We start from the raw sequence: 144,179 nt of genomic DNA on the forward strand, positions 1-144,179 counted from the left end.
GCGATGACGTTGCCGGCTACCTTTGTAAGGGCAGGCACCCATGTGAGCTCTATGGCTCGGCCCGGTGCCCTCTTTTTCGATAGTATTGTGGCTGCCTCTGAGGATATCACCCCCTTTCTGAAACCGCTGTAGGCTCTCTTTGAGTCAGTGACCACCACTTCGACACCCGGTTGAACGAGCGCCAGGGCTATGGCCACTTCCTCCGCTGTCGTGGGCTCCTTAGTCTTTACCGCCGCGCTGTTGATGAGTCGTTCTGCATCGGTGACCACCACCGCTGCGCGATTGCTTCCTTTCACAAGAGAGGCGTCTACGTAGAGCACTCCATTTTCTTGTTGTATTTGCTGGGACACTGCTTTGGCTCGAGCCTGCCTCCTACCGTCGTCCTTGCCCGGGGCCATGTTCCGGGGTAGGGGCTTGGTCTTTAAGGTCCTCGTCCATTCTGTTGGTATTGTCACGAAGCCAAGGACGATGCAGTTGTGTTGAAGGAGAAACAAGTTTATTGGAGCGAACTTGTGCTCCCCTAACAACTCAAAAGAATACGGAGGCGGCGAAGCAGCGGTCAACGAAGTGACTTGCACAGGCGAGTGTCGTCGAATCGAATGCCCCGGCGTCCGCACTGCAGGCCTTTTATCTTTCGGCGCGCGTGGTTCTCGAAACGTCGATTCGCATCGAGAACATAGTAGATCCAAGAAGATCATTCTGGGCCGTTCACGTTAGATCGGAACGCTCTCCCCATCACAACAGATAACGCATGCGGCACAGAAAGAAAGAATGGAACACGCGCTTCCCTTGGCGCAGAGATAACGCAGACCGGCGCAGCCGGGCGGTAAAGCAAAACACAAATAAGCAAACCCAATGTATGGTTCGCGGCATTACCCCCCCCTCTAAGAGTGCATCGACCCGATGCTAACATAAGCGACAGTCCGAACAAATGAAAACAAAAGTTCGTCATCGTCCGTAGAAAGGTTTTAGGCGAACCACGTGGACGACTTCAGGCCGCCTGCGTTGTCGTGATGTGCCGGAGTCACCATCAGGGATCACTTCGTAGGTAAGTTGGCCAACACGTCGTAGAATCTGGTAGGGTCCGAAATAGCGTCGCAGGAGCTTTTCACTGAGTCCGCGTCGTCGAATGTGAGTCCAAACCCACACACGATCCCCTGGTTGGTACTCGGCGTCTCGGCGTCGGAGGTTGTAGCGGCCCGCATCCACCAGCTGCTGGTCCGTTATACGAACTCGAGCGAGCTGGCGGGCCTCCTCCGCACGTTGAAGATATCCGTGGACGTCGGCGTTGAGGTCGTCGTCTTCTACGTGCGGAAGCATGGCGTCGAGCATCGTAGTCGGCCTTCTACCGTAGACAAGCTCGAACGGCGTCAGCTGCGTCGTCTCCTGGATAGCCGTGTTGTACGCAAACGTGACATACGGGAGCACTTCGTCCCAAGTCTTATGTTCAACGTCAACGTACATTGACAGCATATCTGCGATTGTCTTGTTCAGACGTTCTGTTAGTCCGTTCGTTTGGGGGTGGTACGCCGTCGTTCTTCGGTGATCCGTGTTGCTGTAGCGTAATACTCCTTGCATCAGCTCCGCAGTAAATGCCGTTCCGCGGTCTGTGATTAGGACTTCCGGGGCTCCATGTCGCAGCACAACTTGGCTTATAAAGAACTTTGCCACTTCTTGTGCAGTCCCCCTCGGAAGAGCGGCGGTCTCTGCGTAGCGCGTCATGTAGTCTGTCGCTACAACAATCCACTTGTTCTGTGATCGTGACGTAGGGAACGGGCCTAAAAGGTCCATTCCAATCTGTTGAAATGGTCTCGATGGGACGGCGATCGGTTGCAGAAGTCCGGCGGGTCTTGTCGGCGGTGTTTTTCGTCGCTGGCAGTCACGGCAGCTCCGGACGTAGTGGGTGACGTCAGAGGTAAGGCCGGGCCAGTAGTACCTCGCCTTGATTTTTCCAATAGTGCGGGCTGTGCCGAGATGTCCGGAAGACGGGTCGTCGTGGCACGCTTCCAAAATTTCGTCACGAAGGTCCGCGGGGATGACGAGAAGGTAATTCGCTCTTGTTCCGGGGCTGAAATTCTTCTTCACGAGGACGGAGTTTCTCAGGCTGAATGCTGGTAAGCTGCGTTTGAAGGTCCTAGGAACGGCAACGTTGCATCCCTCGAGGTACTCGATTATGACGCGTAAGTCGGGGTCGGCACGCTGCTGGGCGGCTAGGTCGCTCTCCGTCACGATCCCGAAGAACGCGCTGTCTTCATCAGAGTCTTCTGGTGGTGGGTCGACGGGGGCGCGGGACAGGCAGTCGGCGTCGGAGTGTTTCCTGCCGGATTTATAAACGACTGTAACGTCGAACTCCTGCAGGCGCAAGCTCCACCGCCCAAGACGGCCAGAGGGGTCCTTCAAATTGGCGAGCCAACACAGCGCATGGTGGTCTGTTACAACCTTGAATGGCCTTCCATACACGTATGGGCGAAATTTTGAAATCGCCCATATAATAGCCAGGCACTCTTTCTCAGAGGCAGAATAGTTTTTCTCCTCCTTCGACAGACCACGGCTGGCATAGGCGATTACCCTTTCGCAGCCGCTTTGCTTTTGGACAAGGACGGCACCCAAGCCTATATCACTGGCGTCCGTGTGCATTTCCGTTTCGGCATTTTCGTCGAAATGAGCGAGCACGGGCGGGCTTTGCAGGCGTTTTTGCAGCTCGGAGAATGCTTTTTCTTGGTCGTTTTCCCAGCTGAAAGGGGTGCTGTCTTTCGTCAAGCGCGAGAGTGGCTCTGCAATGCGTGCGAAGTTTGCGACGAAGCGCCGGTAGTATGCGCACAGCCCGAGAAATCTTCGCACGCCCTTCTTGTCTTTCGGCCTAGGGAAGTTCGCGATAGCTGAAGTTTTTGCCGGGTCAGGTAGGACTCCCGCGGAGTTGACGACGTGGCCCAAGAACTTGAGTTCCTCGTATGCGAAACGGCACTTTTCAGGCTTCAGCGTCAACCCTGACGTACGAATGGCCTCGAGTACAGACTCCAACCTTGCAAGGTGTTCGTCGAAAGTCCGGGCGAATACCACTACGTCGTCGAGGTATACGAGGCAGGTGTGCCATTTAAGGCCAGCTAGCACAGTGTCCATGACTCTTTGAAACGTCGCTGGTGCTGTGCACAGCCCAAACAGCATCACCTTGAACTCGTATAGGCCGTCTGGGGTTATAAATGCTGTCTTCTCTCGGTCTCTCTCGTCCACTTCAATTTGCCAGTAGCCGGTCTTCAGGTCCATCGATGAGAAGTACTTCGCGTGGCAGAGGTGGTCGAGGGCGTCGTCGATTCGGGGGAGGGGGTACACGTCCTTTTTCGTGATTTTGTTCAGTCGCCGGTAGTCAACGCAAAACCTTAATGTGCCGTCTTTTTTCTTTACGAGTACGACGGGCGCAGCCCAGGGGCTTTTCGATGGCTGTATAATGTCATCGCTCAGCATGTCGTCGACTTGAGTCCGGATGGCTTCCCGTTCGTGTGAAGAGACGCGGTACGGTGACTGTCGGGTAGGTCGGGCTCCATCTTCGGTTATTATTCGGTGCTTCGCTAGAGGGGTCTGACGTAGTTTTGCGCTCGACGAAAAACATTCGCTATAGCGACGCAGCAAAGCCAATAATTTTTTCCGTTGTTCTTGCGGTAGCGCCGGATTCACGTCGAATGGCTGCGGGAGCTTGAATGTTTCTACGGGTGTGCGTTCAAAGTCGGCGACTGCGATCACATCACTTGCTTCTTGCGTTTCTTCGAGGAACGCAATTGCAGCTCCCTTGTTTAAATGCTGGTACTCTTCGGTGAAATTAGTGACCAAAACGTGAGATTGGCGTTGCTTAAAGTGCGCAATGCCTCTTGCGACGGAGACACCGCGGTCGAGAAGCAACCTTCGATCACTCTCTACGATAGCGTCGATGTCAGAAGCAGCATCCTCACAGTAGACGGCGATCATCAAGCTTGCGCGGGGTGGCAGGGTGATGTGATCGTCGGCGATCCTGACAGCAGCACGGTGATCGGGGTTCGGCTGCGGCGTCGTGGAGTGATTGGAGGAAAATGTTATCGACTTGGTCTGCAGATCAATTATTGCGCCGTTGTCCGTCAAAAAGTCCATTCCGAGAATCACGTCGCGGGAACAGTTAGGCAGAACGACGAACGCCGCAGGGTACGTTGTGCCGTCTATGGTGACGCGCGATGTGCACGTTCCACTTGGCGTCACGAGGTGGCCTCCTGCTGTGCGTATGTGCGGACCGTCCCATCTGGTCATAACTTTCTTCAGTTTAGACGCAAATGGTCCGCTCATTACCGAATAGTCAGCCCCCGTATCTACGAGGGCGACTACGTCAAAGCCGTCGATGGACACCTTGACGTCAGATGCAGTCGTCCTCGAGTTCCGGGTTCGTCGGGGCGTCGTATCTCTGCTTGTATGTGTTGATGGTCGGGCACTGTGCATCGTCGTTGTCGTCGTCTTCTCAACGGACGTCTCGGTCAGGTCGGGTACGCGTCGCGCCGTGTAGCTGTCGTCGTGTTCGGGAGTCTCGTCAGGGTTAGGTCGGGTCGTCGGGATGAGGGCATGTCGTGAATCACTGTCTTCAGCACGTCCTTGCGTCGTTGGAGGGTTTCCAGATTTTCGCCGTAGAGCAACTTCACCTCCAGAAGTTGCCGCCTTTAGTTTCCCCCTCGTGGGCTGGGAGACCTTCCACGTGCGAAGTCAGCATTGCTACGGCGGTTCGGCGATTGGTACGGGTAGGGCGATGGCGAGCGGTTGAAACGGGATGGGCCACGGCTGGTTTCAGATAGATACTCGTCGATCTCACGTGGTCGTTGGCCAGGGAGAGGGCGAGGAGCGTCGACGGAGAAACCACGCAGTCCGAGTCTCTTGTATGGGCAGCGACGGTAGATGTGGTCGGCCTCTCCGCAGTGGTAGCACAGAGGACGATTATCGGGAGTTTGCCATACGTCCGTCTTCCTCGGCGTCTGGTTTCGGGCTACCGGGGGTCGGGCGGGTGACAGTGGGCGGCGGTACGGCGGGGCCTCTTGACGGCGTGTTGGGGCAGGGCGGGGTCGACGAACAGCCGCAGAGTAGGTCATAGCCTCGGGCTCGCGGGGTGCTTCGGACGGCACAGAAGTTCCCAAAGCCTGCTGTACTTCTTCCCGGATCACGTCGGTCAGTGAAGTGACTTGAGGTTGTGGTGTCGTCATCGGGAAAAGTTTCCGCAGCTCCTCCCTTACCACTGCGCGGATAGTGTCGCGAAGTGAGTCGGAGTTAATAGCGCTGGCACCAATCGTCTCCGAAACCAGCGCATTGATTGGGCGGTCGTACTGCCTCGTTCGGATTTCGAGCGTCTTCTCCATCGCGGCGGCCTCAGACGCGAATTCGGACACGGTCTTGGGGGGGTTGCGAACTAGGCACGCGAAGAGCTCTTGCTTCACACCTCGCATCAGAAACCGTAGTTTCTTTTCCTCCGTCATTCCGGGGTCCGCACGGCGGAAAAGTCGCTTCATTTCCTCGACGAAGATTACGACTCCTTCGTTCGGGTGTTGCGTTCGAGTTTCCAGTAAAATCGCAGCTCGTTCTTTTCTCACCACGGTCGTGAAGGTCTTAAGAAACTCGCTTTTGAATTGCGTCCAGTCGGTCAAGGCACTCTCGTGGTTTTCAAACCAAGTTCGAGCTGCATCCTCCAAGTAAAAGAAAACATGCCGGAAGGTTTCTTCATCGTCCCACCTGTTGAAGATCCGCACGCGCTCCAGCTTCTCCAACCATTCCTCTGGGTCTTCAGTGGGGGCTCCCCGGAACGATGGTGGTTCCCGGGGCTGCTGCAGCATGATTGGCGACGTTGTTTCTTGTACCATGGTGTTGGTTGCAGCGTTCCTTCTCTTGGGCCCTTCTGGCATCAAACCGAACTCGGGTGGTAAATCTTGCAGGCGGGGGCTGGCTCTTGTTGGACTGGCTTGGCGGCTTTTCGAGGTTGTAGTGGGCATGAAGGGTGCGTACCCAGCACCTCCACCAGATGTCACGAAGCCAAGGACGATGCAGTTGTGTTGAAGGAGAAACAAGTTTATTGGAGCGAACTTGTGCTCCCCTAACAATTCAAAAGAATACGGAGGCGGCGAAGCAGCGGTCAACGAAGTGACTCGCACAGGCGAGTGTCGTCGAATCGAATGCCCCGGCGTCCGCACTGCAGGCCTTTTATCTTTCGGCGCGCGTGGTTCTCGAAACGTCGATTCGCATCGAGAACATAGTAGATCCAAGAAGATCATTCTGGGCCGTTCACGTTAGATCGGAACGCTCTCCCCATCACAACAGATAACGCATGCGGCACAGAAAGAAAGAATGGAACACGCGCTTCCCTTGGCGCAGAGATAACGCAGACCGGCGCAGCCGGGCGGTAAAGCAAAACACAAATAAGCAAACCCAATGTATGGTTCGCGGCAGTATGGTGGTCTTGATTTTTGCCTGTTCTTTGCGCCATCCTATCTTGTCCAGCACCGCGCGGCCGGGAATTGTCTGGCTCAGGCGGAGACGCTGGCTGGATAGGTGGGCCTCGATGAGCTCGTCAACCGTGTTATGTACGCCCATGGCTTGTAAGCGCTGGGTTGACGAGTATATCGGTAAGCCGAGGGCCTGCTTAGTGGCCTTTCGGATGATGGTGTCGAGGGTAGTCTTCTGGGTCTTGTTGAGATTGAGATACGGTGCCAAATATGTAATTCTTGATATTATGAACGCTTGTACTAGCCTGAGGGCGTCGTCCTCCTTCAGGCCTCTGTTCCGGGTGGTGACTCTTCACAGCATCGCAAGGATCTTCTCAGCACTGTTCTTAATTTTATCGATGGCGGCGTGTTCCTTTCCGTTATCTTGTAGGGTAAGCCCGAGGATTCGGCATTTGTCCGTCGGCGTGATCTTGATGCCTTCGATTTGGATAGCGATGTCAGGCGGGAGCTGTTGGCGGGGTTAGAAGGAACTGATTGATTCTAGGTTGGCCCTAAGGTTCGATGCTATGATATGCTCAAGGATCGCGCTTAGATGAAACACTGTTTAGGCAATCGGGCGGTAATCAGTGGGGCTATCGCGCGTCCCCGCTTTGAAAAGGGAACTACTTTATTTCTTTTAATCACATGGGAAGGTTCCTGTGCCTAAATATTGGTTCAATATAAGGTACAAAAATTTTCTAGAGTGCTATAGTGTTTTTTCCGGGTGAGGAATAATTTTAGGCTTTTAATAAACAACGGGTTATTCGAGTCGCACTCCACGATTGTAGGAATATATTTCTTTTTTAAGCTCCGTAACGCACTTTTGCAAAACCGCCATTTGAATTTACAGCGCGTGTTTTGTAAGAATTTTTAAAGTTTTCGTAAAAGCGAGTAGGTTAACCATTAATTCATTCAAAATTTCCCCTGTTGTAGTCAGTTATTACCTTTGTTGTATGGGCTCTTTTTTCAGTGGAATTGAGAGGGATATATGAAGGTTGTGGTCTCTAATTCCGGGGAGTACTGTGACACTCCCTACGTAATCAGCGAAACACGTGTGCAACAGGTCAAGTGTGTCCTCCTCGAGTGGGTGACGGAGGTTGAAATCTGGTACCAATCTAGTACTGTGGCCTCTTCGACAGCGGAGACTTTCGCTTGTCGTTTAAAGAGACCCTGCAACACATTCTTCCACTTTTTTTTGAAATCTTAAATGCATGCAGAATGTAGTCACCCAACACACCCAGTACTTAGATGGGGGTGTCGCAAAGTACCTCAGCCAAAAATACTGCTCTATGCCCATCAGATAACTTGTAAAATCGCTCAAAAGGTTTTTCAGTCTTTCGCGATCGTGACGTTGCTCGAATTACGTCACGAAGGCCAGGTAGCGGCTCTTCGCAGGTTTTCCTTCAGTTGCAGCAATAAACGTTTTTCAACGCCTACATAAAGAAAGCCAGAAAAACAAAGCAAAAATGGAAGGCGCATCTGGTGCGATCAGCAAATCACGCAGTGCCGCTTCGTGCTGGCGGTAACTATAGCTTTCGCAGTGGTTCCAGACGCGAAGGGAAGAGTGAAAGCGCTTATTGAAAGTATTGCAGGGTTCCTTTAAATATTTTCCAGCGTGCGAGTGTAAGTGGATCATAGCGGTTCCTTGCATTTAGCATAATCCCTGACACACTATACACCAGAGGCTCATGTAATAGCACTGGAACCATTAAATTCCATAATTACCAGAGCAGGCGACGACTCCGGCACTCTTCCCTATGATACGGGGCAGATACAAGGCAGAAGGGCGGAGATCTTTTAAAAGCATTTGCATAAAAGAATAAAACGACGGTTCCACGCGAAGCAGTTGGTGGCGCAGGGGAGCAGAAGAAAAGGCGGGCTTGTACCCCCGAAGGGGCGCAATCTTGCGCCCAAGAAAGCGTTGAGCCAGTTTTCAACTTATCTGGTATACATACACGTGGAGCAGTAAATATTAGGTAGAGTGCTGCGTGGTCATCGAAGCCAATAAAACCGGCGAACCTGATTCAAGATCGCGTCTTTTAAAGCAGCAGAGCAGAGTGTCGGAACGAAACGAAAACTGGAACCGCAAAACGAACAAAGGGACATTTTTGGCCGGAACGAAAGTGAAAAAGAAACGTTATTTATTATTTCCTTCAGGAGCGCAACTGAAAAAAAATCGCTTCAGTTTTCGGTTGGAGTGGTAAGTTCGGGTATTTCAGGATTCATTCCAATTTTCATTGCAGTCTATTCGCTCCTATAAAATCATCTTTCTCCTCGCTGGCCACCTCTTCCCTTCGGGATGCTTGTTGCCTGTTTTCATACTCAGTCCGTCTGCGTTTATGGTGGTCCTATTTCTTTTATTTATTTTTTATTTATTTATTTATTTATTTATTTATTTATTTATTTAATTTATTTATTTATTTATTTATTTATTTATTTATTTATTTATTTATTTATTTATTTATTTATTTATTTATTTATTTATTTATTTATTTATTTATTTATTTATTTATTTATTTATTTATTTATTTATTTATTTATTTATTTATTTATTTATTTATTTATTTATTTATTTATTTATTTATTATAATATCTACATTAGCCCACCGGAATTGTTGTATACGGTGTGTTTCACATGAATAAACCCGAATTTTCTGAAACACGCAATAAGAACAATGAAGCAAAACCCGCCGCGGTGGCTCAGTGGCTAAGGCGTTGCGCTGCTGAGCACGAGGTCGCGGGTTCGATTCCCGGTCGCGGCGGCCGCTTTTCTGATGGAGGCGAAAAGCAAAAACGCCCGTGTGTACGAGATTTCGGCGCACGATAAAGATCCCCAGGTGGTCAAAATTAATCCGGAGCCCTCCACTACGGCGCGCCTCATCGCCTGCGTTGCGTCGGCGCGTTAAACCCCACAATCAATCAATCAACAATGAAGCAAAAATATAGTGGTGACGTGAACACCACCATACACGATTAACAGCGAAAACAGCAGATTACAGCAGCATACCCAATGGAGACAGCTACAAGCCATTTTTCCCTTGCACGCAAGTGCTGGCGGAGCACAGCGGAAAACACGGCATAAGGAGCATAAGCAACAGTGTCGGGCAGGCGTTCTTATCTTTAATAGTTCTTGTTTTTAAAAAAACACTCTTCTAATGCGGTTGTGCGCCATCAATATTCCCCAATTTTCTCGCTGTTATCCCTTCGTCTGGGTGTATTCATATTGGGCTGGATGTGCTGATGTTGGTACTCTGCTACCTCCTCTCATGCAGTCTGTCTGAAGATTTAATCCAGGAGTTTTAGCTTTCCATGAGACAGAGCGTTTTTAACTTGTAACGGTAGTATCACAACTATTCCTGTTAGTAATAAAGCGCCCAGCCGGATTTTGAATTGACTAAAATTTATTCTTTAAAATTGCAGCGTTCAGGTCCCAGACCAAGGCGGCATACTCAACAATAGAGCGTACGCACGCAGCATGTTGCTTTTCTGGAAACTTGGAATGTTGGCACCTAATAATTGTATACTTAACGGCAATAGGAAGACCCAAAACAGATTGCGCTCGAGGATTTTTTGATGTACGACAGCGTCTCTATGAAACCTGGGTGGCAGGACGCGGACTGGCAGCAGGCAGTTTCTGCTGAGCAGGATAAAACTTGGAGCGTCATTTGCAGCTGCGTCATCAAAAAGCATACGACAAAGACTCCTGAAAGTGTACTGGCATCGTTTTATGTGCAGTTGAGCAATTTAACAGATTTTTCTACAAACAAATTAATGAAGCATCACATATTTTTTAACATAACTTCCTAATTTTCAATGTTTCAGACATAATTTCATCAATCTCAATTTTCTGCGCGTGAACACAAACCGTTATTAACCGTAACGAACCATTGTTATTTTTTCGTTGTGAAGCTGAACCGGAACGGAACTTTTATTGATGAAACGAAAGAAACTGAAACGGAAAGAATTTCGTTCCGACACCCTGCAGCGACGTCCCTTACACTCTGTGGTCAATTTGTGCGAAAGGTGGGAACGTTGAAAGCGGAGGTAGCAAACTGCATTGTAGCTTGGAACAAACCAGTCAGATGGCATCCCCACTTTTCGCTTCGGGGCGCTGGGGGTCTCTTTCGAACTGAGTGCACCTGAAAGACATCTCACTGGGTCCAAAGGAGAAGATGTAACAAGTACGGAAGCCTTACAAACGATACACGCCTAAAATATGATGGGCATGGCTTCACGCTATGCAAAAATGGCATGCTGGGATTCCACCATATTAGAGGCCGGGCTACTTTTTCCTAGCTGAATAGTATGCTGGACGTCAATTTCCCTCCCTTTTGACAGGAAGTTTTGGTTATCCGGGTTTTTTTCTTGGAAAGCACGTGTCGTGAGTTTGCAGGAACGCGCACATTACTTGTATCGTAACTTTAAACGTCTCAGTGTTTCTTTTCGTCAGCATTTAAAATGGTAGATTTCGAGCATTCTAGTTTCCCAGGAACCATTGCGTATCGTATAGGGCTACATCCTCTCTGATGGGTTTTATTACACCTAGTATTGTACACAGAGTCGGCTCCTCTGCTCGCTTCTGTAATGACAACCTCCGCTCAAAACATGGATTGTACCCCGACGTAGGATAAAGTTAACTCAATTCCTTAAGCCTATAAACATTTTGTTTGCCGGTACACACAACTTTGCCCTTCGGCGCAAAACCTGTCAAGGCTACGTATCTGGGGGGCATATAAAATGCGTTCGTGTGTTAAGGCGCGGCCCTTTTATTGGAAAAAACTATCGCAACTCCTACGAAGAACAATAAGCCCACCCGTGGTTAGCCAAAACGTTTTTGGTTTTTGTACGTCGCAATGGTGTGAGCCTTATTACGCATCAGTCTGCAGAGGTTTGTCAAATAAGTTCTCGTGCCACGCCAAAAATATGTTATGCCACAGTAGATTCAACCATAAGCTTCACTTTCGAGTGCAACAGACATTTTTATGACAAAACGTTCGTGAAAGCACAATTCTTTAATGGGGCGTGAAATTTTACAGTTGGAATCGCTAGGTAGTTAGCGCCTCGAATCATTTCTGCCCTAAAATCAGTTGGAGTAACTTGGAACCTCTTAAGATTTAAAGGAGGAAGTGAGAATTAGTTGGTACGGGGCGCTGGCATATTCGTTATTTTCAAAATATGGTTTATCTATTCATAGTTGACGGTTTTTTTTGTGATTTGTTTTTTTCCCTCCCGAGTGTTAGATGCCGAGGTGTTGTGTACCCATGTAAATGCAATTGCAAAACTTAGCTGCTGCCTGCCGTGTGAAACCCGACCAGGGAGCCCGAACCAAAGGCGCCTTTTGATCTCTTTCCCGTCTTTGCTTGCTCGTCTAGTGTTCCTCGCTCCTCGCTTTCCCTCTTCCCCCCTCCAGTGAAATTCACATTGTTGTAGGTCAGGTTGCTGGGCGAAGGAGGCACACCTTCAAAAAGCAGCAACAGATGAAGCGGCGGGCTCGCACTGAGCGCTTCGCGAAGACGAACTGGGTCGCGAGAAAGCTCACCGCAGGGAGTTGGCGAAAGCCCGCCTTGGAAGGAATCTGTCACGCTTCGCTACGGTAGCAAAGGCGATAAGATTGATCTCTCCAAGAGAGGGGCTCCAGGAGATTAGCAAGGCAGGCGTCGGTCTAAAATCACAACATGAATACCGCAAAAACCGAACAAGAATTTCTGTCGCAAGACAAAAATTTTGTTGTGACAAGAGAAGTCCTGTGGTTACGACATGGACATATGTTGTTACGACACACATTTCGGTCGTAACGACAAAGTCTCAGCGACAAACATTCCTGTACTCACAACAGAACTGCCATTTACGCTACTCTTCACAGTGGGCATGCAATAACATTCAAACCATGTGTAACTACTGATGAAACATCATGATCACGACAAAACAGGAATTCGGCATGACGGAAGGTCAAAATCAGGAGAGGAACACTACATATGACAGAACATCATAATGACTACACGACAAGAATACGACAAGACGACAGTACGACACGCAAAAATACTACGAACTACAGAAATTTTTATGCGTCTTTTTTGAGTGTGCTCATTCTGCAATGACCACATTTCAGTCTCTGCAATCGAAGTTGTGGAGATATATTTTAGGCACTGATTCAGGGCGCTTTGGTAATATCACTAGCAAATAAATGTACCGCACTATTAATAAAATATTCTCCCGAATTTAGCCAAACCGTTTTCGTTGGCTTATATTCGTTAGGGGGGTGAAACGCTATATAATGGCTTCATGCATCCGCTACAACGAGAGATTGAGCCGTTTGCCGCTAGTATCCAATCCCCGGTAAAGTACCTCCGCTGAATTTCTCTTCGCAGAGGACGCAGGTAAAATAATCGGGAAGAATGCGATCTAAACGCAAGTCCGGGGCTCGCCAGGGCATGCTTGGGATAGCAGGCTTACTTAGCTTTTAGTCTCAGCCGGCTCCAGAGCCCTGAACAGTTCCCAATTAAGTGAGCTCTTCCGCTCTTACGAGGTCCTCATAAGTTCAATTGGCCTTAAATATATGTCTTATTCTATACGAAGCATTAGTTTTGTAAAGCCAGCAGCTCGCTGACATTGGAATAGAAGTCACTTATTCAACCGCAGCGTATAATGGAAGCTGTGCTATTTGCGTAGCGGTTTTGACGCGAGTACATTGTGCTAAAATCTCTGTGCCTAAAATCCGTTCACCTGAGCTGTGCGAATTTCATTCTAATCTGTTAGAGCGGGGTCTACCTCTTAATCAGTGCCCCTCATGTCGCATATGTAGTTCACGGGTTCTTGCTCTCGATCCACTGGTGTAATCACCGATGCATACCCTATGCGGTGTCTCAGTAGCTAAGTCTTTGGGCTGCTGAGCCCACGGACGCAGGTTCGACCCCGCTGCGGTCGCTGCTTTTCAGGTGGAGTCGAAAAGCTAAGATTCCCGTGTGTCGAGATTTCGGCGCTCGATAAAGACCCCCCCGGGTGGGCAAAATTAATCCGCAGCTCTCCGCTACGGCGCGCCTCATAGCCCAGCTGTAGCTTCGGCGCGTTGAACTCCCAAGATTCGAATTTTGAATCCACACCTTGTTCCTGGCGTTGACCGAAACCTCTCGTTTGCTTTCCTCCTGTACCGTTACAGCTGTTCCTGCTGAAATTGTACGAATGCCAACCTGCTATTGTCTCACCCGAGAGTGGCAGTATTAAAAATAAAATAAAAATAAAATAACAGGGTGGGTGCCAAGGAGATGGCTCCGCCACCTTCTAGAGGTTTCATAATTTTGTGCTTGTGAATGCCACATCTGACAGCCAGACATGACAGCTGCTGAGAAGCTCTCAATCCGTATAACGAATGTGTCGAGCTCCTGTATCACATGCTAAACAGGAATTTCTTTTGTATTGTTGCGGGTGTATATATATATATATATATATATATATATATATATATATATATATATATATATATATATATATAAACATATATGGCTATTTTTCACCGTAGAAGCGGAGCCGTATTCGTGAGCTACAATATGTGATGGTGTCCGATCGACAACCAGATGACTACGTTTCCAACAATAAGCCAGGACGTCAACGTGAGCTAAACCTGGAAGCCAGATAAAGCTCTGCTCGTGAAGAACATAATTACCAGCCTGCGCAATTGTCACACGAAGCTTATACTGCGGCATAATACATCTCTAAATCTTATTCACCGCGCCGCCATTCAGAGAGGAATTAAGGAAGGGACTTTTTGTAGCGGACGTACGTACAAACAATTTTTTAGCTTGCTGCAAACAATATCCCTTACGGAATTTCTGTAAAGCCGACCTCAAGAGGGAAGATAAGTGCCGTGAGCAGCACGTATTGCAGAACCGGCCGTTCGGGGCAACAGGCCGTATGCATTGTCCGTGAGGATGTTGCCACACGTTGCCACCGGCAGTTTGTAGCATACACCATGAACAATGAATAGCAAGGGACCACACACTATCTCAGGTGATCGACGGCCATGCACGAGACGGCAGTGAAGGCTGTGGAGGGTGTGGAGGGTTCGGACCAAGTGCGAACAGCTAACGCCCACATCCGGCCCCTCCATCATCCCAGCTGTCCGCGCAGGGTGTGGGACATGTGGTTATTTCGGAACTTCTCTCCCTTCTCTTTCCGTCTACGCAACTGCCCGTCCATAACTTATCCGCACTGGCGGGTGGGACAAGTCCGTTCCACCTCACACCGCGTCCGTGCAAGGGCGCCGATCAGTTGTCTCAGACGAAACACGAGCACACAAAAAAGAGCACGAGAGAACTGAACTGGTTCTGAAATGCAACGGCCCGGGGCATCGCCGGCAGCCCGCGACGACTTCGCAAGGGCGTGTGCCCAGCGCGGCCGAGGTGACCACCGCCGCGCGCCGTTTCCAGAGGGTAGCAGGTCCGGCAGAGTGAGGGAAAAGGGAAACCAGTGGTGACGGAAGAGGGTGGAGCGAAGAGAGAGGGAGAGCGCCCAAGAGAGAGTGGCCGTCTCCTCTCTTCCGTCACTCGGCTCCAGGACAGCCGCCCCTGCAGTGCAGAAACGAACCGGCATCACGACCAGCAGCTGCCTCTCACCGCAGCGGGACTGAAACGCCGCCGCCGCTTGGATTTCTCGCTGTCGCCCCCCACTGCTTCGACGGCCGCCATGAAGAACCGCGCTGATGGAGTCTGCACGACGCTGGCCTGCGGACCTGTGGCCCTCCTCCTGGTGACGCTCCTGTCCCAGTGGAGCGCGCAGGCCTTCCCGCAGGGCGGCCCCGCGGAGTCTTGTGACTCTATGCTGCCTCGCCACGTCTACACGGCGCCCAAACCCGCGCACGAGTCGCCCTACACTTTCGTGGCCTCGGCCAACCGCTACTCCTACCAGAACGTCGATGGAATCCAGGGTGAGAGGAAGCACCTTGACAACTGCCTCCCTTCGCAGCACGCGTTTCATTCATTTTCTGATTTCACTCATTTTCAGTCCGCTCTACACTTTCGTTGTCAACCGCTCTCAATTTCATGTGGAATTATGCCCACCCAACACCCGTGCTACTCAAATCTGTACAGGTGATAAGTTTAAAATAAACAAGCGACACAAAGGACCAAGATTGTGTTGGTTCGAATACTGTGTCCTAATAAAATTTTTTGTCCAGCACGAAAATACAGGACCGCTATTGGACCAATATTGGCAAGCAGTAGGCCAATATTGGATCAAAATGTCCTTGTAATTCCATAAAAGGGCTGCTACATATTTGTTTTTATGATTATAGTTCCGGTTTTGGAAGAACTCGTTATTTCATCATTATTCAGAAGTTTTTGTGACGCCGTTGGGTTGCCCTAGTATATTTTTTTCGTCCATTCGTAAAAGAGTGAGCCTGCTTTGTTCCAAAAACCATAAAAATAATGCACGAATGTCCTGCCATCTGTGCTCAATACTTTCCCATCGTGTTGTTAAGCCTATAAGACGTTCGCACTCTCCCTGCGCTTCACGTCTTGCTGCACTACAGAATATCGCTTTATGACACAATGCCCAACAGAATTTTTATGAATGAGGGCATCGACTAAATAGAACCGTCATTACAAACCAACTACCACCACATGTCAGTAACTCTAAAGCACTCGCCTGACATTTCTCAATTAAGCTACATAGAGCTCGATGGGATATCACAATAAATGTCACGTAAAGATAACGACCATTGGCGCTCCACTAGACAAAAAGTGAACTGAATGTTCAAAGAGATGCTAGGTAAGTACCTCGAGTTCTCTCCACCGAAATGAGGACATCGTGAGGTGGCGCTGTTTGGTTCCCATTATTCCAAAAAGCGACATATTAAACGTGTTGTGCATTTAAAGTTACACTGCATGCGCGTTGCCTTGCTGGGAAGTTACCTTCCTCGGCAATCGTCCCAGGGCATCTGCTGCACTGCCCTTTAAGCCCGCTCTAAACGCAGGAGTCTCCGAACGCCGTCCGAGTGACGCGAGTACCGATGATACAATTTTCAGTGTGATTAAGGTTGTATAATTTATTCTAATTTTGTTGACAGGTATTCATTGCAAGTTCGTATCGAGTGGCTACAGTACCAAATGTTCATAACAGCCGTGAATCTCTTGAGATACAACGTGACTTCGATGCACAGTAAAAAGAAACAATGCTTACCCGCAAGAGTACGCAATGAAAAACGTGCAGTTTTCTACTGAGTCCGCAACCGTAACAATCTTTTCCAGTCAGATTATGTTGTGCCTCGTTCTCATTCTTGGAAATCATTTAGGAGCATTGTCGCTATACACAAACATGTAAATTAAGGGAATTTGTCGTAGTGTAAGAGTGATAGCGGGTCGTATTTAGAACTGGGCACAGGGCAAAGTTTTCGGCCCTATGCTCCATTTTCAGGGCTCGGCATTACCTGGTCCATCCTGTCTCAGATAGTATCAATTTAAACAACAAAAAACTAAAAACTTATTTATTTATTGGTAGTACCTCGCGTGTTCAAATAACGGTACCAAGTTATTATATATAAAGCTGGGCGATATATATTTCTTGCTCTATGATATGTATCACTTGTGGCCGCAAATATTTCTCTACATGCTCGCGCTTGTAAAACAAAAAAGAAATAAAATTGTCCGCGTGTGGTTCTGATGGCGCCGTTTCAACTGGAGGTAAAGGAAGCAGCGTTTCGTCGCAGCACGCTACAGCATGCATGTTAAACTAATCCAACCACTATGGTTCTGCTGCAGTACTCGCAATGATTGGTAGAGGATCATGAAGAATGGTCGTGTTATGAGCAGTCTAGCAGCGCTTTTTCAGGCTCGCGAGGCATTCTTTTGCTCTGTGACGCTCCAAAGGGCATGATTTGGCGAGCTGGCCACCTCTGGTTAGAAGACGCGATCGTGTGCCTTCCGCAACTTTCCCTCTCAGGGGTCAACACTACCACGCCTATTCTTCTTGGATATTGAGCTGCACAATCCAAAGCTACGGACAGAAATGGGAGCCGTTGAAGTGAGGAGTAGGAACCGCTCAAACCATCCCGCGTTATGCTGACATCCTAACACGCGAGTATACGTACTTTTAAATTGTCGTTGAACGGGGCGACATGTTTGACTTTCGCATAAAGCTTTCAAGGCAAGATTTAGGTTGATCCGTCTTGAATCAGATGCGGCGACATAATCATGGCCCAGCAGGAAATTTCCCCATGGGTGAGAGAACACCAAAGCAACTTGACGGGCTAGTTGGTCTGTCGCTGTGTGGTGTGTCTTCTTCTGTTGGTCCTGTCCTTGTGGCACAATTTTATTTGTATCAGGGAGGAGAAGGCTCACGGGTGTTGCACACTTATTATTTCTCACCTGGAGTCAGGCGTTTTGCCGTATTTGTTTCTTTTCCCCTCTTCTTTGGCTTGCCAGGTAGACTAAGTAGGCGTGTCGTGGGCTGAAAGCGCGGATCTGGGCTTTGCACTCATTTTTACAGCGCCTCCTCTTTTCTGGATCGAGAAAGCCCCCGCGGAACTTCCCACATCTTCAAAATTCGTTCACACAGTGGGCTGTACACGGGCGGCATAGTTCTCTGCGAACGGAGCTTTCTCTACTTAAGCACGCAATCAGTTGAACGGGCTGTTCAATACATCAGCGAAGCTCTACACCGGCACGATTTCTTATGACAAATGGGCGCACAAAACCTGCTCGCTCGCGTGTCTTTCGGAAGTAGAGCCTCGAGAGTGACCGCTTCGTGAAACATTTTGGGCTACCAAACAACGCTGTCTGGTAACTACAGACAAATCAAATGCAAAAATGCAGTAGCATCAACTGTTTCAATGTCAACTGTATCGGTAGTTCTTAAAACGATGCAAGATTTGTTTTTCCAATGCAGTACCTGACTATGCCGAAGGCACCAGCACATCAGTGCCTTTTTTGTCTCCCGAACGTAGGATTTCCCGTTTCGTCATTTGTGCGTTCTTTCGAATTGATTTTATTACGCTGGTTTTTAAGTATGCGTGTACGTATTATGTAACCAAAAGGGGAATTTTTTTTCTAACGTGCTTAACCATGTGATGAAGTTTACCCAATTTGTTGATCTTTCGCGCGTTCCTCGCGCTTGCCCAAAATGGCATTTTTACTTGATATTTGATTTTCCTTGGCCACTGATATTCTTTCGCTTTCGCACTTTTCTTTTTTTTGCTGTTTGATGTGGTACCGCACACGAGTACACTTTTACTCCGTGTTTCAAAAATAACCACCTATAAGACATCGACAGTCATGGGGCAACGCTGTAATCATGCGATACAGCTTGCTTTAGCTTGCCAGAAACACGGCAGCGGCCTCAGTATTGAGCAGCCGCCGCTCTCCAGTGACCAGCAATCGTCTTCTAACGCCTTCCGTGACAGAACTTCCACGACCAAGAGCAGGAGTTCTGCACTGACAGGTGTCGTTTAGATACAGCGCTGTGCATGCCAAGCTCGAGGCGGCGATCACAAGTTGGCTGCCCGCGGCGACGAGCAGCGCATCTCATTCACGCGTAGCGGAACAAACCACCACTGTTGCGCGGGCTCCAGGAGAGCGCTGCCTTGCGCGCAGGGATCCTGGTTCTCTTGGTCGATCGGAGAGGCTGCTTCGAGTGTTGCAAGCTGCGACGCTGGCCGTCCAGAAAAGGAAGACGACCAAACGCATGCGGAGAAAAAAAAAGAGCCCCAGAGGGATTCGATCAGGCCGATAGGTAGATCGGTGCGCGTGTGTTGTTTTTCCTCCCTTCAAACGTGGTGATGATGCTGGGGCAAGATTCGCGCGCGGGGGGAGCCGACGCGCCGGGAACAACTTGCGGCACACGGCGAGCATCTTCCGCGGCTCCGAGGCAATACAACTCGTCCCCGTGTGTCCGCATCCATTGGCGGCAAAAGAAAGAAAGGCCCTCAGTGAGGGTGACGCGCCCATACGGGAAACGTAGTTCCCAGGCCGCTTACCGTCCATCGCCTGTCCGCCAGCCTCACACAAGTGCGAGTATGCGCCGAGCCAGTTGTTTTTCGTGTGCGGAACGTCCGCTCGCAATGTTGCGACAGTCGGCGGCGCTGTTCGATGAGCGCCTAAGTCCGGCGAGGAGCACGAGTGGCGTTCGTGCCCCGCACCTCGCCCGTCGACGCTGCAGAGTAGCCCATATCGCGCAGAGGAAGCAGCGACTACAAGGAAGCTGCGTTCATGTTTTTTCCACTGAGTGCTCGCACCCACATTGCTCATTGGACAGCGTAATAATGCCATGGCACGATGTCAGTGTTCAGTTTGCAATATATACGCAGGAATTCCTCCAAGAAACAGCGGCCAGTGAATCGCTCTTGTCTAATCCACCTCCTTCAGCCTTCGTGCCTCAGAGATCAGCAGTATTAAAACTCTAGTTTATGTGTTCGCGTGTTCCACTCGTAGGAAGGCAACCGTAATCTTTTCACTGTTGCGTGCAGCTCGTTGCGCAAATGTGCATGCATCACCCACTGAACTATGCCTGTGGCCGGTGGTTGCGAAGAGATTACTTTGGCATTTTCGTCTCGAAAACAAATTGACGCAGCTTGCACTACTGGTGCACGGCTGGACAAACAGCAGAGCTTTCGGCCCCTCTCCCGTCGTCGGAGACCAGGCTGTTGCAGCGCATATTTATTTCAAAACTTGCCGCTGATAGTTCTGCAGGTCTGGCAAGCCTGGATCGTTTCGTCCTCAGGCTTTCACATCTCTCCCAAAGTGTACGGCGTAAACACGCGCTAGAACCAGCGGCCAAGTCCAAAGCCAACGTCCGCGCTACGAATCTAAAGGAAATGCTATGCGCCCGGAATGCCACGATAGCTCAATGGGACAGATGCCAGTTTCACAACGCGTGGGACCCCGGTTGAATACCGACCACGGGAGGTGTTTTTGTTTTCTTCTTTCCGATTTGCTGCTCATGGTATTGTTCCCCGCCGCTGCTAACCCCCGTACCCTTCGCGCTTTTGGAGTGACCCACTGGTTAGGTGGCCGGTTTCACGGAGTAAAGGTCCCACGTCTGATTCCCGGGACTTCCCTAACCACCTTTCTCTTGAGGCTTCAAAGTTATTTTGGTTCGACGGACGGACCAATCTCGGCCTAAACAGCACTGCTGTTAAAATTTTTTTAGCTTCATCTCCGCGTGGCCTATAGGCGCCATATATCGGAACCGCAGCCTCAAAAAATTGCATAAGGATCTTTATTTGCTTCTTAGATCAGTTGAGAAGGGTTCTTGTACGAGAAATTTATACTAATTTGAATCGCTTTTTTTTTATTTGGCGGCGATGCCGGCCTAGCGCACCCCAAATGTATGCTGAAATATACATCTATGAAGTAAATGGCGTATAGAGATGTGGCGTGGAGCTGTTCTGTGTTCTAATACTAAAGTAATGGCTAAAATCCCGTTATACATTTTCTGTTATTGAGCGTGAGGACTTCTTTCATTATAGTTCGTTGCTATTCGTTCGGCTTTGCGTAACAAAATTACGTCACCTCAGTGTACTTTTCGTCATTGTTCCCGGTTCTTACGTTTTCTTTGTGCGTTCCCTTGCTCGGTGCGGCGGCAGACGCAACACTATTCCCACTTCTACGGCTGCTAATGCCTGCGTGTTGGTCTACGCCAAGCTAAAATAAACACTTCCCCGCACCCTTCTGCAGCCCCAGACCACGGCCAACCATAGAAACAAACGTTTACCCGTCAAACAGCCAAGGAGCAATTGGGAAGATGAGTAAAAAGTAGCGTAAACTAAGTGCCAAAGTAGGTAAACGCCGTACAGTGACGCACTGAAATCAAACGTCATGCGGGCTTTTGAAGACCAGAAGTTCGGAGCGCGAGGTTCGCCTCTGGTGGCATTATAGTATAGTACAGTATTATGTTATAGATGCATTACGTATTATTGCTTTGGATTGGGCGAGTTTGTTCACGATCACTGGAAAGCCTTCAGCTGGAACGTACGGAAGCGAAGGACGGTCGAGAGAAACACGGACACGATTCTGACTAATAACTGAAGTTTACTGAAGAAAAACACACACATATACCGAGAAACATTGCACAATTTGGGGAAAATTTGGCACAATCAGTCGACTGGATACACCGGGAGCACGTCCTTTTCTTGGCGGTTAATGGGACGGAAGCGGTGCTAACGCACATGTCGTCCTTCTTGTCGATAGCAGGTGCCTCAATAATTTCTCGTGCCAGGTGACTGTGTTTCCGTACGATAATGTCGATTTCGTCGAGGCGTGCGGTGCATGTACAATAGCGGCAATGGAATGGAAGCTGGTCGGATGGCATTGCCTTGAGTGATGCGGCGAGTTGTAGGGCTCTGTCATTTATGGCATTCTATCATCATGTGGAAAAGTTTACATTGGACAACCCGGCAGGTGCATAAATGACAGGGTCCGACAGGACATTCCCTCCTCGAGTCCATGTATATTCACAAGCCCCAAAACGGCGCTGCAAACTCCCGCGCCAGGGCGTACCAATGAGTCTCGGAGGTTTCTCTTTTAGGGGCGAAGCCCCTTAGGGGCTGGGGCTGTTGGCGTCTCCTGTCGCCGTAGCTGTGGTAGATCCCGGCACGAAAACACCGGGAAACTCGTTTACTCCTCGCGCTAGAACGTAACGCGTGCTAAAAAAGCACCGAGACACCCGTTTACGCTTTGCGCTAGATAGCTTCCTGCTTCAAAGACAGGAGACATTTACAGCTAAGCTGTATACCTCTACTCCTAAACGGTTTCTCCATTGGCTAAAACGGCAAGGTACCAAGAATACACTTATACAGTGCAAGCTTCGCCCCTCCCCAGGTTTCACGTTAGTGGAGATGGCACGGGATTTTTAGGAAGGCCAGCACTGCCTTGAATGCCTTTTTATGGCGCCGGAATGTTGGGGCCTACTTTTTTTTTCTCTTTTCTTCTTCTCGTCGTTCATTCGGACGGCGTTCAACACTGCCACGATTAACACCTCAGGCTGCGAGAGCGTGCGCTGCACAGCGAGCGACGCGTCCCCTTGGCGCAAGGCAATGGTGTCGCTCAAACTCGCCTTTACGTCCCGTCGGCCGCTTTGCTCCCAATGGTCCACGCATTCGCTTCGAAGCTTCTGAGAACTTGCAGTTATTTGAATTTCTTGAATACACGCGCACCGTGTGTTCATGAAGTGGAGGGTTTGATGGAAGCCCGTCTGTTCGGGAGACAGTTAAAGTAAAAACTGAGACACCGACCATAAGAAACTGTTAAAAACTGTAAAAACTTAAATAAAAAAAACAAGACGTTGCGGCTTCGCTCCGGAAGCCTTGCTCACAATGGGCTTTTTTTTCTCACATGTGTGGTGCCCTTTCCGACGAGTGGAGACAGAATTTTGTGCAGGTATCCGATAAATTGTGGAGAGGGGACCGGGTGTAGTCAACGATTGGACGCAGGGGGGCATTAGGCTTGTGAAGCCATTTAGTGCAGGTGCAGCGCCATTATGACATAGAAGCGTATAATACCGAAACTTGCACTCGGGAGGTACGAAGCGAAACACGTCCGCCAGGAGTGCCTGTAAGTCCCTCTGTACTTTTCAAGGTCGGGTCCCGAGTGGGCCCGACGTAAGTGTCCTGGTCACCATTGTGACCATTGTGAACAAGGCTTCTGCAGCGAAGCTAAAACGTTTTGTTTGCTGTTTTTTGAAGCTTTTAGAGATTTTCAAAGTTTCTTTCGGTCAGTGCCTCCGTTTTTACTTCAGTTAGTATATGCTATTCTTGCATGTTGGATGCAAAAAGCTACTCCTTTAGTCTGAACGAAAAAATAAAAGCAGAGACCTCCATGCAATAAAATCAGCGTTATCTCTACACCCCAAGTATAAAAGCTTAACGTGCATAAAATAGCGGCAAAGGAAGAATTCGAGCTCTTCCATGGTAGATTAAAATAAATAATGTATATGCAAGAACGTAGCGACAGCAACGTTAGCAGCTACTAGGAAGCGTGTTCAGCGCTTAGTGCGAATTACCTTAGTCTTTACTCAATCAGTTATTGATGTATCCCAAAATGTAGCCCAATTCTCTTTCTAAAAAGAACGTTTTGCCTATGACTTACCAGATGGACCTCTAAGTCCACACTGGCCAGTATAGAGCGCTTGAGGCGCAATGTTGCTGAGGGCAACGCGTGCTCTGCTCCTCGCTCGAAAACGAGGCAAATGCATGATGCGCTTCGAACCAACACATGCATCCATCGCCGGCTCTGAACGTTCGTCTGAAACCGTTTGTTTCTCTTCTTTTGCGCCTCTCCGCTACGGTTTTACCCCCACAAGCAGTTCCATTTCTAGATCGGTACTCACGTTTCCCTCACCGTCGCAAAACAACCTTTTTTTTAAAGTCTTAAATGCTTGCCACGTTGAACTTTTTCTCTCGTTTAGAGAGAGTGTGTTTCCCTCATTTTCGGCGCGAATACAGTCGGCCTCAAGCACTTGAGCTTTAAAAGCCTAACAATTGTTTAACTAACAAAAAAAAAGCCTAACCAAGCCTTATCAAAGACAAATGGCACCTCGGCTCATTCGCCCAAAAAATAAGAGACGAGGGGCCCGACATTCGAATGGAAAGGCTCCCACAGCACTGTTTTCTCTTCGCTGTGGCATTTTTTATTCGCTCTCTTCCTGGCGCCGAATGGGGGGCACGTATAGTGCGTGTCCTTCCGTGAGCGGGGTTCCGCATACAATAATCTCGCCTTTTCCACACCACTGGTCACAGTCTTCCCGGAAACGCGCGTTGTGCCCACGTGCGCACTCAGCGCGAACGAGGAGGGGGTGGGGGAGGACGGGGATGAAGCGCTGGCTCTAGCCGCTTTGTGCGCAGGTGCACGCGGCGCGCATTATCGCCCCATCCGATAAGTGCGCCCACCGAGAATGTCCGCCAAGAACGATAGCCCTGGAATGGGCGGCAGAAAACTTAGGAAGCTAGTGAGAAACCGACAGCACAGAACGGGGCCAATGTGCAGATAAAATAGGATACGCATGCAAATGCAGAGTAGCCGGCGTACGCCGTTCCCGCCTGTTAGCACTGTGCCTCCCTTTTCACTGATCAGCAACAACTTTTCGGCAACTTGAACACGGATAAACGTGCCGGTGTGCGTATTTAGGCGGCAATCTGTTAGATCTGTAGCTGCGCACAGGGACCTCTCGGAGGGCAACAAGAACTGATGGCGACGTTTACACGGGTTCCCCTGTTCCGCTGGTGTCAGGCGATGCATGCGCGATCATGACCGCTGTGTGTGTGACAGTCTGCCATAGATTCCTAGGATGACCACATACCGACGATAGTGGCACGTATTGGGGCTGGTTGGTAACTTCGAAAGAAACGAACGCATTCCAGTGCTCCGTGGATCGACAAAGGGAGCTCTCTCTGAACGGTACGACCGCGATCCGAGTGTAGACGCATGGAGGACCGCAGCAAAGTGCGCGTAAAAGGGGTCCTGAAATGCTTTTCGCCGATGCATGGACGTACTATTATGAGCAATTTGAAAGGGAACACAGGAACCCGTAAAATACACCCTCAGACCCAGCTATCAGTGATACGCAGCGGCCGCCGTCGGAAACAAAGTGGAAAGGGGGACGCTGTTCTAACACCCGTTCCCATTCCCGCCGTGCGTCTTATCGGCTGTCCAACGATACCATATTATCGGTTAAATGACGTAAGCTGCGGCTTTGTAGAAATGCCAGCGTGGTGGGAGTGCCAACAGTTAGTATAACAGCTCTCTCCTTTCCCCCTTTGTTTTTCACAGCGCCATCCGCGTATCGCTCCGAGTCTGTTCCGAGGCTGTTTGCCACGCGTTCCTGTGTTCCCTTTCATATTGCTCATAATAGTACATGTAACCAAATAAAGCAATGTATTAGCAATCTCCTCCCGCAAGAATTTTGTTAAAACAATGAGTATTAGCTGAGAAATCGTAAATCAAAAACGGCGCATTATCGTCGCGCCACGTTTCCTCCTTTCGCTGTCGACGGCGCGCAAGCCTTTCCTCCCATGATGCTGCGCTTCTCAGCGGTGACGTACTTCCGCTATGGCGCTCCTCAGACTGCCGTCTGCTACGGGCAAGCTTTGTTGACCCCATGAATCCCGCACTCCGCTCAAGGCTGGAAAAGCGAACGAAAAATCTGGCCGCATTTGTGCGGCGGCCTGGCTTTGCCCTTTCGCGGTGTACGTTGCTGCAGTTGCTATCGGCTCACGCGACTTTTTATCGGCGGTGAACTCGCAGCCGCTCGGGGAGGATCGTGCGCTCCACCCCTTTCATGCACCGCGCACTGTTTATCCAAAAAGCGCCCTATCAGATGTGGCCCCGGTGGTGCCGGGTCTTATTTTGCGGCGGTGGTAATTCCTGCCGGCGGCATGTGCAAAAGACATTTTAAACCGATACAGAACCCGTGCACAAAACGCTTCAATCATGTGACCAGTTAAGCTTGGGGCGACGCGTGGTGGAGAGCGGCAACGTTGGCAAAACATGCTCCGGCGCGGCTGTGAGCTTTCTAGTGCTGGAGCGAGCGCCATTTCTTTGACAATCTCAAACATCGGTTGCCTTGGCAACAAGGCACAAACCTCCCCAGAAGTCAGTTGCGGTTGCGTGATCCCGGTTCAGCTCGGGGCCCTACCTTGCGACATGTGGGCACTGCAGGCGTACCACTCACTCCCATTGGGAAGTGTACGATGCGTTTGGCATTCAGGCAGCCTTTCGTGGGTTGATATATTTAATGTTTAAGATGTCATTGATTAATTCCTTATGAAGTTTAACGCGGAGACGTTACACAAGCGACAGTTACCCCGTAGTGGAGGCCTCAGGACTAATTTTGACCACCTGTAGATGCTTACCCAGCGCCGGAATCTCAAACACGCGGGTGTTTTCGCTTTTCGCCTCCATCGGAAGTGCGGCCGCCGTGCCTGGCAATAATTTTTGAGGTGTGATGCAGGTTGTGTAGAAGAGCGTGGGTGCTTTCCCATTAAGCACACCTTCGCCCATCTAGATTTCTCGATACAGTCGAACCTCGTTATAACCAGGTAGTATCGGGACAACGAATTATTTCGTTATATCCGATATTCGTTTACAGTAGAGGTAAAAACCGGCTGTTACAAATCGACAATCCGGTTCGCGCAAAAATACTTGGTACGAAAATGCATTTTTTAGGCTCCCAACCACTATAAACAAGGTAACCCTTACCTTTATCCTCGTTGCATTTCAAGGTGAATGAGCCGGTTCATGAGTAGGTGAAATTGCAACGAAGCAAGCTTCACTTGACAAAACAAGCCTGAGTCTTTCTTTATTTGATGAAGGATGTGATCTTCGTTTGGTCGCTACTCACAGCAGTGAGAAGGATGGAGTATTCCACAGTGTCCACGAGCAAAACGGCATTTATACTTCTGCAGTTTCGGATGCCGGAGGGTTTTCCCAAGTAGCTTCACAGCCTCCTGGTGAAGCATTTCTTCGTTATATCTAATATCGCGTGCGACTCACGGTTTCAGCTTTGTTAGAAAAGAATGAGTGCTATTGAAAGAAACTAGAAAGAAAGAAAGATCAACCGAAGATCGTATTTAGTTCGCAATATCCGATAATTCGCTATATCAGTGTTCGTTACAACGAAGTTAAACTGCATTTGTATTGGTTACTATACTGCGTGGATTTTGCGATTTTTCGCTGTTGAGATCCCGGTGTAGGGGGGGTGGGGGCGGCGAGCGGGAAGACGGTGTGTTTAGGCCTAAGGTGATGACACGTTCTCGATATTTTTTGGTGAGGGGAGTGTGGTACTCGTGGTCAACAGGGAGCACGGTATAAGATATGAGCGAGAACTTCCCTTGAAGGAAGTTTAATCAAATTAAAAAAAAGTTTCTTTTCAACAACTCCAACAGTGTTTGGGGCCTCCAGACGAAAGTAAACGGCTAGCAACCGCTTCAAGTGTCCGAGGGCCCTCGTACATGTCATCACCATGTGATCAAGGTAAAGAACCCATTTGACGCTTGAACATTTGGCAGTCAAGAAACAAAAGGATCTTAAAAAGCTGCGTCAGCCAAACAACAACAAAAAGCAGTACATGGTCATCCTTACTTGACGCTTAAAAAATACACACGACACGCCAATACCGCTTTATGATAGTGTCAGAAGTACAAATATATATATATATATATATATATATATATATATATATATATATATATACACAGAAACAAATGCCGGCAGTCTACAACGCCAAGGAAGGCATAGGGGAATGGTTAGACTATTTTTTACCGTTAGTGACGTTAGATTATTATTTTTTTATTAATTACGTGAGAAAGAAAGATAGAAAAACACACGCCCAGAGTGGGGACCGAACCCACGCCTTTCGATTAGATCTCGAATGCCTTACCAATTCGGCTATCTGGGCGACTGTGTTCTCCTTCACTTCCTCGGATATTTATATTTACTACAACTGTATCTGACGCTTGAGGGTGGTAGCCAGCGCCACTCAGACTACACGGGGAGAAGGGGACCTTCTTTTCAACCCCCGGGGCGTGACGCGAACGTCTACAGCCTGTCATAAGCAGGTAAGCGGCGGGAAACCTTCGTATGCTACCTTGGCATTTTGTGTTCCTGTAACCCGCCGCGGTGGCTCAGTGGCTAAGGCGTTGCGCTGCTGAGCACGAGGTCGCGAGTTCGATTCCCGGCAGCGGCGGCCGCTTTTCTGATGGAGGCGAAAAGCAAAAACGCCCGTGTGTACGAGATTTCGGCGCACGTTAAAGATCCCCAGGTGGTCAAAATTAATCCGGAGCCCTCCACTACGGCGCGCCTCATCGCCTGCGTTGCGTCGGCGCGTTAAACCCTACAATCAATCAATCAAAATCGCACTTCAAATGGGTTGCTGGCTCCGAGAAAGTGTAAACATAAACGCAGGCGAAACCTAAGTACCTGTGTCTTCCAAAGTCAAAAGCCAATGGCATGACGTAATGATGATCTGAAAAAAAAAAAATCCTGCTCTAGCTAATATTTACAAAATATTTGCGCATTGCTTTGCGCGTACCCGCATTGCAGTTCAGTTCAGTTCATTTGGGTATCTGTTTAACAAAAAAGGCAGGTTTTGTTCAAGGGACTACATCATGTAGCTTTTGCGCCGGCGTGGAACCAGCCGCCTATCGCTGCAACGTGTGCGATAATCGCTTCATTCAATTCAATCGCTTCATTCGATAATCGCTTCATTCAAACCCGAGGTCATTTTAAGAAAGGCTTGAAACTTTTCATTCAAAAATAAAACTGAAACAACAAGACGATAGTCATAAATATATTTTACACTGATTATGCTATAGCGATGGTATAATAGCTTTGTTGAGTGTGCCTAGGGCCCATTCGCTATTTATCAGGTAGTTCTTTTTTGTATTATCAAAACTTTGTGAATTTTTCTATGGTAGTTGTTCCCCAGACAAGCGTACAGAAATTAACGCGGGAACTGAACAAAGCATGGTAAATCTGTAACTTCGCGATTACATGAAAGAAATGTCGACACCGTGATAGTACACCTGCTACTGATTATAAGGATTTGGTTAGGGACTCTACATGGCACATCCACGTCATATCAGTACAAAAGGCGACTCTTAAAATCGTATGTTGGTTAACAATGCTAATAGGCTTTCGACAATAGTTTCGTCGTTTTTTTTTCTTCATTCCTCCTCTACCCCTGTTTTGGCGTTTTACAATGTTGGCCAAATGGTCAAAAATTGTTCTCCAGTATTTTGGCTATTTGACATCAGTTTTCGTGGCTTTCCTGTAGGACCACACCGAGGATTCTTAAATGTCTGTACCCAGACTGACATGCTGACGTAGCTTTACGGTGTTTCGAATTGTCCGCTTGGCGCCATTTATAGTTTGCCAGGCACAGCTTGCGGCGGCGACAGGGTCGCGAACAATTCGAAAAATGTTTTTTTAGTTCATCTATTTAGATGCCACATACATGGTTTTATTTCTTATTGCGACCTATTTTATTTAGTTTCTGCCATAATCTAGGCTTTCCTTGGCTGTTGACATCCCGGCATTATTCTTTCGCTCCACTGCCTGAGTAGATCACGCAATGTAGGCGCCGTCATAAGTTTCGGTCGGAGAGGCGATTTGCGTAAGTTGCGGGGCACGGCAGGCGACTATGTCTGCCGAGCACGCAACTACAGACGCGCCGTAGAACGAACGTCACTGCGCATGCGCGTCGTCACTCACATCGTGTCTCGGCCGTAGTATCATTCTCCTCCTTTCCGCAATCTGATTTCCACCGGTCTGTGCTCCTCATTCCGGGGAGGCCTCGTATCTGGCCGCCTCAGTTGTAGTTTCCACTCAACACCGGGGACGTACTTACATTCGCGGACGCTTGACGAGCACGGGTGATAGCGGACGGCTAGCAGGCCTGCAAAAATCGAAAAATGGGCCTAATAACGCTGTCGCGTGAAAATATCCTCGCGATAGCCAGCGAGCCTACGAGAATAGCGCAAATATTAATACGTAAGCACAGGCACAGAGATGCATTAAGAGCTCTCACAAAATGCACGTCCACCTGTCCTCCTGCATCACGCCCTTTGGCAAAAACCAAACGCGGGTTGAAAAAACGAAGCCCGTGCTCCGCACAATCATCCTGAAGCCACAAGTGAAAGAAAGCACGTGTACATAATAACGAACACAGCACATCCGAGCGTAACTATCTACACCGTGTGTACGCACCCGTGGCGCCGCCATTAGCATTACCGTTTGCTTGAACAGTGTCTCCCGAGGCGAAATGTGTGCGCAGCATCTCATTAAGCAGGAGCTAAGCGGCGCCAATCCAACGGAGAGCCCGTTAGAACGCGATACAATCGATCCGCAAAGGTAAGGGAACACTCATTTCCCGCTATTGGTGCACCAGGGATATGCGGCCACCCACGAGAGCGAGGTGGCGGACTCAATCAAGCAAGAAATCCGCGTCAGGCCAGAGAGAAATCCCAGTTCCTGTACTGTTCCTTCCTTCCAAGCGGCGAAGGCTCTCGACTGTGGCTGGGCTCTTAGCGAACACGCCGCGGTGAACAGCAAAGTGAAAGCAACAAACTGGAGATAAGCGATCAAGATTAGAGGGCAGATATTTCTCGCGCGCAATCGGGGACACAATACGGGTAACAGTCGAACCGCACGACGCCGGTCAGTGTAGAAACAGTTTCGCTCGATTTGGGCCGCCGGCCGCACCAGTGCGACGGCGGTCAACGAGCTTTTGGCCAAAGCGGCAAAAAATGACGCCAGCCGGCATGCGAATTAGCATAATGGCGTAAAATTTCAGAAACTCGGAACCAGAAACTGTCGGTGAAATGCCGCCCTTCTATGCAGCGAGCTTCTTTAAAGTCGGCAGCACTCCTATGCACAAATGCATTGCTGGGAAAAGGACTTTCCAGGCAATATTTTACTCTCCTAAGAGCTCTACATGTCGAGTCCATAAAGTGTTGCTCACTACTCGGGTGGAAATATGAGTCTGGAGACCTTTTGAGCACTCGTCGCATTTTCGCGCGCTGCGGCAAGACGCTTCAAGTGCTGCAGCCGCACAAACGAGTTTCTTGTTGCGTCCGCAGGAGTGCTTCAGCATTTCGTATGATTCGTAACAGTAACGTGTGAGGAAAATGGCGCTGCGCGTAAATACCCACCTTCCGGTAACCACGGAAGCAGACTTCGGAATGCGCACGCAGCACGGAGCATAACCAACGACGCGTGCAGTCACGGCACACTCTCGCTTCAGCCGACCGATCACGTTGCAGGTCGTTCCCAGCGCTCACCGCGTCGGCTCCGCCACACACATATCAGCGGCGGGACATTTATTATTACTCGAGCGACGCCCGGCGTCGTTGAAGCCGCGTTCTCCGTCTTTAAAGTCGCCTGCAGTCGTTGAACGATTCTCTTTCTCTTAGCCGGGCTACGCGTCGGCCTTCTTCCTCAATTTTTTTTTTACTTCGTGGCCAAGTTTGTCGCTTCGCTGACCTGCTTTCGGCGAAAAGCGGACGGCTGTGCAGGCAGTGGGGAAAGCACTTTAGCTTAGAGCCTCTGAAGGACCGACCCGTGCGTCGCGCACCCGGTCACGCCGGGGAGCGACCCGCTTCTTTTCCGTCCTGCGTGTCCTCATCCTGGAACAAGGCTCGGCAGCACGCTGATGAAAGAGAAACAGCGATAGAGATGCCGCGTCTCCGGTTCCCAGTGACGTCGCCGGGATGAGCGGCTAGATATGTTCCGCGACGCCGACGCAGCGCTCAGCCGCCACGCATCGTGCTCGGTGGACAGCGTTTTCAGGAAAGCTTCTCCTAGACGATGGTACGGATACCGGCTGGTCACGCACTTTCCGGCTTCGATTTTACCCGAACGAGGCAAAAACCTCCCCGGAAAACATAGACGCCTTCATACTACGGGCTTTCTGCGTAAGACAGGAAGTCTCTTGTTCCGAAATAGCGCTTCCTTAGTGTGAGAAAAAAGTTGCAGATGACATCTGTGTTTAGGTCTGAAGATTTATGGCGCGATAGCATTATTTGGGCGTCCAGGAAGAGTTATAAAATGGAGTTACTGCATTTACCATCCATTCTTTCCGAGCGCTCAATTTCAGTGGCGAGAGCTAGCTTGGCCGCCACGGTTTTTAATTACAGGGGCACAGGAAAAGTGGAGGCCATGTACGCTTGTGTGGCTTAAGGGCCTAGTGCACTCAAATTTTTATTTGTCCAAATACGTAGTCTAAGCTCTAAAAAATCCCCATGGCGAAATCCTTAGCTTCGTAATCACAGAGAGCGATAGGTAACGCCGTTCTAAGTACATCCGAGCAGACGACGTGTGCACCTGGCGGAGAGTCGCCAAAACAAGTTCCGAGCGGCCTGTGACGGAAATTGGGGAACCCGTCCCACGAAGCTCGGCTTCTCCGGGGACTTCCAGACAGTCAAGGGCACGTTACCGAAAAAAAGTAACAGTGTTACAGTTACAGTTACCTAACCCAAAAAAGTAACTCTGTTACAGTTACAGTTACGAATTTTTTAAAAGCAACTAGTTACAGTTACAGTTACTGCAAAAAAGTAACGTCGTAACTTTTCCGTTACTGAAAAGATTTGGCTTATTTAATAGAAACGCACGAAGGCATGCAGGTAGTAAAAATTACACGTAGTAAAGCCATCACGAGGGGAACCTAAAATGATGCACTCTCATGCCCAAACCAACAATCGTTGTGTACGCCTCATTTTTTTTATTACGGAAGTTTTGCTATTCATCACAAGGAACTTTATTTTTACGTTGCTTCACTCTCGCTGCAAGAAATTTTTTTTGCAAACATCATTGTAGCACAGATAACGATGTTTTTCAAAGTTGGAATCAGAGAAGCCGAGCTTATACTATACCGAGCTGGATTACAACATAGCCGAAACAATCTTTCAATAGACCCTTTGCAAAATGGCCCGAGCGCTAGCGGAGGAGCAGCAGGCCATTCCGGCAACACTGTGCTCCGCCATCATGAAGGAAGCGAAAACAGCGAAAAGGCAGCAAACACAGAACAGCTAACGTCCGCCGCGGCGTAATAATGGCATGCGCTTCTCGTAAAGTTGTTTTTACAAGAACTACGTGGGAAAATAACTCTCTGCTCTTGGTTTGTTTAAAAAGCAGCATATCCTGGACTTTTATTCGACGCGGTCGTCGACTGACAGACCCTACGAGATCTCACAATTTCAGCGCGGGGTACTGTCGTCTGGGATGATGAACAGCAGCAAACGAACACAGTATTTGTTACTAACAACGAATAGCCTTACCGCTGCCTGCGTGTTTAGTCGTCCAGTTCTAATTGGGTTCATTCGACGCGCTTTCGCCCCGTCGTAGTGGCGGCTCGCCGCTATGAATGGACTATGAGGGGTCCGTTCTTTGCTGAACGCTCACGTTGCGACTGCTCAAGCTTTCTAAACCACTCGCGGACGAAACGGACGAAAGCATACACTGCTCTTGTCTAAACGAAATGTTCCGTACAAACTTTCGTTGCTTTACAGACAGTAAAATATTGTCCCTCATCTCTCTCGATAGCTGCGATCTCTTTTTTTCGTCTGTATGTCATTTGGGAACTCGTGATAGGACACATGCAAATAAGTTATGCGAGTTATAAATACTTGATGTATCTTCCACCTGTACCTCACAAGTACTAGTGTACACTTCGTGCACAGCGCCCGGGGGTTTGTATTTGCATCAATATTTACTAGGAAAGCAGGATTCTAATTGAGTTCGAGTACGGCGTGGTCGCTGTGCGGTATGCGCCGTCAACACCACGAGGGATCGGAATTCGCATAATGTAAACACAAGAAATAAAGTCCTAGACCGCATTCCCGATCTACTGCCGCTGAAGTGTCAAAACAAGCAGAGAGAAACATGCCTGCAGGCTGCAATTTTTGGCGGCACCAACACAACTCTCCTGCCTGGATGTTCACGTTAAAACTACGGCAGTAATGATCGGCTCGTGAAAATTTACCACATAACAGTTCTCAAAAAAAAAAAAAAAAGAGGAAGACGAGCGCGTTTGCGGTTCACAGACGCTGAAACATCGATCAGCGCGGGCAGAGCGAAGCACGAATGCAGGCTCGAATTCGCTTGCACCAAAACAACTCTGCCATGTCTAAATGTTTGGCGCTAATAACGGCGGAGTTCGGGGCCGGAACGTGAAACGCAGTTCTCAAGACAGTATAAAAAAGACGCATTTCCCTGAGGATTGCCAAATTAAAACGGGAGACGCAAAAGGTGCGCGTCGTACCTACCTTTCGCCCAGCATCACTGCATGTAAACATACTGCTTGCAAAGAGGTACGCAGCCGTACGTGGACATCGTCCTTATAAGGCTACAAGAGCACTTGTGAGCGTATACGAAATAACCCAAAATATCTCTTTATGAGGCTGCAAAATGGTGAAGCGTTGGGTCAAAACACGTAACTGCAACGGCGTTCCTGCGTGACGCTTCCTTTCTCATGGCGTCGTCGCGTTAACCACCAGTGTTGCCACCGCTGAGTATTCAGTGTGGCCCGCCTTTTTGCAAAGGGTCTATGTCAACTTTATTTTCGCCTACAATGCCGTCGCTTGTCCGCCCCCCGTAGTGAGAGAGAATGGGAAAAAGGGGGCGAAGGTGGCGGATCGACGGAAGGCCCTTGGGGGAATGGGGAAACGGACGTGGGAGTACATCGGTTGTCGAGGTGTTTTTGAAAGATACTCAAAAAATGCGCTTCGTTAACTTCTTATTTCGTGCTTGTGGTCGGAGACGGAGACCAATTTGAGCCATTGCCGAAGCAACGTTTGACTGTGGGTTCTCGGAGTTGTTCTCCCGCCCCAACCCCCAGCCACCCCCTTCCCCGGAATGAGACAAGATATTTCCAAAAGGAATAGGAACTGAAATGAACGCTTTACTGTTTCCCCCTGCCTCTCCTCTCCCTGTACTCACAAAGACGGATTTCGCTGTTTCGACAGGGAAACACTGCTTTCAGAATCCCAGCCTTCCTCAGCAATCACGTCGCCGATCCCAGGAACCCCTCCCTTCGTTTGCTTTGAGGCGCAGGCCGAACAAAGCTCGCCCAAGTATTCCTTGCACCCAACCTTCAGGAGCAGATGTAGCTATTTTCGTTTCGGCCACAGCCCTCGAAACGAAGTCGCGAGACTTTCCAAGAACATTTCTTCGTGCAGTGGCAGTGTGGTCAGACATCTGCCTGCCAAGATGCTGGCTGGTGTGAGGGCACTCGGGGGCCACCATCGTTGGGGTCGTCGTATGTGTGGAGGGGCGTGAAATTTATTACTTTCTCAACCTTGTTCGAGTACTGTTGACAGCTCGATGAAGCCTCTAGACCAGGGGTCCCAAACGCGTGGTCCCAAATACGGCCAGGAGTCTCTAAAGAGCACGATGGTCGCAAGCAACGTCGACTTGTGAATCGAACACTCTACAGTGCACACAGGGCTGAATGAGCGCGAGGCCAACGAGTGACTCCCCGCGGCGTTTTATGACCCCACAAATGGAGCTGCACGTCGCTAATGAGAAAGCGACGCCCTGACCGGAGTTTTCCAGGCTTCCGCAAAAGTGCAAAGGTTTCAGTGCGTTGTCCGGCGTTTGTGGGTGTTTGTTTTCCTGTTCGCCTTTGTGCCAAACACTTTTACTGCGCCCCAGATGTGGCGAAAACGGTGCAGCCGCGCGTGGGACTATAGGCTCTGGCGCGTCAACATGCATCCATGTGCGCTTAGACGCGTGTCGCAGCGTTGTTTATGGCCTGGGTGAGAGCGATGTCGCGCTGCTGAGGAAAATACTGCAGCTTAGACTCATAAATTGCGAGCCCTTAGTAGACCGCGTGAGACACCACGCACACGTGCACGACTAAACATTTCTAGTCCAGTTGTTTTTCACCCAAGCGAAGGGAGTGAGCTGGCATAGATGAAGTAGACGAAGGTTCTGCGGAAGAAAGGCTGAAAAAGGGAAACGCGCAAACTGTACATCGGCGTTAATGAGTGTTGCTGTTGGATAACTTTTTTTAGAATTAAAGAAACTGTGACGATATTTCTCGTTACAGTTACTCCACAAAAAGTTAACAGTGTTACAGTTACAAGTTCCTCTAACTTAAAAATAACTAGTTACAGTTACAAGTTACTGAAAAAAGTAACTAGTTACCGGTAACGCGTTACTAGTAACTAGTTACTGCCCAAGACTGCTTCCAGGGCACTCCGCCGGGCGCAGGGATGTGTTCGCCCTGGGTTTCTCTGCTACACCAGCGCGCTGTACCGCCGTCGCCATCACATGTTTAAACCAACCGCACAGGCAGTAATATCCGCCATTTTTTCAATGCAAAATAAAATATATTAGAAACGTACAATCTAATGACGCGCTTTCGAACATCTTGGAGTTAGCAAAACTTTTTTTACTTGAAAATAATATTTTTACTCAAAGAAAAAATAGCGCGAAACGAGCACTTGCCTTACATTTGTTATTCCTATTGCACTTACCCCAGAAAAATGTTTTGACCACTTGCACTTCCACGTCCAATATTGGCCATATTTGGGCTGGCCCAACGCCACCTCCATCCTTTAAACCTTTCCAAAAGTTTGACGACCTAAACAGAGTTGTTGTACATGCGGCAATAAACATTTGTGTGACTTTTGCCTCACTCGCTAAGTGAACCAAAATGAGCCTTTCTCGTAGTAACAAATACATCCGCACAAATATCGGCCGTCGTCTTCACGAAGTGCGAAGACTAACCAAACTGCTCCTCTCCGAAATAATAGACAAAATTTTGTTCAATTCCCAAGTGAAGTATTTATTTTGAGCGATAGAGTTAGTTTAATTCAAAGTAAAATGTTTACAACAGCACCTGTGTCTGGTGAAAGTAGAAAACAGCGGTAGATAGGAAACTGAGTAAAGCACGTTGTTGGGCTAGTTGGTGTTCCATGATAACAATAAAACTGCGCAAAAGGACGGGACGGAAGAAGAGGACAACAAACCAGGCGCAGAGCTTTGATTCCCGCCCGTAAGGTAGTATTGAGGCGTTAGAGTTCGGAGCGCTGCAAATTGTGGAAGGGACGTGGTAGGCGAGGCGGCTGATGGGTAGGGACTGAGCAATGTGGAGGGTATCTGTTTCCTTGAGGCTGTCGCGTCGGTTGGACGTGTGACAGATAATGTGCGTGACTGGCGTGATTTGGGTTTTGAGGAGGGGAACTGTGTGCGTAGCGCGGCCATTAGACAGTGGATGGGGGCCTAGGACTCGCACTCGGGGGACGCAGGGGAGCAAGTTACTGGAAAGGTAAATAGAGATTTCTGGCTTGGTTACTGGTCGCATGCGGGGGGGGGGGGGCGGGTAACACAAGATGGCCGGACTTCCCCGCTGCCAAGGACAGGCTTGCCAGAGAGGCATAGTTCAGAACTAAACTGCGCCTGGTTTGTTGTCCTCTTCTTCCGTCCCGTCCTTTTGGGCAGTTTTATTGTTATCATAGATAGGAAATGTTTTCATGCTTTAGTGCAGCATTTAGCAGTGGAAGCTGGCTTATGGTTTCAGACCACCTTTATAATTCGATTCTCGACGTGCAGGCAAGTGAAAAATACTGGGCTGATATTCACGAAGTTTTTTGTAGTCAAGGTTATCACGGGAGCACCGACCGATCGCGATGACAGCGCCTTTGCGTGACACTTCTTAGCATCAGCCACAGCGAGATTATGCGATGTTTGCTTCTCCCTTGGCTGTTCCATGCACGGCGCGCACAGCCGTCAGGAACGATAACGGCTGCGCTCGTTTCTTTTTTTTTCTTTATTCTTTTCTCCCATCAGCGATATACTTCACACTGATACGCAGCCTTCTCAGAGCAACTACGTCGGCATGCAGGGGCATTGTAGTCTAAACAAATTTGTAATTTTCTTCCGTAATGCCGCGTTGTTGCGGTAACTTCGGAGTTATCAAATTGCCGAGGAACTAAACGCGGATACGTCATCCGAAAAGGAGTGAAAAAAAAAAAACTGTGGCAGTCGGCCCTTGCAAAAGGGGGTGAGCGAATTGTATGGAACAGCCAAGGAGTGAGAGAGGGTGGCATAATCTCATCTACACGAATGAAAAGAAGTGCCACGGAACGGCGCTGTCGTCTTGCTTGGTCTAGAGTTCCTGTATATTGCGTAGCGCAAGAGTTGCGCGTCTGATTGCCACATGCCGCGGGTTCCAGTTCGACAGAAAGCCCACTTTCTGTGCTGCGCACAAGACCCCGTATTCGGACAGTTCTGCTCAACTGTGCATCGGCGGTTGTGGAAGCGGCGGCAACGGCGGCCGCTCATCTGATAAGCGTCAGAATGTTTTCTACCGGCCGCTCCTCGCCACTCCTTCTCGCCTCTGCCGCTCGCGCGGTGGCCTGGCGGCAGCTCCTCCGTGTGGGACGGGTGGCTTTCCCGCACGACTGGAACTCAAGATGGCGGATGGACGCGCAACTCTGCTCCCCAAGGTATAGTGCCTGGAATATACCCAAGGGGAGCTATATACAGGAACTCTAGCTTGGTCGGTGCTCCCGTGATAACCTCCAAATTCATCCTGACAACGTAATAGTGATTTATCGCCGCCCGCGTGCGGTTTGTTCTTTTCAAAGAGAGCGACGTGATAGCCCAGGCATCGGCTATAACGAAAGCTGCTTTTCGAAATCGAACAGGCAAGTAGCTTTACAAATCAGGGTCCGCTTTTTTACTTGCAATGCCAAAAATTGCTACTGCGGCTGTTATTATGATGAACAAAAAAAATACTTTCGGGCGGTCTACTTCGTCTCGCCTGATAGCAACAGGATGCCGGAATTGCGCCTAACTCCAGTATCATGGGCAAACGTTAGTGGAAGTTCTTCTGTGGAAATAACAGAGCGAAACTCGGCGCTACCACGTGCATTTGAAGGCGGGTCTGAGCGGCCGCCGCGTATAGAGCGGCCGCTTCCGTTCCATCACGTATACGTCACGTCCGGCCGCCGCTGTGGCCGCCTTTTCTATTCAGTTTCGGTTCCGAAAACGCCAACGTCGCGAGCCGTTTGTGTCGCGCGCATTGATGTTTGAAGCGCAGAATTTTGCATTTCGCGCCCTTTTTATATGTACGATTAGGTGACATTATTTTTACGTTGTGGAAAATTTGAGTGCAGTTGGCCTTTAAGATGTGGGCGTGAAAAGTTGCTGCTGCGGGAAATTGGCCAGTTTGAGCGAGAAGGCGACCCTGTCAGCGTTTCAAAGCGTTTATTCTCTAGTGTCCAAGCCTAGGTGAACGTTTTGAATCTTTTGTAAGACGCGTAGAGAGTGATAAAGACTTTTGTGTAGTAAGATGTAGTGATAGTTTGGTAAAAGGGAGTAAAGATTTTGTAGACCCCAAAGGGTGCCCAACCGGAAATCCAAGGTCTCAGATTCCGCTCCCGATGATGTTGCGGTGACAAGTTGGTCAGGGCAGCCTCCTATGTGCCGAGGTAAGTAGAGTATATAATGTTTGAGCTGTGCACCCCTGAGGATATCCATGGATATGACCTGGTTGCGTAGAACAGAGTGGATGATTTCTCGTATTTAGCACAGTTTTAAGTTAATGTCGGACGCTTTCTACCAAACATCTTCACCCACCCAGATTTCTCGATATATGTGTGTGCTTGTATCCTGCCCAGAGTTTGCGATTCGTCGGCGTAGAGAGCCCCGTGTGGCATGGGGAAAGATCGTGTTCCTATGCGTAGAATGAAGAAACGTTCTCCAGCACGAGGTCGCGGGTTCGATTCCCGGCCGCGGCGGCCGCTTTTCTGATGGAGGCGAAAAGCAAAAACGCCCGTGTGTACGAGATTTCGGCGCACGTTAAAGATCCCCAGGTGGTCAAAATTAATCCGGAGCCCTCCACTACGGCGTGCCTCATCGCCTGCGTTGCGTCGGCGCGTTAAACCCTACAATCAATCAATCAAGAAACGTTCTCCATATTTTTAGTGGAGGGGGTGTCGTTGTCGTGATCAGCAGGGAGTACGGTATGCGCATTCACGCGTATCTCTGTTGGCTGAGTCGTTCCTTTCTCGATACCTTGTGTCCAAAAGTAATGTGATGTGAACTCTGGTCATCGTGGTTTGCGCAATCTTTTTCAAGCGTTTAGGTACTCAGCCTGAAGCTATGACACTAATGGCCTTTTGAGCATGTCAAGTGGCATTTAAGTATATATTCGGAAGTTCAACCCTTTTGATCGCCGAGAGAATTGCTTCGATTTCTCCTTTTCCGTTCCTGTGTATAGGAGGCTAGTGAAATCACAGCGACAATCACGATAGTCAGCCACAATTGTTGCCTTCGTAGTTTCTGGATTCTTGGTGTCGGCGTCTACTCCGTTTAATGGTTCTGGAACTTTCCTATCATGAATGCGATGTCGGGTTGTTGGGTGTCCTTGTGTGTGTTTGGATCTATGTTTTTCGGTTGGGGGAAAGTTTTATGGGAAGTCGCTGGATTGGTGTCATGTCTATTATGCACCCGGCCGCATTTTTCTGTGGAAATGGGCGTATATTTCATAGTATGGCCAGTACCAATTTTGTTTTTCCCATGCGCTCTCTTTGTGCTGAGGCACTGGTCTCTCATGAGTTCTTCAAAATTACTATAAGCAGAACTTAAGCACCTTTGAAGTGATTTCGGAAATTTGGACGTTGAGGGCTTGCTTATGTGCTGCCCTAATGAGGGTGTTTATTTGGTGTTATTCAATGTGGGCGAGTTTCTTGGTACAAGCAGCCCGTGCGACAACCTGCTCATGATTAGCGCCTGAATTAGTTTTGTCGTTTCTGGTTTTATTCATGCTCTTCCACAGCATAGGCATTTTACAATGTCGGCCAAATGTTCTCTGAAGCTTTTCTTTATATTGGCCCATGCCGAGGGTTCCTACGTGACTGATCTCTGATTTCACAAGCTTTCCTATTTTTAGGATTTTAAAAATATCCTCGTGGAGCCGTTAATCATCGCCCGGACAGAGGCTGCTGCTGCGACAGGGCGACGATTTTGTATAAAACAGGACGAATCTGTTTTATTTCTCCTTGGGACACATTTTAGATCTTATCTGTACACAATATAGGCTTTCCTTGGTTTCTCAGAGCCCGCCTCTAATCATTTTCCCCTCTTCTGAGCTAGGTGACACAGTGTGCGCCCGGCATCCGTTTCCGTCGTGGGGGCGTTTGTTGACTTTGTAGTTTGCGGGCACGGCGGGCGAACCTGTTTGGCGAGTTTGCGACTACCCATTGCACTTCCAACGAACTCCACTGCCCAGCCATGCCGCCGGTTAAAATCGTGTATCACGGGCAAGGGTCGCGAAAACCTCGAGAAATGTATTTTTATTTCGTGTATTTAGACGCCATATACACGGTTTTATTTCTTATTGCGACCTATTTTATTTATTTTCTGTCATAATCTAGGCTTTCCTTGGCTCTTGACAGCCCGGCATTATTCTTTCGCTCCCTTGCCTAAGTAGATCACGCTATGTAGGCGCCGGCATCAGTTTCGGTCGGAGAGGCGATTCGCGTAAATTGTGCGGTTCGGCAGGTGACTATGTCTGCCGAGCACGCAACTACAGACGCGCCGTAGAACGAACGTCACTGCGCATGCGCGTCGTCACTCAAATCGTGTCTCGGCCGTAGTATCAGTCTCCTCCTTTCCGCAATCTGATTTCCACCGGTCTGTGCTCCTCATTCCGGCGAGGCCTCGTATCTGGCCGCCTCAGTTGTAGTTTCCAGTCAACACCGGGGACGTACTTACATCCGCGGACGCTTGATGAGCACGGCTGATAGCAGACGGCCAGCGGGCATGGAAGAATAGACAAATAAGCCCAATAAAGCTTTCGCGTTATAAATCCCTGTTTAAAAGGACACTTCCACACATTTATGTTCTAACCAGTTTAAAGAAACAGCAGCTTGATGTATTCACCATGGCGGCAAAACCGTGTAAAATTGGTTTTAGTATGCGTGAGAACGAGAGATACAGGTGCTGCCCACATCCTTAAACTGCCCATTGGACTGCCCACATCCAACTGCCCATTGGAACACATCAGCCTGTTTAGGCTTCAATATAAAGTAATTTCTCCAACGGATATGTTTGAGTGTGGAGTTATTTAGAACTCAAATATTATGTTGTGATGTGAAGTTGATGTGAATGACTGGGAAGGTGAAATAAATATCTGCTTTGTACTTTGCAGGTTCTGTATATGCTACCCTGCTAACCGGGGTTCTTAAAAACGCAAAATACTTCACGGCACGCTTCAAAACATTCTTCACCGCGGCGGATCTCCGGATTTCATGAAATGATCCGCAGGATGTTTACAAACATGCCCTCGTTCAGCAATAGGAGCTTGATGTGGGTGAGTTTTTTAAACATACTTAAGAAACAATAGCGCAAAAAACAGGACGAAGGAGCGCCTGTCTGTTTTCAGTGTTCCTTCGTTTCGTTTTTTTGCGCTATTGTTCCTTAAGACCCGCCGCGGTGGCTCAGTGGCTAAGGCGTTGCGCTGCTAAGCACGAGGTCGCGGGTTCGATTCCCGGCGGCGGCGGCCGCTTTTCTGATGGAGACGAAAAGCAGAAACGCCCGCGTGTACGAGATTTCGGCGCACGTTAAAGATCCCCAGGTGGTCAAAATTAATCCGGAGCACTCCACTACGGCGCGCCTCATCGCCTGCGTTGCGTCGGCGCATTAAACCCTACAATCAATCAATTGTTTCTTAAGTATGCTCTCCGTCAGCGGTGTTCTGAACGGCATGAAATGTTTTTCCAAAAGCTGGAAAACCTCTCTGCCTCTGCGGAGTACTGCGTAACATGAAATATCCCGCTAAATGTCTGAAATATCTCCTTATCAGCGGTGTAATGGGCAGCATAAATACTCCGCTATGCGCAGGTAGTTTAAGAAATACTCCTGTCTTGCACAGAAAATAGTACTCCGAATACTAAGTGCCCTAGAGGACAAGCCATTTACTCCCTATACCCGGACTACCTCTGGTTAGTGTGCAATATAGCTCTGGGACCTCTGTCCCAGACCCACAACGCCCGGCTGGCAGCGCCTGCTGCATATGCAAGCGTGACAGTTTTGCAGACTGCATATAACCCGAGCTGCAGCGCGCACAAACGAACTCCCAGGCCCCGTGATTCGCGCGCGCAGATCCGCACGAGGAGAAGAGTTGCCCCTGCTTCTCCGCTGCGGTGCTGAGCCCCTGGTAAAAGGCGCTCCATCGCTTTGAGTGCGGATGCACGAATTCGCGGCGTGAAAACGTTGATTCGTGACGAGTGTGACTACACGGAGTACCGACACGTTGATAACAGAATACGGGCATTTTAAAACGCTGCTGGGAGGCTAACATATCATTTCGCCGATGTGCTATTCCGGACTATTCAACACTAGTGGACTATGCAAAGGACGCAAACCCAGGTGGCGTTGATGTCACCAGCATAGACGTCGAAGGCCATTTAAGTGCAGAGCACTTGTCCTAGCTCGCTCGCTAAAACCAAGCATATCGCCACGGCATTACGGTGTAGCCTGTCACGGTCCCTTCGCCGCGGCGTAACCCAGAGGCTTCGAAAGCCAAGCGGCTATGCCAGGATATGCGTAGCGTGAGCTAAGGTTCAGATGGTTATTCTTAACTTTCCTGGTTGTCTAGGATTAGCAGATTATCATGCTTACTGCTGCTTATTATCCAATCCAAATCCAATCCCAATCCAGAACCAATCCAATCCAAGCCAAGCCAGTGCTATTCAATGCAGTCATGAACTCCCGCTGGTGCAGCTTCAGGCAGGGGGTGCGCGAGCACTGCGAAGGCGGGAAATTTGAATTGCATGGGGGTGGTAGCAGTAAGCGGGGTAACGGCCGTACAGCCCATTATGGCGAATCACTGCCCTGCACTTGACAGCTTTCACATTGAGTGGAACGGCTTTAATTTTTTTTTATTCGCTTTCTCATAATAAACTACCACAGAGCGCTAAAAGGATGATGAGAGAAGATCACGTCACGCAAGCGTTACTAGGAAAATGTGGCATATCTGTCAACGGTCCCTAGACGTTTTGTACCTTGGAATGATAAGCTGCACGTGCAGCAACCGGGGCCTTAGGCAGATAATATTGGATTAATTACACCAGGCCTATGGGGGGGGGGGGGGAGAAGGGGGGAGGGGGGGAGGGGGGTGGGGAGAGGGGGATGTAGGGCTCGACAAACCTCGCATTCACTCCGGGCTCTGCGTGTTCGCGTCTGCCGCACCGATCAGGTGCGGCAGACGTGAATACGGTGATGCGGTGAGCTACGGGTGAGCCTCATCGAGGGTCGCACGGTTGACTACACGCCGCGACGTGGTGAGTTGGTTTTTTTTCTTTCGAATAAAAATTTTAGTAGGAGGACCCCGCGTCCGTTAGTGTCTTATTTTGAAGCGACGCTTTAGTGTTCTCACTGATGGCGTCTGTAAGGCGAAAACGCCTAAGTCAAAGAAAAAACGCTTCCGGGGGAATCTGTGTCCCCCTCGTTATGAATCCGGCGTTTATCCGATTGCTCCATTTCGACATGTCAGAAGCGGTTTGGAAAACTTAGACGACAGCCAAATAGTCCGTCACGAGAAAGCTTCGCGTTCAACCATCGTCGTCGTTTCACGGAGGGGTGGATGATTTTTGGGGCGAAGCACCTTAAGGCCGAGGCTTGTCCGGCGTCCAGCGTCCGTGCTCATGGCACAGCACCGTGTAAATCGAAGCATCTGTGAACAAAATGTTCACAAAAGGTGAACAAGAACAAAATAAAAGGTTTCCTGAAAGGTTAGAGAGAGAGAGAGAAAGAGGGAGAGAGAGACAGATGGGCAAAGAGAGACGCACAGCACCGTGTAAATCGAAACAACTGTGACCAAAAGGTACAGGTGCCGTCAAAAGTAATTGGAGCACGGGAGCTGTGGCCGACCCGCATAGGAGCGCCGTGTAGCTGCACCGGCGGTAAACGAAACGAGCACAACACGCATGCGCGCCTGCCGATGGTGATAGCCCATCTATACCTCTCAACCCACTTCTTTTAACGCGGCTTCCAGCAAATTATTCGCAGCATACTGGTCTCATCGATGGCGCTGATAGCACAGACGGTATCTGGCAGCGTCGCTCACACACTTTCAGTTGCCTTCAGCGCACGCGAGCTGCTGGAGAAGAATCGCAATCGCAGGGATCTGAAGCGACAATTTTTCTTTCCTAATATTTTTAGGTGGGTATTCCATCAGCGCCATAGCTGAGGCCAGTATGCTGCGAATAATTTGCTCGAAGCCGCGTTAAAAGAAGGTGGTTGAGAAGTATAGATGGGCTCTCACCGTCGGCAGGCACGCATGCGTGTTCTGCTCGTTTCGTTTACCGCCGGTGCAGCTACACGGCGCTCCTGTGCGGGTCGGCCACAGCTCCCGTGCTCCAATTACTTCTGACGGCACCTGCACACAAAAGGTTAACAACAACAAAGTAAAAGATTCACAAAAGGTTAGAGAGAGAGAGAGAGAGAGAGAGAGAGAGAGAGAGAGAGAGAGAGAGAGAGAGAGAGAGAGAGAGAGAGAGAGAGAGAGAGAGAGAGAGAGAGAGAGAGAGAGAGAGCTCCTCGAGAGCCGTGCTGCGCATGTGTGAGGAGGATTGGATGAATTGAATTTGGATTGGATGGGATTAAATTTAATTGTATTGGATTGGATTGAATTGGGAATCGTTTTAGCAGCATTAAGAATTCACACAGGGGATTTACGGTGAGAACGATCCCCAGTGCTTCGCCCACTCGTCATGATTCACTTCGTGGAGATGCGTTGATTTTTTTTCTCTGCTCGAGCAATGAAGTCAATGTCTCAGGTTGCCCTGATTGTTTTGCGTCAATTACGATTCCCATTGTCCCATCGCGCGTCATGAACAACACGGGCTAATACAAATAACGCTACTTTCATGCAGCGACGAAATCAATTCAAATGCGAAAGTATTAGCTGCTTTCGAGTAACCAGGCAGCAGTGATGCATCGGCCAAGGATTCGATGTACCTGATGCGTGCAGCTAACTCTAGAAATGAGTAAACGACTCACCGTGGGCGCAGTGAAGCGGGCGAATCGCTCGCCTTTTCGCTGCGCGGCGTGGAGGCCACGCTTGAGCCAAAAGCGCGACCCAGTGCGTGGGCCAGTTAGCCGCGAGAGAAACGCAGCAAGAAAACGACAAGAATGGGAGCAAGGTGCTTTGCAGCTCTGACTCTGCTGTTCGTAGTACATGCGGCTAATGAGAGCGGCATCGAGGGCGCGGCTGCGGGCAGACACAAGCAGGGAAAATGCGTCGCCGCGTCGGGGAAAACGTGCGCAACGCGTGGGAAGGAAAAAAAAAGAACAAAAACGAACAGCGCACTGTGCTGTTCCAGACAAGAGGGTTACGCAGCACGGGCTATGGAGCAAAGTATTAATCACAGACGTGGCCGCCTGGGCCCATACGGCGCCTGGGAGTGTGTCTGGTATCTCTCCTTTCGCCCCGCTCCGTCTGCTCATCAAGGCGCGCGCGGCAGCGACGAGCAGGCATGCAGAAAGCGAGGACGTCACTCTCCCATCGTACCAACCACAACGGAAACTCGCGAACCCTTTGCCGAAACTCCAAGTGCTATTCTCCATTATTTGCTTATCTTGATGACCAGAAAGTTTAGTTTTGCAGGAAGGTTCGGCGTTGAATGGTCGGTCGTATGCAACGTCTTAAGGTACTCTGCTAAACACACGTGTGGCGATGCTTTCTTTTATGTTTTTTCGCCACTCTAATTTAGCGGTTATTTTCTTGCTGTTGGTTTTCGATGCGATGCGGCCTGCAAGAATACCACGTGACAGGGCAGAGGAAAGTTGAGTTAAGCGATGCTTCGAATTCTTGCGTGGCGCCACGAGAGACTTCCGAGCAACTTGCACTACATTCCCGTTGTCCCCCCCCCCCCCCTCCCCTACCTCCAACAGCTATCCCCGCATTTCAATAAGACTGTAAGTGACCTTACGGAGGATCGCCTGATATGAACTCAAAAGGGGCAACTAACTAAATACACAGATACACAGATCTCGCTCCCTGTCCAAGGTGTGAAGTGGGTCAATCGAGTGTGCTCGGAAACTATATGACGAGTCTTATTTTTTTTTTCCTCATCACTGAGAAACTTTTTTGGGACACCATTGTTGACAACGTTTTGTGTTCAGTTTATTAAGACGTCTTAAGGAGATTTCTTACATTTTTAACGGACACCGAGTAGTGTTTTTCCCTGGACGAAAACCAAAATTGAACAAGCGTGCAAGAGCAAGAGTCCTACAACGTAGCTGACGCGCTCCGCGTGGGTTGTTCTGGTTAGCGATCCCTCGTGAAAGAAAAAGAGAACAAACGGGGCGCTGTTATTTATCCGCCTCGTTTTCAAGGTGTTCAGGGCCGTCTAATTGATGCGTCTACCGCAAAATAACGGTAATATCGGAATTTCAAGGGCTAGACAGCAGGCGACAGAAAGGAGAGCATCCAAGCCTAATTCTGGCAGCCATAGCGTTTAAATAGCGGACCGAAATACGCATTGATCTCGGCCATAGCACTGAAATCCTTTGTCACACGCAGGGGTATCGGCGGCCGTATGCATACAGCTTTTGTAGTGTAAGCTACACTGGCCGAGGTTGAGCAGTTTCGCGTGGACCTTGAAGGGCCGTGCTGCGCAAGCGCGAGGAGCATTGGATTAAATTGGTTAAATTGGATTGTATTGGATTCCACTTGGAGTATGGGTGTGTAGATAATTGGGTCTGCACATTCGCCGGTCTGTGCATTCCAGAGGAGTGACGTCATGGCCGCGGCAGACGCAGTGGCGCCGGCGCATGCCCAGCTGTGCGCCTCCGTTGCGCATTAGCCAAGTCTCACGGTGCGCCGGAGCCGCTTGATAGCCGTTCTGCGTGGCTCCTGGAGAGCCGTTCTGCGCATGCGCGAGGAGCAGGGACTGGACTGGACTCGACCGGACTGGACTGGATTGGACTGAATTGGATTGTAGGAGATTGGATTGGAAATCGTTTTAGCAGCAGTAAGCATGATAATCAGCTAATCCTAGACAACCTGGCAATAAAACCCCTATGTAAACAAAACAGAAGGCATAGCTCGTGGCAATATAATTTTTGGTTCAACACTCACGGCGTGGAGCAAGTGTGTGGTTCGGTCTTTAGACTCGCTCGAGTGGTGTGTAAGTACGTGCTCACCGCTGTGGAACGTTTGTTGTTCTAGGCTTCAAGTCGGTTAACGTGCGCAATAAAGCCTGCAGTTAATCCAAGTAGCTCTATTTCCAAGGCAGCTATTTACTTCGTATCTAAGAGGTTGGCTCGTGCGTCGTACGAGCTTTAGCTTCGTAATATTTGCCTTTGTTCCGCACAGAATGGCCGTTTTCTCCGTTTATCGAAGATAGAGAGAGAAAAAAAAGGGTGTTGGAGCCGATTGTGCTTGATTGCCGTTTCGAAACCGGGCCCAGTCCAAGGTACGGATAAGTGTTCTTGAACAAGAAATCTGCGCTTAATTTACGGCAACCGGAGAATGGGTTGAGCATAGCCTAAAGAAGTATGCGTGAGCATGCATGTTCCTGTTTCTAAGAGTCCTGCCCCGGGGGTGTGAGCGTAGGGCTTTCCTCCGTTGTGTTCGGAACTGGAAAGAAAGGAGCGCTCGTCACCTGGCAACTGAACAGCGAGGTCCGAGGAAATTAGAAGCGCTAAATGACGTGAGTGAACCGATCGTCACTAAAACATCTCCTCGAAAAAATTACAACCGCCGCGGACTCTTTAAAATGGGTGTGAATCAAAGGGTCTTAATAATATCTACAAACTTTTTCTGCCGTGAAGTGGGCTAAGCGTAGGATATAGAGTTAGACGAGCTAACAATAGGAGAACAATTAAGAATGACAGTAGAAATGGGAATGATTAATGATTAATGACAGTATAAATGAGAAAAGTGTCTTCCCGCAAAGTACAGGTTCACTTCGTTGAAAGACCTTGAAATTTCGGCACGTTCACAGAATCTTCGGTTCAAACAACAAATTATTATTTTGAAAATTCCGACCTCAAAGATATAAAGAGCCGGGAGGGCCTGTTTCCTTCGCGCCCTTCCCCTTTTCGCTTTTGCCCAGTCTGTTCGCGCGAGGCATGAAGGGAGCTTAGCAGTGGTATTTCACTGCCCCTCTTTGTGTGGCTCTTCAAGCAGCTGTGGCGAATCGCGCTTTCGCACAGTTCGCTGTTGGGAAGCGGCTAAGGGAGCGTTTCCGTCCGAGCTTATGAATTTCCCAATCAGAAAAAGAAACGACGAAACGTCGTTGTTGCCCGGCACAGGGATTGCCCGCTGCTGTTAATAGTGAATAAAAAGATTACAAAGCAGATTGGCTGCACATGAGTGCGCATGGGAATCGCACCAACCGGGAAGGAGCCGAGTGCGTTAGCTCGACGACTATAAAGCAGCGCGTCGCCTCCTGCGAAGGAAGAAAGTGACATCATGGCAGGTGAAGGGAACATGTAGCCACGGAGCCACAGAGCCATGGGGACCGCTAGTTCTGAGGGCCCTAAATACCGTTCGGAAGGCTGCGATTTTACGCGCGCAGTCGCTTCAGTACTTGACAACGAAAGACCCCTAGCAAAAAAATAATTCGGGTGTATTAAGTATTGGCCGAGTTATCGTTCACTGAAAAGTGCCACCCATATGCCCTGGGGCTCTCCTTCTTTCCTCGCTCCTCAAAGCACTGCGGGTGCTCATAAGCTTGGAGCTAGACCACCTCGACACACAGGTGAAGGTTCTTGTTCTCCGAGATACGCGCAGCCATTGGTTCCGCTCGGCGGTGTAGCAGCCGACGCGCATGCTCCGCCCACTACTGGTGGCGCGCGGTTAGGTGCGGGCGCCGCCCGTCGCACTGCTTCACGATTCCGCACGTCAGATTTAAGCGCTGGACACATGTACGATTGGTACACGCGATTCGCATGCGACTGATCGTTACGACTGTCGCCACGACTAGTCGCACGCGTGAATTTGAGACACATGACCCGATGCGCGCGTACGATGCGTTGTCGGCGTCGCTCCGCCCACGGTTTTTGCTCCATGGTCAATTACGACGATCGCTGAGCTGAATTTGTAGATTCCGCGCGTTTGTTCGCAAGAAATGGATAGCAGGCAATCGTGAAGCGTTTTATGCCTTCGGAAACAGTCCGCGCACACGCCGGCCGCGCCTGCCAGCTCGGCACACTCAGCGGCTCGAACCGGCGCAGACCACGGCAGCAACCGCGCTTGTCGCTGCTCTGCTGGATCAATCTGATCGCTAAAATGAAGTTCCACATGCGAGAAAGTAGGTGTTAGTGTGGTGAAAAATGTACTAGGGATTGTTGTCAGGGCTTATTGTAAAAGCGGCGATCAGATATCTGCCGCGATGCAAGCCTACGCTGACCGATCGCGGCGGCGCGCGGTGCGCCGAGCGGCCCAGAGATGGCAACACCTTCGCGGAAGCATCAAAACAGGCTACGCAGATGTCTTGGTCACCGATCGCTCAAACGGCAATTATAGCTTAAATAAAGTTCCACATGCGAGAAAGGGGATGATAGTGTGGTGAAAAGTTGTGTTACGGATTGTCATTCGCTGCTGCACAGATAGCGGCGATCAAATATCCGCCAGGATGCTAAGCCTAAAGTTCCCACCACCCGAGCCGGCCTGAGCGCCCGAGCAACACAAGCCGGTTGCGGGCTCAGCGGACTCTCATTGGCTGTGGCCTCACGACGATCTCAACGACGGCACGACTGTATCTGGCTTGCCAGTCCCACGTCGTGAGCCTCCTCCGACCAGATTCCCGGCCGCGGCGGCCGCTTTTCTGATGGAGGCGAAAAGCAAAAACGCCCGTGTGTACGAGATTTCGGCGCACGATAAAGATCCCCAGGTGGTCAAAATTAATCTGGAGCCCTCCACTACGGCGCGCCTCATCGCCTGCGTTGCGTCGGCGCGTTAAACCCCACAATCAATCAATCCTCCGACCAGCGAACGACGCCAAAACAGGTCCGTAACGATCATTCGCATGTGAATCGCGTGCACCAGCCGTACATGTGTCCAGCGCTTTAGGATAGGTGGAACCGATCGTTTGGGGGCCAGGTAGGACAGCCCCAACTGCAACACGCTCGTTCACGACAATTTTTGAAGATTTTCACCAGCGGGGCCTTGTCGGCCGAATTCAGGCACGTCAAATGCTTCTCAAGTTTTGCGGGACACCCAAAGTCTCCGTTCAGGTGGCCATTTAAAAGGCCGTGTCCATTTTACAGGTAAGCGGAGTTGGGATTTGGGCTAGTTGATATCGGTGCCCCATGACTTCTTCTAGCGCAGAAAACGGACAAGCTTAGAATGCACGGACGGACCGGAGTTTCTTGTGCAGAATTCGTGACAGCGTCATTTCTCCGCTTGCGCTGCCTGTCAGGGTTGCCGTTGAGTGAAGCTAGCGGCAGCCCCTCTAGAGCATGATGAGCAGCGCAAATAAACTACTCATGGCAAAGAAGGCACGAACAGGCGCTACACTTGTAACACTGCCAAGTTCTTCAAAAGCCACGCACTTTTCTCACTCTTGAATACGTGCACTGGCAGAGGGCGCTATCCAGTCCTCGACGATTTAAACGTGAGATGGGCTGCCCTTCAGCGCAAGCAAGTTTTCGGAACTTATCGTGAAACTTATCGCCCAGTAGAATTGTGCGCGGACGAACAGCGCCACAACAGGTTCTGTGAATGCCATGTGCTTCGCCTCGCAAAATCGTGCTGTCGTTCTGTCGCGGTAACGTAGCTGCGCCAGCTAGGAGGTCATCAGGCACGAGAGGAGGAAGGAGTCAGTGCCCGTATTCACGCTCACTGACTAACTAGAAACTGGCTAAACTTTGTAGCATTGACTGCTTAATCACGACTCGTGCAAGTGAGCGCTCACTATGCCCTGACTAATCGAAACCTTATTCAAGTTGCCAATCAAGTGTGCTGACTAAGTAGTCTATAGCGTCAGTCGGGAAGGACGCATTCAGGAAAGGCTGCGCGTGCGCTTCAGAGATTTCCCTCTAGCAACGGACAGCGGCTGATGCTACGGCTAAATATATTCCTCAGCATCCAAGTTCTCTCTTTTCAGGTTTCCTTGCCTGTACTGTCGTTTGCTTCACGTGTATACAATTTATGTGCTTGACTGCCTGTGACTCCGGGTGCCCCTACCGTCGGCACATTCCTTGCTGCGCAGTGGCCGTTTACTGAGCTTGCTAAACATCCAAATTCGTTCGTTGAGCTCGTCACTACAGCGCTTAACTGTGCGATGTGCTGGCTGTCGTACAGCGTGTGATCAGGGCACCACGAAAGCGACCGGCGCCGTGTCACTATGCGGAGCCCACGGGCAGTACCGTTGAATTGATGCTTGCTTGACTGGCGCAGTGACTTGTGCATTTTTTATTTTCGCTCCTTCAGTCGACATGATAAGCCTGATTTGACTGAGATTGGAGAATATCCACAATAATAAAAGCACAGGTTGATGACCCGATCTCTCTCTCTCTCTCTCTCTCTCTCTCTCTCTCTCTCTCTCTCTCTCTCTCTCTCTCTCTCTCTCTCTCTCTCTCTCTCCAGTTAGCCCAACACAACAATGTATCTCCGGAATCAGTATCTGTTTTCGCCTGCTTCTGGAGACGGAGGGCGAGTCCTGCTTAGCGTAGAGGGGACGCGATGCACGTCCTACCAGTGTAGCCGGCGGTTCTGTACGGGGCCGACTGTTAGAGCCGTGAGGCTGTCGACAGAGAGAAGAAAGTTTCTCTATGCTGTTCCGTTTAGCAGCCACATTGCCACTTTTATTACGGTGTTACGTGTTACCCTGTTTCTTGAGCGTATGCTTTTTGCTGTCAGTTAGAGTTAGTTGTTTGGACGTGATGATTGTTGTGGCACACGCGCACCTCCTAGCGCCGGTTCGTTTAACTGAAATAAGGGTAAGCCACGGAGAGCTTATTGCGGACGAAGAAAATTTCTTCTTTACGCAGTGTTAGGATGCAGTGCTATGGGTGGCGCAGGTTTCCATGAAAATATCCTTCTCGTGACAGCATATTTTGAGCTCGTCACTGGTTAGATTATTTGGGTGCTTACGCAAAGACGGGTTGGTGAAAGGTAAAATCGACCCGCCGTGGTGGCTCAGTGGCTAAGGTATTGTGCTGCTGAGCCCAAGGACGTGGATTCGATTCCCGGCCGCGGCGGACGCTTTTGTTATGGAGGCTGAAAGCGAAAGCGCCCGTGTGTTCCACATTTCGGCGCACGTTAAAGATCCCCAGGCGGTCAAAATTACTCCCGTGCCTTCCACTACTGCGTGCCTCATCGACTGCGTAGCGTTGGCGCGTTAAACCTCATAATCAATCAAGTAATCAAAGGTAAAATCGGCAGCTTCTGTGTTTATTTGAAGTGCTAACTGCTGCCGTAAAAGATTTTAACCGTTCTTTATGTATGTTAGCTAGCGGCAGGCGTTAAAAAATTATCTTCTAAATTTACCTCATGACGGCAGCCGTCATGTTTATTCTTTTTTGGCGGGTGGTGTAACAATCACTTTATATACAAGACCTCGATGCATTTTTTTCTTTGCTGAGGCATTGCGTGTAAGCAACATCTTGTAGCTTGCGGGCAAAAAAATATAGTGGCATTTTCACGTGGAACCAATCTGTCATGAGGGGGTAGAAAATTTGTTCGTGTTTGAAGTAGTCCTTTGTGTTTTGTGTTTTACAGCAAAGCTGTTAGGCCCTGGTTGGTCGGAAAATTTTGCGTCGTAAGCAAAAATCCTACGCAGTACCCAACAGCTCTCGCTCAAGACAGCTCTCGCTAATACCGTCCAATACCGTCCAACAGCTCTCGCTCATACCGTCCAATAGGGTAAGGCGTATTTTTTGCACTGAGATCGTCAGAACTGTTGCCTGAGCTGTTACGGGTTTTCTTCCGGTGACTATATAGAAAAACGTGCGCGGTCTGTTTCATGATTTTAGGGGCGAAGCTCCTAAAGCCATACGTCTGTCCATCCCTTGTGTCTCGTGGTACGTGACCGCCGCATGCTTTCGGAGATGTCGCAAAGTGGGCCGCGTTGCACGCCCAAGAACCGGCTGTAACCGGCAGCGCAAACTCGGCACCGGGAGCGCGAGCTTGTCTGTGTTCGCCAACGGAGGCGCGAGCGCACGTGCATTGCGAGGGGGAGATCACGCAAGAGATCACGCCACGAACGCAGGCAGTCGTTCTCGGAGATCGAACGAGACGCAAGGACCTTTGCTCGTTTCCTCTCGTCTTGTTCGGGCACAAGTTCGCCCTAAATAAAAGTTCTTTCTTTACCGTTGTGTCCCATCCTACGTGACAAATTGGGGTGGAGGTGCGGGGTAGTCCTCAATGGCGCGGGGTCTTTCACCAGGTCTGGGCCTGGGAGCATTGACTCCGAAAATAAAAGTTGATTTGTACAATGTACGCACACAGTCTTACGTCTTTCTTAATTATGTAATAAGCGAACTTTCACGGGAGAGTTACGGTTACCGATGATCTCCCCCTCTCGAGCGTCGCCCCACTTATCATCATTCATTCCGTGGATATGGCGTGATTTTTTTATTCATACGGGTGGTGTCATCGCCATTCCCCAGAACTCTAACGGCGCAGACGACACATTCTTTACAATTCACCGGTTGGTAAAAAACTTCGCATATGACGGTACCTTCCCCATATCTCTTGGGAGATTCCGCACGATAGCAGATTTCGTAGGTTGGATTGCCGTGTGCACGTCATGAAATGCGTACTGATGCGGACAGCGCTGGTTGCATCACGGGTGCTTCGTCACTTCCGCAGATCATCGGCCTCGAAGCGTAGTGTGGCCATGGTTTTCTGAGCCCGCAGATGCGTTCATACGTAGTGCGGGGCGAAGATTGAGATTGATTGGGACGTTCACGAAGCACGTCGCGTGCGCTCCGGTGCATATATATTCGCTTACAAATTGGCCTAGCTTGCTATCCCTATCGTAAACGGCAGCCATATTTATTCACTGCTAAAACAAGCCCCTAGCGCGACAAAAATTTTGCCACGTGTTAGTTGGTGACGCTACTAAGCCCTAATAACGACATCTGATACGACCAACGCTGTAGGTGTTGCTAAAGGTGGTCTCGCGTCATACTTAGACAGTGACGTCTGATGGTCGGCAGCTAGTAAGGCGTTATGGGACGTCAATACGGGCCTATGTATCGTGCTTACGTGACCTTACGTCATCGTTCTTACGCACTGTATATCAACCCTAGCACCTTTGTTGTCTGGCAGTAGTTTCAGAGAGTGGACGAGCCAAATAGATGTCGATGCCCAGCGTCGCTCTCGTCCAGCTGAACGACAGCGTGCAGGACGCTACGTCCAACGTGCGCCCGTTAAGTCCCAAGTTGGGGATACAGTAGTCGACAAAACAAGATTACTAAGTGCAACGAAGCGGCCCTCCACCCTATCGAGAGCTACCGCTCGCATTACACTTGCTGAAATTAACTTGATTTTTTTCTCTTGTTGCCGAATTGCCCTCCATGTGTTTATATGTAATAGCTCTGTCTTTTTTTCTTGTTCTCGTAAATGGAAAAGTGCAGTTTAGGAGGCCGAAAGTCAGAAATAAAGAAGTGATATTGTGCGTGCTGAATGCTTCAAAATCAATCAATCAATAAATCAATCAATCAATCAATCAATCAATCAATCAATCAATCAATCAATCAATCAATCAATCAATCAATCCATCAATCAATCAAGAATTATTCGATTATTATTCAATAAAATAATTAATTATTCGATTAAACAACCAGTCATTTATTAATGTGCTCAGGTACAGCCGGATGGCCTTTGTGTTGGCGCACAAGAAAAAAACATGCAAGGTACTATACACTGACCGTAAAAGCAATCTAACTATGCGATAGCGTTACTAACACAGAACAAAAATTACACAGTTGTACACCCAAATATAAAAGCACCCCCCCCCCCCCCACACACACACATACGCAAATACAACGTCTGATGGTCGGCAGCTGATGGTCGTGACGTCTGGCACCGTGACGTCGTGAACGCCTAGCAGTAAGGCATGCGACCCCACACCGGTGATCGCCGTACACGGATACTGTTACAAAAATATACACATATGATAACAATATCAAGTTGCGTGAAGACGGAGTGCATTACGATTCCTCATATGTGAGAAAAGGAGTATATATTAAATTTACACGTACAAAAAAAACGAGACATTGATGAAGTGCATTTAAAGGACGATTACTTTGTTAGCAACTCAAGTGACAGCGCATGAACACAAGGATTAAAAAAGTGGTCACTTACAAGACAAGCTCACAGACATGTTTGCGGAAGAGAGTCAGACAATCAATAAATACTTCTAAATATTCAGAGTAATCTATGTACACTGCAAACCAAAAATGGGGCACAAGCCACGCAGGCATTTGGGATTTAAAGAAGTATCGCGTCTTCTAATCGTCTTTTCTGGCACGTGCAGTAGAACATGTTGCAGCCCTTCCCACAAGACACTGTAAAGTGAATGATTCGGATTAGGAAAAGCATATCTGCCTTATTGCACCTGCACGTTAAACACGGGACCATCGACGCAGAATATGACGCAGAGTTATATGATGAGTAGCAAAGCCATGGAGTAGCAAAGCCATTCATAGCATCTAGAAACCCTCCCATCATCAGCATCATCTTTATTCACGCGCCACCGGCTACCACCCCGATATCCCGTGCCTGGTGCGACCGTCATCTTCGTCGGAGTCTCTGCGGGTTGTTCCTTTCGCGAAGCCGGAATAAACGGTCTGCGCTTCCCCGTGACTTTGCCATATATATATATATGTATATATATATATATGTATATATATCAATATATATATATATATATATATATATATATATATATATATATATATATATATATATATATATATATATATATATATATATAAGCTTTTTCTGAACTCTGTCAATAAGCATACAGTTTGTTTTCTATGGGCTATTCCATGCCAAAGAAGCAAGCTCGAGCTGCGGACGACAAATAATAGTGTACAGCTTGAGCAGAGAGCCCGGCTCCTTTACTCATTTAATAGGCGACACCCAACGCCAAGCGATCGAAGGGCCGGACGAGTAATCTCCCGGATGTGCGCTGAGAAGCTCAAAGTACTGTTAAAATTGACACCAGGATCCTTTAGCTCCCCCGCAGGAACCGTTATTAATATAGGAGAACAATATGCTGTCAGCTTTTCTTGTGCATCACATTACCTTAATTTTATATGTATCTATGATGAGTTTGTTCCGTGAGCACCAGTACGAAAAAGAAAAAAAATGTTATTGCTCTTTGGAGAGTGAAGCAGCTGACATTGTTTGAAACAGGCTGAAATATTTTGACATCATCAGCATATACTAGAAAAATACACCTATAAAATAGCGGGGAAACATCATACATAAATATTGAAAAAAAAAACAAGTGGCCCCAGGACAGAACCCTGAGAGCCACCACTGGTGGCCACGCAGCAGAGGGAAGACTTCCCATGCGCATGCACGAGGCATGAGCTATTCGATATATAATTACATAAGAGGGAGGTGATGGATGGGTGTAGATAGAGTTGAGACCGCTTTTTAAATAGCATATCATGGTATACGATACCAAAAAGCCTTGCTCAAATCGAAGTAAACGACATCGAATTGCGCTCTTCCTGCACAGCATCCGAAGCATCCAGCATAAAATTTACAAGATTGGTGGAGGTCGATCTCCCAGCGGGATAGCCGTGCTGCTGAGGTATTAATATGTGTTTTACACTGAGCATAAGTAGATATGCAGCGTGGTCGCGAAGAGTTTAGAAGCAGCGAAAAGAATATAAATCAGGCGGTAGTTTTTTCGGGCCTGCGTTTCACCTTCACTTAAATATGAAACAACGCGTGCAGGCTTCCAACGAATGGGGAACTTGCCGGTCTTGAGCGAAGTTTGAAAGAAAAACAGGCGTCAAGAAAGGAACAAGGATATCCCCAAACGCCTTCAGTACTGCAAATGGAATGCCGTCAGGACTGCACGAAAATGGCGGCTTTATTCTCTTTAGAACATCTGAAACCAGGCCTTCGGAAACCAATATTTCTGAGCATTTATCAAACCCCGAAGACATTCGAGGGGGTGCAGGCTACACTTTTCTTGCCGGATACAAAACGGAATCGTTCCGTAAAGGCATTAGGAACGTAGGGTGTATGCTCTCACCCCTCTCATGGGGGAGGTTAATATTCCCTGGGGAATTTCTGGAGGCTCTTTTACGAACAGGACCCCCTGAAGCCTTAGCATTTCATGGGGCGTCAGATTCAACAGCGGCAATATAACTGGACCTATAGCATTTAAGCAGATATCTGAAACAACTGTAAATTATTTAGGTATGTGTTTTCATCAGTGTCTAACATGACAAAGCCACGTTAAACATATATGCAACAAGTTAAGGTCAATTGCTGCAATGATGTATCACCTCCGATGTAGAGCTCCGTTCAAAGTTAAGCTTACAGTTTATAAGGCGCTAGCTGAATCTTTACTCTCGTATGGGATCACATTATACGGTACTTGCTCGGAAAACAAAAAACAAGAAATTAATCGAGTAATCCGAAAAATAGTCAAAAGCATAACCTATGGTACAGCGTTAGATAGCGTTGGTACAAAGGAAAAACACCAAGCCCTGGGTATACACCAATGAAAGAACTGTTCAAATGTGTAGTGTTGAAGAATCACTATTTCACTAAAGAGTTTCGAGTTGCGGTAAGAAAGAGTGTGGCACTGCGAAAAAGCGAAAGGTATGTAAAACCACGAGTGTACACTAACTATGGAAAAATTACGCCCACTTTCCCGCGAGGGAACCCTGGTGTGATGCGACGCATCGGGGGGTTCAACGAAGTAGTCAAAGCAAGGTCACGTCAGTGCGAGAGCGAGCGCTTGACTGAACCGCCGCGGCGCGATACCCGCTTTATATATTCTCAGCGATTGAAGGAGAGGGGACAACGGAGGACAGTCGCGCATGCGCGCACTTGCGCGCACCGGAGCAGTTGTTAACACAGCGAAGCGAGCGCCAAAGAAGCGCGTCAGCTGTGGTATACTAATGAGCCGGAGTGAGAGTGTTGCACACAGCTGTGGGAGAGAAGAACGGAGGAGGAATGCGGACGGACGCCGCTACGACGACGCACAAGGGACAAGCCCGAGAGCAAGAGGTGCGTCGCATCTAAAAGAGTACGGAACTACTGTGTTCCGAAAATATTCAATGAATTAACTGATGAAGTATGCACGATAAACACGAAATGGAAACTGAACAAAGCAATTGCAAAATGGTGTGGAGGTTTAATAAACACTGAGTAGGTAATGCCACTTGACATGTGGGGATTTGTATACCGCCTTGTGCTCAATTTTGTTTGTATTCATGTTACTTATGTCTGTACGCTTTCGAAACCGAATTGAATTGTATCCCTTTAAGTAAGTGTGCTATTGGTATATTCATTTCATAAGAGTTCTGTAACATTTAATTTCGTTTGATGAATTTTTGGGAGCAAGAAGACGTTCCTTTTGTGTGTGCGTTTTATGTGTTGTTTTGTTTTATGCACTGCGAAGTGTTCAGTGCATATACGAAAGTATTATTGCGTCACTTTTCATGAAAATGTGTTGTTGTTTTACCAGCTGCCAGGTTACTTTACAAGCACTGCGTGCTTAGATTGACCAGAAAATTAATCCTGTACAGAAGACGGATAAATAAAAGGAATGAATGAATGAATGAATCGACGACACTTACTCTGCCACCTCTCCTTGCCAGTTGTCTTTGCTTGTTTGTGGGCGCGATTTTTTCCCTCGATGGTTAAAGGTAGATATAAACTTTTATGGGCACTGTCAATGAGCACACAGTTTGTTTTGCGTGTGTTGTGCCACCCCACAGAAATAGTAATAATAATAATAATAATAATAATAATAATAATCAATCAATCAATCAATCAATCATGTTTATTTACGTGCCCAGGAACAGCCAGAGGCCTGAGTGCTGAAAACAAAATACAAGAAACATATAGCAAGAAACAAACAAGCGACAAGACACACGCAAATTGAAGTAGTGAAAATGACAGAAATAAAGCACAGGCGGAGCCTGGGTACAGGTAAAAAATAAAAAAAGATGTCTATGTTGCTCTGCCCGTCGTAAAGGCCACACGACAGGCAGAGCAACAAAGTTTGACAGTAATACAACAAAAACAACGGCAAGAGTGTTAATAATAATAATACTAATACTAATAATAATAATAATAATAATAATAATAATAATAATCAATCAATCAATCAATCAATCAATCATGTTTATTTACGTGCCCAGGAACAGCCAGAGGCCTGAGTGCTGGCGCACGGGTAGTTTCATGAAAACAAAATACAAGAAACATATAGCAAGAAACAAACAAGCGACAAGACACACAAATTGAAGTAGTGAAAATGACAAATACAGCACAGGCGGAGCCTGGGTACAGGTAAAAAATAAAAAAAGAAGATGCCTATGTTGCTCTGCCTGTCGTAAAGGCCACACGACAGGCAGAGCAACAAAGTTTGACAGTAATACAACAAAAACAACGGAGTGTAGAGACAAATGATAATATGAACAAATGACAATAAAGTTTCAAAAATAGGCAACTATCAGTTGGATAGACACAACCGCAGAGAAACCAAATTCCAGAAAAAAAATAGCGACAGACATATCATAGGTGTTTAACATACTGTATTCAACAGCGCTGTACGGTAAATTGTAAAGGATTTCTGAAAGATGTCAAGGCGTTCAAAGAAGCGGTTGTAACAATTCTGTATTCTGCGCACAGGAGAATGATTGGGGTTGCGCGCAGCGGTCAAGAACGGGCGATGCGACCTGGTGGGCTTTTGTGGTACACTAAACTCTAAACAGTTAAGCAGGTCTGCGCAAGAAAGGTCACCATGAATAATTTTGTGAAGAAATGTAAGGTCTGCACGCATACGTCTGCAGTTCAAGGAGGGGATGGAAGGGACTATGGGTAAGTCAGAATCAGGATGAAAACTCTGATTGTGATGACGGTGCTTAAATATGGATAAAAACTTCTTCTGCACACGTTCTATTAATTCACTACTAGATTTGGAGATGCCGTTCCAGGCAACAGAAGCATATTCTAACTGTGGTATACATATTGCATTGTATAGCATTAGAAATGGATCTGGAGAAGAGAATTCCTTTGTGATCCGACACACATTTCCAAGGCTTCGGAGTGCTCGCCGGGTGATGAGCCTAATATGAGGAGAAAAAGAGAGGGTACTGTCGAAAAGCACCCCTAGGTCCCTAATCTCATCAACCCTTTGCAGAGGAGCTCCCTCAATACTGTAGGAAAACAGCAGACGGTGGGTTTTCCGGCTGTAGGTGACAACCTTTGTTTTAGTGGGGTTTAAAATTAGGCAGTTTTTCCTGCACCAGACCGATAATTCCGACACATCCCTCTGCAAGGCACAGCAGTCCTGAACACCGCTAATGTGCCTAAATAGTTTGACATCATCAGCATAGAGAAGAAAAGAAGAGTTTGTTAACACTGTTGAAACATCATTGATAAAGACAGAAAACAATAATGGACCCAGCACGGAACCCTGGGGTACACCACTTGTTGCAGGGTAAACACTAGACTTTTTGTAGTTAACATCTACATAAAAGGACCGGTCAAGGAGATAGTTGGACAACAAGGCAACAAGGCTTGCGTCTACACCGGACTTAGCAAGCCTGTTAATTAATAACTGATGGTTCACCACATCAAACGCCTTACTGAGGTCAAAATAAATAACGTCCAACTGGCCGTTTTCACAAACTGCAGCCGAAGCCTGTGTCATAAAGCTTGCAAGATTTGTGACCGTCGATCGACCAGAGAAAAAGCCGTGCTGATTTGGTATCACAACGTTCTTGACGCAGGCAGCAAGAACTTTGTGCAGAGCTGACTCAAAGAGTTTTGAGGCGACACAAAGGAGTGAGATCGGGCGATAGTTAGAAACGGCTGACTTATCACCAGACTTAAATATTGGAAAAATTCGAGCAATCTTCCATGCACAAGGAAATTTACCTAAAAGTAAGCAGTTATTATAAATGGAAGTTAAGACAGGCACAAAAATGTTGCCGTAAGCCTTCATGAGGGCTGCTGGAATTCCATAATAATAATAATAATAATAATAATAATAATAATAATAATAATACTTTTATGTCCATTCAAATAAATACATTTTATAATGCCGAGCCTGCCGAAGCCTCACAAGGGCTTGTATGGCAACACTCGGCAGCTGGGACGAAAATCAGTGCCAGCACTGAATCAAATAATGCATAACATACTGTCATTCTCTGTACAAGACCACCCTAGGCAACACTCAAAAATACAACCACCAGAAGGAAAAAGAGCAGTACCTCATTGTAGGAATGCAAAAAAAAAATGGTTTCGAACAAAACAGACTCTTCAAGTAGTCCGACACGCAGCATACAAATTTTCAAATAAAACTGATCTATAAAAACAACGACATACAGCAGACGATTGATATTCAATACAGCATCAGGACATAATCCTTAAAACAAGAAGGGCAATACACTGCAAGAGAGGCAGTACAAAATTTCTTCGATCGTGCATTTTTTAATTGGTTACAGTCATTTGACTCAAATTATAGGACAATTTAGCATTGAAGATCCATAAGCGCTCGTTTAATTCCACGCAGTGTTTCTTCATCGAAAACTGACTGTGGAAGTTGATTGAAAATTTTAGGCACATAACACGCTCTACAACTTTCACCATACCGTGTTCGTACCCTTGGAAGAACAAAACGGGGAGGATTACGCAAAGGAATTTGCTTAGAATGTGGAATAAGGAAATTCTTGTTCCAAAAGTGTCGAGGGACGATCGTGCAAAGAAATAAAGTGTCAAAGGTAGGAAGACCGAGCGCCCTGAACAAACTGATATCAGAAGGCATGTCAATCCTATAGGCAATGCTGTGAAGGATATTTTTCAACAAACCGTCTATTTTTGATTTCCAGAAATTGGAGCAATTAAAGTAGTTGCGTATTCCATATCGTAAATGGGAGTAAGCGAGCGCATGTGTAATCATTTTTTTTACAATTAAGGGTACAAGTGCTCTAATACGATAAATCAAACATGCCACACTTCGCAGTCGCGCACACAGCGAAGCCATGTGAAAGTTCCAGGTCATGTCAGTGTCATAAAGAATCCCGAGGTATTTCACACAGTCAGAGTAAGAAACTGGAATACATTTACACGGGAAACATTTATCTGTATGAAGAAGAATGGGCAAGGTGGTGTGCACTATTTTCAAAGGATTTCTAAAACAGACCAGTTGTGTTTTTGTCAGGTTAACTCTTATTTGATTGACTTCGAACCACTTCATTGCTTGCATGGTATCCTGTTGGAGAAGGGCCGTGGCGGTGTCATAATTTACGTGCCTCGAAATTATTAACGTATCATCCGCATATTGAAATATATTACATTTACTTATAACTGAACTGAAGTCATTAACATATAAATTAAATAAAAGGGGGCCAGGACGGATCCTTGTGGAACTCCTGAATGTAAGCTTCGTAATGAGCTTTTTGCTGTATTTAAACACACCAGTTGCGACCGATCGGACAAGTAATTCTTTAAAAAGTCGTAAAAATGGCCTCGAAATCCGTAATTGTAAAGTTTATTGCATAGTATTTCGTGGCTAACAGAATCAAAAGCTTTGGATAAGTCTAGAAAAAGTGCACAGGCCACCTGGTTTTTTTCTAGGGTATCATGCAAAAAATCCGACAATTCTTCAAACAGTTGTTGCGTACCACTTTCTGGAATAAAGCCGTATTGAGAAGAAGACAGAATCGAGTGTTTTTGCACAAAGCCTGTCATTACTTCAAGGACATGCCTCTCTAACACTTGAGCTAAGAAGGACAGAACCGATATCGGGCGGTAATTTTCCGGTTTTGATGTATCACCCTTCTTGAACAGCGGAATAACCTTGGCTCTTTTCATTGCGTTGGGAATGACGCCCGATTCGATAATGCCGTTAAAGATAAATAACAGCAACTCTGATAAAACTTGCAAATTGCGCCATACGTCATCCGCACAAATGCCGTCCAACCCTGCCGAGCGCTTTTTCTTCGAGCAACGGATTAACCGGTGTAGGTCCTCTAATTCCAAGGAAGGCAAATATGCAGAGTCAGATATAGCACATTGAGACAATATTGCATACATCTCATCAGAGTTATTAGAATTTAGCGATATAGAGGCAAAGTAATCATTTAGAATATTTGCCACGTTTTCAGTAGGATCACCAAACCCCTTTAAAATGGTATTTAGGTAGTTTCGTGTCTGAATTCCGCGAAGCTGATTTATCAGGGACCAAACTTTGGTGGGATTGCCACGTGATAAAGAAAACTGGGTGTTATAGTGCCGCCTTTTTGAGGAACGAATTAACGCCGTGACTTTGTTTCGTGCAGTTCGGTATAAATTTTTTAAGAAGTCGTTTCTCGGAGATTGTCGAGAGCGCTTCCAAAGCTCATCCTTCTCTCTTATTGCTTGCAAAACACTGTCATTTAGCCAGCATAAATAAGGTTTTCTTTTTTTAACCTTAACTTTTTTCTTACTCGCTTCTTTAAATTCCGAAAACACCTGTGTAAAACGCTCATAAGCTTTGATAGGGCAGGAGAGCATCAGCACAGAATTCCAGTTGAATTCTGACACTAATCGATCAAATCGGGTTCTGTCAAATATTTCTATAAAGGTCGATGTTTCAGTTGGTTTTAAAACTTCAGGAGAGGATATCTGGCAACCAACGAAGTAATGATCGGCTATTTTTTCTGTTATTAGAACCGAATTGACATCTTCATAATCAATGGCGCGAATCAACACATGGTCTAAACAAGATGCAGCGCATTTACCCAGCATCATCTCTTCCCTAGTAGCCTTATTTACAACAGATTCGATACCATGTTCCGCTAACAGGTTTAAATAGTTTGAAACTATGGGTTTGTTCGACTTTAAAAGATCAATATTAAAGTCCCCGATAAGGCATATGTTACTGCAAGATTGCAGTTGAGCTAAGTTATCTCGAAGTTCACCAAGAAAAGATTGCGGGTTTTCAGACGGCGGTCTGTAGATTGCAAGTAATGATACCGAAGAGCCAGCAGAGTCAAGACGAAGTGCAAGAAATTCAGCTGCTGTAAAGTTTGTCTGGATGGCCGTAGCTGCCCAGTGAAATTTGAAAAATATAGCAATGCCTCCTCCTCTTCTACCCACTCGGGTAAAAAAGCGCGCCTGATAACCCGGAAGGTGAAACTGATCAATCATGCAATCATCTATATTTATTTCTGTAAGCACGAATGTATCAACCAAATCCGCAATACCAGTTATACTAGCTTGAAAATAGTCCCAGTACTTTTTCAAGCTGCGAATATTCAGGTGAATGACGGAAAACGAGCGTTCATTTGTTTTCAGAAAAAAATGTCCGAAGATTGGCTAAATTAGTGGCAGAGTGAAAGTGCACAGACATATATTTTGATTAACTGCTCGAGGTCTGCAATTGACTCTAGCCTGATTCGTGGGCTTCCATCTTCTTTTCTAGCGAAAATTTTCCGTTCCTAGTCCAGACGAACTTGTAGTGCGCTTCCTTTCCCTTCGACCGCGCCTTCCAGTACAAATCTTTGTTTGCCTGCGTCAAATTTTCGTTCAAGTACAGGGGAGGGGAGAGAGTGTCTTCAGAGAGGGGTCGTAGTTTCTTACGAGCCGCCCACCAAGTGTCACGTATGTATGTTGAAGCAAAACGAATGAGAACGGTAGGCGTTTTGTTCTGCCTGGCTGGAAGCCGGTGAACAGCCACAACGTCCTTATCGTCAAACTCGGTTACTTCAAGTTTTTGCGCAAGGTCGGACAAGACAGCGCGCAAGTTTTCACCTGGAGTGAAAGGGAGGCCGTTTAGTTCCAAGTTTGACAGCCTACTGTACTGCTCTGAATCGTCCAGCTCGGCGCGAAGCTGACTTATTGCTTTCGATTGCAGAGATAGCGTAGCCGTCAGCTCAGTCACTTGCTCTTCGAGATTTTTGGATAATTGCTCGGATGCCGTAACCCGTGCTGTCAAATTTTGAACAGAGTTGTCAAGCACAGTGACAGACTCTTTTAGAGCCAAAACCTCATCAATTTTTGGCTTTAGCGCAAGGAGCTCGTCTACCTTATCACGTAGTGGCAGAAGACTGCCTATGGTATCCTGAATGGCCTGAAGCTGTTCACGGAGAGCCCCAAGTTCCTGAGCTACGGAAAGGTCAGCGGAAGGTGTGGCCGAACCAGAGTCGCTGCCACCAGTCGTGTTGCTGCCGTCAGCTGACAGCGATCTGCAGTTCTTGCATTTCCAAGCCTCCCTCTTAGCCGTCCCCATGGCTTGGAAGGTAGTCTCGGCTATAGCTTTGGAATAATAATAATAACAATAATAATACTACTAATAATAATGAATTTATTAAGAGTGGTCAGGAACAACCGTGAGGCCTAAGTGCTGGTACACTTACAAAAGAAAGGCCGAAACTAATTACAGTCGCATAACACATAAAGATTTCTAACAGGAAAACACAGTCATTACTATAACAAATTGATGATGATATGACAACACAGACCATGACAAAACACAATACCCAAAATGAAAAGAGACAAACAATGCACTGTGTAAAAGAATACGCACAAACAACCAATTGAGGACTGAAGTGCTGAGTAACAAGAAGCTAAAAAAGAATTAGAAAGCGAACGAGAAACAGCGGAGAGCATTGCAGTTATCGCTGTATGTAAAAGCAAAAGCATGATCACTGGGAGAGCATATAACGATAGCTAAGTGAACACATCGTTCAGCTAAGCACGAAACTGGAAGCAAGCCTCTGAGAAGGCTACACGTCCGTGCCTCGGGCCTTCACCAGCCTCCAGATGCCGTCCTTCATGTCCCTGACTGGGCGCCTGAGACGCAACCGCTGGTTGTCCAGGCTTTTGTGGACGCCGGGGCATACGACTGCTTCGTCACCACTACCTTGACATGTCCCTCCTACCCTGCCCTAAATCAAAGCTGCGCGTACAAGTCACTGCGTGCACTCCCAAGCCTGCTAGCAGAACTTACTGCCATTAGGGATGTCCTGCAGGCGCTTGCATCGACTTTGACTACCGGGGACAAGCTGGAACTTTACACGGACTCAACGGCAGCGATTCGGGATTTGCGCCGCATTGCGCGGTGTACAAGCCTCACCGCACGCATTCACGATGTTATGGACACTTATCCATGCCCTGTACGCGTTTCCTGGATTCGCCGGGACACGCTTCCTGCCCATACTGCGGCAGATCGCGCCTGCCACCGAAGAGACCTCCCACGGCCACTAAGACTACTTCGAGCATCTACCCTAGAAGAACTGCTGGTGGAAAAAGAGAACCTCCGCCGCGCCGCGCGTGCTTTACTTCTACCGCGTGGAACTGACCTCCCCAGTGGGCTCGCTCGCTGGGAGGAGGTCTTGCTGCGGAGGCTTCGATTTGGGGTGGCGTTATCCCCAGCAGTTACTCACGCTTGGCCTGCCCGATACCACGCCCCGTTTGTGGACACCTGCCCCTTCTGTGTGACTCCTGCGCCAGAAGCTGACGTTGAACACCTGTTATGGACTTGTTCAGGTCTTATAAACTCCAGAATCCAACACCTCCACGGCACAGGGCTCCATCCTGGGGGGCCCCCCGATCTTAAGCGTTGGATATGGGGACACCAGTACCGATCTCTTCTTGGCTTTCTGCGTGAAACTGGTGCAGTGGTGTACCTATAAACCTTCCTGTTATGCCGTAGGGCAATCTATCGCATTTAAAAAAAAACATCCAATTTGGAAGAGAAGTTATACAGGTTTTACAGTCGATGGGCAGACGAAGGGCGGCTATCAGCTACGTCAGTATAAAAAAGATAGTGTGACGGCGTACACTTCAGAGGAACGTGGTGCATGAGCTGGGACAGTATTTCAGGACAAGAAATGGTTAAGTGAACCAGCTTGTGCAAAAAAAGGCAAGTGCTGCCACATTGGCAACATAAAGGAAGACGTGTTGGCAGCTGAGATTCAATGGTGGGTGAGGCAGAGCTACTTCTCAGGCGGTGTTTATATATAAATAAAAAGTTTCTCTGTACGCTTTCAAAAGACTGGAGGTGGGACTTCAAAATATTGGAGGTTGCCCGAACCTTTCCAAACAACAGGTGAATATTCCCACTGAGCTGGACAAGTTGATTTTTGAAGCTTTAGAAAATGAGCAGAATAACTCAAATCTCTATAAAATCTGCATAGAGCGCCCAGAAAGCGGAGTTGCCGCCCAAGCATCTGTCTGATATGGGGAGTAAGGCTGTGCGTACTGTCCATATGGAGAGCAACGTCCCTAAACGCCCTAACCTTACGAAGCAAAGCATTAATTGTTGTGTATGAAAATTGGAATGGGTGGGTTTGTCGTCTACAGGTGATTACGTTGGTTATTCTGGGGTTTAGAAGTAGGACCTGCTCTGTGTACCAGCATGCGAATGAGATATCATAGTGAAGGGTGAAAGAGTCCTCTTAGGAATGAATTGTTTTGCATACGCTTATATTATAACCAGACATAAAGAAATATGACTTCCTAATAGCAGCAAATACGTAATATAACTAATAAATACGTAATACGCTATACGTACTCCGTAATAAATACGTAAAAGCAGTAATAAAAACGTAACATTAAAGAGGAGCGAACACGGACCCCTGAGGAACTCCACTTTTTGTACTAAAATAGACAAAGTTTGACCATTCACGCTTACTTTGCAGCTTCTGTTAAAGCAGATAGCCTCCGAGTAAAGCTACTAAAGGAGCATAAACACCACAGAGCAGTATGTTTTAGCAACAGTGGGTGAATAACGACGTCGAAAGTCTTACTAAGATTGCCGTTAACTGCGTCGATTTGGCTTCTGTCTGTTACTCCTTTCGAAGCCTGCATCATGAAAAAAGCAAGATTAGTTGTCGTTGATCGCCCTGACATGAATCCATGAAGTTTAGGAAACAGCGCACTTTTCACGTACGAGGAGAGTGTTGTGTGTAGTCGGGACTCCTAGATTATGGATGCAGCACAAAGGATTGAAATCCACCGGCTGAACGACCGGCCTATTCTGTTGCCCGAATTAATGATGGGTTATACGGGATATTTTTCATGTAGCAGAAATGTGTTGATGAATAACCAGTTATTAAAAATAAACGTTAAAATAGGGACTGCAATATTTTTAAACAATTTTAGTATGACTGCAAGAATACTGTCAAAGCCAGAAGACAGAGAAGGCTTCAGGCGCTTGAGGCTATTAAATACAAGTCTTTCACCAAGAGGAAGTATAGTTGCCCCACACACGCAGTTGATTATCTGAGACGTCATACAATCTTTTGGGGCCCCGAATGTGCGCCAAGGTGTTGGATGCGCAAACGAATTGGCTGCGTAGGGTATCTTCTGGAAGAATCCACCAAGCGAGTGTGGTAATCTAAGGTATTCGAATGGTAACTGATTTATTTCCAGAATATAGAAAGCTCATACTCTGCCTAAGTCTCCCCAGAATAGTCATAATCAATCAGTCGATCATGTTTGCTGCGCACACGAACAGCTATCAGGCCTTAGTATTGGTGCATTGAGGGATACAAGCTCGAAAAGTTGCAGAGCTAGCAAAGAGACGACAAAAGGTAAAAGTAAAGACATTGAACGGGAATAAAAGTAACACAGAACTTTAACAACCTATAGAGACGACATAAAAAAGAAGTAAAGAAACCTTGACACTGTATATGAACAACTTATACAGTGGAAAACAGTAAAAAAAGTTGAAAATATACGCCGGCACAATGAAACAAGCAAAGCTGACATAATACAACGGAAACGATATTTATGACCTACAGATTAAAACAAGTGCCCCCATTATACAGGACGACATGTAAAGGTACAGCAGTAATAATTAACAAGAACAAAATAAAAGTTGGTGGGCAGCATGCATTGCAGAGAGCACGGCGCCATACGAAGCAAGTAGCGTAACAAGATTCAAACTGCTACTAAAAAAATATGACTTGGTTTGAGGTATCTACGTGTCTACGTTACATGTGCTCTGCAGCCGGAACAGCGGACAGTGCCTGTTACAGGCGCTGAGAGTACGAAAAGGATGACATTTTCTAGTGGTTTTCAGAGGAACTGTTAGCTATAGCTCAGAAAGAAGATGTGCACTGTTTAATTTGTGTGTTTATTAGCTTAAAAAGGAATCAGAGATCAGTTGTATCGCACCTAGCTTTTAGATCGGGCAACATCTCCGAATACCGTAGTACCGAGTCAAGACAGTGATGCTCGTGAAGGAAGCGATGTCTAAGTATTGCCAAAAACTTAGTTTTCCCTTTGTCGATAGCCACGCTGTTGGATTTGCACGTGCCCTTCCAGACAATCCGGGCATATTACAGCACTGGACGACACACGGTGGAGTACAGTTTCAGGAAGGTTCTTTAACAATTGAACCCTCTAGACATCCTGGGAGCCATGCCCATGCGCCGGAGAGCGCGCTGCTTTAGGGGTCTAACATGCAGTGTAAAGGTCAAGTGGCTGTCAAAGAGCGCACCAAGGTCATTTGTTGTCGATATTCGAGGCAAATTACATCATTAGTAAAACACTGAAAAATCAGGCTGTCTGTTTTACGCGTGTAAGACGCCACTTTCCTTTTGGCCGCGTTCACTGTCAGTCTGTTTTCTTTGCGCCAGGTAGCAAATGCATCGACGCCTCTGCGGGAAGGAAGGTGGTGACCGCCCACATAGGATAACTTCCTCCCTGGCGCCTTTCTCCAAGGAGGTGCGCAGGAGGAAACTGGGCATTGCCGCCATTAGGGGGACCATAAAAATGCCGGACTCTTTGTCTGTACCCAGCCACTGAGCTGGCCTATCCACATTGCTGCTTTGCAATGGGATCCCGCATTACGAACCGGCTTCCGTCGCCCTTGGTTACCTCGTTACGAATGGGCGGCAATGTTAGCGCGCGCTGTCGGTCTGATTACCGACATTATTCCACCGCCCAGCGGCAACGCCACAGGTTCCAGCCGCAGAAACAGCGCGTCTCAAGGTCCACACCCGGCCTTCTACTTGTTTTAAGGAGGGCACACAACGCCCACTTCCCTAGCCGACCGCTTGGCTGCACGCCTTTTTAATGCCACGCAACTGGGACCAACGGCACCCGGAGCCCTGCGGCGGGTGTAATGTACACATCGGGATTACATCAGCTCAGGCGGTTTTACGCATTTGCAGCGCTAAAGGTACCGATTATGTTCACCGTTTTATGTAATGTCTTACTCCGCACGGCAGCTTAGAGCGATGGTCGTTTCTCTAAACATGTCGACTCACGATCGAGCACTGGCCTGGCTTATGTAACATACATGCGTATGTAAGAAATTGATCGGATGCTCCTTTCTGAAACCTTAAGAACTCACAGAGACGATGAGAAGCGTGGCACCATGGACGAAAAGTAAAATAAAATTGGTGTAAATATCGTTTAAAGGAGCCATGAAGAGAAAACACAACTTCGTTTAATTTGAAAGAACTAGGATTCAGTATCTCACTCAGCTCCATTACAGCCACAAAAGATGTTTTTTAACGAAAAAAAAAGCAAGAAGTATTTAAAAACTTTCAAATTTCGCGCCACAGTGACGTGTTATGAGCAAGAATGACGTCATACGGGCCAACAATAAAATATAATTTTCAGTGCGTTAACTGCACGTTAGCATTCAAGTGTTGCTGTCAAATGGCACTAGAGGCCCCATTACAGACGTCCAGTCATGTGTCGTCACGACAGGTGAATTAGGCGGCGGCCAATCGCACAAACAAAATTTCGTGACGTCATAGAAAAGTTGCGGGAAATTGGCTAGGGGGTCGCGACTGCTTCACACGTTTTCTTTAATATCTCCGTTATTTGTTCAAAGATTGCGATGATATTGGTATCATTGTTATCGGGACTAAGCCATCTTTTTAATAAACCCAACTTGTATTTTGTCTTCATGGCTCCTCTAAGAGGCCCTTGCGAAACAGAAGTAAGCACAGGTGGCAGAGCCAATACTGCTTTCTTCGCATAGCCAGTGAGACATCGTGAACTTAGAGGTATTGGCATGCGCGAAACATATCCAGAGGCACTCTCACGTCCTTTGGAGGTGAACTATTTTGACGGGCACTTTTATATACCCGTACACCAGTCGTCACAGCAGCCCGCTATTTCACCATCAGTAATACAGAATAATATCTTCACTACATATTACTCTTAATCTATCTTAATCCACATTAACTCATGTTAATCTCAGTCCAACCTTTAAATCACCTTCATCTTATTTTCCCACTAATCCACATTCATCCCTCTTAACCTGATGTTAGTAATCCTTGCTATCACTCATTATTGAATCATTATTGCCTCTTTAATCATATTAACCCACCTTAATCTTAATTCACGGTAATTCATCCTAATCTACCTTGATTACGCCGGAATTCGACTTACTAATCGTTACTACAAATCACTGAATATTAATTCATGAACTTGGGTAGAGAATTGTTTGGAATAGAGTAAACACTGTTATTCAACAAACAATCAGTGGCTCTTACTATACCAAGCAATTTAGTTACTGTTAACGAATAATTTGCCGGAGAGCAACTAGCTGATCAATTTCAATACTACTTCGTTTCGCTTGTTCACAGTTAACACAGCACCAGGGCTCTTGGCTACTAATTATATGTGTAGCACTCTTTTTTGTAGTTCGCTTGATAAAATAATGTTTCTGTTAGCGTTCAAACATTAGGTATCAAAATGCAACGGGTTATACCCGTCATAGATATTATTTGTCCTGTGTGATCTTACATTTACAACTCAGCTCTTTATACTGGTGCATTTCTTTTTGACATGAAGAAGGGGATTCCAAAGATGTTCTTATTGACATAGGCCATATCTATTTTCCAGGTATTTTTCAAGGGCTTAGAGAGCATGTTATTTTTATTTGATCAACCAATTTCCTTAAAAGTGCAATCTGTTAACCAGTTGCACGCATCACTCATCTACCGTACTTTCCTGGCTACGACAGAAAAACTCAGGCTCATTAACATGGAGAGCAAACTCATCACTTTAGGTCTGTTTGTAGACTTTTCAATAGTCCTTGAGAGAATAAATCATTGTACTCTTCCCCTAAAACTGTCAGCATTTGGCACCAGAAATAATATACTTAACTTAATTTCCAATTACCTCAGAAATGGCGGGCAGTGTGTCACGATTGGTAGCTTTCAGTCTTGATTGATTGTAGGGTTTAACGCGCCGACGCAACGCAGGCGATGAGGCGCGCCGTAGTGGAGGGCTCCGGATTAATTTTTACCACCTGGGGATCTTTAACGTGCGCCGAAATCTCGTACACACGGGCGTTTTCGCTTTTCGCTTCCATCAGAAAAGCGGCCGCCGCGGCCGGGAATCGAACCCGCGACCTCGTGCTTAGCAGCGCAACGCCTTAGCCACTGAGCCACCGCGGCGGGTCAGCCTTCAGTCTTCTTGCAAAGCTATGAAGCATGGGGTCCCTCGGGGAATCTTGCTAGGTTGTTCAGTATTTAGTGTATGCATTATCGATCTCATTCAAATACAGAATGATGTAGAGCACGTAATGCATGCAGACGGGGCGTGACAATTTTTAACTGGTAAATACATTTGCGGGGAAAGGCAGTTTCGTCTTTGCTACACACATAGTCTACCAGAAATGCTCTTTTGGTCAACTCAAATAAAGCACAATAGATTGATTGATTGATTGATTGATTGATTGATTGATTGATTGATTGATTGATTGATTGATTGATTGATTGATTGATTGATTGATTGATTGATTGATTGATTGATTGTGATGTTTAACACGCCGGAACTACACAGGCGATGAGGGGCGCCGTAGTTTTGGGCTCCGGATTAATTTTAACCACCTGGTGATCTTCAACTTGCGCTGAATTCTCGAACACGCGGGTATTTTTGCGATTCTGCTCCATCAGAACAAGGGCCGCCGCGGCCGGGAATCGAACTCGCGTCCTTGGGCCCAGTCGCACAACGCCTTCCACTGAGCCACAAAAACTGTATTCGGTAGAGCAAAAACACCCCTTATGACCGCGGTAATATTCTCTCACTGAGGGCTAAATAACTACAAATTGCTAATGTAGTTCAATCTCTCAGTGTTCACTGTATTGGATTGGATTGGGAAAACTTCATTGGGGCTTGCGAATAAAGTCCTATTGCTAGGTCTTCATGACTTGGCCGGAGTCATCACCGCAGATGTAGCCACCCGTCTAGGTTTCCCCGCTCCCCATCACCGGGTCGCCAGGGTCCCCTTGCCTGGCCAGCGCCGCGATGACTCGATGGACAGCCTGGAGTTGTAGACATTGATCTTCAGTCTGCACCACCTCCTCGTAGGCAGGCGGCATCCTTCTTGTGTTTAATTCACCGTAGTGGGTTCGTTCTGTGTAATGCTCATTTCGAGCTTCTGTAGGGTGAAGTTTGTCATAGAATCGGGATACTGGGGAAGTTCCAATGCACACTACCTTTGAAAACAACGCTGCTTTTGTATGTTGGATTATTCCAATCCAACATAAGTATCAGTTATGTGACTTTAATATTGGAATTATAATTGAATTTCTTATTTATATTGTTGATCATTGAATTCTCAATCATTTTAATGCAGCATGTGTAACGCCACAGCTTCCAGTAGTAACAATGATTTAGTGCTACAGAATTTCGCGCTTAGAGAAATAGCAAATGCCTCTTATTTATCGTCTTCTTGTACTGGAAATATCGCATAACTTTGTTTGACGATGTTAGCCTCCTCCAGCTTTCCGGGCGCCGTCCCTTGGAGAGAATACTATGTTGAAAAAAAAAACACCAAACGCATGATTAAAAACACAAACGCGTCATCGGGAACACTGCAAGTGAACACTAATGAACACTAATTGCGGTTTCCCAACCATAAACTACGCTTTGCCTACTCTGCTTAACTGATTTCCCAACTTTTCTGATAGTTTGCCTTTATCCCAACAAATAACAGTGACTCTCCATGTATGCGTGAAATTATTGCCTCTCGTAGTTACCCCTGAGCAGTCTATAGGTATTTAGTGGTGTTTACGCGATAACGTCATTAGGCGCATTTTTCGATTTCCCAATGCCTGCTAGCCGTCCGCTATCAGCCGTGTTCGTCAAGCGCCTGCGGAAGTACGTCACCGATGTTGACTGGAAACTACAACTGAGGCGGCCAGATACGAGGCCTCGCCGGAATGAGGAGCACAGACCGGTGGAAATCATATTGCGGAAAGGAGGAGACTGATACTACGGCCGAGACACAATTTGAGTGACGACGCGCATGCGCAGTGACGTTCGTTCTACGGCGCGTCTGTAGTTGCGTGCTCGGCAGACATGGTCACCTACCGAGCCCCGCAACTCACGCAAATCGCCTCTCCGACCAAAACTGATGCCAGTGCCTACATTGTGTGATCTGCCTAGGAAAGGGGGCGAAAGAATAATGTCGTGCTGTCAAAAGCCAAGAAAAGCCTAGATTATGACAGAAAATAAATAAAATAGGTCGCAATAAGAAATAAAACCATGCATATGGCATCTCAATACACGAAATTTAAAAAAAAATCGGTTTTTTTTTTGTGACGCTGTCGCCGACGGAAGCTGTGCCCGGGAAGCAATAAATGGCGCCAGGCGGCCAATTAAAAAAAAGCCACTAAAAGTATGTCAGCATGCGAGCCTGGGTAAGTAACTTAATTGATTGATTGTAGGGTTTTACGCGCCGACGCAACGCAGGCGATGAGGCGCGCCGTAGTGGAGGGCTACGGATTAATTTTGACCACCTGGGGATCTTTAACGTGCGCCGAAATCTCGCACACTTTTGCTTTTCGCCTCCACCAGAAAAGCGGCCACCGCCGCCGGGAATCGAACCCGCGACCTCGTGCTCAGCAGCGCAACGCCGTAGCCACTGAGCCACCGCGGCGGGTGGTAAGTGATTTAAGAATCATCGATATGGTCCTACCGGAAAGCGACGGAACCGATGTCACAATCGCCAAAATACCGCAGGTCAATCTTTGACCATTTGCTCCACATTGTAAAACACCTAAACAGGGGAGGAGCAGCAATGAAGGAAGAAACGACAAAATTTATGCAGGCAGTGATCACGAGCCGGACATCGTAACTCTGGGGTACCAGAAACTTAGATGCACTGAAGAAAGCCACATAAATACTATCGTCAGTATACGGCGTACAGGGAAGACTTAAACGTCGCACTTTTTATGATCCCCTGGAAGGTTATTCAATTGTGACTGGTTACACAATGTAACAAATCAGAGAGGCCACTACCCTAGCCCCAAAGGAGGGTCTCTGAAACACAATATTTGGACCAGCATTCCTATCGAATGTGGCCACACCTCCACAGAAAGCAAGGCTAGACGCCATGATGGATATTTAGCCGCTTCAGCAAGTCTTTCTAAAAACTGTTACCGTGGCGAAAAACACCGATACAAACTTACACAAGGCCAGAGTGAACTTCCTTCATACCGTGCTCCCTGTTGACTACAATTACCGCAGTCCCCTCACAGAGAAATACTGAGAACATCTCATCAATATCATCATCCTAAGCATAAGAACACTGTCTTTCACCCACCACACGGGTGTCTCAACACCGAAGAATCGCAAACTCCGCGCAAGATACAAACGAAGACGAATATCCAGAAATATAGATGGTCGCAAACGCCCCACATTAATCTTAAGCTGTGCTAAATATGGGGAAAGCGGCCGCGGCAGCCGCTTTTTTTATGGAAGCGAAAAGCGAAAATGGCCGTGTGTTCCAGATTTCGGCGCATGTTAATGGTCCCCGGGGGTGTCAAAATTAATCTGGAGACCTCCACTAAGGTGTGCCTTATCATCTATGTTGCGTCGGCGCATTAAACCTCATAATCAATCAATCAATGACATCTCAAACACAAGCACTAAACATTCCTCCTATATCAACCAATTAAAGCCTGTCTGATCCCCTTGTCAACTCATGATCAGCGTCAGCTGCTTTTGGGCCCTGGACTTCGGGTTCCATTCTTAGGGTCTACCATATCTTCACCGCATCTTCCCAAACTTTCAATATATCTCACTCAACAAAGGCGTCTCTCTTTCTATCTCTCTCTCTTTCTCTCGGTGTGCATGTGTGTGTGTTTGTGTGTGTGTGTGTGTGTGTTTGTGTGTGTGTGCGTGCGTGCGTGCGTGCGTGTGTGTGTGTCTGTGTGTCTGTGTGTGTCTGTGCGTGTGCGTGTGTGCGTGTACGTGTGCCCGCACGCACGTTATAATAAATACACAGCTCTCTACCAGGCCAGGATGCTAGAAAATGACAGTTTGAACACTGACACTGTCCTCTTCTCCCTCAAACTGACCAACACCCTCCAGCCACAACCTGTCACGCCCACAGCTTAAACCACTCAAGCTTAGGTGGCCTCAGCATTTCCTGTGCGGCCGGGATCAAAAACCGTTACGTCTAGTGGAGCTCCGTCGCTGAACTGCAATGCTTGGAAACTATAAACGGTAAATGCACCAACTCCGTTCCAAAACGCTCCCTCGACGCCGAAGTAACGCTATCGCCAAATGCACCTTAAGAACGAAAGGTAGATGTGGTCTGCAACTTTTTGTGTGCGCACTGGAAACTTCAATAAATGCTTGGCTTCTAGTTACTGTTGTTTGTTACCCTTGCTGCCGACGTGGCTTAGGGGCAGGGACCACCGTCAAGCTACTATACTGCGGCTTTATTGCCCCTCAGCCGTGTGAATGTTGCATGCCTGAAATATGAACTGAAACTCCTATACACGGCTCACATTTTTGGCCTTTTCTAAACCATTCGTGGCGGTTTCGATGGCGTTCAAGGTCACCTCTCAAAGATAGAGTCAAGGATATTGCCTTAATAAGTGTGCGGGGCTCGAGAAGAATGTTCTCGAAGATGCATTGTGGGAGTTGGAGGGCACCTTAAGGCGCGTTGATCCTTTCAGTTGCACAGATGCTGGGGCTGTGTCAGAAAGAAGGCAAAACTGAGACGATGCACCACAAACAATAGCTCTAATGGTTAGAAGGGCAACCCGGTCGGGAGCGAACACGCGCAATGACGATCCACGCGGGAAGAACTGCCCGGGTAACAATGTCTCGTCCAGCTGAAACGCGCTCATGGACGGTTCCATGAAACATGGAAACCCGCCGTGTATACGAAATGCTATCGCATTTCGGGCTTTTCCAGAAGTCGCGCTGATCCAGTCGTACATATTCCTGGAGCGGATCCCATAAGCGACCACTGACTGCTGGTGCTGTCTGCTATAGAATGCAGCAGGTGCCTTAAAATGTTTACTGGTGTGAGTAGCGCAAGCGCATCTGTACAGAAGTGATAGTGGTATCGGCCCAATTTACATGCCTTGTGCTCGTTGATCGAAGACTATACTTACGCGCCTCATGTGCTGTTACCCCGCAATCGCACTGACTTGATGAGAGTGCCGACAAGCTGGCCGAGCTCGAGTGTCTGAATGGAACCGGCAGCTTCAAGGTGGTCCTTCTACGCGGCTGACTGCAGGGCCAGCTGAAGGCGTCTCGTCATTTGCGGCTTAAGGGAGTGCGCCCGTTGGTGGCTAATGCAAAAGTAGGTTGGCTTTGCGTGTTGGCTATCTGAGCCGCAGGCCGAACAGACGGATGGCGCCGTGTTTAGGACACACCCCTGAACTCTTTCAGTCACTTTCGATTAGCTTGGTTGCGTGGTCTCTGCCAATTAGGGATGACTCCCACGGCACGACACCGAGAGCGCACCAAAGCCATATACAAACAGACAGGTTTGCACGTCATTTGGAAAATTTCAACTGAGCACAATCCCGTGGCTTGCAGTTAAAAAGGCTGGGTGTTCTCTTGTATTTTCTAGCTAATTGTGCGGTGAACGCGATTTTTCCCCGGGACTGGCTCTGGTCTCTGCGCTGTTGCACAGAATCTTTGCGTTGCCTCTCCGCACAGTGCGAGCTTCACCGCGTGATGAATTTAGGAAACATTGCTTCCGCCTTGATACTGTCCTAAAAACAAATCAAGCGCGAGGCCTCCTTCGCAGAATAAATGTATGGTTTCTCAATCATTTTCTTTTTCTATTTGTTAATGCGAAATGTGGTGAACTTTTGACATTTGAGGGGACAGTTCGAGAGGCTGAGTTGCATATTTCGCGTGTTAGCAGAATACACAGTCGGTGAGGCGAGGAGAAGGAAGAAAATGGATGCAAAGGCTGGAACATTTGCCAGGTGTAGAGCCCGGTTTGCTACGCTGCACTGGTGGAGTGAGGTTCAGGGAATGAAAGAGAAGCCAGGCAAAAAGGAGAAGAAAGGAGGGGAAACGCCCACTCTCATAGTCCTTTTTTTCAGGCTATAAAGACGTTCGTGTAAACGTGTACTGTTTCGAAAACCTACAAAGGCTTCTGTCGCCTTCTGAAAACTTAGTAATTGGAGCGGATGTCCAACGATTGTCTCCACCGTGAATGGCCCATTGTCCAGTCGGCCGTGCTCGGTGGCAAGCACGGATGAATATTGAGGCAGCGCACGTGCTCCATTGTCTCTTGTGCCCAACAGGCTAAGCAGTGGGAACTGTTACCCATTTTGATGAGGAAAGAGAAGGCTTAAAGCTTCGTCCAACCGCAGTCGGCGCAGTCGAAAGTCGAGTGCAGCCCAAACTGAAGAGGGTGCCGGAGTAGGGGATCCTGCATGTAGAGGCGGGGATTTGAAAACACCGGCCTATTCCGTTGCTTCAGGGCATTCATATGTGCGCAAGAACGAAGCGCAAGGAACATGCCCAAGTCTCGATTCCGGGAAGGTCGACCAACATCTGCAGCCTTTCTGTGCGCGCGTTATCCCGGCTCTTGCTGTAGAGCCCCATTTTTAGCCTTCATTTCCAACACGCCGTGCTTTGCGCGAAGACTTCTTTCTGGCTGCCGTGGCCGTTTGCGGTGACATGCGGTGCCATGCGGTCATAGTAGCAGAGGTCAGTCGCAGTTGTTCGCAAAGCGCGGGTAATGTTCCTATCACCTTCAATTCCCAGAATCTAGCCTTTCAAGCCTGCACTCTTGTTTTCCAAGTGGGTCTTTCCTCGTCTTTCTTTACCATTGGACTCCCATTGCTCCGTATGGGTAGCGCGACCTTAGCTGGGAAAATGGAAGGCCTATAAAGAAACAACAGCAAGCCACTGGGCGGCGTCCAAGCGCGATGGAGGCCTCTGCTCTTTCCGTGTGTCCCAGCACCGTGGTAAGCCAGATAAATTAGAGAAAGGAACAAGAAAGCGTGCATGCCGCCGAAGACACACGAGATTGCTGCAGCGCGGCTCTCGAAGTATCCAAATCGCAGCTAGGTTAATAACCCAGTAGTCGTTCGGATGAGCGTGCCCAAGGCGCTCGCTCGATGCCTTCTCGAAGGAAGCCTGCTTGCGTCCACAAACTGGACCTGCCTTGTGTAAGTTCTTGTTTTCTTCCCAACTGTCGAACGTCACACAGAGTGGCTCGCCTCACATGGGAGCGAGCTAAATGGGAGACCGAAAAGAACCGGTCGTGGTCACCCACCCCGAGTGTGCTCAGCACGAGCGCCGGTGGTGCACGCGCTTGTGAACGGAGAATTTTTATACACTGGGGCGTCTGGTCGCGAGTAGCTGGAGGTTTCAGTGCCCCTGATACGTTTTCTGTAGTTCTGCTGATGCTTCGGGGAGTAGTGACGGAACTTCACTGCAAGAGAAATGGCAACACAAGCACCGTGTTGCGTTTGATCCCTTGCAGCCGCGTGGTTACAACAGCCGTGCTGTGGACGCGACTAAAGAATGAAGTTCGCAGAGCCATCGTTTATTTTGCTAAAGAAGGCAGTTGTGGAAAATCACCAAGAATCCGATGGCACCAGTTCAATCTGTACGAAATTCTCGACTTAACCCAGTACTGAATGGTTTGCATAGAGCGCACGGACAAGCTAGGAGCGTTGTTCGGCGCGAAACGTTAATTATAGCCGCCACCGCCATTGACTAAAGCGTTCGTCGTTTGTGGATAGCAAATGAAACAGGATTATTAACTGTGTGCCGTATCGCGTCCGGCTTCGTCGCAGCCGTCATACTTTGAGTCAGCACTGTCACAGCCACGAACAAGTTACCCGAAGTTGCGCCTTTCTGCGCCGGTGTCCGACATTGCGACCTCCTGTGCAATCATCAGCAGTAGCCTCTAGCTCAAATCACAACCTACGTGGAGCACTTAGTGTGCTACCCGGCTTACAGCCAGCGCGTCTAACTCAGCGTGACATCCTACGGAGACCGGCTGAGAGAAAGGGCCTTGGAGGGACTCTTCCGCGCTGTTCAGGTGAGAGCGCCTCGTCGTGGCTTGGGCTTTTCCGCGCGCAGCTTGTGAAGTAGACGATCGGCAACACGCGAAGGGTGTACATGGTTGGGGGGACACTGCACTGCGGACAACACGTACCATGCGCGAAGGTAATCGAGAGAGGCCGGCGAGCGCGTGACGGCGGTTAAACACCAAGAGGCTCGGAGTATTTGTATCACGTGAGAACGAGTGCGCGAATGCGAGAGACGCTGCAAGATACTAGTTACACGGTGTTTATTAATGAAAATGTTGAATTGTGCAAGCATAGTGAAGGAATGTTCCGCGTCCCTTTTGATGACAGTAACTGCGCGTACTAGTTGTCCATTGCGCAGGCGCTGAAAGCACAAGGACAGAGAAAATCGGGAGGAAACACGGAGTAACGGCCGGCCCGCGTCGTCGGCCGGGTGCGTCTGGGCGGATCAGATACGGAGCTACGGCGGCGAGGACCACGGTCCAGCGGTCAGCTGGAGCGGCCATTCTTTCTCGCGGGCGACAAGGCCAAAGAGTACGCACGCGCGCTGCGTGAAGCGGCGAGTAACCCAAAGTACACGAGAAACAAAAGCTGCGATTAGGTGCGGTACGCGTGCATGGCTTCCCGGCTCTACGTTGCGTTCCATTGTAGTGACCCGGGCGGTGACTAGGAGTGCCGCTTGTTTTCGAAATGAGCCTCCTGTTTTTTTGGAGCTCAAATGTCGCCGTTTTTTCTTTACTTCGACAAAGCCCACTTACGACGAGTCATTGCTCGTCGCAGCACAACACGATGCAGAAAAAAAAAACTGCGGCAACTGTAGCGAGACCGTGGTATACGCGATAAATACTCCAATGGAGAGCATATGAGGTGGTGGAGATTAGACACATGATAGGTGTATGACACTATACAAACCGATTCGCTACTGCGGGGCTCGCAGATTTGTCACTGTGTGCGCAGTGGCGAATCTCAATTACGCAACCATAATCGCATATGCCCTTCCCTTTTTTTTTCATTTTTTGTTTCCTCCTGTTAGCACATGCTGGCATTTCATATAATTCTCAAGTAAATATTGGCCATCTACTAGACGTCCCTGAATGTCTTTGGGGCTGCGAATTATATATGTTGCCGTGTTTTCCCGTCTTCAGAGTCATCGCATTCTCGGCGTTATCATTTCACGTAGTCTTCCCTCAATACTTTTTCCTTAATAGTAACTAGGTATATGTACAAGGCAGAAAGCTATAACAAATTAGGTGGGCTGGATTGCATTCTGCAGTGAACACTTTCGTCAATATCATCACTGATAGAATGATTAAAAGTCAAACTTTCGGGGTTTTCCGCCCCGAAGCTGCAGCTGTGCTATCAAGCGCTCCGTAGTGGAGAGCCACGAGGTAATTCAGAGCGTCTGGCCCGAGGTCTGAACACGCAAAAATTTCTGCTTTTAGCCCCCGCCAGAAAAATGGTCACCTTGCCGGGATACAACCAGCTCCGGTGGCGTTGCAAAGGCTACAAGCAGAGCGCGGACGTGGAAGGACGGAAGGAAAGTGGGCGGGAGCACAGATATGCCAAACGTGCTTCATAAATTCTCAGCAGCCGGTGTCACACAGTCAGTGCCGACGGCCGTAGCTTGTGCACCAGTGGACCAGAATTTGCGACAAAATGAGCGGATGTTGTGCGAACGGAAACCGCAAGTGGAACGGGCCAATCGGGTACCGGCAACCACCACAAAAAATTCCTCCAGGCCTTTTAAGTCTGCTTACCAACCAAAACCGTGGTGGACAGTTGAACTTGAAATCGAGAGAAAGCGAGTAAGAGCACTAGGAAGGAGGTATCAAAAATCGCGAGGAGAAATCAGGGAACAATTTAAGCACGAGTACTATAATGAAAACAAAGCTTACAATGATAACTTAGCCACAGCAAAAAGAAAAAGTTGGGAACAACTTTGTTCACAAGTTCATAAAAATCCATTCACTTTACCGTATAAATTAGCCAGAGGAACAGTAAACCAACCAATCATCATTTCAAGCTTAGAAAAAGAAAGTGGAGGAAAAACAAATTCAACCGAAGAAACAGTTGAGCATATATTAAGAGTTATACGATGTCGACAAGGTTTGTGACGAAGAAGAAATTCTTCTTCTTGAAAGCGATAGCGATGAAGCTGTTATTACTGAAAATGAAATTAACGCAGTCATTTCTGAATTACGCAGAAATTTAGCTCCTGGACCAGATGGCCTACGAGCCACGTTTGTACAGTGTCTATATAATTACCAAAAATTATTCTTTCTTGATCTTTACAATGCATGTATCAAAACAGGATACATTCCATCACGGTGGAAAGAGTAAAATGTAATCCTAATACCAAAATCAGGAGATAACCAAGGAGCCAACAAATATAGACCCATAGCGGTCAACTCTGTACTAGGAAAAATACTTGAAAAAATAATTAAAGACAGAATATATTACTTCTTAACCAAGAAAAAACTTCATAGTACAAAACAGTTCGGATTTACCCGTAACACGTCGGCAACCATCGCCTTAAATGAGTTAAAAAAGAAACTTGATCATGCAAGATTAGATAAAGTAGTATGTGTTGTCATTTCTTTGACATAAAGAACGCATTTAGCTGTATCAATTCATCTGTCATTGTAAACTTTCTAAAAAAATCAGGGTGTCCGAAAAATCTAATCATTTCGACTCATAACGTTTTTAAAAATAGAAACATTATCTATAACAAGGAGAAATCAAGAATTCAACTCTATCTTAAGTCAGGCTCTCCGCAGGGGTCATCTTTAAGTCCATTACTCTGGAACATAACAATTTTAAATCTCCTAAACAGCAAATTTCCTAGCGATGTATATATTCAGGCTTTTGCCGACGACATAACCTTAGTAATAAGAGGCAATTCAAGAAATAATATCGAACAAAAGGCAACCGAAGCGCTCCAAATAGTAGAAAACTGGGGAATAGACAAAGAACTTACATTTAGCACAACAAAATCAAAATTCACTGTAATAGGGGACAAGTACATTAAAAGAACTCCCATTATCAAACTAGGAAACAAAAATCTTAAATTCTGTAAACAAATTAAAATATTAGGCTTTTATATAGACCACAAGCTCAGTTTTATCCCTCATATTAACTATGTAAAAGAAAAAGTAAACCAAATAATAAACAGCCTAGGAAAATTTACAGCATACAACTGGGGGCTTACCAGCAAACACCTACAACAAATTTATATCAGAGCTATAGAAGGAATGATAGTTTATGCCGCTCCAATTTGGTATAAAAAACAGGTACTAATAAGCAAAAAACTAAGAAGTATTCAAAGAACAAGCCTCCTTAAAGTTACCAAAGCATTTAAAACAGTATCCAATCCGCCCTTAAACATCATAGCTAATGTCCCACCATCTGACGATCGAAAAAGAAATCGAAACATTTAACATACTTTACTTTTCGCCGGAAAATGTTCATCTGGAAAAACCGCGCTTTACGGGTGACCAAATAAGTAACAAAGATACATGGCAGCTGCATCCAGCAGATAAAATATCTTTTACCTATCTCACCCAACCAATTTCGTAGACAGATTTTGTAGTATTTACAGACGGCTCGCAAGATAAAACCGACATAGGCGCAGCTTTTATAATTCTGGACAAATCCGGCAAAATAGTAGAAACCAAACAATACAAACTTCCGGAGTACAGCAATAACTTTGAGGCAGAAGGAATCGCGATTTTAAAAGCACTTGAATACCTCCAAACTAGCTTCAAAGGTAACGTACAGTTGTATACTGATAGCCTATCAACCCTAAAGCAATTGGCAATCCAAATAATCGGAACCCAAATATATTTAAAATTAAAGAAATGCTAAACAAAATAGCAAAACAGGTCAAAATAACGTTAACTTACATTAAAGGTCACAGTGGCAATGTCGGTAACGAAATAGCGGACGAAATGGCTAAAAAAGCAGCAAAGTATGCCGAAAAAATTGACTGGCCTATTTCACTATAATTTATCAAAAAACAGCTCAATATTAGCCTAATCAAACATTGGAATGTTGAGTGGCAACAAGAAGGAAATGAAAGCTACACATTCCAATGGATAAAGAATATTTACAAAATCACGGACCACTTTCCCACCAATTATTACACGTCACAGTTTATCACTGGACACGGTAGATTTCCGTTTTATTTTTATAGGTTCGCCATTGGAAATAATAACATATGTAAATGTAACCTACCAGCAGACAGTTTTGATCACTATTTACAGGACTGCCCAATAACAAACAAACACAGAGAACAACTTCTTGATATCCATAGAAATTATCTCGTAAGAAGGAAACCGGAGCTAATAAAACATACAAAAACATTAAAAATTTTAGAAGAAATGTCAATACTAATTAACGCTAATATTCAACAATACTAACCCCTCAATTATTTTGTCACAATTTCACTCACACGCAGAAACAAAGTCAGCGGCAAATAACGCGATAATAGCCTTTAGATCTTTTGTATTTATCATTGTTCTTTAGTAAGTTATTTTCTGCGTAATTATCTTGTTTAATTACCTTTTTACGTTTTTTTTAAATTGTAAATTCATACAGTCATTTTCAATGTATTTAATTTACCCGTTATACCTCGGTGGAACGGGAAGGGTTTCAGTTCTTAGGCCCGTTTTAATAAAGTATCAAGACGAAATCATTATGGCTTCCACTGACGGCACCTTTAAACTGCTACATCGTGCTTGCGTATTTTCCTGCGCTCTCCTTCTTCCTCTTTCGGCGCGAGTCATTTCGACAGGACACAGCTTCTCCACAGCTACGGAATCATAAATTATTGTGACTGGCTGCCCTAGCTGTCCCAATAGCGTCGCGTTGACCTGTCACGCGACATGACCTGAGCGCCGCACGCACTGCTCACATTTGTTCCGCTGCTGGAAACGGGCTGTCGTGGCGTACTGGTAGCGTGCTCTGCAGCTTGGCTTCGATTTCGATACCAACTCCAGTCCTAGCTAGTCGTTTTCCCCCTATCTATTTCCCCCCTCTCTCTCTCTGACTATTTATTACTTTACAGAATTAAATCCACATAGGCCATTTGACACAACTTCCAACACTTTGGTTTTCGACATTTTTTACTTTTCATCGCGGCGAACTATTACTGGAGAGACAAAAACCCCGGTTTTTTCAGCGAAACGAAGGCTAGGATCCCCAATTTCTCTTCTGGAGGGTACGACTTACTCGGTACAGCCGACCACCCTTTCACAAGTGTTATTCACCTCGCCACCGCCGTTGCCTCTTTCCATCGCCTCCAATATTTACAGGAGGCGATGCTCTTTCTCAAGTTGCACAATCGGCTGATGACGGCACTAACACCGTTGTCAGTAGCTGCACTTGTAACTCGCTATGGGAGAAAGAGAGAACTGAACATTACAAGGATTGTCTCGTGGGATCCGGACCGAACACTTCGCTATGGGACGGACGCGTGTCGATCGCTCGGAGGAACAAGAGCTGGAATTGCAGGCGTGTCGGCCAGAACAGAAGCGCGTATGGGCGCGAAAACAACGGAAAGCCGCAGAACTGGCAGCCGCCACCGTTTCCGGCTGAAGTTTCACATCGTCGAGTAGATGCGAATTCTTCCCGGATGTAGAGCAAATCGCCCGCTTGGAATACTAACGGTAGCCAATAAGGATAATTACGATGGAATATAATATTAGTAATAATGGCAATAATGAACCATTAATTATAGTATATAAATGCACTACAGCCAAGCTCACCATGATATAGCTCTGCTGGCTCCCATCTTCACCGAGTAAAAGTGCTCTGAATGTTTTTGCACAATGGGGAACTTTAGGCCTTCACATTAAGATAATCAGATTAAAATAATTTATATGGTATTTATGCAGGTCGAAAATTTGCAGTGTTGTGAAGGGACCCACGGCATATTCTAACGATTGATTGATGGTCCTTAACTGCTCAAGTAAACACGAAAAAGGTATTAGGGATGCTTAGGGCTTTCTAAGAATGTGAAGAAGGAAGTCTGGACCTTCTGTTGATCTGCTCTTGAACTTTCCCCTGAAGTTTTCTACGAAGTGTTCCTGAAGACCTTGACTGGACGCGGCCTAGCACGGATGCCCGCATGTAGAAAAATTGCGTTCAAATCGTGCCGACTTGTTGAAAGTGCAGGCAAACCCCGGCGGGAATTACTCAGAATCATGGCGAAGTAATCTGTTTCTGAGGCCGGCACGCGCTGCCATAGACGCTGTTTCAGAGTACATGATTCCCGTCCCACAACCGTTCTCTCCGGTGGCTTGAAGTAGAATCACTGCGCTAACTCGGCACCCTGCCAGAGCGGGAAAAACACGTTTTATTGAATCGTGTTGTATTAGGATCTTAACAGACAAGGTATCAGCACGCAAAAACGGATTTATACGCGAAAAGGCGCGAGACAAGTGCACGTGACAACATTTCACTAGAACAGGTGCACGCCAGCCGAAGAGAACTCTTATTGGGACGGAGCTGTCGCAAGGAGGGCAGTCTGCCTGACGTTCGAAGTACTTCGCTCCAAGAGAAAGAGATGCAAAACCGAAGTAGTACAGAACTCTCTGACAACCGCTAGGCCTTCAAACTACCTAGATTTGAGTGCCGGGCGAATTTTCCCTCAATTCTTCCCACCTTCCATAAGTCTACTTCATGCTTCTTACAGACGGCGACCTCAAACGTGAGCGCGAAAACAGACGTCCGCTTTATTTCCGCAACGCGGTTACTCCTACCGATCTCGTGAGTTCGGTACTACCTGCCCCAACAAGAGCGGGAACCCGAAAGCACTGTAGCGTTCCATGCTGGAGGTCTTACACATTTTGAGGGAGCTTCGATAAAGGGCGGCGGAAAGTGATGCAAAACAAACAGCACAAATGAGGGGTGCTGGTCAAGGCCACTTCTACACGGGTCAGAGAAGACAAAAAAAGTCAGCCGAGTATTGGTACCGCAGCGCTATACGTGCGCCGACGAAAGAGAAACAAAACCTGTTTAACGAGACGCACCATCGCAGTGTGCGTGCCAGCCGAGAACGTGTTCCATTACATGGCTAGCCTCACGAAGAAAGGCAGAAGACAATGGCTTTCGACTTCTCCCTGGCGCCAATATCCTCGCTATCGAGCCTCGTATCAAAGCCGCTGCAGACGTAGTCCTGATTCTAAATTGCTTTAAATATCACGCCCCGCTTGCTCGGCTTTGGATACGCGAGCGCTGCGTGTGCGCACACGTTTTTCCTACGTGTTGGCACGCTCTTACTGCGCGGCCGACCAGAACGCGTTGGGTGCGGCCGAGACGGCGCATGGTTTGCACAAAGGCGCTGCGCGGGTTTTATTCGCTCGTACACACGTCCACGCCTCGCCCATTACGCGCCGCAGTCAGCCGTGCGTACGCGACTGGAGTCCCCTGCAGCTCGCTGTGGGGAACGCGGGGACTCGGCTGTGGAATCACTTTCAGCCCGCTCCAGCCCAGCGGTGGCAACACGCATTCATTGTATGCTGATCACGCCTCGCCAGTCCGCCGCTGCCCTTGGCAAGGTGGGCCTGGGCTCCGTAACTTCCAGCACACCTTGTTCACGCAGAACTGCTGTTTCACTAGTGGGCCTAGCGTGGAGGATGATGTATGCACACTAAACTTTTTAACACCCTTAAAGGTGCTAAAAGGGTGCACTCAACATTTTGCACCCTTTTTGCACCTTTTAAGGACTAAAACATTGCTTCGGCACCCAATCATGAGGGTGCCACATATTAAGGGGTGTAAATCTTAACATTTTTACACTCTTTAAGGTGCAAGGAGGGTGTACTGAACATTTTGCACCCTTTTTGCACCTTTCAAGCACCCAAATATTGCTCGGGCACCCCACCTCGAGGGTGCCAAAATTCAGGGGTGTAATCAACAGTTTCATAGGGTGCTACGACCGTTAAAGGGGTGCTAAAAAGTATTTCTTCTCGATTGGGGTGTTACCACGGCACCTTATCGTTAGGGTGCCTAAAAGAACGGTGTGTGAATGCAAGCATGCAAAATTGCACAAAAACAGGCTGAATGTTTAAACCGCACATTGCACTATTTCACCGCCCGTTGAGAGAATAAATATGAACTCTCCACATAGACCAGGGGAAAGGCTCTAAAATTGCTGTTCGTAAATTGAACAAAACGTGCTGAATGTTTAAATTCCACTCTGCACTAATCTACTGCTTCGAGTGTATCACAAGGTTCGTTTCGACGTTTGGGTGCACGGCAAGGAAAGGCTACAAAATGCCTCTTGTAGTCCTATAAATAAAACTTTTACGCGAGGCATCGGTGTCCTCAACGAAATCGAATTTACCTAAGAATTTGTTCCCGTATTATTATGCCCCGGGCAAAAATTCCAACAAGACTTTCTTGTTGGGCTCACAGCACGCCTGTGGGGCCAATACGAAGTTCTGTCGGCACTCTATCGTTCCAATAGCCTAGTCTTCCAACAGGGAGTTTAACCTTGATGGCGTTTGTGGGGCCAATAAGAAGCTCTGTCGGCACTCTATCGTCCCAACAGCGTAGTCTTCGAACAGGGAGTTTAACCGTGATGGCGTTTACCGGCTCGCCAACACGATAAGTCAACGCCAACAGACGCCTCGTTCGTAATCAGCGGCGCGAGCGCGCCATCAGACAGAACCGACAGACGCCCTGAAGGTGGTTTTTAGGGCCTAAACAGCAGCGTCTATGTCTGGCATAGACGCTAGACGTCAACGTTTGTGTTCTGAATTTTCCCTTCAGTAAGTAACAGTCAGACGGACGATAACATAACTATGTGAAGATATGCTTTGGCTCATACCAAGGCAAGCGCAATCGTTTGTGGCTGCAGCTTCGGTTGCTCTTCGTCCACAACAAACTGAATCGGCTGTACAGCTTTCTTCGAGGGCGTGTATGCAGGGGTTCTATCTTCCTTTTTTGCGCAGGCCGACGGGGGCGGTCGTGTAAAATCATTTTCGCTCGTCGCTCCCGTAGGGTTGCCACCTTCCTGGTTTTGGACCGGCCCGACCGGTTTTTTAAACAGCGGGCCGGTTGCCGGTCCATATCTAAAACCAGCCGTCATCAGCCGGTTTTTTGGCTTTTGTGCCGTGATTATGCCCGTTTTGGCGTTTTATAAGCGTCAATTCAACAACTAAGACGATAAATACGTGTCGACAACGACGACAAGCTGCGCAAAGACACGCGAGCAGAGAAAATACGCGGGCGAGCGCACTGCCTCAGATGGAGGGGGACCTAAGGGAACAACAAAATAACGAAATTCTACCGCCGCGGTCAGCAATTGCGGTTACTTTTCAGTGAAGCACATGCAGAGCGATTAACCAAGCTCTCAATCACTTCCAGTACAAACGTTATGTGGATTTCTCTCTAAGAAAACACTACAATAAATGGCACTGCATGTTAAAAAACATGGCGTCTTTTTTCAACACAATCCCCCCTCCCCCCCGGAAGGCCCGTTTTTTTTTTCGGGGAAAGGTTGTAACCCTACGCTGCTGTTTGTACCTATTACGTCGCCGCCACCGCAAATCCCCACTTGTTACAAACTCAGAGGTTTTCGCACTGTTAGCAGTCGTTTTACACGATGGGTTTGATGCGCCTGACATGCCAGGAGTGACATCGCTTGTAGTATTAGAGCGACGTTGCTTGTCTGCAAGACGGTGCCGGTCAAACAAGCGTTATCAACGCCATAATTCTAACGGCACATTCCATTTATTTCGTGGCTGCCGTGGCTTGCGCAGAAAAGGTCGGGTTGACTGCGATAGCTTTTCTTGAGTCAAATAATGGAGCTTTGGCTCAATCGCTTGCAGCGCTAGCAATGCGGCCTCGTCTGCAAGACTGGTGCGTGAGAAACAAGCGTTAGGACAGCCAGAATTTCAAAAATGCAGCATAAACTAGACCATCGTTAAAGGTGGCGATGACTAGACACAAGCAACAATATTCGTTGACAACTTACGTAAGTATAGAGTTGTTTTAGGCGCCTCGAACACCGCCCGCCGACATAGCTGTTTGTTAACGCGTCCGTTTACTGTTTTGTAGGTCAATGGTTCGATTCCTCGTCAAACGTTTTTTTTTTTGTTTGTTTTTTTTTTTTTTTTTACGTGAGGGTTTTATTAGCTCCTTTTTTAACGACCAGGGTAAGAACCTGTTCCTTGCTTTCTATCACGCCGACATTTACCGCCCTATTCCTAAACCCAAAGTAGCTCGTTTTCTCGCACGTTCTCTCTTGAGAAGCCCGCCGTGAAAACAAAACCAAAACAAACGTCAAACCTCTTTACAATATCAGTATATATGTCAATTACTTTATGTGTATTCACTTTTTGTGTTTAAAAACCTTAAATTTAAGTTATAAACACATTTCAAACTTTGAAAGCAGAAAGATAATTACCAACATTACAGTAGTAACACAATTTTCGTCAAACATAGAGGTGCTGCATTTGAAGTCTGGCAACTATCTCTCACTTTTGTGTGTGTTTTTTCATGGCGTTTTGTGCCGAGTGGTTGGTGGCGTGATTTAATCTGTTTTATCTATTTCAAGCTTAAATCATAGTTATAGAAGCTTTATGGGTGATGTCTACCCTTCTAACCTACGCGTGTGTTGAACATGGGGACCCCGGAAGAACGATCATCGCCGGATAAAATACTGCGCGTCAAAAGTGGGTGACGTTGCATCAGAATAAAGCGTGTTCGTGTGTCCGCGAGATGAAGACGACAGTGAAGGAGAATTTTACGTTGGAAACATCGTTTTTGCTCGGGTAAGTACGCATTTTTTATTATTCTGTATTTGGTTGGAACGAGTTCTGGTGTTTATGGGTCAGTAATTCGCTAGACCCCCATCTCGTTTGCTCTGAGAGCCTACGTGAGTTAGTATACTTGTTTGGCGCCCAGTCCACCGTTTCCGCAGAAGTCAGCATCAATTTACGCTGAAGCTAGACCTTGGCTACGATGCTCGCGCTATGGTACACGGCTGCTAATAATTTCACATCACGCAAGGCTCTTTAACACCGGGGCGTTTGTTTATGTGTCTCTCAAACAGTGCCTTTGCGGTTGCAGATCGCAGTCGCAATTTCGCGTGAGTGGCACAACGCTGTGATTAGTCCTCCCTCGTGAATACCCGCGGTATACCAAGAAATAACATGAACAGGAGGTTCCCTGGAAGTGCATGTGAAAACGCGTACACGTGATTCCATGGCTGGCGTCTCTCCCCCCCCCCCCCCTTCACGAATTCCGTGCAGTGCGCTTCGCAGCTATTGCGCTCGCGAGACCGGCGACCGTACGCCTCGCGGTCTTCGGGCCGCGATATGTGTGCTGTTCTCGTGAAGCTCGACAACAGCGAAATTGCCGTACTCGCTCGCCAACGCGCCCCGACAGCGTACGCGTCGACCGGGTGCTGACGGAGTTGTGCTGGAAGAAAAGCAGGCAAGAGATGAGGGCGCACGAGGTGTGGTTAAACATGAGAATTTACAAAGTGCAAGGTGGAGAAAATAGTATGCAAGGGCCGGAAACGGTGAGAGAGTTCGGGCCGCGCGCCAGCGAGCGAGTGCGGTAATTTACGTTGCCGAGTTTCACGAGTCCGGCACGAATATGACGACGCCCGTCTGAGAGTTCATAGAGGTATAGAATTCACATACGTGCAAATTGAAGGTGAAATGCGCGCATGTGGCCTCGCAGGGAGTTAGCATAGTCTCGGGGTAGTGGGGGAGATTTCACAACGCCTACGAGGCGCCTGCCGATTCTGTCAGAGTAGCTCTCGGGAAGTCTGGGGCTTGATATCAGAGGCATATGTATTGTTTAAATTAGTGCAGAAAATTGAGCCAATTCGCAAGTTCTCATTTTCGCAAAACCGCAGGCCATACAGAGACTAACAAGAAAGCTGTAGGCACTCACTCAACTCGATTTATATTGGAGAATTGAACGTGCAGATACAAGTCAGACATTGAAATGGAGGAGCCTCAACTATCACACAGCAGTTCCGATTGAAAGCAAGGGATACAGATGAGCTGCTAGCATGCGTTCCATGCAAATTAGCTCAGTAGCTAGCTTTGCATATATCATGCATACCCCACTCACAGTACCTGCGGGTCTAATAAATACATTCTTACTGTGACCTAAATTTCACTTGGGGTGTTCCGGGAATGTTCTTATTAGTGCCTTGGTGGTTACTGTCTTTAAACGATTAAAAATCTACTTGATGTAAGCATTCATGCTTTGTGTGTGCTCTTCTTGTATTTCAACAAGTGTCAGCACACTCACAGATTATGCACCTGCAGGTGCTGCTGCTGGCTGTCCTGGGTCAGCTGCCTTCCAGTCCAGTTTCAAAGGCTTTGCCAGGGCCTCCCTTGGCCAACCGACACTGCACCTGCTGTACCCAAGTACTGCCTGGCCTTTCGTTGGTGCTCCGTACGCTTTGCCGCCAGGAATGGTCATTCATCCATCATCTGGCCGCTTGGACCACCCGTTCAGAAGTCAGCGCATTTGCTCGACACATCGGTCCAGGCACTGCTGCCATATCGGTGCACCCACCGATTATGTATTTTTAGGTTAGTTATTGCATGTTGTGGAACTTGCCATGATGTATACCTGTTAGCAGTGCTGTGGCCTCTGATTATTTGAAACATTTTCATGAAGCAGTGCTGTGCGTATGGAGCGTGTCATTGCTTAGCAGAGATATTGAAGAGAATCTGGGGCTGACGACTAAAGGGCAAGAAGAGAAATTGAACTGACTTTGAAGCAAGTATTCGTATGTAATCAAGCCAAGCAAACATTTAGGATCTTTCGATATGGTTTTAAACTTGCAATACAAACTGGTCTACTTCAGATCATACTGCTAATAATCATACTATACCGAAAAGTACATCCCGCAGTCTGTAGAATTCTGACAGCGCTTTTTTCGCAGTCTCTCATGACCGGCACTAATCTCAATAGTTGGAAGATAGTCGAGGTAGCACCAGTCTTTAAATCAGGAGACGGTACTTCACCATTAAATTTCCCTAACAAGCACCATATGCAAGGTCAGGAAACATTTCATCCACTCTCAGGTCGCTAATTATTTATAAAATCACAATATCACATTCGAGTATCACCACGGTTTTCACAAGGGTTACTTGAGAAACACAACTTTCAGGATTTGTTCACGATCTACATTGATCCATTGACACAGGCTTACAAACTGCGGTAGTTTTTCTCGATTTTTCTAAAGCATTCAATCGCATTGCACACCACAGACTACTTCTCAAACTTCACCCTAATGTCCTCACTTGAGCAAAAAATTTTCATTCTTCTCAAATGCAGTTTACTTCTAATAACTATATACTTCTTTTGCTCGTGCCACTTTGTTGTCCCCCCAGGCAGGTTGCTTGGTCTATCTTCCATGTTGCATATCCTCCCATGTAGGTCTATTTGCAGATGATGTTGTAATTTATCACACAATTTCTTTAACTACTACCGTCAATGCTTTCAATCTGATCTTAACACAATTAACTCCTGGTGCTGCAAATGGCTAATGTCGCTTATCTCTAAAACAAAGTGCATGACTTTAACGGTGGCAAGTCTCGGATTGTAAATACTTACTTCATTAACAACAGCCTGATTACCTCTTGAGACAAAGGTGTTTTGGTAGGCCAGTAGGGGAGGGGGGATTGCATGGTGGATTTCAAAAGGTACATCGATTGGGAAAATAAGACGTGTGATTAATATTTTCATTTGCACTCCAAAACTCGCTTTATTTTATATGTTTAACCCACTGCCGTGGCTAGGGTGGTGTGCTGTGGAGGCGAATGTCAGTTAGATACCGCTTGGTGTAGCCGCTTTTCAGATGGAGGCAACACGTAAAGACGCCCGTGTTTGGAGATTTCGATGCGCACAAAAATACCCAGATGGTCAAAATTAATGCGAAGCCTTCCCCTACAGTGCTCCCCATATCCCAAGTGTAGCTTTGGCGTGTTAAACCACCGTTTTTTTTTCATGTTTTTGGTATAGTACCAGCTGCTGTAGCAGGTGCAACTTAAAGGTAAAATTATACATAATGTTTCCAAGAGCTAAATATAAAGGCCATATTGAAGTGCGTTTATGGGTCTATCTCATAGCAGTAGTGAAAGGTTATATACTCTGGTGCAGGTTAAGAACGCCAATGGCTCATGTGGTGTAGTCCAGTGTTTGACGGAATGCCGTGTAGGCAGGTAAAAGCATTATTGCAGTGATGAAACGTAGGTCACTGACCAAGTCAAGAAAGCCATTTAACGGTTTGTTGCTTGTTCACGGTGAGCATGGGTCGTGGAAAACGAAGCTATATATTGGGCATTACGCGGCGCAATGAGTTTGCATAGATATGGTGCAGATTGCCATCCATTATGTTGATAATGTTGGGCGTCGTCCGAACAATGAGGGACTCGAGCAGTAATCGAGAAGATAGATTGCACTCAGTTGTCAGTAATTTTGTCTTGTTCCAGTCGACCACGTGTCCCGTCCTCTCACGGTGCTCTGCCAGTGGACTTGTTTTTGCATGGCCCTTGTTCACTTCGTTCCAGTGCTGCATTAATCTTCTGTGCAGATTGCCCGTTTCGCCAATGTACACTGATTTGCATTCAGCGCATGGAATCTAATAAACAATACCCGGAAGCTTGGAGCGTGAGAGGGGGTCTCTCACGCTGACAATGTCAGAACGCAGCTTGCTAGTGGGCACATGCACAATGTATGCACTGCGTGTCTTGAAAATGTGTGCGAGAGTTTCACCGATGTGTGGGACGTAGGTAATTGCTGCACGTTTTGATGCAGTCGTTGTCCTGAATATAATGCCTAAAGCATTATATTCAGAAAGAAGCGAAGAGGGCGACTAGCAAGAATCCACATTGACATTAGCAGGCAGAAGCGTCCACAAGGCCTGTGTCAAAACGTGCTGCAATTCTCGTCCTACACATCAATCAAACTTTCGCACGCATTTTCAAGAAACACATTGTGCACATCGTGCAGGTGCCCACTAGCAAGCTATGTTCTGACATTGTCAGCGTGAAAGACCCCCTCTCACGCTTCAAGCTTCCAGGTGTTGTTTATGTTTTGAACAAAAAAAGTGCCATTTAAACGTGACACCTCCTTCCTTGCCGATTTCTGATGCCTGATTGTTCAGTTTGTGGGGATACGTTTAGCAGATTGCTCACATGTCTAACCTGTACTTGTGCTTGAGCAGTCAAACGCTGATGTTAGCAGTGAAGTAGGTGAAAATTGTAGTTTGATTGTAGTTGTGTGCAGATTACCTACATTGTGTTAATTCGTAGAAAAGCAAAATTGAGGTAACCCTGCTAACTGTTCTGCATTGCAGCATTTTATTATGCGAACGTTAAGGAGTTCAGCTGCTTGTTAAAGGTGAAATAAACAGTGGTACAAAAAGAAGAGCATCTACTAAACAGAAATATCTTCACAATCGCAGGATGCCAACGGTCCGCCTACCAACTTGTGTCCTGCATCGTTTCTGCTGGCTGGAGCGGTTCATGGAGCATTTTCCAGCTTCTCAAAGTTTGTGGTCAAGCGCTCCTCCAAGTGAACGATGCCGCAGAGGGATCTTTTGTTTTAATGCCACAATTTCACGTGCTCAGCAGCAAATTTACTCGTAAGGCTTTTTAAATATTCATCACCCAAGAGGGCATGTTACCTTCGTCTTCGGTGGAATGTGTCTGCACTCAGGTTATTTGTGACAGAAACAAGTGGACCACGTCATGAGAGTCATTGAGGCCTTGTTGATTGTGCATGTTTCTGAAATGACATTTTCATTAAGCTGAATACTTTCCACATATTACGATTTGTGAACAAATTATGGTAAAAGTCATGATTAGTTGTACTACACTGCAGGAAGGAAATGCCAACATACGTTTTAAGCACCTCTGATATTTCAGATCGTTGGCTGGTGAGCAATAAAACAAAACTGAAATTTTTTTAAAGTAAAATCAAATATTCGTTGTCACCAGTGCATGACCATAGTAAAAGCTATCTAGTCACCAAATTTAGAATTAGACACGAAATGCCAAGAAAAATAGGGAAATAAACTAGACAGCTGGCTACAATAAACCAATTCGTAAAATTCCTCAATGTCTATCAAGTGATGATTCAGGCGGGTTAGTTAAGATGTCAGTGGGTTTACACACCCAACTTGCAGGGAAGCACATGAGCTCCCAATATTAACATGTTTTTAATGAAGACCGTCTTCCTTCATTAAGCTGCTTTGCACATTGATGCCAGTCTGATAAATGTCCTGAATTTTTGTTATGATCACTCTTTGTATGGGAACCATATATTTTTATATGATGTCGCTGTGTATTTCTGAAACTGTATCTAGTCACTAATTCCAATTTGTCGTGGTCAGGTTTTTTCAACTAATTCGTAGCTTTTTTAACAATTATGGTATATTTTGTGTGCCTAAAGGAATGCCTCATTGCATGTTTAGCCTATGTAGTGTTGAAAGCGGACATTTTGCTTCAAAGTGGAATGTCGGGCTAGCAACAAGGTACTTCGCGTGCTGCTCACTTTCATTCATGCCATTATTTTTTATATTATCATTTAAAATTAAAAGCCAACCAATTTGCTGTCGTTTTAATTTTGTCACCTACTTTATACTTTCTTTTTTTTTCAACTTTGTGTAAGGATTGACTATCCATATTTTTATGATACCAAGGCGTTGGACTGGGCTAGCTGGTACATGTTTGAATGGATGAAAAACCATAGGAAAACCCAGGACACAGAAGAGAACGACGGGACAAACTTGTGCCGTCATTCTGTTTTAACTGTTTCCTGTGTTTACCACTGGTTTTTTATGCATTCAAACATTTTTTATGAGTTTGTTGAACAGTGATTAGTTTAGGTGTGTTCAAACAATTGTTGGCTGCGAAGGCTCCCTGTAGCATTTGTATAAGTGCTCTCTGCTTTTTTTTTTGAGCCAATACCCCACTACCAGTCTTCATGAGGTGGTCTTTTGTAAAAATAAGTTGAAATAAATATTTGTTTGCATTGCTTTACATGTTTTGAAAGAATTTCTTGTTCAATCTTGTTTCATTCAACCCCGTTTCAGAATCCTGCTTAAGGCATTTCCTCTGTTATTTTTTTTCAGAACCAGGAAGGGTGCTCATCCTCGGTTCTTGCTGAAGCAGCAGTATCCATACTTCACACGTGAGCTCTGAACACACAGTAATTATGGTATGAAACATTCTACCAGTATAAGCCTGCTTTGTAGACGTCATTGTAGATGTCAAAGCTCTTGACAGTGTAGTCCAATGTCTGGTGTAACGGGCAATGTCTACAACTTGTAAAAATTAATTTTGTGGCTATAATGTTTGTGATTATTTTAAAATGCACGTCAACTACTATTTAGAATCGCTGTCTAAATTGGCAGCCATTTTCCTGGTGGATACAGAAAGTGAAAAAGCGCATGTGTAGAGATTTCAGTGCACCTTAAATGTCCCAAATTTGCTAAAGCTAATCCAAAGCCCTCCTTGTGGTGCACTTCATATCCCATGTACAGTTTTGCGTAAAAACAGCTAAAAATTTATGATCAATTTAAACTTATTTTAATGTTTTTACATGCAAATATTATCAGTTTAAGCTGCCATATTTAGAGTAAAATATTTTGTAATAATTATATAGCTACCAAAGGTTTACAGAAAAGCTTTTTGCTTTTGGTTGTGCACCTTCTTATCAAAAGAAAAATGTTGTTAAGAAAGGCAGAAGAAACCGAACTATGGAAATTAGCAAACCCTAAAGCTGCGGATAGAATGAATGTTTTGTAGAGAATCTTTTGCTGATTTCAGTTCTAGTCAACTCTACAAAAGTCTATCGACGTAGAATGCTTACTGTGAGGCACCTCGTAATACTAGCCAAAACTAATGGGCCCTGGCTGTTTTCATTTGCAACAGTGACAAATGACCCCACATCCACCGGCAGGGACATAATGCAAGGCACCATGTACAAGCTAGCCTCATGATAAAATAATGTTTTCTGAACAATGGCATTACATTTCAACCATGGGCTTCACCAGGGAACTTGTATGCATTGTTCTGTGATGTTTGCAGTTCTTGCTATTGCTATGTGGGGTCATTTAGTCTAAAGATATGTTTATAAAACTCCAAATACCACCAAACCTTGCAAGTGCTGTACCATATGAATATTTTTCCGTAAAGCAAAAAGAATAATGCAAACGAAAATAAATGGCTTGGGTACCCAACTTTTATAAGTCGATTATGAGCCGCAGTACGGAGGGAACTATATTATGAGCCGCATTACGGAGGAAACTATACATTTTGCATTTGGTCTTCCTTGATATTGAACCTTCCTGCTCAGCTCAAGAATAAGGCACTAAACATTGCAGGTAGCTACCTTGATTGGAAGTTTGATGCAATACTAAGAAGCCAAGGGTTTTAAGGTTCAAGGAAGTTTTGTGTGGTTGAAGTGTTGCACACCTAATTGCTTTCACTGCACAGCATGGTTAGGCTCTGCAGTGAATCTCGAAGGATGTGTACTGCAGTTCGGCAAAGTGAACATATAATTGGTTTTTTACGAAGTTTTGGGTAATCAACTACCTCTAAAGTTATAACTGTACTGAGATGTGGCTCCTGACTTTTTAAATTGATGTTTTAACAATCGGTGACACAAGTTCAAGGAAATTATCAGCTGATGTTGAGCTTCAATGGAATGTCTCACAGAACCGAGCTTGGAAAGCACGAATGTTTCATACCATAATCGTGTGTGATATTGTGCAATATGTGGTCTCACACCTGCTGCACCTGTGAACCGAGGATGACGCACCCGTTTTGTACCCCTTTAGGTGGGTGCTTTTGCAGAAGATGCTCCTACAGATTGGGGTGCAAAGTAGCACCCTAGGATACTTTTAGGCGGAAAAGGGTGTTTATGAGGCACCTGTCTTCTGGGGTGCTTCACAGAGGGTGCTCCTGCGGCGACAAAATCCAAGCACCCTAAAGGGCGTAAAATATTCAGTTTTTAGGGTGCTCCTGCGGCGACAAGCTGAAGCACCCTTTTGGGCGTAAAAATTTTTAGTGTGTGCTATAGTATTCATTCAATGGCAGTGTTGAATATGCTCAGAGCGGATTTGGCGTACCAGGAATGTTTGGACGATAAGTAATCTCGCATGGCTCATTCACGCCACGATGGGGTCCCTTCCTTTTAACGGCGCGCTTATCTGAATGTTTGCATCAAATATTGCGTCCCGGAAAGCTGCTACATGCATGTTTGGGGCCCAATACAATCCCGTTAAGTAGCGAGAAGCCCCTGAACCGCTACTCACCTTTACTTGCACGAGAACTCGTGTACACACTCCGAAAATTTGCATTAGTTTGCTTCCCCACACTGATTGCTGGGTCTAGGAGTGCAGACTTGGCCGATACTGGCTATTGACATCACGCCTAAATAGCGTCGTCCTGATTGCATTGCTAGCTTCAAATCGTATGATGTGCGACGCAACTCTCTTTGATGGTTGGACACTCGGGAACATTGCAACACAGCAGACAGTAGGAAGTTCTGAGAATAGTGCACAAGAGAAGATATCGCGTATCACCACAACTATGCGTGCCATGCATATATTTTAGTGTGTCCGGTAGTATCCGTTTAAGAATGCTTGCGGCAGGATAGTGCATACGCTCGCATACGCTTAAGGATAGTGATCAGCGGGAATCCCGAGCAACTGGCGCTCATGGCGCCGGCAAGAGAACGCCCTACTGCGGCTGCCGGCCGCTTTGCGGTGCTTTTAAGCGTCGCCACTTACGTGAACAGAGCGGCCCCAAATGAGTTGCTCATCACTAAGGCTTACTTTCTGCTTTGCCGGGCATTGCAGTGTCCCTCCTACTCTACAGGCTAACGCGTGAAGCTTACACGAGTTGTCGTCCCTGGCTTCACTGTTCAACCGTCGATGGCAGGTCGATCTCCCTCCCTGCTCAAAAAAGGGAGGAAAAGGAAGGCAAAGGCTGCCGGGTTTGGCGAAACTTTTTTGCTTGCTTGTGTACTTTTCTTTCGGCCAAGGTTCCGAATTCAACTTGAGAGGCGCCATTTCTCTGAAGGCCATGCCAGAAGCGAAGAAGTAGCTGTGCGGTTAATAATGAATGCGCATAAGAAGCAAGGACATGGCTATTACATGCACATACGTACAAACCGGACGGCGGGTTGACACACCACGGCATGCTTTCCGGAATAATTTAAAGGGTACGCGAACGCGCGAAATACTGCCACATAAGCTACAGGAACAGGTGGTCCGTTTTCAGCTCTTTTGTGCAATTGAAGTTATCTAGCCTTCCACTAGACCCCTCATTTTCATTACTCCGTTTCGCGAAAAACAGCTTTAAATTCAGCAGCTTCGGCTAACACTTGTTTAAGTGCCCTATACCCAGTTTCATACATACCACGCAACGCAGTGGAATCTGCTGAAGTAGTACGCAGGAAGAAATAAACAAATTGTATTGCTCCGCCTCGCGTCGTACCTGAGTTACTGTAACCATGCGCGCGCCGGGGAATGCAACCCGTGTTAAGCACCAACGTCCGAAACGCAACGTGGTATGTTTTTTTGGAAAGATGTATTTTTAAAGCAAAGATAAAGCTAAGGAAATGAAATAAGCGCAGACAAATTAATGCTGCCGAAATGGCTGCAGGGAAAGACAGAAGTGGCGATACCGGTCTGCTCGAAGCTCAGGCGCACTCGTCTGTCACTCCGTTTGAACACGTGGAGTTATCTCTGAGTTCTTTTCGTAAGAAATACCCAAAACCGAACACTGTCGAATATTGCAGCAGTAAACGTACGCAAACTTAGTTTATTCAGATAACACTAACGAAATCGTAATTGTAAATATTGATTTCACAGTATTTGCAGTGTGATTGCTTTCAGCAGCCTTGCGCGCTACTTTTATAGTCACAGGAAGTGCCCTATTATGGTCTCCATTGTCAGCATTGCACGCTATGTATGAAACGAGTATGCATATATCAGCGGCATATACGCAGGGACGCGGCACTGAGCAACGGCTGCAGATGATTGATTTGGGCAAAGCTTATTGTTCTAGGTACAAACCCATTGAACACTTGGTAGCGTCCCTCTAACATTGAAGCTTTTACCCCAAATCAACTCGCTATAGAAATTGCTCTCTCCGCCACCTTGCTGCGCGATTGCGGGTTTTGCGCTGTTTGTCTTTCTCCTTCTCATTTTCGTGGCTGCAGTAGGTATAGTGTGCGCTACCTCTGCTTGCAGGCCTTGTAACCAGTCTTGTGGTCGAATCCGCTGGTGGAGCATCGTGGCTTGCAGGGGTGTTCGGTGGGAGTATTCTTAAGCCCACACGTGGGGCAGATTTGAAGGCAAGCGTCGGCGGGGCATGGGTACACGTCGACTGTGTGACCGTAGAGTCCGCCGTGGTCACACACCTCATGTTTTTTTTTTTTTTTTTCAGCGCCTACGCGACGAAATCAGCGCCTACGCGACCCCCCCGAAGGCACGCCTTCGGCGTGCCTTCAGGGGGGGTCGCGTAGGCGCTGATTTCGTCGATTTGGTAGTTTATGATTATCTTTTCGGTCTTTTCCGAGCGCGCGGCACGATCGAAGCTGGGCGTGGTCACGACTAGTATACGTTTCGTAGGCTATCCTATGCTGTCTCTTCGATGTCGATTCGAGCGGCGTGGCGCACGCCGTCCTTCAGTAGTGCTTGCCTGCTTTTCTACAAGTCTAATCCGTTCTTTCGTCGACGGATTGTTTTAATGTCTTCTTTAGGTAGTTCTGGTTCCCTCAGCGCCTTCTTCAAACCTTGCGGGTGAGGGCGCGTGAGTTCTCTTGACGCCTGCATCTTGGCTGTAGCGTGGCTGCCGGCACCATGTTGGCGGGCGGCCTCGTGCGACGTTAGTTCTAGCCTTGCAAGGGCTCGGTTACCTCTTCTGCTGTGGCTCTCAGTCCAGCCGGCTTCTCTAGCGAACTCTTCTGGTTAGAGGGACTCACCTTTCATTTCGATGGCCTTCCATGTCCCTTGCGAGGGTGCTGGATCTCGGTGTGGCTCTCGAGCGAGCGGCTTAGTCTGCCGCCTAGTCGATGGCTGCGTCGGTGTCGTGCGGGGCTGCCGTCTAGGGTTAGCAGTCAGTGTTAGTCTTGGAATGAAAAGTCATCGTAGAAATCTAGAACAACGCACTGACACATAAAACCTACCTCCACTGAAATGAACGACGTTAGCAACACGCGAGACGGGCAAGATCGCTCCTCCCCGGGAACAAGGCAGCTCACGCCACCGCTCCGAGGGAGCACATGTTACCACGTTTGCACGCTTCGCAAGAAGAAGACACCGAAGAGGAGGAGCGCGTTTAAAAAAAAAACACGTCCTCTCAGCTCAGAGGCGACGACCCAACTCCCGCCACTGTGAAACGTAACTTTCAGAACGTTCCACACGCACGCGTACACTCACACACGCACACACGCACACACACCCGTATACATACACACACGCGCAAGTTGTGTCTGCCCGTCACACGTGCAAGCTCAAGATGGTCGGGGAAGATTCCAGTAGAAATGGTAAGCTTTTATGTGGGCCAGCACATCACTGATTTCATTTACCACGTGCGTAATCGACCCTGATTTAATTGCATCACGTCCTGCAGCGCAATAGTCCTTCAGTTTACTTATCACAGACTGTACCTCTGCTGCAGCTGTGGGCTGAAGAAAAATTGTGCTTGCCACTTCCGCATCGTGTGTGATAACCGGCTAGCTTACACTATCGCATTGAGCACCCTTCGCGCCCGCATACACGAAGTGTTCCTTCATGTGCGCGAGTTTCTTTTGATCAACATTCATATCCTGTAATCGCTCCGTCTGCGTTTTGTTTGTTATTTCGTTAACGGAAAAACAAAATAGAACAGTGTGGGCACACTGGCGGACAAAATGTACACCAAACTGGGCGGGGCAAAAGTTTCAACGCGGCAAAAATAAAACAACGCGTATACCAGAAAAAGTGTCTTCCAAGCCGATAAGAGAACTTAGCGTTCCCTGGTGTAGAGTCCATAGCCCTTGAAGACGTTCAACATAACTCGTCAAAGCGCGAGGCCTAAGTACATCTCAACCATCAAACTTCTTTACCTCCTGCAATCGACGACATGCCGTCCTGAGTACATCGATCTGTGAAAAATAAAACGCAATAAAATGTCAGCATAGATATGTCTGTTTTGACGTGCTTATACGGATGGAAAGAAAAGCGCTGATCAGGCAGAATTACGCCAACGTTTGTTCACACTCTGCTTGGTACCAGTGCCTCTTGCGAAAAAAAAACTAACCATGGGCTTCTTGCATTGAACAAGTGGTATTTTAAGTTAGATAAAATTGTTGACTGTTATTCAATCGCCCTTGTCATGTGGGAACTCCATTTTTGTATGAAGTAATTGGCGGTCACACGACGTTCTTCTTGAGTACCTTAGGTAGGCAACAAGGAAGCTGTGTCTCCACATGCGCCTCAGGCGTGAGCGAACCCGGTGGTAACCTCCAGCGTTCGGTAATATAGTAACTGCGAGCGCACAGGCGCTACGCTGCTCTGCATGTGTGGAACGCGAGCATTCCACAACCTGGCGGCTTTACCGCTAACAGGACGTCAGAAGCGTTGCGACGAAAGTACAGTAAACTAGCAATGAAAGAGTGCGCGACCGAGGGCCAATGTGCTGGGCGTCCACTCTTTCACACGGTATCTTCGGCAGAGGCGGCGCAATTGCGGCGCACACTTGTGCACGCGGAGGCGAAGAAACGCCCATTTTTCGCTAAAGTTAAAGATATACTTTCGCCGCGGTGTGGGCATGGTCGAAATGGCCGTGCTATCGTATTCGTTATTGTGACATCATTCGTCAACCGCATTGCGTGCACTGTTGTGCAACGAGAGCGAACCTGATGATGATGCAGTTTTCAAAGACTTAAACGCAAAAATATTGGTGTGTCTGTCCCTCGTTTCAGTGTTCTGGCCAAAACTATTTTTGAACGAGGCGCTTATACAGGGTGTCCCAGCTATCATGCACCAAGATTAAAAAAAAAACAGCAGTGGAGTTACTCGAAGGAAATCTAGTGCGTAATGTTTGCAGTACTGTGGGGAAGCGGACAGTAATTTTTTCGTTAATAATATTTAACTAATTAATTGTAATTAATTATCTAACTCAAGAATTACTGTACTAATCACTGAAGTGTCAAGGAGGCACTTGTACGTGGAGGAACGAGGGGCATCTAACTGCCGTATTTTCAGCGACGAACTAATTGCGTACTGATTTATTCTGACGAATAATGAAAACCCGCGAAATATAAAAAAAAAAAAACATTTGACGGCGCTTCCGCGCGCATTGTAAAGCAGCGTCCCCAAATAAGCTGATTGAAAGCAACTGCTTCGCGTGTCACCCGCCCGAATAGACAGCGCATCACCTTGATAATGGCATGCATGTAAGAAGCAGCAACATCGAGATTCGCAGGGTGCGTGTGCAGATGAGGCACAAACTCGGTCGCGATTTATTCTTTCTTTCTTTTCTTTATTTCATTCCGGCTAACTCAAAGGTAGCCTGTTTGAGGGCATTGCTTTACGATGCGCGCGGAGGCGCCGTCACATGGTATTTTAAAGCAAAGCTTTTTACCTCTACCCCCTAAGGGTTCTTTCGCGACCGTTGGTGTCAACAGAAGACTCCCGCGAACAAATCAAAGAACTTACTGGCACCGCCAGGAATCGAACGTGGAACTAATAGAGTAACAAAGCCAGAGCCCGTTGTCATACCATTTTAGCTACGACCCCACGGGGAGACGGGGAAGACAAGTGGTGCACTCACCACGCACATCTACGGGTTTAACCCCTGCATTCTCGCTGAATGCCACGCAATAGCGATAAAAGGAAGCTCAAACCAACTCATGGCATCTCACTTCTAGTACGACAATGTGCTAAAGCCTGTGGCTTCCAGCGTTCAAGTAAAAAATCTCAGCTTCTTGTCGTCCGCCCTCACGCCAAACGACAGCTCAAGGAACACATTCAAATGCTCCTTGATGCCCAGGCCATCACTCCATGTCCCACCCTCAAGATCATGGGCCTACATCTTCAGGTCAACACCAAGAGTGACGTATTCTTGCAGTGCCTCAAAGACAGCATCAATAAAATCATATGCATGATCAGGCGAATGGCCACCCAGAATCGAGCCTCAAGGAATCCGATACCTTTCGATTAGTTCAAGCTTAAGTCCTCTCGAGAATCACTTACATAAACCCCCTGTCTTCTTCTCGGCAAGGAGGACATAAAGATGCTTTACATAATGATTAGAAAGGTGGTTGAGCAAGCCATTTGTCTTCCCATGAGCACGTCCACAGAAAGACTGCTGTGTAGCACGGGGCTCTGCAACACGGTGGAAGAGTTGATAGAGGACCACCTTTCTATCCAGAAGCTCCCAATGAGCAGAACTGCGGCGGGTCGCCGCATCCTTCACCAGATTTGCTGGGCAGCACAGAATGTCACTCCGCTTGCTGTACTCCTGGACATTTGCGATAAGACCTAAAAATGCTTCCTTTGTTTAGAAATATGAACGCCTCACATGACGAGGGTCGCCGACAAGCACGGGCTCAAGCGCTCAACAGCACCCTCGGTGGGGATCATGCAATTGTCTACACATACGCCTCCCAACATCGAGGCAGCACTACGCCATCAGCGGCTACCCACAGAACCAACCTCCTTGCTTGTGCCTCACTCAAGACAGAAGACATGACAGCAGCAGAAGACGCAGCCATCACCTTGACTCTCACTCAACCAGACCTCGTAAGGTAGTCACCGATTCCCAACAAGCCTCCGGAATTACCAGTGGGGTTTGGTGTCCCGACCTCCGCTGCGTGTGCTAAAAAACTACTCCCCAAATGGTTCCATTCAGCTCATCTGGACACGCACTCACGCTTACACGGAGGGCAACGAATACGCCCACCAAGCCTGCACTTTTACCCCCCGTACTATGGAGCGGCACGAGGACAGTCACCCTCTTGTCTCTTTCAGGGACATAAATAACCCAGCATCATCACCTTCAGAGACAGACCCTACCTTCGCCTTACAACAAACTACCCTACGGCTCATACAATCCGACTCCTTCCCACACCCGATGCGTCTTCACTTAATGCACCCGAATCGCTATGACGCTGAATGTAAATTTTGCTCAGAAGTAGGAAAACTCTGTCACATAATCGGAGTGTCCGACTTCAGCTATCAGCACCCTCCTTTCTTTCAGTCAACTACCGAACAAGAGCAATGGGAGATGCTGCTGTCCAGAACCTGTCTGCCTACCCAACTTCATCTGGTGGGCAGAGCACAGGCGGCGCGGACTGCATATGGGCTCCAGTGAAGAAAGAACCACTCCCCTGGGCCGCACCCTGGGCCGTTCAGAAATCTGAATAGTATTTCTTCCTGCTCCTTCTCTTCTTCCTGCTCCTCCCCCGTCTCTGCTGCCGATCTGGTCGCCTACGTCCGCGACGGTAGAGACGGAGAAGTGAGATCGTCTAACACCGAATTTGAGCTTTCATTTTTAAAAGAAGTGTTTCCACTCATGTGCGACACCAATACAACTCAACCAACTACCGTTCATGCATCATGCAATAATTTAACCTTACCAAGAATATCTCTTTGAAGTAATAGAGGGTGTGGTTAAGTGCCTTTCACTTCTCTCTGGTTTCACTGAGTGAATTTATGTGATGTCGCTTGTGTAATCCTTGTGGGTGCCGTTTACAGATTTGCTTTCCAACCACATTCACAGGGTGGATTGGCACAAATTTTTTTTCGTATTTCGCGGGTTTGTTTTATCAATCAGAATAAATGTGTACCCAATTAGTTCGCCGTTGAAAGCACCGCAGTTAGATGCTCCTCGTGTGTACCTACAAGTGCCTCATTGACACTTCAGTGATTAGGACAGTAATTCTCGAGTTAGATAATTGTTTACAATTAATTAGTTAAATATCATTAACGAAAAAATTACTGTCCGCTTATGCACAGTACTGCAAACATTATGCACTGGGTTTCCTTCAACTTACGCCATTACTCTTTTTTTAAATCTTGGTGCATGATAGCTTGGACACCCTGTATAGTCGAAACATTTGCGAACAACTAATCTGGAAGCCCAGCTCATACTTCTCGACATTCTTCAGAAAAAAGAAATAATGAAAAATATTTGAGCCAAAACGCAAATACTTAAGTAGTACATGCAGTGTTCTGTTAAATAAAAACAGACGTGGGAGCAATTTTTGGGGCGGCAAAAGAAAAAAAAAACGCATCAAAAAATACATTTCAGTCCCAAATAGAAAAAGGGCTGGCGCACGAGCCTTGGACTCGTGCCTTGACCGCCAAGCGCAACATTAAGAAAATGTCTCAACAGATGATACGAGAGCCGTGAAACGCACGAAAAGGCAATTGACTTGCGCAAACCGCCACCACGTGTATAGTAGGAGGAGCGAAACGGGAGCGGAAGAACATGACAAGTGGGCGGGGGACAGAAGAGAGCGAAGCGAGCAGGTTTGCACCGAAGCGAGGAGATAGGCGGCGATTTTTTTACCTCCCGTTCATATAACTCATCGCGTAAGCGTCGGGTCACCTCACGATCGCTGCGGTTACAATAGGAGTCCGTGCGATGATCTCCAGCAGCCGGGGAAAAGAAAGCTGGCGGGAAAGGGGGCCGCTGGGGCAAGGAACCCGGCTGTTTGAGCGGAGTGGACAACGCGGTACGCATCCCTGGGGTCTTGGCGGTAAACTCGCGTTAAACTAAGCCAAGGGGAAGGAAATGACTGCCACGAAAGCAACTCATTGCTCTCTGGATGCTCTTGCGATAGTCTTGGTTGTTCTGCTGCTGCAGCTATTGCCACGGCCATCTCTTTGAACAGAGCAAAAAGGGAAAAAGAGACGTTAGTGTGACGCAGCTGTAATTAGTGGGGAGAGCATTTTCTAGCGCTTTTCCCAGTCGTGCCTGAGAGGGCCCCGTCGCGCTGGCCAGAGATGTAGGTCAATGACTGCGGAGCTCAATTAATGACTCTGAGTGGGAGCGTGGATCTGACGACGCACACACGTGCGGTAAACTCGCGCAAATACGCCAGGTGCTGCCTTTCGAAAATGTTTGTGCCAAATTTTTTTCTAAAGTAAGAAAAAGGGAAGACAGGATTTGACCAGATTGGGAGCTATTTATAGCGAAGATAAGGCAGCGTCGCGCGCAACAAACTTAAAGAAACTATGATGAAACGTGAGTACCATTTGTAGCTGAAGTATTTACGCGACAGGGTGTAGTAAGTAGCTTATTACATTCAAGCCAGGGTGGGAACTGGGGCAATGGAGGGGATGATTAGCTTCCTCCCTTTAAAGCGAACCTCCCTCAAACCGAAACCTTTAATGGACGTAAAGAAGCTTGGCGTATATAATTTTCATTCAGGAAAAACTAAGAAATTGAAGCCTAAACTTAGGAAATTTATTCATTCATTCGTTGCAACATTTGAACGGCACGTGCTACTCCGCCTGCACTCTTTTACTCCACCTTAGGCTGCCTCCCTCCTTGTGTGCGCTTTTGTCTATGGAACAGCCGCAATACTTACAATGTACGGGGGCTTTCAGAGCTGAATACCAAGTAAAAGAACGTTTAAAATGAGTTTTTGAATACACTAATATTTGGTGGCACAGCCTTCAAAGGATATAAAAGGTTTAATGGACGTTTTCATTTAAACATGTTTTATTTTGGGAGCCAATGAAAACGATATTTCATTCTGTCACTAGTTCACCCCTCAATCTGTTCCCCTCCTATCTAGGTCCGCGTAGGGTAAACACAATAAGGGTTTGGTGAATTAAATTCAATTTTCCCGCGTTTTATAATGCTGCCACGACACAAATTGGAACCTTTTGTTGATGGCGCGAGCTGCGAGCCCATTGCCCAAGCGCGAGACATTTTTGTATTTATGGTTAGATTATTGTTTTAAGTACTATTTATGTTTGGTATGGCAAAAATCACGCCCACGTTTACATTTATTTACAAGGATAGTGCTAGTACCAGCTATGTGTTAATGTCTAACCTGGAATAACCGCAGTGTTCTCATTTTGCCGAACAATGTTTACACTATTGAGTACGCTTCCAGATTTAGTAATCTATAATATTAGTACATAATAGCCTCGTCCCACGGCTCGTTTTAACTTTTGAATGGGCGCCTGAACAGAGCGACAGACAGCAGACCAATATCACTTCCTATTCCTCCTTCTCTCTCTCACGACAAAAATAAAGAGTTGATTTGATTTGATTTGATGTTAGCGTTTAGTTATCGAAAAAAAGACTATCGTCTTTAATAGTTTTGCTGGTCGTCCAACTTCACAGAGTGGTGTGGCTCCTAATTGTTTTGTTGCGTTTCATACCATATCAAGCAATCACCAAAAAGCCTAGCAGAAAGTTTTGCTTAATGTTCCTGCACTTCATTTTTGCCGGAAGAGGGCCCGGCAATGCATTTTGTACACATTGTTTCACTAGTTGAATAAGTACAGCAATATTTCTCACCGCGCTTCCCGAACTAGTCACCCCAACGCACTTTACACGAAATGTGTCCATAGTACCACTTTAGAAGAACTGCGAGTTGGGCTTGTTGGTATAGGTTCATAATGGGAAACAGCGCAAAAACAAAACTTGGACAACAAAGACAACGGGAAGAAGCGCTACCACGTTACCACCACGTTAAAACAGTCGTTTCTCGTTCGCACCTCCTGATACAAGAATGACCTATCTACTGTGCTTGCCTTTATCACCGACCGGGCGTGTTCAAGCAGGCCATCATAAGTGAAATTATAACTATTGCAATCTCATCTTTGCTGCTACTCTTACTGCTGTAAGCTTAATTTCACGTGCAGTGACGTGCCCACCTCTCATGGCCTGACCGAAGACTCGCGTACTAAACAGATAAATAGGTAACAGCTTAGTACGTAACCACACATAGGTAATAAATAAGTAATAAATAGTCAACAGCACCTGATAGCAGCTTAAAATATGAAAACACGAACAACTAAAACTATGGACAGAGGCGCATGTCGATGAAACGGCGGTGACCGTGCTGTCTTGTTAAAAAAAACAGCAACAAAAATTATTCCAAAACCGCTGAACACGAAATGTAAGTACATGCATTCGTGGCAGGGCATGGGAAAGTCGTTAATGCCAACCCTTTATGCGAGTCTGAAGTTGGGTTTGTTGGTTAAACATTCATGTAGGCGAGGCACAAAGAACGGGTAGAGGCCAAGAAGAGACAAAAACGAGCGCTAGAAACGCAGAGGCAAAGTTTAGCTCTCGTCGGTCCATTTTTCGAGCTGCGTCCACCAGAGGGTCACTGAATCGTGTATGTCTAAACAGTGACGTGTTTCTCTGCAGTGGAGCTTGGCGGAGCGCCATTCAAGGGCTTCTTCATCGCGGCCATGGACCCCCGTACGCAAAAGCGCATCGGCTCCTTCCTGAAGGTGAAGGGCACGCATCCCGTCACCTGCAGCGCTGTCACGCACAACGACGCGCACCCGAAGAGCCACGTGTCCCTCCTCTGGCTGCCGCCCCAGAACACGCCCGAGGGAGAAGTGGTCTTCATGTAAGTGCTCGCTGCGGGGCATCCTTGTGTAGCAGCAGCTCCCACTCCTGCAAGGAACACGCTCCCACACCCAGTTTACGTGCATGGTGATGGAGTGGAAGGGAAACTTCGGCAGGGCAGGCACCTAGCTTTCTAGCCCGGAGATGCATTGGTCGTCCTGGCGTAGGCTGCGCGCTGCTCGACGAGGCGTATACGTGCAAGAAAAACAGCGCTATATGCGTCAACTAGCCAAAGAGCATATTTTACTGAAGTATAAGTTCTCATTTCAGTTGCTTCATTTATTCACCCTTAAGGGCCCGCACGCGTTATGTAAGGTGGGGGGGCGCATATTCTAGAGCTTCCTAACAATGTAACAATACGAAGGTGCAGACTGATTAGAAGAAAACACGCGAAAAGAATAAGCATAACAAAAACATGAAATTGAATGAGAGACGCTAAATTAATGCTAGCATTATACTGTATGCAGTAAAAATACAACTACAAACGCCAAAGACAACTATGGTGTTTAGGACGTATCGTGGAGATTTTGCAAACAGGTTAGTCATTCGCGAAATGTTTAGTGGTCTCTACAAGAAACATTATTATCTTGGAGTGCGCCCCGCAGTGTTACGGGTTTGGGGGGAAATCAGCGGCTCATCGCCGTCTTCATAGCTTTTTGGGGTCGTCAAGACGTGCGTATGGGACAGGCGTGATGTTTTTCTTAGTGGGCGTTTTGGAAAGGCTGCCCTAAATTGTTGAAGTAAAAGAAAGTTTGAAGAAGGCAGAGACGATAAGTAATGCGTCGCGATGGAAGTGACAACGTTTGTTTTATTCCGGTTACGGTGGTATGTATTGAATATTGTAAAGTAATGAAACGAGCTGCGCTGTTTTGAATGGCTTCCAAATCATCGGTGAGATAAGCTTGTAAAGGATGCCAGATGGACGATGCGTACTCACGTTTGTCGCACGTATGTTAGATATGTTAGTTTCTTTATATCGGGAGATGCAGATTCTAAGGTACGTCGCAAGTAGCCTAATGTGCGCGAAGCTTCACAGCGAATGGTTCCAATATGTTTTACCTATGATAGTGATAGCGTCATATGAGCTCCTAGATATTTGTTAGAGCATGTATGGTCAACGAAAACTGAATTTCGTGTGTTGTGATCTTTTTATGCGTGGGGGACATAACTTTCAATTTAGCGTGGTTTAGCGACATATGCCCCTTATCGCACCATAAAGTGATGGTGTCAAGGTCGCGTTTTACGGTGATGGCATCGTTACGAGTATGAAGGGGATTATAAAGAACGCAATCCTCTGTGAAACGCGGAAATCGGCCTTCAAATTACTGGGAAAGTCATTAATGCAAATCAGATGTAATAGAGGGGATAAGCCTGCGCCCTAGAGAACATCGGAAGTAACGCTGGTAAGTTTTAGCTGGAAATTGTTAGCAAAGGTAAGCTGAACGCGTCCTGTTGAGAAATGTTTAGGTTTAGGGTTACACCAAGAGTGGATAATTTATCAAGAAGGGGGTTGTGGGGAGCGCGCCTTGGAAAAGTCTCGGAATGGTGCACCGATTTGAATGTGATCATAAATTTGCTGCCGTAGGTCTTGTGTGAACTCAGCTAATGGAGTTTCACAGGAAAACACTTTCGAAACCATGTTGAAAATGGTAGAAAAAAAAGATTGATTCTAGTTAGGTCATTAGGTGGATGCTTTGATATGCTCAAGGAGCTTTGATGGAACCCAAGTTAGACCAATCGGGTGGTAATTAGCGGTGCTTTCCCTCCTTCCTGCTTAAAACATGGTGGCTATTTTAGCTTTTTTTCCAATCATCGGCCAAGGTTCCTTCGTTTAAAGACTGGCTAATTTAAGCTACAAAACAGTGCTATAGTGCTTTTAAGAATTTAGAATTTATGTCATCTCGGCCAGCTGATGATGATCTTCGCTGCTCAAGAAAAGTGTCCCGAATGAAGTCAGCATCACGCTTTTTCCTCTTGTGATGGATTGTGTCCAATTTCCGCTCGGTGGATAAAATTGTAGATTTAATCTTATGGGGCGAGCCAACGGGTGAAGTTTTGATTTCAAAAAGCTAGAGAAGGTCTTCCAGTTGTCTACTAATGTGTGCGCGGTTTGACAGCCCTTTTTTTCTGCACCAAAAAGGCGTTTCTTCGGTGGTATTCAAGGAAGACGCCAACTCACACGGCATCTTTTCTGTCTTTTTACTTTTTAGTTATTGCCCGACAGCTCGGCTTGATAAACTTTGTTATTTCTTGAACCAATATTCCTTGCTATAACTGTGGCGTTTTTTAGTTACCCGCCTGACGGCGCTTGATTGCGTAACCCCACGTGATTTAAGGTTGAGAACAGGATTAAAATATTATTTTACTTTCAAATACATTAGGAGGTGGAGAATAAAATTTTCTGGCACTACCACTGATTGGCGTGCGGCATAATTATGACGTAATAACTGTTAAAACCATAACAATAATTTATCCAAATATGAAGGGGGCCCTACTGCTTCAAAAGGAGAAGCCATGGCGGTGAACTTGAGAATTTTTCACAATCGGTGAGGTGGGCGTTTTGAAAACTAGGTTGAAAACTACAGCCTTAATAATCTTCGCTGTACTCAAATAACAAACACTCATTTCCCACCCTTTCAATACCCTACTGAAACCCAGGTGGTTGCAGTCAGCCAACGCCCTTTTTATAGCAATAATAGTCTTTATTTCCATCAATACAAGTTAAAACGAAAATCGCTTGCCGGAGCTCCCACCACCCCTACAGCTGGCAGCGACAGCAAACCGCAATAGAGGGTAGAGTTTGACACTGTACTACGGTCTGCGTAGTGAGGAAAAAATAAAAATAGAAAAGAAAAACCTGACATTATAGTAAGCTCTGTGTAGTAAAAAAGAAAGAAATGAAAAAAATGACATGCTGCTACGCTCTGCGTAATGTGAACAAAGAAATACAAAAAATTACATTCTACTACGCTCTGCATAGTACATTAAAAAAGCAACAATCAAACAAACAAAAAACATGCGCACAAACAATTCAAGACTACTCATTAACAAATTCATTAAACAAATCAAGCTTTTTCTTGTTAAAAACACACTCAAAGTTATATAGCACTTATTTCAATCTTATCAATGAACCATATGTTCTTGTGTAGAACGTGGATTGTCGGCAAGATAACTGCGTAAAAATGACAGTGAAGAATTATCAATATCGAAACCCTCATCACTGAGTGTGTTTAATGTTGGGGGTAGTTGATATGATAGGAGTTGATGACCATAGCTTGTACGGACGCGGGGTAATGCCCAACGGGGTTTATTTCACTGTGTATATGGAGTCTCGTGCAATTGTAGGCTTGCTAGACTGCAACCATATTTAGACGTCTTATTTTTTCGCGTTTGTAGTTCCGGATCAAGCGGTATTTCTACAGGCTGAATATGTTTACTATGTCATGTTTGCGAACTAAATGTTGTGTTTTATGTCTGTACGACAAGGCAAGAACAATGCGAAGCACCCGTTTTTCAAGAATGGCTAGTTTGTCTAGATTTGAGGTTGCAGGTGTTGCCCATACAAGTGTACAATAGTTGAAGGGCAGAAAAGAGCCCGGTACAATAGTAGTTTTTCTTTTTGTGGCGAGATATATTTTGTAGCCAGACTGCACACAAAAAGGGTGTAAAACTACCAATTAGACAGTTGGAACCTAAGAAAAAAGGTGTAATGACCTCCTACACCCTCATTACACTTATGCTACAAATTTTGTATGCGATGAGGGTTTAGAAAAGATTACTTGGTACTGGTACGAATGCGCGCATGCCCAGTCGGGCCCCGGCACATACGGAATACTCGGAACATACGGTAGAAGTGCTGTGCTAAAACACTCTAACATTTGCCAGTACAGAGAACTAGTAAAATTGGTGCAGCTTGCACTAGTCGTGCAAGGGCTGAGAAACAGCAGAGCGGGCGGCCCCTCTCCCCTCGTCGGAGACCCGGCGGTGATATGGACGATTGAATTCGTTGTTAGTTTTATTTATTATTTTTTTTTCACTTCACAATTATCTCATTTGGCTGTACTAACTGTGAAAATTCCTATCTGTCCTTTTTTTTTCCTGTGAGTTGCGCAATGCGTGCTTACAAAACTTTTTTTTCTTTCCCATTGGCTGCACATGTTATTGTTCCCCGCCGCGGCTAACCCCGTACCCCTTTTGCTTTTGGAATGGCTAGTGGTCAGGTCGCCGTTTTCACGACGTGAAGGTCCGGGTTTCGATTCCATGGACCTTCCTAACCACATTTTGTTCTTCAGGCTTCGGAGTGCTTTGGTGCGACAGACGGATAATGCTCGGCCTAAATAGCTGCGCTACAGCAGCTTGTCAAAGGTCCCGTCCCCTAGGGTCCTGGTCACATAGAAAACATATATATGCACAAGGCAGACACTAATCATTCTGCCATTTTCTCTTATATATTCGTCTCTTTAAGTACTTACCTAGTATGGTGTCCCTTTGCACTGGCAGCAAATGTATTGCGCCCATTCCTTGACGCCACTAATCCGTTGGCGTTTTCTCTTTCCACTCAGGGCGACAGTGGTCGAGTCGTACTCCCGGTACTTTACTGGCCTTGTGGCGGCCGTTCCAGCAGTGCCAACGCTTCAGTACATCAAGAAGAAATGAAAAGACAGAGCGCATAGCAAGAGCACAGGGCACCCGAGATCACACGTGTCCAGTTTCATCTCTGCAAACGAAAAGCTGCTGACCTCCACTTTCGCCACCCTGCTATAATTTTGCCTCTCAAGTTCCGGAAGCGCCTTATATTTAGTTCTAGCTGACAGTGAATCCGCATAGAGTTTCGTGGGAGGTGTTAACTCAGCCTCACCATACAACCGAAGCTGCATCTACGTTCTTACGTTTTAGTCTTGCTGGTATCAGGCACACAGTAGTAGTCAGCCTATAGGAGAATGATACACATGTGTCAGGATGACGCAGTTCGAGCAATGTAGGCAGCAACATCATGTTGACATGTAAGCGCGGTGCTAGTTGATATGCACAACTTCAAAACAACTGTTTCATCCGCACACAGGGCGCGAAGGACGCAAGGCAGTGTGCTCTACTTTTTTCCAGGGTGCTGGCGTGCTACTGCACAGCGAGCTTTAGTGAGCGTCAAGGAGATTCATTGTTGGATAAGAATGGTTTTGTTTTGTCCCTCACGAGTAAGTGAACAGATGTTTACGCAAAGGCTGTCTCAAGCCCACTGGAGCACAACCCCTTACCGCTTTAGCAAAATGTGGCTAACGCAGCAACGTAGCACTAAAACGACTAGGACCCATAACCGAGCTATTTGCGATTTTTCACGTCACCGAAATTTTTGCTTGTAGAGACGACTCAATGCGACACTTGTTCACGGTGCTGCTTTGTAAGAGGCCGTGTGTAGATGGCTTCTGAAGCGCTTTCACCTCTATAGAAAGAACGAACTTCTCACGAATAGTGCGAAATCTAAAGCTTTTGTGCTGAACAGCATTTGGAGGTTTGTATCTTCGTCTCTGAATGAAACCCTTTAAGAGAAAAAAACAAGGATTTGGGAAGAGCTCGAGAACTGAGCAATATTACGTCAATTGCACGCTGATACCTAACCTTAATCCTATTTGTAACATACCTTGCCTACGAATACCTCAATGAAACCTCCCTTGGGAAGTTTGTCTTCGCCTGGGAGTGCAATACAAAACGTTGTACAGGCATAGTAGTTCATAATTGTGAAATGGTTTGCTATACAACAGGAGATTCTCGAACTATATTTCGATTCAATATTTCGTAATATTCGTTACATTCCATGATTTTTCTAAAAAGAGAGATGGAAAGAACAGTGTAACTCACTGCCTGCTAAACGACTGCAATTTTCTCTGTTGTACCATACTTTCAGTTTTCTTACATGTGTCTTCGGTTTTCATTGATAGTTGTTGTTCCCAAATATCACAACTCACTGTTTGGCGCTCACTTGCAGTATGGCCCACGAACACCACGGATGCATGTGTCTTTTCTTGCGGTCAGTGTCAGCGTGCATATCCTTAACGTATTTATTAGTGCAGATACGTCAAACCGACGCAGCTCGTGTGATTCAGAATTGTGTGCTGCTTGAGATACGCTTAACAAGAATGCTATAGCCATGCCATCTCTTTATCTAGCCGAAAAAAAGTATATTATGCTTTTTAGGTACACTGGAGCTGCTGGAAATGGTTTCCAGTGGGGCTGTTAAAAGTTGACCGAATACTGTTAATAAAAAATTCTCAAGATGAACCGTCTCTGCATGTCTCTGTCCAAGTACCAGTCCACCCCATGTTTTTACGTTCACTACGTTCACTACAGGAAAGACAGATAATACGTCATTGTTCAGTTCCAAAACGCGTTTCAGCTCACGCATGCTCCAGCATTCTTTCAGTGCTCTTAGAAAAAGAAAGAAGGAAAAAAAAATTAAGAGAAATGCAGGAAGGTTAAGCAGGCTATGTTCTAGTTTGGTGTAATAACGTCAAGAGCGGTAAAATGGGGAGAAAGAAGTATCAATGCAAATGTAAAGACATAGGGTAGAGACAAGCGGTAAGGCATTACACGCTAGTTGAGCAGAGTTTGAGTTCAGGCTAGTTGGCATCGGTGCTCCATAAGTTCGTGCAGCGCAAAAAGCAGGCAAGCTCAGGAAGACACGTCAGAAGAGTTGAAAATTTACCTTGTTTTGAGCTTGAGAATTGAGCTTGTAAGACGCAGCTGCGCAACACGCGGGACGGAACAAAAAGTTAGCGCGATTGTTTGTTTCATTTTCTCTCCGTCCCGTCAGCGGCGCTGGCGCTTTCTTACGCAGAAACACGTAACGGGCACAAGTGCGTCTGCGCATTGCGTCTCCCTGTTCCTGTCAGTTTTTTCTTGCACTACACTAAGTAATGATACACAGTAGAGTCCAGTGTGTGGAGTTTACGGCTGCAAAGGGCGAGACGGGAAATGCAATGCGCTGTACCAAGTGCAGAAGAAGAGGAGAACGAAGCGGGTGGGCAGCAGGGGATTAGCGTGAGCACAATTAGCGTGAGCACACAATAGAGAGAGAGAGAGACAGCCTTTAATAGAAAAGGATGACCACTGGTCACGATGGGGGAAAGGAATGGGGAGGGAGGGTAAGAGAAAAAAAAACAAATAAATGCTGGTTGTTGAGCACACAATAAAACAGGCAGAAGTCGTTCAGTCTTACGGTGACGGTGCCGGCCTCTACACAGTATTGAAAGTGAACATTTCGACAGACTTCTGTCTGGTTGGGAAGTTACTGAACTGAGATTTAATTAAGCTCCAACCAATACAATGCAAAAAGGCAAAAACCCGACGTTTCGAAGCCGGCTCGGCTTCTTCTTTAGGGGTGACAGTGGCCACGCTGCAGCTGCGTCTTATAGTCTCACATTTGCTGGCCTCGCACAAAGCCCCTCGCTGCGGCACGTAATCCGTGTGCGTACACCGAGGGGAGAGTGCCAAGCGAGCGATTAACATTCCCAGGTGTGCGTTGAATATGCCACGATTCGAGGAAAAGCCGCTTCCTCCAGTTCGTTTCCCTTTCGAGGATGGCCGTTCCGGGGAAGTCAATTTTGTGGTCGGCCACTTCGCAGTGTTCGGCGACTGCACTGCGGACTCTATTTTGTTTCCGGACGTCGTTCTTGTGTTGTCTAATCCTCTCCGGCAGGTTTTTGGTCTCACCGATGTACGAGGCGTTGCACCCCGCGCACGGGATGCGGTAGACGACCCCGGGTGCCTTCTCTATTGTCAGCCGGTCTTTGGGGCGGGGGATTAAGCGGCCTATAGTTGTCGAAGGCTTGTGGGCTATTTCTACTCCTACCCCTTTGAAAATGCGGGCCAAGGCCTCGCTTGTTCCTGGAATATACGGCACCGGCACGCGTTTCAGGGGTCCGGCGGTTGAAGTTCTTGGAGAGTTTGTCACCCTCTTCTGCTCTTTGCGGCGGGTCACGGAGTGAATGAACTTTTTCGGGTAGCCGTTTTTCTTGAGGTCCGCAAATACAAGGCTTACTTCTTTCTTACGTTCTGATTCGGACGAGCAAATTGCATCAGCTCTGTTAATTAAAGACGACACAACTGAGGCTTTGTGGTTAGCGGGGTGGGCCGAATTAAAATGAAGGTAGCGGCCGGTGTGCGTAGGCTTCCTGTGAACGGAGAACACCAGGCCCCTGCCTCCTCTTGTCACTTGGGCGTCAAGAAAGGGAATGTAGCCGTCTCGTTCACATTCAACCGTGAACTGGATGGCGGGATGAACTGAATTTAGGCGTTTTTTCAGGCTGTCAACTGCGGAGGTCTTCACTATGCAGAAGCAGTCGTCTACATACCGAAGAAAAAGTTTTGGTTTCGGCCGGAAGGAGCTCAAAGCCTTCCCTTCCACGTGTTCCATCGTCAAGTTCGCCATTGTTACAGAGATGGCGGCCCCCATTGCGGTTCCAGTTTGTTGTTTGAAAATTTGCCCATTATGCGAAAAATATGTGCTGGCCAAGCAGAACTCGAGTAGGCGGCATATCTCGTCGGCAGTGAGCGGCGTCCTTTCTTTTAGGGTTGCGTCATTTTCGAGGGCAGTTCGGGCCGCGGATACAGCCAGCGGTACAGGAACACTAGTGAACAATGACACGACGTCGAACGAGACCAGGCTCTCGTCTTCGTCAATGCACACCTGTGACGCAAGTTGCACGAAGTGTCTGGAGTTGCGTACATGAGTCGCGGTCTTCCCGGCGAGGGGGGCGAGGATGCGGTGCAGGAAATTTGAAAGGGCTCGGCACGGGGATGATGTGAAGTCTACGATCGGGCGAAGGGGGGCGCCAGGTTTGTGGATCTTCGGTAATCCGTAGAAACTAGGTGCGGAGCCGTTTCGACAGATCAAGCGAAGGTATAGAATTTTTTGTTCCGGGTGGTTCTTGAAAATCGCCGCGAGTAACTTGTTCAGCTGCGTCTGCGTTTGGTTTGTAGGATCCCTCTTTAACTTCGTATACTCGTCTCCGTCCAAGAGAGCCGAAACCTTCCGGTCGTAGTCCTGACGGTCTAACACCACCGTCGAGTTGCCCTTGTCGGCAGGTAGGATGACAATGCTTTCGTCTTTTCGAAGTTCCTGGAGTGCTCGGTTTTCCTCTGCGGTCAAATTTTTTCCCATTTTAAGCGGCAATTTCGATAGGAGGCCAATCGATTTAAGTCTTATTTCTCTCGGGCGTGCGGCTGTACTTGTTGAACGGCTTCCTCTACCGCGGCAACGACCTTTGCAAGGGGGGGGGGGCTCGTAGCCACATTGTAGTTGTGTCCTTTGGCCAGAACAGAAGTTTGCTCTTGAGTGAGAGTGCGGGATGACAGGTTGGTCACAAAACCTTGATCTTGGGCAATTTGGGGCGAGGGCCTTATCGACAAACAAGAAAGTTTCTTATCTTGCGTGATCCGGTGTTTGTCCGCAGTCGATGCCGCCACGCTGTCAGCAAACTCGTCGACGGAGGCCATCAGTCCGGGGATGCGGTGCTCCAGTTGGCGCTTGGCAAAGAACAGGTCCAGTTCTTTCTTCCTGATGGCGGCGTTGCATTCGTGGAGGCGGGCATTGACGAGTCGATGTTCGGCTTTAGTGATGATATTCAGGCCCTCGGGGGTCGACACGGGCCGTTTCAGGCGCAGGCTCTCAGGGACGACTTTCCTTTCTTTACAGGTGCGGTTGAAGTCAAGATGAGTTTTGAAGACGGAGATTCCTTCCTTGATGCGTATGTAGCGCTTGACGAGCTGCATGGTGTCATGGCCAAAGCCTTGGCTGATAGACTTGAAAGTGAACATTTCGACAGACTTCTGTCTGGTTGGGAAGTTACTGAACTGAGATTTAATTAGGCTCCAACCAATACAATGCAAAAAGGCAAAAACCCGACGTTTCGAAGCCGGCTCGGCTTCTTCTTCAGGGGTGACAGTGGCCACGCTGCAGCTGCGTCTTATAGTCTCACATTTGCTGGCCTCGCACAAAGCCCCTCGCTGCGGCACGTAATCCGTGTGCGTACACCGAGGGGAGAGTGCCAAGCGAGCGATTAACATTCCCAGGTGTGCGTTGAATATGCCACGATTCGAGGAAAAGCCGCTTCCTCCAGTTCGTTTCCCTTTCGAGGATGGCCGTTCCGGGGAATTCAATTTTGTGGTCGGCCACTTCGCAGTGTTCGGCGACTGCACTGCGGACTCTATTTTGTGCGAGGCCAGCAAATGTGAGACTATAAGACGCAGCTGCAGCGTGGCCACTGTCACCCCTGAAGAAGAAGCCAAACCGGCTTCGAAACGTCGGGTTTTTGCCTTTTTGCATTGTATTGGTTGGAGCCTAATTAAATCTCAGTTCTACACAGTATGTACGTTTTGTTGCCCTAAACTCGGAAGAAGGCCGGCATACTTCGCACCGACACCGTTCGGAGGATGGAGAAGCTGCGCAGGCGTCGAGGCGTTCCTTATGGTTCAACCACTTGGCTTCTGTCAGCCGTCAGCCAGGTTCGCATGGAGGGCACTCAACCGCCATTGTCCGGCCTCCAGAAAATCGTAGACAGGCTTCGAGAAATGGACTCCGCTTTCGCCTAGCTGGATTATCAGATCGCCGACTCCCTTGGAGGAGTTGCACGAGGAAGTCGCAGGCACTGTGGACCAAAAATCGACAGCACGATTAGAAGGCTTCGTTCGGCGCGTAACGCGCGCCCATCTACTGGTGCTGCGGTCATGGATGCTCTATTATTATCATGGTTGCTGTGGTCATGGATGCTGCGGAGGCTGGCTGGGACTACCGACGTATCTAGCAACGCCAACGGAGCTGCGTACTCGGAGTGTGTCAGACAAGTTTTTGCAGCTCATGGTAGGCCCCGAACACCTAGTGTACGCGTAGCAATGCCGAAGCTTCAAATAAATGTCTTCAACGGTGAGAGCCGCGAGTGGCACGGTTTTTAGAGCACTACGAGGCGACCTTACACACTCACCCCGATCTCGCAGATATTGAAAAGTTTCAATACCTGATGACTTACCTGGCCGGCGCTGCCAAGCGTGTAATTCAAGGGATATGCCTGAGAGATGCTAATTAGAAGATTGCCGTCAAGCGTCTTAGGAGCGTTATAGCAAGATCTCCTCATCGGCGATCACATAGACAGCCGGCCCCCCATCGAACCAATGGAGTCACCTTCCAAATTATCATGGCTGCAAGACCTCTACGAGCAGATACAATTCAGTACGGACTGTTTCGTCAGACTGGTCCAGCCCGATGAGTACGCGGTCGTTCTGCACCGGATGCTGATGAGCTCATTTGCGGAAGACTTGAAAATCCTCTACCGTCAGCGCACAAAAACGGACGTGGCCGGAGCGAACTCCGCAGCAGAATCGTGAGAGCAACAAGTGAAGGCAACGCTCAAGTTTCTGCAAGTGGATTTGGAAAGCAGAGATGAGAGTGGCGCATTACGCGAGGAACCTACTTGAAGATTTTGCCAGCAAATCGCAACGTGACACCGCCTCAGCTTCTTTCCGCGTAGCACTGGCAGCAGAGGCATCATCGCCAGGCGCCAGTTCATCAATTCCCCCTCTGCGGCATTCCGGGACACGCGACTCGCAAGTTCCATGTCACACTACCACTGGAGCAAAAGCGCCGATGGGTCTTCAGAAAGTATTGCCGCTTTCAGTGTGGGAAGCAGGGATACATTGCCCTCAACTGCTGAACCACAATATGGCTCAGGTGCGACCACTGCTCAGGGTGACATACCTCACCACTGTGTAATACGTGGCAGCGAGCAGCAACGAATATTACGCGACCACCTACTCCTATCGGCGCTGAAACCCGAGAGGCGAACAGCATGTTTTCGTCACCGGTACTGCTCCAAACCGCCACAGTTTGGGCATGCGGCAACCGCGGTCCCGTGCCGGTATGGACACTTCTTGACGCATAGAGCCCACGGACCTTTGTCCGTCAATACGTGGCAGTAGCTGTTTTTGCCATGCATTGGAACAGAGGATTTAGCAGTGTTCACATTCGGCTGGTCCAACCGCCCACGCGAGTACGAATGACGAAGGGACATCATCACGCTCTGTGGGCACGTTGAATCAAAAGAACTCACCCTCCGAGCTCTGGAAGTGCCAGATGTCTGTACCGTAAGGGTTCCGGCAATAGACGGGGCTGTCATTACTAGGCCGCATGGTGGTAATCTGCGCTTAGCTGACGAGCCCCGAGAGGACCAACTTCAAGATACAACTAAGTGTGTTAATCGGCTGAGACAACTATTGAAGGATTCTAACAGGGCGTGTCGTTCGTTCTAACGACATCGCCTGCACTATAGAAATAATCTTCTGCTCGGTTGTCCCGAGAACATTCGATGACATCTGCCATTCTCTGCCTGCTCGTGCTGCCAGTGCCAGTGCTTTGTTCCTGGCTTGCTCTGACCACTGGCCCACGGAGCTCGGGTGGGAGGACCCATCGACGATGTGCCGGTTAGACGCAGTGGGCATAAGCGATGCGCACGAGATCCTGACGTCAGCAAACACCCGGCGTCGATCCAGTTTCACAGTGCCGTACACAAGAGGGCAGGCGCTACGTAGTGCGGCTCATGATCAAGGCACTGGGGTAACGTCCTGCACTGTGCGGGCTGTAGCCTAATGCAGATTAAGGAAAGGCTCCAGCAGTTCGAGAATCGGCCGGAACCAGTGCAGGAATAAGATGCCGCCATCAGCGAGTACTTTATGGAAGACCATGCCTAGAGAGTAGTACCATCTGAAACCCCCGGACAGACTATCTATCCAACGCGCTAAAGTCCAACGCAAAGCTGTGGGTACGAAGATCCGCGTAGTGTTCGATGCCTCGTCGCACACATTCCTTCTTTGAACGAAATGCTCGAGAAACGCTTCAAGCTAGGGCGTGATGGCCTGCAGCTGCTCCTGTATTTTAGGTGCACCAAGATCGTTCTCACTGTTCATATCTGGAAGGCCTTCCTGCAGATTAGCATTACATTTGAGGACAGAGGAACTCTCCATTATTTGTCGTTCGACCGACTACCGAGATTTGACCATCTCGTCCCGACAAACGTTGAATAGCATATGACCCGAATCCCTTTCGGAGTGTCTTCAAGCCCGTTCTTGCTATCAGCAACTCTGCAGACCACCTAGAAACGTGTAATAAATTACATCCGGACATTGCAGCTAGCCCGAAACGGTCATTCTACGTCAACGACTTAGTCACAGGGGAGTATTTGCAAGATAAATCATTGAACGTTTACACGCAAGCAGATGCCATTGCTAGAGATGCAGGCATGAAACTTATGAAATAGTACTCTAATTCATGCCTGCTCTCCACCCATTTCTTGCAGAACGGCATTTCACTTGAAACGTCACTGATCAAGGATCCAAATACAAGGTGCTTTGTCTGCTTTGGGAGCGCTCATCAGATGGCATCATCCAAACTACGCAATGGTACTGTCGTACCTTTCAACTCAACCATCGACGAAGCGAACCGTTTTACAAGCCTTCAACAGTCCCTTCGACGCGTTTGGCTCTATCCCTTTATTCCACGCGAGAACGGATCTGGCGACAGTGCACCGCTTGGGGCGAGTCTCTTTCATCAGGCGTCGAAAACTTCTGTACAAAAGAAGTGTAAGAACTCCCGCTCCTACCTATCCTACGCTTTCTAAATTACCTGTCACTGGCATCGCACGATCACGAAAGCGTTTTTTGTCCGCTGACGGGAGCCCTCATGCATACGGAGTTGCAGTGTTTCTACGTCGCCGAATGGCTGATGGCAGCTTTGCCCTCCGGCTCCTCATGAGCAAGTCTCGCACTGCACCGCTTAAGACGATTTCCCTACCACGTTTAGAGCTCTTCGCATGCCGTGAAGCGGAGAAATTATGGCATTGCCTCTCTACAATAGCACAGTTCTCATTCTGCGTGATCTCCTACTGGACCAACTCAACGACAGCGTTTCGTTGAATTGCTGGCAAGGAGAGCCGCTGGAAAACTTCCGTAAGGAACCTTGTTTGTGAAATTACGCACCTGACCTTGAGCCAAGGCTACGCCTAGCGTCACTGTTCAACCGCAGACAACCCGGCTTTCCTATGACGCGCAGGGTGGTAGCAGCAGTAGTAGGTAGCAAATTAATATTAACGTAACTCTTGAGTGCTACCCGAGATGTCCAGCCCAACATCACATTTGCAAGCTGGCTTTGCCGACTGAATGTCGCCGCTGCCTGATGCCAAACCTGCATAGAAAAGACACCGCATAATTTATTTATCGGTATTTCGCATTAGAGGGGTGGCCCCAATTTTGAAGTTCCTAGGCTATCGCGTTTTCCCACCAGTTACATTTCTGAAGCTCGGTTGGTATGTATGTTTTTATTTCAATAAAAGTTTGGATAACACATTTTCCTGAATCATAGGTCTCTACTTTGTGGTCTCCTGAAAAATGTCTTCAGGATTTGCCACTTGTACTGTGGCTTGATACAAGTGATGTAGCTGCGCACTCTGTAGGTAACGTTCGCAGGTTATTGATGCAAGCACAAATTACCACAAGCACGTTTTGTTCATTGTTTTAAAATTAAATTTCTCGTAACACAAATAGATACAATTTGCATTAAAAGCATTACGTACTACACACTGTAATGTCCCAGCAACTAGGATTTTGTGCAGCCAAGCTGAAAGATGTGGGTTCGATCCAAGCCATGTCAGCCATTTGTCCGGTAGAGGCAAAAAAGAAACACCCGTGTACATAAATTTTGTCTCAGGTTTCAAAGTTCTTATGTGGTCCAAATTGATCCATAACTTCTACTGCGGTGCGCCTCAGGGTGCAGGTGCAGCTTCGGCTTACAACATAAAAAAGCGTTAAAAAAAGTTGCGTTCTTGAGCTGTTGAGGTCACTCAGTTACATTAGACTAATTTAGGGCCTTTGCTTTCGAGTTGTTTAATATTGAGATTTAAGGATTGGGTACTCCTTGGAGAGGCAGGTGATATACGCATTTTATCGCAGCCTTTAAGTATTCACGCTTTTGTTTTCAACAGTAAGTAAACCATGTTGTACACCAAAGATTGCTTTTTCAGAGAAAAAAGGCAGGCAGATAATGCTGTCGGTAAAAGTAGAAGCCGTGCCACCCCTGCATACATTTCAGTCGAGTTGTCGTCGCAATCATGTTCTAACTGGTAGCTCCTTCAATTTGTAAATAGTGCCATGGAGGCCTTTTTTGCCAGATAGTGTAAACAGTCCAACTGACTATCCTTAATTAAACATTTCCTGTATTTATTTAGTGACAAAAAAGGTTCATGTCTTGCTTTGCCACCGTATTTTCGTGTTAATTTGGTAAGATCTGGCAGCCAAGATTACTTGTAGAACTGACAGTTAGCCAAGTAGAGAGAAACTAGCATGCAAATACAACACAATAACAAGTATTTCATTTGTAACTGAATTTTATTTTTACCAATACAGAGAAATACATGCACCGTATCATATTTTTGTAACTTGTGGGCTGGTATTGATGTGCACAAAAAAGAACTTTAGGCACCAAAAACAATAGCGAAGACCGCAAGAGGCAAAAACGTATTCCTTCAAAATTATCATTTGGCTGTTGCAACCGCGCTTCAAAACAATACACATAATTAGTGTGGATTATGTGTATGGTCAAGTGAAAAGGATGCGTGGAAGGTTTTTCGGTCTGGTATGTTTTTTTACCCTGCTGCAGGTAAAACGTTTTCATGGACCTCTACCTTAATTTTTTCGCAACTCGATCCTGCATCGGCCACTGTAATTATAAAAGTTGCTCGAGACGTGCATTTCCAGTGCATCCCTTGTTCTTTTAAAGGCAAATAAAATTGTCTTCGTGCACCAAGGTTTCGACAACATCAAGGCGCCTGGGGGGTTTAAAGGGGCCATGAAGACAAAATGCACGTTTGGATCATTCGAAAGACTGCCTCATATTAACACTCACACCACTATTAACGCAGGCGTACCTAAAGTAGGACATATAATGAGGAAAACAGATAACCGGCATGCGGGACACCCTATTTACTTTTCCTCACTGTGTTTATGACGTATAATGGGTAGCTCGTTCCGATTGGCAGAATCCGACAAAATCCAACACAAATTAAACAGAAATTATAAGCTTATACTGCGAATTTGCTGGGCAGACTAGCGTCGCTTTCGAAACTGACAGCATAGAACGAACTATTTGCACCTTCTAATCCTCGATAACGAGCAGTACCCAGTCCAACGTTACGGCCTGGCCCCCAACGACCCCGTCAAAGGCGTCATCACTGGGGCCCCGGCCCGACTCACTGAAGCCGACATTGTCGACAACATTTACCAGTCCTTGGAGGAAATCTAGACAGTTCGAAGACTTGGCACCTCATCTACAGTGGTTCTGACCTTCGCAGGGCCCAGGGTCCCTTACTCAGTCCGGCTGTACGGTGCCGAATGCCCTACGGCGCCGAATGCCCATGCTCCATCTACAGAAAAACTCTAACAGTCTGCTCTACATGTCATGCCGTCGGCCACAGAGCCATAGCTTGTCCTCGCCCAACCACCCCCGCCTGCCATCATTGCGGGAACAAGGAGCCTCAACCAAACCAACCATGCTCGCCTACCTGCGACCTTTGAGCTTCCCCGCCTTTCCGGGGCCCCTGACTCTCCTAAGCGTCATGCCGGACCGTTTGTTCTTCGGCAAAGACGACTCAGACAAGCCCACGCTAGTACATGTGATACTTCCCGAGCCTCCTCCCCATTTCTTGGCCGTCATCGAGAAAAGGTTTGGGCGTGTTGGTTCATCGTCACACGGAAAACATCGAGACATTTCGTCATCGAGACCTTTCAAAAACTCCTTCAGTACAGAGACACAGACATTCTCGAAGCAAACAAGTAGCCTAGTCCCGGAATTCAAAGCTTTCACCCTACCCCAAGTCCAACCAGCCAAAACAAGCTGGGCCGGGTCTCTCCCGAAACTCAACCCCAGAACCTATCCACACCCCTCAACAACAGTTCGATAACCCAACTACCTCTGTTGAACGTTAGAGCCTTACTCAAATTTTGGAATAGCAACACACTTTAATAGCCTCGATCCAAGCTCGTCTTGATGCCCTCCGGAAACCTGACTCCACTGCTAGCGAAAAGCGCAAGAAACCAAACCCTCCTAGTACAACGCCAGAGCCGTGTGAACACCCGCGCCGTCCCATACGCCCGAAACGCCGACTATGCCATCCCAGCTTCTTTACCTGACAGTGGGGAGACAGCCTAGCCCACCTTCAGCGACACTCCTACAATGGAATTGCACACGCTTCAAACAAAACGCTGCGGCCCTTACTCAATTCATCACCACCCTTGCTTATAAACCAGCGGCATTTCACTTCAAGAGGCGAATTCTCACATCAAGTTCTCTGGGTATATCCCCTACGGCCCACCAAACAATTGCTCCACCCTCATTTTCATTCGCAACACCATATCTACAGTTACACACGTCACCCCACAACGGGGATGTAATCATGTGTTCACCGAGCTCGTACCTCCGTCGACTAAACGTAAACAAGCCTCCACGTTCTGAACATTTATTGCTACCCTACTCAAAATGCATGATTTCATCCATAATACGTGATGCCATCGCTATCGCTAAAACCGGGCCCCTCCTTATTCTTGGCGATTGCAATGCTGCGCATCCCCAACGGGGTACCCCTAAAATACAAAAATGGGCGTCCTCTTGGTGCAAGCAGTTGATGGTTTTATGGTTTACAACTACTGCTTCTTCGTCACCCCAGTTTACAAACCAGAACGGGAACGAGCACTGCCACGGCCACTTCTCCACACCTCTCTTTCCTCAAGGGCACCTTGGATGTACTATGGTCATCAACTCACGAGAACCTTGTATCCAAACATGAAATTATGCCACTCACCCTTCGCAATCATAATTACAACTTCAAGACAAAAGTCATCCGCCTCGCCAACTGGGATGCTTTGCGCAAGATCAATTCGTCGCGCCCCATGTACCCTGAGCAACCTTTGCCCGACTGGATCGATGGAATTATTCAAACAGTCCGAAAGAACACAAAAAACCATAGCCACTTCTTCCCAGACACCTAGCGTGGGTGCTAAACTTCTACATCTCTGAGAAGCCCGTCGAAGCTGAACAAAACGATGAAACGGCAAAGACATAACCGCAAACTCCGCCTCAGTATTGCAGCACTTAACAGACGCCACTGAATACGGCAAACACCTCTCCAAAGAAAATTGGCTTCAGTTACACGACAGCCTCCAAGGTGCCCTCACAACTCACCAAACATGGTATTTGCTAAGATATCTGATTGACCTGCTTACCAGGAAGAACGAAACTCAACGCCCTATTACCGGCACCTTACACTCATTCAACAGATCGGCCTACGACCTCATATAAGCGTCCACGCCTAAATATCTCAACACCTCCCGCCACTTCACCCCACTCCCCCTACACGGCGTCGACAAACAATGACGTGGGTAAGGGCTTCTAACTGTATGAACTAGAAGCAGCTCTTTCCGAGTGCAACAAAAATAGCGCTCCCGGTCCAGACCAAGCCATTTACCGGCTTCTTGCCAACCTGAATGGTGACTCTCTCGATCATCTGCTCCATCACATCAATTTATATGGGGCTCAGGGGAACTCCCTCCCGAGTGGAAGACAGCTGATATGCGGTTCATAACCTAGCCAAATAAGTCCCCTCACCTTGATAAGCTACGGCCTATTTATCTAACATCCTGTGTAGGTAAATTGGTTGAACAATTATTAGTAAAGCGCCTTTAAACCTTCCTTGAAAACAAGGGCCTCATTCCCAACGCCATGTATGGGCTCAGGAGGCATCTGAGTGCCCAGGATATTCTCCTTCGAATTAAAGAAGCGCGAGCCGTTCTTGCTTTAGATTTGAAACGCGCATTCATACATACTGCCACCGCTAAACAGGCGCTGCCAGTCTACGCTGCGCGCGCCTTCAATCTTATCTCCCTCTTCCCCTTCCCTCACCTTTCGTTCTTATAAAAACCCAAGCCGGACAATAAACGTTCTCTTTTTGCCCTGGCCACTCTGTTCGTGCATTTCCGGGCGCGGCCCAGCCGCGGGGCAGGTTGCAACAGTAGCGACGAGTATTTCAACAAAGAACGAGACCCAGCTGCTTCCTGAAGGCGGGCAAGCAGCCACCCCATCGACAGGCATGAGTCACCGCCTCCCGGAATTCAACGACGACACAGATAAGTGGCAAGCGTACCTCGTGAAGGTTGAGGCATATTTTGAAGCAAACGAAGTCACTGACGATGCCAGGAAAAGAGCCTTGTTGGTTGCCGCACTTGGGTCCCGAACGATTGATGTGCTATGCGGTAGAGTGGCACCGCAGAAGCCAAACGCACTCGGCTACGATGCGGTCGTGAAAGTTTTAAGCGAGTATTATGACCCACAACCAAACGAAATTTCAGAAAGCTTCAAGTTTTTCCCCCGAAACCAGCAGGAAGGAGAGTCTGTTCACGCATTCATTGTGGAAATATGGCGCCTAGCGCATAACTGCAGCTTTTCGTCCAAGCTGGATAGGATGTTAAGGGACCGTATCGTGTGCGGGGTACGTTCAAGAAATTTGCAAAAGCAGCTGCTCGCGAAACCAGAGTTGACATTACAAGAAGCAGAGGCACTTGCGTTAGCGGCAGAAAGTGCAGAGTTGGATGCGGGGAACATAAATCGAGAAACGTCCCCGGTAACAGTGTCGGCAATGAAGGAGCAACGCTGGGTGCCGCGAGGCCAGAAGAAAAACGATGGCGGAAAGCGTAATCATAAGCGCGCGACCTGTTCAATGCGTGGGAGGCGCTGTTACAAATGTGGAAAACAAGGGCACTTGGCACGAATGTGCCAAAGGATCGACAACGCGTTGAATGAAAAAAGTCCAAGCCGACGACAGTGATAGCAGCGCGTCGCAACTTTGGTCCGTAACTTCGAAGAATTCATTGGTGCCGCCGATTCAGGAAACGTTCACGTGGAACGGCGTAAAGCTGAAGATGGACGTTGATACCGGCTCTCCCGTATGCGTCATTCCTAGAGCAACCTACAAAGCCCACCGTCATCAATGGCCGAAGTTGCAGGAGCCGAAGATAAAGCTGGCGAGCTATTTGGGGAAGCTACCCGTACTCGGAGTACTGTCAATGCGTGTATGCCACAAATCGGCGGAAATTGATTGTAACCTAATCGTCTTGGACTGCGAAGGTCTTCACCTGTGCGGTCGTGATTTGTTGCAGAAACTACAAGAGCAGGGTGCAGCAGTACTCCACGTAGCTGTGCCACCACTCGGGTCGAGCCCGGACTCTCCGCCAGCGCGTGCGGTGTTGGACCGCTACTCCGGCCTGTGCACGGAGGGCGTAGGACTCATGAAAGGCCCACCGGTGCGCCTTCACATTAAGACTGGAGTGACGCCAAAGTTCTTCAAGGCAAGAAAGGTACGCTACGCTCTGTTGGACAAAGTTTCAAAGGCATTAGATCGACTCGTGGCAGCTGGCATTATATTGCCGCGAACCATACATTGGGTTTGTTTATTTGTGTTTTGCTTTTACCTCCCGGCTGCGCCGGTCTGCGTTATCTCTGCGCCAAGGGAAGCGCGTGTTCCTTTCTTTCTGTGCCGCATGTGTTATCTGTTGTGATAGGGAGAGCATTCCGATCTACCGTGAACAGCCCAGAATAATCTTCTTGGATCTACTATGTTCTCGATGCGAATCGAAGTTTCGAGAACCACGCGAGATAAAAGGGCGTCAAGTTGGAGGAGCTCCCGCACCAGATAAGGGTGGCTGGGGAGCTCGCTCTTGTGGTGGCACCTGGCCGGCCCATACAGTGTCTTCGCTGCAATGGCCAAGGCCATGTGCGGCGTGAGTGTAAAGTGCCTCGGTGTGCCAAGTGCCGGCGTTTCGGGCATGTCGAGGCGCAGTGTGTGCCTTCATACGCGTCGGTGACGGGGCCCGCGGACATCGAAGGAGCGTCCGAACACCTTATGGACGTAACGGAAGCCGAGGAAGCTGCTCAAGGAGCTGGTGGTAGCGATCCCGTGGAAGCTAGCCCCAGCACACCAAAAGAAGTAGGACTCAGCCAGGAGGGGGAAAATGACGAGGTCGCTCCAGCAGACGCGGTAACCATGACAGAGACCTTCGAAAAAATCAAAACATCCCCCTCGCGAGGGGCACGATCAAATGCAGAGCATTTCCGCGGGGGGCGTGCCTGCAAGTCTTATGGATTACGTATTGGTTGTTGTTGTTGTAATTGTTGTCTTCCAGCGTAGACATTGTCGATGAAGTCGATGGTGAAACGTGAAACGTGCCGTGAACCCCCTGCCGCGGCTATTACGCAACGTGGACAGGCTACGACGCAACGGGGCGCGGCTATGACGCAACACAATCCAACACAATCCACTTTAATCCAACCCAATCCAATCCAAGCCAATCCAATCCAATCCAATCCAATGCTCTTCGCGAGAGAGTGTTATAGCGCCGAAATCGCGCCACCACATGAACGCGAACCGAACGCGGCGAGAGAGGGTGTTGCGAGCGGAGAGAAGGCGAGGAGGACGCGGGGGAGAGGGCGCACCTGTGGCCGATGGTTGAATGAGTCAAGGATATAAGGCGCGTGCGTAACCTTCCATTCTGTGTCGGCTCCGTGGAGCAGTCGGTAAAGTGCCGTGTACCTTGCGTTCCGCCCGCAGAGTCGTGGGATCGAAACCTGGCGCCGGAAGGTATTATTTAGAGTGCGGACTACGTAGTGATGCGGACTACGGACGCCAACGCGGGTGACATCGTGAGTTACTAAAATGCTCTGCATTTAAAAAGCCTGCAATGCGGACGCCGGGGCATTCGATTCGACGACACTCGCCTGTGCAAGTCCACTACAACCTCTGGAAGCCGCCAAGCCAGTCCAACAAGAGCCAGCCTCCGCGTGCAAGATTTACCACCCGAGTTCGGTCTACTACCGGAGAAGACGAAGAAGAAAGACGTCGCAACCAGCACCATGCTCAACCAAGCCAATCCTCCTGTCGTTCTGCAGCAGCCACGGGAACCGCCATCATTCCGAGGAGCCCCCGCAGAAGACCCAGAAGAATGGTTGGAAAAACTGGAGCGCGTCCGGAAATTCAACCGGTGGGACGACGCAGAATCGTTCCGGCACGTTTTCTTTTACTTGGAAGATTCGGCTCGCACTTGGTTCGAGAACCACGAGAGCTCCTTGACAAACTGGGTTCAGTTCAAAAGCGAGTTCACTAACACCTTCACTACCGTGGTCAGAAAAGAACGCGCAGCGCTTTTACTCGAAACTCGAACGCAGCACCTCAACGAAGGGGTAGTGATCTTTGTTGAGGAGATGAAGAGGTTGTTTCGACGTGCGGATCCGGAGATGACAGACGAAAAGAAACTAAGGTTTCTCATGCGAGGGTTAAAGCAGGAGCTTTTTTCTTGCCTTGTCCGCAATCCTCCCAAGACGGTGGCCGAATTCGCGTCTGAGGCGGCCGCGATGGAGAAGACGCTGGAAGTTCGAACGAGGCAGTACGATCGCCCGGTCAACGTGATGGTTTCCGAGACGATCGGTGCCGGGGCTACAAGCTCCGACACACTGCGTGAGACCATCCGAGCAGTGGTCAGGGAGGAGCTTCGGAAGCTTTTTCCGACGACGCCGCAACCTCAAGTGGCTTCCCTGACTGACGTCATCCGCGAAGAGGTTCAACACGCTTTGGGCACTTCTATGCCATCCGAGGTACCCCGCGAGCCACAGGCGATGACCTATTCCGCGGCTGTTCGTCGACCCCGCCCTGCTCCAACCCATCTACAAGAAGCTCCACCGTACCGCCGTCCACTCTCGCCGCCGTCCCCACTCTCGCCGCCGTCGACCGTACCGCCGTACACAGCCCAAACCCAGACGCCGAGGAAGACTGACGTTTGGCGAACGCCAGATCATCGTCCGCTGTGCTACCATTGCGGGGAAGCCGATCACATCTATCGTCGCTGCCCGTACAGGAGACTCGGACTGCGTGGTTTCTCCGTCGACGCCCCACGCCCCTGACCCGGCCAGCGCCCTACTGAGATCGAAGAATACCTGTCCAACACCAAGCGAGGACCAGCCCACTCACACCGATCGCCATCGCCCTACCCATACCAGTCGCCTAACCGCCGTAGCAATGCTGATTTCGCACGTGGAAGGTCCCCCCAGCCCAAGCGGGGGAAACTAAAAGCAGCAACTTCTGGAGGTGAAGTTGCTCTACGGCGAAATACTGGAAACCCTCCAACGACGCAAGGACGCGCCGAAGACAGTGATTCACGACATGCCCTCATCCCGACGACCCGACCCAGCCCTGACGAGACTCCTGAACACGACGACAGCTACACAGCGCGACGCGTACCCGACCTGACCGAGACGTCCGTCGAGAAGACGACGACAACGACGATGCACACTGCCCGACCGTCAACACGTACAAGCAGAGATATGACGCCCCGACGAACCCGGAACTCGAGGAAGACTGCATCTGACGTCAAGGTGTCCATCGACGGCTTTGACGTAGTCGCCCTCGTAGACACAGGAGCTGACTATTCGGTAATGAGCGGACCATTTGCGTCTAAACTGAAGAAAGTTATGACCAGATGGGACGGTCCGCATATACGCAATGCAGGAGGCCACCTCGTGACGCCAAGTGGAACGTGCACATCGCGCGTCACCATAGACGGCACGACGTACCCTGCCGCGTTCGTCATCTTGCCTAACTGCTCCCGCGACGTAATTCTCGGAATGGACTTTTTGACGGACAACGGCGCAATAATTGATCTGCAGACCAAGTCGATAACTTTTTCCTCCGATCACTCCATGACGCCGGAACCGAACCCCGAACACCGTGCAGCTGTAAGGATAGCCGATGATCATGTCACCCTGCCACCCCGCGCAAGTTTGATGATCACCGTCTACTGTGAAGGTGCTGCTCCTGACGTTGACGCTATCGTGAAGAGTGACCAAAGGTTGCTTCTCGACCGCGGTGTGTCTGTCGCAAGAGGCATTGCGCGCTTCAAGGAACACCAATCCCACATTTTGGTTACTAATTTCACCGAGGAGTACCAGCATTTAAACAAGGGCGCGGCAATTGCATTCCTCGAAGAAACGCAGGAAGCAAGTGATGTGATCGCGGTCGCCGACTTTGAACGCACCCCCGTAGAAACCTTCAAGCTCCCGCAGCCCTTCGACGTGAATCCTGCGCTACCTCAAGAACAACGGAACAAATTATTGGCTTTGCTGCGTCGCTATAGCGAATGTTTTTCGTCGAGCGCAAAACTACGTCAGACCCCTCTAGCGAAGCACTGAATAATAACCGAAGATGGAGCCCGACCTACCCGACAGTCACCGTACCGCGTCTCTTCACACGAACGGGAAGCCATCCGGACTCAAGTCGACGACATGCTCAGCGACGACATTATACAGCCATCGAAAAGCCCCTGGGCTGCGCCCGTCGTACTCGTAACGAAAAAAGACGGCACATTAAGGTTTTGTGTTGACTACCGGCGACTGAACAAAATCACGAAAAAGGACGTGTACCCCCTCCCCCGAATCGACGACGCCCTCGACCACCTCTGCCACGCGAAGTACTTCTCATCTATGGACCTGAAGACCGGCTACTGGCAAATTGAAGTGGACGAGAGAGACCGAGAGAAGACTGCATTTATAACCCCAGACGGCCTATACGAGTTCAAGGTGATGCCGTTTGGGCTCTGCACAGCACCAGCGACGTTTCAAAGAGTCATGGACACTGTGCTAGCTGGCCTTAAGTGGCACACCTGCCTCGTATACCTCGACGACGTAGTGGTATTCGCCCGGACTTTCGACGAACACCTTGCAAGGTTGGAGTCTGTACTCGAGGCCATTCGTACGTCGGGGTTGACGCTGAAGCCTGAAAAGTGCCGTTTCGCATACGAGGAACTCAAGTTCTTGGGCCACGTCGTCAACGCCGCGGGAGTCCTACCTGACCCGGCAAAAACTTCAGCTATCGCGAACTTCCCTAGGCCGAAAGACAAGAAGGGCGTGCGAAGATTTCTCGGGCTGTGCGCATACTACCGGCGCTTCGTCGCAAACTTCGCACGCATTGCAGAGCCACTCACGCGCTTGACGAAAGATAGCACCCCTTTCAGCTGGGAAAATGACCAAGAAAAAGCATTCTGCGAGCTGCAAAAATGCCTGCAAAGCCCGCCCGTGCTCGCTCATTTCGACGAAAATGCCGAAACGGAAATGCACAAGGACGCCAGTGATATAGGCTTCGGTGCCGTCCTTCTCCAAAAGCAAAGCGGCTGCGAAAGGGTAATCGCCTATGCCAGCCGTGGTCTGTCGAAGGAGGAGAAAAACTATTCTGCCTCTGAGAAAGAGTGCCTGGCTATTATATGGGCGATTTCAAAATTTCGCCCATACGTGTATGGAAGGCCATTCAAGGTTGTAACAGACCACCATGCGCTGTGTTGGCTCGCCAATTTGAAGGACCCCTCTGGCCGTCTTGGGCGGTGGAGCTTGCGCCTGCAGGAGTTCGACGTTACAGTCGTTTATAAATCCGGCAGGAAACCCTCCGACGCCGACTGCCTGTCCCGCGCCCCCGTCGACCCACCACCACAAGACTCTGATGAAGACAGCGCGTTCTTCGGGATCGTGACGGAGAGCGACCTAGCCGCCCAGCAGCGTGCCGACCCCGACTTACGCGTCATAATCGAGTACCTCGAGGGATGCAACGTTGCCGTTCCTAGGACCTTCAAACGCAGCTTACCAGCATTCAGCCTGAGAAACTCCGTCCTCGTGAAGAAGAATTTCAGCCCCGGAACAACAGCGAATTACCTTCTCGTCATCCCCGCGGACCTTCGTGACGAAATTTTGGAAGAGTGCCACGACGACCCGTCTTCCGGACATCTCGGCACAGCCCGCACTATTGGAAAAATCAAGGCGAGGTACTACTGGCCCGGCCTTACCTCTGACGTCACCCACTACGTCCGGAGCTGCCGTGACTGCCAGCGACAAACACGCCGCCGACAAGACCCGCCGGACTTCTGCAACCGATTGCCGTCCCATCGAGACCGTTTCAACAGATTGGAATGGACCTTTTAGGCCCGTTCCCTACGTCACGATCACAGAACAAGTGGATTGTCGTAGCGACAGACTACATGACGCGCTACGCAGAGACCGCCGCTCTTCCGAGGGGGACTGCACAAGAAGTGGCAAAGTTCTTTATAAGCCAAGTTGTGCTGCGACATCGAGCCAGGGAAGTCCTAATCACAGACCGCGGAACGGCATTTACTGCGGAGCTGATGCAAGGAGTATTACGCTACAGCAGCACGGATCACCGAAGAACGACGGCGTACCACCCCCAAACGAACGGACTAACAGAACGTCTGAACAAGACAATCGCAGATATGCTCTCAATGTACGTTGACGTTGAACATAAGACTTGGGACGAAGTGCTCCCGTATGTCACGTTTGCGTACAACACGGCTATCCAGGAGACGACGCAGCTGACGCCGTTCGAGCTTGTCTACGGTAGAAGGCCGACTACGATGCTCGACGCCATGCTTCCGCACGTAGAAGACGACGACCTCAACGCCGACGTCCACGGATATCTTCAACGTGCGGAGGAGATCCGCCAGCTCGCTCGAGTTCGTATAACGGACGAGCAGCTGGTGGATGAGGGCCGCTACAACCTCCGACGCCGACACGCCGAGTACCAAGCAGGGGATCGTGTGTGGGTTTGGACTCCCATCCGACGACGGGGACTCAGTGAGAAGCTCCTGCGACGCTATTTCGGACCCTAACAGATTCTACGACGTGTTGGCCAACTTACCTACGAAGTGATCCCTGATGGTGACTCCGGCACATCACGACAACGCACGCGGCCTGAAGTCGTCCACGTGGTTCGCCTAAAACCTTTCTACGGACGATGACGAACTTTTATTTTCATTTCTTCGGACTGTCGCTTATGTTAGCATCGGGTCGATGCACTCTTAGAGGGGGGGGGGGGTAATGCTGCGAACCATACATTGGGTTTGTTTATTTGTTTTGCTTTTACCTCCCGGCTTCGCCGGTCTGCGTTATCTCGGCGCCAAGGGAAGCGCGTGTTCTATTTTTTTCTTTCTGTGCCGCATGTGTTATCTGTTGTGATAGGGAGAGCATTCCGATCTACCGTGAACAGCGCAGAATAATCTTCTTGGATCTACTATGTTCTCGATGCGAATCGACGGTTCGAGAACCACGCGCGCCGAAAGATAAAAAGCCTGCAGTGCGGACGCCGGGGCATTCGATTCGACGACACTCGCCTGTGCAAGTCACTTTGTTGACCGCTGCTTCGCCGCCTCTGTATTCTTTTGAGTTGTTAGGGGAGCACAAGTTCGCTCCAATAAACGTGTTTCTCATTCAAGACAACTGCTTCGTCCTTGTCTTCGTGACATTATCACCAGTGACGCACTCGGAATGGGCTACGCCCATTGTTCCAGTCTTAAAGAAAGACGGCACAGTTCGCATTTGCGGTGACTTCAAGATTACTTTGAACTTGGTATGCGAGCTGGAACAATACCCGCTGCCTCTTATCGAGGATATTTTTGCGCAATTAGGTGGGGGGGAGCGGTTCAGCATTTTGGATTTGCGCGACGCCTACAACCAGGTCCCGCTGGACGAAGAGTCTCGAAAATTGGCCGTGATAAACACCCACAAGGGCCTCTTTTGCTTCAACCGCCTCCCGTTTGGGATTGCTTCGGCACCGGCGATATTTCAAAGGCGGATTGAATCAATCCTGCAGGGCTTGCCTGGGGTACAAGCGTACCTCGATGACGTGTTGATAGCGGAATAGGGTGACAGTCAAAACTGCAATCTGATGGCTGTGCTCGAGCGCTTTCGTGAACATGGCATTAAGCTTCGTGCTGATAAGTGCCGCGTTAGCGAGCCCTCTGTTACGTATCTAGGTCACCGTATTGACGCGAACGGACTGCATCTCACGGAAAAGAATGTGGATGCTATCAGGCTAGCCCCCTCTCCACAGAACATCGGCGAGCTACGCTCATTTCTGGGCATGGTAACCTTTTATAACAAGTTTATGCCCGACTTGTATACCATTCTAGCACCATTGTACAAACTGCTGGAAAAGGGCGCAAGTGGACGTGGAGCACAAAAGAAAAGACAGCCTTTGTCCAGGTGAAAAATGCGCTGTGCGCGGCACCCGTACTGACTCATTTTGACCCGAACCGTGAGCTCTTCTTGGAGTGTGATGCGTCTCCATACGGAGTTGGTGCTGCACTTTTTCATCACACCGAAGGCGAGAAGCGACCCGTAGGGTTTCGATCGAGAACGCTGACAACTGCCGAAAGAAAGTACTCTCAGATCGAGCGCGAGGCGTTAGCCTTAATATTTGGTGTTACTAGGTTTCGGGACTAATTTTTGGGGCTCGCCGAGTAATGGACTCGCCGAACGTGTGGTGCGAACCATCAAAGACGGACTAAAGAAGTGTGGGGACGCAGACTTGTCAAAGACGATGGCTAGAACCCTGTGCCGCTATAGAAACACGCCGCTCCCGTCCGGACGCTCACCATCAGAAATGTTGTTGGGTTAGCGGCTCCGCACCCGATTAGACATGTGTTTTCCTCCCAGGAGCCGAGCAACAGGGGATGTCCACTCTGCTGACAGCGCCGGGTTGAACTTTGCACCGGGAGATCCTGTGTACCTTCGCAATTACGGCCGTGGTGACAAGTTGACACCTGGGAAGGTCCGGTCAACCTCTGATGCACGCATCGGGTCTGTCGACACGGAGAACGGGCTTGTTCACCGGCACATGAACCAGCTCAGGCGGAGAAGCATCGAAGAACCTTCGAGTCCAGAGGCTCTCGCTAGCCCCCAGATAAGCCCGGACCCGCCAGTACAAGACCGCGAAGCTCCAACGGCTAGTGCCCCCGGTCTTCCGGGCCACCCGCCCCCAGAGCCACGACGTTCCACACGTATCAAGAAGCCAGTGGAGCGTTATGGATTCTAAGGAAGAAGGAATGCCACGAATTGTTGGCCACCGCTAAACACTCGCTGCCAGTCTACGCTGCGCGCGCCTTCAATCTTATCTCCCTCTTCCCTTTCCTCACCTTTCGTTCTTATAAAAACCCAAGCCGGACAATAAACGTTCACTTTTTGCCCTGGCCACTCTGTTCGTGCATTTCCGGGCGCGCCCAGCCACGGGGCAGGTTGCAACACATACTATCCCGTCTAAATCAAACAGACTGCGGACATCGCACGTACTCCTACTTTGCTGACTTAAATCAACGCCACGCTATTATCCGGGTAGGAGACGTTCAATCTAGCCTATTGCACTGAGTGATCGGGACACGCCTCAAGGGTCCGTCCTTTGTCCACTACTTTTCAATCTGGCCCTCCTGGACTTACCCCATCAACTCGACACCATCCCGCACGTTCATCCCCTGCTTTACGTATATGACATCACAATATAGACAGACACTGAGTTCATGGGGAAACGTTTAAGACTCACTTCAACAGGCCACGGATGTCATTAACAAGTATATATGCCTCATCCGTCGGGCTTGAATGGTCAACACAAAAATCGAAACTTACCGTCGTTCGTAAACATCCGCCTGCTTCACACATGGAACCCACCTGCGTCCACCTCGCAGGCCATACCATATAACCAAGCTCCACACGTCGGATTTTAGGCCTTACCATCCAGGCCAACTAGCGTAATGATCAAACTTGATTAAAACTCTCTAAGGCGTTTCACCAAGCCTCCAAATGCTTCGACGCGTTTTGAACCGCTGCTGGGGCATGAAGGAGAAATATCTCATCCGACTGGTTCAAGATTTCCTTATTTCACGAGTAGCTTATGTAACACCTTACATAACCCTCACTAAAGGTGACACGGAAACCATTGATCGATTAATCGGCAAAGCTTTTCAACAAGTATTACTTTTAACTATGAGCACATCAACGGCCTGTCTCATAGAACTTGGCCGCCACAATACGGTATCCCAGCTTACCGAAGGGCACCTATCAACCAGCGGCTCCGTTTAACAGAAAAACCTGCAGGTCTAGCCCTCGTAAACAGTCTCCATATCGCATGTCCGCAATCTACCGTCTGTCAGCCCCTCCCTAACCATTGGGGAAGTCACATACGAGTTCTCCCTTTCCCCAAAAATATGCACCCTGACCTCCATCTCGGCCGCCGACAAGCTTGAAGCCAATCGCATGAGAATATTTAGGAAAAAAGAAAGATGTCGCCTATACGGATGCCAGTAACTACCGTAATGGTCAACACAAAGTAGGCACCGTTACAACAAAGGGCGCCCTCATCACTTGTGCATCAATCATGACAACGTCAACCTGGGTTGCCGAAGAGTTAGCTATCACCTTAGCCCTCATACATACGAAGTACCCAATCATTATCACGGATTGTCAAGCTGCCTGCAGCAGCTTCTTAGCCGGAAGGGTGCCCCTTCTGCTTTATAGTTAGTATCACCACATCAACCCCGCCTGAAGTTAATATCATCTGGACTCCTGGCCATTCCTCACTGACGGGAAATAACTTTGCTCATCACCAAGCCTGCGCCCTCTCTGTCCACGCTTCCGAGGAGGCCACATCGTCAAACCCGCTCGTAACGTATCAAGACATAACGCAATATTACCGGTCCGACAGACTACACTTTCCTCCCCCTCACCCTGCAGTCTCCAAGGAAGAAGAATCGCTGATCCGCTGACTATAAATTAATACCTTTCTTCACCCAGTTCGCCTGCATCATGTTTCCAACTCAATACTCTGCTGAATGCCAGTTTTGTTCACAACGCGGAACTCTACCTCATATTACAATACAGTGTGAGCGCAATCCCAAATTTCCACCTCTCTGATCCCCTCTCCCCACCCCTGAGCTGTTGGAGAACCTGGGGACCAGAGGCCATCTGGACGTACAGCAACTCCTGGCATCTAAAGCGAAGGCTTTCTGCTCACCTCATGGATTCTCGGACTAGAGAGCCACTCCCCTTCAGAAAGCTCAAATAAACGTTTCTATCTCTCTCTCTCTCTCTGTACCTAAATGTAGTGCACATCCTTTTTATAGCTGTAAGAATGGTGAGGTAAGCAATATAAGTTACAAACGAACAAGCAAACATTGAAGCACCAGTGCGTACGGCGCGCACTAGGCCGGCCGAAGCTGCCAAGCCGTGAGGCACGTTGGGCCAGTCAGACACGACACTGGCCAACTGGCATAAGCGAGATCGCCACTTACGTGACCCTATTTATCGAGGATAGCCAGATTTTTTTATGAACGATTACTATCAATCGTAACAAAAGTAAGCCACGTACACATCCGGTCAAAAAACAGAGTAAGTGCGGACAGGGGTATCTGAAATGTATTGTGGTGCCACCTATGGAGGCGAACAGTAAACAAGACACCTTTCGCCATTTCCCTCAGCGTGAGTCAACATACAAACTGTTGTTTCAGAAACCTTTCCTGAACTCGCCCTCGTTGATGTCGCAATCAAACAATTTAGCGGGAGAATTATAATTTTGTCTTAAAGTGCTTGTTTTCTTCTCAGTGAATAAAACATCATTTGCTGCCTGACAAGCACATGGAGCACTACAACACACTAAATCATTCGAATAAAACAAACTTGCATTTTGTCTGATGGCCTCTTTGGTTAACGTATAGCCTACAACTACGGTATGCATACAGCTCAGGTGTGGCTTTCTTCATTAACCCACATATTTTAAGTGCTGTACAGAATAGAAGGCAAGCTGCATTGAATTCACCCAGGCAGATGCGTGCTCTGACAACAATGAAAACTGAAATTTTTTTACTGCAGGGCTAGAAATACTTTCCGTGCTAAAAGCACAAACTGTATGATACAAAGCCCCACTAAGTAGTGTCATCTACACACACAGAAAAATAGTTAGCAGTGTCAGTAATTTTTCGCAAAACATTTTTGTCCGTTGGCAGGGAATGAGCAACACAAGGTCGCTGAATTGCTCCGCGAGTGCTATGGCTCTAGTTCACAGCTCAAACAAATGAGACAATCTGTCCCGCTGACCATGGGCAAACGTTCTGAGCTCTAGGAACACGACTCCAAATGTGCACCGAGTTTGTCTGGACCTGGCTTGTAGGTACCCGGGAGTACCAAGTGCTCGCAAAACAATGCCAACAATCTTTAGCAAGAGTTAGACAACATGATTGCAGGGGGGAAAATTTCTCCTTTCAAAGGATTACAGGGTACAATGCGATTT

At 47.8% G+C, this 144,179-nt stretch overlaps 1 protein-coding gene and 1 long non-coding RNA gene across 2 annotated transcripts; both read left to right on the plus strand.

Moving 5' to 3' along the window:
* Window positions 1–15,030: 15,030 nt before the first annotated feature.
* LOC144176308 (ferric-chelate reductase 1-like) lies at window positions 15,031–118,202 on the plus strand. Its single transcript, XM_077705205.1, has 3 exons — window positions 15,031–15,396; window positions 111,736–111,943; window positions 116,505–118,202. Exons 1-3 carry the CDS (start codon window positions 15,156–15,158, stop codon window positions 116,596–116,598), a joined length of 543 nt encoding a protein of 180 aa, XP_077561331.1. The 5' UTR covers window positions 15,031–15,155; the 3' UTR covers window positions 116,599–118,202.
* On the plus strand, window positions 91,746–98,376 carry LOC144176324 (uncharacterized). The gene is made up of 3 exons (XR_013323792.1): window positions 91,746–92,130; window positions 93,646–93,915; window positions 96,798–98,376. It is a non-coding gene; the product is annotated as an uncharacterized LOC144176324 (long non-coding RNA).
* Window positions 118,203–144,179: the final 25,977 nt, after the last annotated feature.

Source organism: Haemaphysalis longicornis, unplaced genomic scaffold, assembly GCF_048455015.1.
Source record: "Haemaphysalis longicornis isolate Haplotype H1 unplaced genomic scaffold, Haemaphysalis longicornis Haplotype H1 scaffold_1, whole genome shotgun sequence".
In the NCBI taxonomy this organism is placed as follows: Eukaryota; Metazoa; Arthropoda; class Arachnida; order Ixodida; family Ixodidae; genus Haemaphysalis; species Haemaphysalis longicornis.

What these genes read in the sequence shown, in the direction of transcription:
- LOC144176308 (XM_077705205.1), top strand. Translation starts at nt 15,156, where the DNA reads ATGAAGAACCGCGCTGATGGAGTCTGCACGACGCTGGCCTGCGGACCT. An exon ending in GAACGTCGATGGAATCCAGG is followed by an intron (nt 15,397 to 111,735) that starts GTGAGAGGAAGC and finishes GTTTCTCTGCAG; the next exon opens with TGGAGCTTGGCGGAGCGCCA. An exon ending in GAGGGAGAAGTGGTCTTCAT is followed by an intron (nt 111,944 to 116,504) that starts GTAAGTGCTCGC and finishes CTTTCCACTCAG; the next exon opens with GGCGACAGTGGTCGAGTCGT.